The 143458-nt window shown below is 43.4% G+C and overlaps 3 protein-coding genes and 1 long non-coding RNA gene across 8 annotated transcripts; 3 read left to right on the top strand and 1 right to left on the bottom strand.

The window, feature by feature from the left end:
• The first annotated feature begins 33045 nt into the window (after positions 1–33045).
• Positions 33046–40098, top strand: LOC148128751 (uncharacterized). Its single transcript, XM_087947296.1, has 5 exons — positions 33046–34297; positions 35302–35361; positions 36249–36356; positions 37067–37120; positions 40036–40098. Exons 1-5 carry the CDS (start codon positions 34241–34243, stop codon positions 40096–40098), a joined length of 342 nt encoding a protein of 113 aa, XP_087803422.1. The 5' UTR covers positions 33046–34240.
• Positions 40099–40575: 477 nt separating this feature from the next.
• On the top strand, positions 40576–50757 carry LOC148128750 (uncharacterized). The gene is made up of 6 exons (XM_087946967.1): positions 40576–40734; positions 43645–43770; positions 44005–44142; positions 46455–48162; positions 49884–49924; positions 50576–50757. Exons 1-6 carry the CDS (start codon positions 40583–40585, stop codon positions 50691–50693), a joined length of 2283 nt encoding a protein of 760 aa, XP_087803093.1. The 5' UTR covers positions 40576–40582; the 3' UTR covers positions 50694–50757.
• Positions 49627–57927, bottom strand: LOC148128749 (uncharacterized). The gene is made up of 2 exons (XR_015745921.1): positions 57793–57927; positions 49627–50862 (listed from the first exon to the last, which is right to left on the bottom strand). It is a non-coding gene; the product is annotated as an uncharacterized LOC148128749 (long non-coding RNA).
• Positions 57928–58014: 87 nt separating this feature from the next.
• On the top strand, positions 58015–140524 carry MINDY4 (MINDY lysine 48 deubiquitinase 4). Of its 5 annotated transcripts, XM_087946963.1 has the most exons (19): positions 58015–58293; positions 59882–60001; positions 61154–61368; positions 70347–70602; positions 75297–75548; positions 75657–75730; positions 90079–90137; positions 91212–91321; positions 94917–95033; positions 97025–97113; positions 99158–99259; positions 100238–100301; positions 101831–101896; positions 105741–105808; positions 118818–118881; positions 121615–121776; positions 126549–126729; positions 133629–133701; positions 139989–140524. In XM_087946963.1, the coding sequence occupies exons 1-19, from the start codon at positions 58231–58233 to the stop codon at positions 140035–140037; spliced, it is 2184 nt and encodes a 727-aa protein (XP_087803089.1). In that variant the 5' UTR covers positions 58015–58230; the 3' UTR covers positions 140038–140524. The 5 variants fall into 5 exon arrangements, with proteins under 5 accessions (XP_087803089.1, XP_087803088.1, XP_087803087.1 ...); XM_087946962.1 differs by having other exon boundaries at positions 75297–75730; XM_087946961.1 differs by having other exon boundaries at positions 70347–70734; positions 75297–75730.
• The last annotated feature ends 2934 nt before the right edge of the window (positions 140525–143458 follow it).

The raw sequence follows: 143458 nt of genomic DNA, 5'->3' as shown, positions 1-143458 counted from the left end.
ACAATATGTATACCTCACTTAACCGTTAGCTGATCAATGAATCATTATCAGAATCTCTAGTTCTCATCAGACACCATTAGGTTAGGGTTGAACTGGAAGCGGAGAGAAGAAAATTCAAAAGTATCAAGAAAATGATTTGAACTACTTGAAATTTGGATTTATGAGCTGAATCCCCACCACTTTGTGTTGTGTTCTGACAAGTTTATCTAATGACGCCATGAAATCTTTGAAACTCAGAAAGTACTTGCAATCAAAACTCCCGGATTTAGCTGATACTTGAATATCTTCGAAAGATGTGTCAAAGTACGCAAAAGCAAGTAATTGCTTTAACTGTTTAATTGTTGAAGGTAAAAGTCCTTAATAAAGCCTTATCTGGTAGCACTTCAGATCGCAAATAATACCCGTATATGATTGATTCCATTTTCAATGAGCTGTACCACTCTCGGCTTGAAATAAAAACGGCTCTCCATCTTGCGGTAATGTCATGGGAGCCAAAAAACCATAAACTTATTTCAAACAAGCAGGCACAAATACCATGCTAAAATAAGCATTGACGATTTTGTTATAATTAAATAAGCATTAATAATTGTGCATGTGGCGGGGTGGGGGTGGTTGTTACTACAAAAAGACAATTCTGGTGGCCAAGGATGAAGTTTGACATAGAGGAATATATAAAAGGGTGTGCTGTGTGTGCTGCTAACTAAACCAAAACCTGGAAAACCGTTAGGCTCGTTGCAAATGGTTGCTGGCAGGAAATAGCCACGGACTTCATCGAGTTACCTAATAGCGCAGGATACACAGTAATCTGTATGGCTAATCGATTTGTTCTCAAAGCAAGCCCATTTCATCCCATGTGCAGGCCCTACTGTCTGCAAAACGTTTAACCCATCTCTTTATTATCCGCATCTACGTGTTGCATCGAGTTCTGAAATGCATCATACATCAGGTGTTCAATTTACGAGATTTTGGAGGTCGTTTCTGCAATTAATTGGGTCCACACAGGGACTCAGTACAGCGTACCACCCCAAGCACCAACAGGGCAGCAGAATGGACCAATGCTGCCATAGATAGATACCTGAGAAGCTACGTTTCCTATCAACAAACAGACTGGGCCAGTCTTCTTCCATTTGCAGAGGCGGCCTATAACAATGCTGTCCACCAGAGCACTGGCTAGACTCCCTTTTGAGTGGTACATGGAATAGACTTCCAGCCGATACCAGAGTGGCCACAACCACTCACAGGTGCAGGGATGGAGGGAGGCAATACAAAACACCTGGGAGTCTGCGAGGTATGCCTTGAAACATGCCAGGACGGTGCACTAGACATGTGCTGACAAACATAGATGAGAAGGGGAACCTTTCCATGTAGAGGATCTGGTATATTTATCAACAAAATACATAAACCTATCCAGACTAGATAAGAAATTGGATCCTAAATATATTGGGCCTTTTAAAATGATCAGAGTTATCAATCCAGTAACCGTTGAATTGAAACTACCCCCTTTGCTGGGAAAGATCCATCCAGTGTTTCATAGTAGTTGAAACCTATAGAGCAAAAACATCTGCAAAACCAGTTACAACCACCTGGGCCGCTGGATTGGATTCGCAAATAAGACAGGGGACAATACCTGGTTCAACGGAAGGAAGGGATAGCTCTTAGTGAAGCTATATGGTAAAGAGACCCGATATAAGAGCCCCCGTTCTGCTGAGAAGGTTCCATACCCGATATCCAAATTCTCATATTCTCAATCTACTATATATGTATACATTATTATTAGTTATTGATCGTTTGACTAAACTGTTGTTCCATTTTATCTAAATTTTAGGTAAATTTATATTATAGATTCATCCAATGGTAGTACATGTTTATATTATATTCTGTATCATTCTATTATTCTCATATGGTAAACTTTTCTGACATATTTCATTTCCCTATCTTTTTGTCTAACCGTTGATAAAACGAACAATCCATTATTGACAGAGTCAGGTTTTCCTCTCCCCCGTTACAGAGTTTAGCATCAGGGAGTTGGCCAAACGCATTAGGACTCTCAAGCGGGTACCCCCGGCCCAGTTATTCCAACCTAACAAATCTGCAGCATCAGTTGGTTGGATCTGAGGGCAGCTCATTTGGCCCTCAGCAAATTTCAACAGGAGACCCAAGGGCAGCATGTTCTCCTGTTGAAAGACGTGGCCATAAAAGCCCATGTAAACCGACAAGGGGGCACTTACTCAAAATCCCTCCTCAGGGATCAGATCTCGGGGCAGAGCAGGGCGCCAGTCGATCATTCTAAGTGGCGCCTGCACTTGAGACTTTTGTTCAAGAGATGTTGGACCGGTTTTGGCTACCCGATCCTGGACCTCTTTGCCTCATCACTCAACGCCCAACTACCAAGATTTTTCTCCGGATTCCCAACCCAGGGGGCGAAGGGAATCAACGCCCTATGCTGCTCCTGGTCTCGGGGGTCTCCTCTACGCCTCCCCTCCCACTGATCCCCCAAGCGATCCAGAAATGCAGCCCAATAACCACACGTTTCCCATCGCTGCAGGAAATAATGACCAGTTTTCCACAGAACAATAGGAATACGCAAATAAGGAGGTATGAAATGAAGCAGACATCTCATCTCTGGCTGAGGAGTTTCAACCAAACTTTCAGGATTTTGCAACTATTGAAAAGGAGATCACGCTTTTTCCCCTCTCCTTTCTGAGCTGCAGTATGACGCAGAGTATCACAGTTGGCACCAACAGCTCCCTCTTGTCAACTTTTACCACCAACTGGATAAAGACAGGTTCCAAGAGATTCGAACATTTTTTTTAAGAAAATGCTGAGCTTGTTTGGTTTGACATACTTGTGCGAGAATATACTTTAGTTATTAGACATTAACAAGAACCATGTGAGGACAAGACTAAGTGACCTTCACCAGTGTGACATCTTGCGCGTCAAAACCACTATTTTTGAGCCACACCAGGTCTATATAATGCAGTCTCTCGGTATCAGTATCTCAGTATCACCCTTCGTATTAGTGCAAGTTAAGTTATTTGTTTAGTCTTTCATAAAACAGTTCGTTTGCATTTAATGTTAATGGTTCAAAGAATGTCAGGCTGAATAGTTGGCCCCAACACTTTTTCACCTCACCAAATCTGGCCCTCCTTGATATTCCTGGTAGCCATAACCTCCGCAAGAATATCCGAGCTGGCCATCGTCAGTGAGACAAGAACTTTGTATGTTCCACTCCGATAGGGTTGTTGTTCTTCACCTAGACTCGCTCGGCCTTTATACCTAAAATTAATTCTGCCTCAAACAGGAAGACGGAAGGGAATCCTGGTCTCATTCCAGCCCTCCACTCTAAGCAGGAAAGTCATGGCCTCGACAGTAGGCAGGTGGCTACGAGCCTACGAAGCACAGACATTGCTCGTGCCTAGAGGAATTGGCACACTCCACCTAGAATGCTGCGACATCTGCAGCTTGGGCAACTCAAGCACCAATTGATGAAATCTGCACGGTGTCATTGTGATTGTCACCATCTCCCTTCATAGGACACCATAAACTAGATGTTTTTGCCTTGGCAGAAGCAGCTTTTGGCAGACGGGGTCTTACAAAGGTTCACATGAGACCAGGGGTACTCCAAACCAGACAGAGACCCTTCCATAAGGACATGCCATCTTTGGTATGTATCTGGCCTGAATGCTTGGAACAGCTCTCAGGAAAAAAGGCATTGGTGCTTATCTGATATGCCCATTCCCTGGGAGCTGTGAAGAGCATCCAGCCCCACCCAGAGACAGTCTGGTTCTGGGTCCAATCCTGGGCAAGACTAAGAGCAACGGTGAAGGAGAATAACGATGAAAAAGGAGTCGTGCTGCACTAGAAAAGCAGTTTGCCAAAAACTCCCTACATTTAAAGGAACAGGGCCTTTCTCAGTCAGGCCTACTCAGATCATGTTCCCAGAATTAGGAGGGTCAGAAGGGAGTCTTAGCAAGTCACCTTCAGACATGGTCCCTGGAGAGGCCTAATGAGGCCTCTGCTCCCCAAGATCTTAGCAGGTCCCTGGGCCTTGCTTCAGGCCAACTAATTGGGATACTGGAATTTACATCCCTCAGAACGTTGCCCCAAAGGGTGCCAAACTGGGGACACATGGGACAAGCAGCAGGGAAAAATATTAGCTCTCCGTCTGGTCGACCACCTTCCCCCAATGCGAGGGGCAGAAGACAGTTCATCGGGGTAAAATATGTTTCTGACTTCTTGCCAAGTACTGTCTGCTACAGAGTGGCATTTGGAAGATACCAGCCTGGCAGCTCTCCAAGCCTGATAAAGTATGTGAAATCTCTTTAAAGACTGTTGGCTGGGACTTTGCTGAAGAGGACTTTAAACTAAATAAAAGGGGTTTTATCAGGACGAGGAGTCACCTTCGTGCTTTTGGGAAGCCTAGGTCAGAACAGGGACATACCAGCGTTGACTATTTAACTCCACCCCAAGAGTTTGGCATTGCTGGAACGTTTCTGTTTTTTACTGTGTGTTCCCATCCTGTGCATCTTTTTGCTTGGACTTCAGACTGGCCATTGTATTAAGGGAGCCCGATTGGGAATTCTCTGTGGTACTCCATGCAAGCGGTAGCTAACTTGGCTAACTGGCGGGCTAGGTAGTCTGCTGCAAGGTATGAAATGCGCCTGTTTGGAAAATAAGTCTTTTACGGTCCAGATCACCCCGTTTCCCCCAATTTTCCGCAACTCAACTATGGCGGGAGTAATGATGACTCTCTTAATGATATTAATGGTTACACGGCCTGGGCGCCTCCTAGTGGCGACCGCTGGAGAAGGTACAGGCGGGTTATATACCCCCCTGTGCCCGAGCCAAGAGCTGGGCCACCCCCATCGGGCCAACCACCTAGCAGGGGGGTTTACTGATGGTTACAAAAAGTATAAAGAAAAAGGAGCTTGGTCCTCCCGGACTTCAGGTCCTCAGCAGTATAGATGGAACCACTAGTGTCACACGTCCCCGAACCGATTCACCAAATACCGGTTTTGCATGCTCCTGTGGCCGCCAATTTCCCACCAAAAGGGGCCTAGGCATGCATCGACGACACTGTCAATCTGTCGAATGGAATACCGAACGCGTAGCCGCTTTACCTACTAAACACCTAATGTGGTCCCGGGAGAATGATGAAGCTCTGTGTCGCCACACTGGCCACCTTTGGAAGACAGGGATGCTCAAGAAAGACCTTTACTACTAAAGACCATTACTACTCCCGTACTTCCCTGGCCGATTGCAAGAAGCCATTAAGAAGCGCCTCCAAATTATCAAGTGGGTCCCGCCTGTTTAAAAGCCTCCGTCAAGAGGCCCCGTGAAATCCCTAAGCCTAGGCACAGCCTCCCCCCCAGAGCCTATTCATCATTTTTAAACCTTTTTTCAGCCATTGAGCAAGAACTGGAGGAGTGAGTCCTCAACTTTCCCTTTTGAGAAAATTGATTCTGAATCTGGTATGAGCCAGCCCCACCCACTCATTTGCCATGGCCATCGTGCCCAATACCTGAGGCTGGCACCTGGCACACCCCAAACCCTCAAATATGGTCTTAATCTAGAACAGGCTTGTCCAACCCGCGGCCCACGGGCCGCATGCGGCCCAGGTCGGCTCGTAATGCGGCCCAGTGCCCACCCCAACCTTTGTGCAAGAGGACGAGCCAGTGAGGAGAGGCAGGCGCGAGGCGGGGCGAGGGCCACGCCAAGCAGCAACAGAAAAGGCGGGTGCCGTCAGAGTGCTCCTCGTGCCAAGGCAGCCGCAGCCCAAGAGTCCCGCTCCGCCACCTCCTGCTGTTGCCGCTGCGGCTGCCGCCGGAGCTGTTGTAGCGGCTTCTGCCCCCGCCGCCGCTGCACCGAGCCTCCTGGTCCTCGCCTTCCAGTCCTACCGCATCCAGCCGGGCCATTTGCAGGAGGAGAGGTAGGCGCGAGGTGGGTGAGCTTTCTCCCCCCGCGTTCCTTTCTCCCTGGTTGACTATTTTTTATGATATCTTATGAAAAAAAATTGGCCGGAAAATTTGGCCATGATAAAAAATAATTTGGCCGAATTTGGCTGTATTTTGGCTTGAGTTTGACCACAGAGCCAAACTGCAATCTGGCAACCCTGCGCCCCATCCATTATATTAGCTCCGCCATCTTATATTAGCTTCGCCATCTTGCGGCCTGTGCCACTTTCTGGTAGTCAGGAGACTAAGGCTGGGTTCACACAACGGATTTTGACACAAAATTGGCTGTGGAATTCTGCATCAAAATCCAATTGCATTCCACTTCCCATTAATTTGAAAGGGAAATCTGTAGCATAATGCACATAGTAATCACATTGATTATTAAACCAAGCTTTCTAAAAGTCCTTTTTTTTTTTTTTTTTACATTCCAGCATGGCTTCTGAAATGTCAAAAAATAAAAACAAACACAAAAAAAGAAAAATGATAGATGAAGGAAGAGTGTTCCAAGAAAAGTGGACAGATGAATACTTTTTTGTTGAGTCCAATAGGAAGGCAATCTGCTTAATTTGCAAAGAATCAGTGCCAGTTTTCAAAGACTACAATTTGAAAAGGCATTACATGACAAGATATGCTGAGAAATTTGCTGTGTATGAAGGAATGTGTCGTAAAGACAAAATCGCTGAACTGAAAAAAAATCTATCATCTCAACAAAATTATTTTTAAAAAGTATTGATTCAATCAGATTCTATTGCCAAAGCCAGTTATGTGGTTGCAAACCTGATAGCCAAAAAATCAAAACCGTATTGCGATGGTGAGTTTATTAAGGAATGCATGGAAACCGTGGCTGATATAATTTGCCCGGATAAAAAAGGGGACTTTTCAAAAATCAGTTTGTCTCACCAGACTGTAGCCAGGCAAACTGAAGATATGGGAAACTCCATCGAAAAAGCTGTGAAGAGTAGAGCTGCTCATTTTAAATTTTATGCTATGGCGATAGACGAAAGTACAGATGCTACAGATACAGCTCAATTGGCAATTTTTATTAGAGGCATTGATGACAAATATAATATCACTGAAGAAATGGCTGCTTTAGTTCCACTGAAAGACACAACTAAAGCAAGAGATTTATATGAAGCTGTGAAAAATACATCACAGCGATTTTCTTTGTCATTTGCTAACATATCTGGCATAGCTACTGATGGTGCCCCTGCAATGATAGGTAACAGAGATGGACTTGTAAAATTGATAGAAGATGATGCAATTGCCTCCCAAAATTTCAGTATGATTAAATATCACTGCATAATACACCAAGAAAATTTATGTGCAAAAGCTTTAAAGATGGCTAACGTCATGCAGATTGTCATCAAGGGATTGAATCATTGCTGTTGTGAATCAATAAAAGTTAATATTCTAAATGCAAATCAGGGGTTGAAAACCTGCAGACTTGATTGGTCCTTGTACAACAACTTGGGATTGGGCCAGAACTAGACCCTGATTGGCCACTTTGGGAATACTTCTTATTGGTTAATAAGGTAGCAGCTAACCCTATAAAAGGGCTACTGCTGCCCATAGCTTTGCTCTGTTCCATTCTGATTCCTGTTATTATTAAAGAGTTGAAGTCACTGGTCAGATGTCTGGTCTCCTTATTCTCCAAACTTAACAATCGCCAATTCCGGGAATTCCTTAAATTTATGGATGCTGAGTATGGGGACATCATTTACTTTTCTGAAGTAAGATGGTTAAGTCGAGGGAAAATGCTGGCAAGATTTTATGATCTGAGAAATGAAATCAAGTCATTTATGGAATCTAAAGCAAAATGTGTGCCAGAACTTGAAGATGAAAACTGGCTCACAGATTTGGCATTTTTAGTCGACTTGACCACTCATTTAAATGAGTTAAACATGCGTCTTCAAGGTAAAAACCAATTGATCAGCACAATGTTTCAAACTATAACAGCGTTCGAAATGAAACTGAAACTATGGCATTCTCAAATGAAGGCAAAAAATTTGATGCATTTTAGCACATTGGCTAAACACGCCTCTGTGAACACGGAAAAATATGCAGCCTTGCTTTTCAATTTGGTACAGGAATTTCAGAACAGGTTTCAAGATTTTAGAAAAAATCAGCCATCTTTTCTGATATTTGCAACTCCATTTTCAGTGGACATTAATATATTACCTGCCAATTTGCAAATGGAATGCATAGAGCTCCAATCTGACATTCAACTGAAAGAAAAATTTGACCGTGTCTCTTTAATGGACTTCTATAAGATATATCTTCCCAGAGAAAAATATCCTTCACTTCACAATCATGCCTTATTCATGTCATCGCTATTTGGAAGCACCTACATTTGTGAGCAGCTATTTTCAAGGATGAAGCACACAAAGAATAAAACTAGAACCAAAATATCTGATGAGCACCTTGAGCACTCACTGAGAATTGCAACAAGTTCCATCGGAGCAAATATGGATGCATTGGTGGCTGAGAAACAATGTCAAACATCTCACTAACTTCATTTCCAAATAAATTTAATATGTTAACTATGTTTTCTATGGTTTTTTTGGATGATCAGGTATGTTTACTGTTATTTTATTTTATGTGCGGCCCAAGCCAAATTTTCATCTTCTAATGTGGCCCAGGGAAGGTGAAAGGTTGGACAAGCCTGATCTAGAACATGGCTGTTCCCAGTCATGAACGTAATGATTCATGCAAAACCATTGCAACCTCCTCCCATGGCCTCATCGGCTCCGCTACCGTTTGTAGCGTAGGGATTCTGGGACCTAGAATTTTGTCCCCTTTCACGCCAGGTTATCTTTTTGTCAAGGTGTGTGTTGACTGTCCCAGAACAAGCTAGCAGTTTGATTTTGAGTTTCATGTTGTCGTCTGATTACTTGGACAGCTACTTGGGCCGGGTGGGGGGGGATGGCGGCGTTTATGACCTCTTTCCTTTTGCATTTGTACTGGGGCATGCAGGAGAGGGCGTCAGCCAGAAAGTTCCTCCCTCCCCGGGATGTGTTTTAGCATGAAGTCGAAGCAGTTGGAAGTATTGAGCCCATTGGACTAGTTTCTTTTTTTGTTCTGAGGAGTTTCCTGTTATTGTTAAACATGGCGACTGTACTCTCCTGCAGTTACATATATCACGCTATTTCTCTATTTTGCTGAGATTGGAATAGCTCCATGCGCTCAACCTGAGGATCGTTGTGATCAGAAGGGGTGTCCATTTAACACGGCCACAAATGCCACTCCCAGGTGGCAGGTTGCAGGTGTATTCAGCCTCCCACTCCAGCTGTTGGAGATCTGGGACTATGCTGACGTGTTCAGTGAGAGAAGTGGAGCAACTTCTTACTCACCACTAGACTTAATTCTGAATGCCGAGCTCCCAGGGGTGCAGATTTATTCCACCAGAGCCTGAGGTTTTCTCAAGGACTTCGTTGACAAAAACATCCATCAACATCCCCCTTGGGCAGCCCCAGTCCTCTTTGTAAAGAAGTTGTGGGAACTGAGGCTTTACTCTAACTACCACAAGCAAAACGCCATCACTTTGAAGAGAACTCATACCATTCTGGAACTCATGGAACAGCAGCTAAGGGACACAAAGCTGGACATACAAGGGGGGCATATAACCTAGTGAGAATCTGTAAGGGGGGGAATGGAAAACCCGGTAAGGACTCTTTGAATAGTCATGCTGGTTGGGCTTATCACCACTCCAGCCATATTAATGCATCTTTGTCATGCCCCGTGATAGTTTTATATACTGTCGTTGCTCTCTAGTCCCATCTAATGGCTGAAAGGACAAGAGACAATGCAAAAAAGGTCCTCGTGGCAACCGCTATACACCTGTTGAACATTCAGGTGATCCAACCAGTTCCAGAGGACCAGCAAGGACAGGGATTCTCTTCTATTCGTGATCCCCAAGACCTTGGGGTGGGGTGGGGTGGGTGGAAGGCAATTCTGGAGCTAAATAAACACCCATTTTGCCTACAGGCGGTTCAAAATGCAGTCCCCTCCTCCATACCATTTCTGGAGAGCGTCCAAGAGGGTGACCTTCCTGACGTTGTTTGGCCTGACGGAGGCCTACCTATATTCCCATCGTTTTGTCCCATCGCCAGTTCCTCCGCTTCTACTATGTGGGCTGGCATTACCAATATCGGGCCCTACCACTCAGCCTTATCGTCCGCAACCTTGAGCATTTACCAAACTACTGGTGGCACTCCTCTGCACTCCTGGGTGATATTTTGATTCAGTCCTCCTATGACCTCAGGGCGAAGGAGGACCTGCAGATCACTATCCAGGTCCTTCAGGACCATGGGTTTTCAATCAATGCCAACAAGTTATCAGTTTCCGGTCAATTGTTTGCTACACCTGGGAGCAGTCATGGACACAAAATTGTGCAAGGTGTCTCTGTCCCAGGAGAGACAGACGAGCTTATAGTCCTTGGCAATTCACTCCTTCTCGATCCAGTCCCACCCACCGGAGACCAACTCGTCCAGAGTCTGGAAGTGGGCAATTTGAAACACTACGCATTCGCCAAAAGCTGGGGACCACATGCAACAGAAGTTTGTCCACGCAACTTTGGCAGACTCAGTCCAATCAGCTAAGAGATCTCTCAGCACATCGAGGAGGAGTGTATCCAGTAAGACCAATCAATGCTCCTTCTCCCAATAAAGCATTCAGACCTACGCAGTCTGTTTTATTGAGGATAGGTGGGCATGTTGAGCTGCACACAGACTAAGGAGTAGTGGGGACCAGAACACATCTCATGCCTAACATGTTCTGAGATCAATGGAAACTTTCATGATATACATGATGCGTTCATCATTGCCTGAGGGAGCATTCGACTTGAGGGCCATATCTTCACGAAGCATGAAAAGGAGTGGGGAGTGGGATACGAATTTCAACACCCTGATTTGAGAATCCCAAATGAAAGAGATCGGCATCAGCCGGTATTCTGGATTCCCCCACGCTCCTCCCAGGTCTTTCTAAAAGAAGGCACTCTTTGTCAACGCAAGAGTGAGGAAGCCACTTCCAACCTCAGGGGATTCTTCACACCCTCTCAAAAAACACTGCACACACACACACACACACAGAGGCCAGCCGCAGCTGGATTCCAAATTCTGTGTAGTATGTTCCCACCTTCTAAACCCAGTTGACACCATTGGTCCAAACTGCCTCCCACCTGACCTGGATACTGGGCATCTTTCCTAGCTGTTCTTGCACTATGAAATGGATGCCCAATTGTGTCCCTCAACTGGCCAGGACTTTTAGGCAATGTTCACCGTTTACTGGGTGATGTCTGGGCACGATGGTGAAGTGACATTCCTGCACCACACCTTCAGCTAAGGGGCATTTCAGCTCAGTCTTTGCAAATAGACAAACTGAGAAGTGAGAACAAGCGTCTTAGTTGCAGGGTTCAAAAACTACATAGAGAGAATTAATCCAGGCCATATGGTAAATGAATAGCTTGTTATCCATAAATCACAACCAACAGGACACTCGTCGATTACTTTCTAACTGTTATGCAAGCCCTGCAATATTTATAAAGGCCCAGCGCCTTTAAGGCTTCAAAACTTTCCTTTAGAAAGAAAGCATTTTTTCCCCCCTGCTAAGGACTTCTTACAACAGAGAGCTTTTCAAGAGAGTTGTTTTTTTGTGAACGTTGCAGGGAGAACAATCTAGACTTTCTCCTATAACATCTACAACACAACAACGGAGGTATGTTGATATGCCAGGACTTGCATATAAATATTCATTTAGAAAGCAGATTTCTTCCCTGCTAATGACTCCTTCTATGGAGACTCTTTTTAGAAAACGTTTTTGTGAGTGCTGCAGCAGAGTTCTCCAGAGCTCATTATTAGAAAGCCAGAGGGATGCGAGGCCAGGCCGCACCCTCCTCCCTCCCTCTCCATGCGCGCCTGAGGACATTCCTCCTCCCTTTTGAGTCTGTGGACCCTGTGGTGGGGGGGTTGGAAGAGCTAGGTTGGAGAGGAGCACAGCTCACACATGGCGTAACTGGAGAACAGAGTCCTCGGGCAACAGCATGGACTTTGCAGCGCCAGCCCTACACGTGCTGCTGGGCCCCGGGCCTTATGTGGAAGAATGTCACACAAAACTGATTTTTATAAGATCTTGAAAGGTTAAGCCACAGAATTGCTCCTCCAATCCTAACGGAACAGAAGTGCATGCAGAATTTCACATAGTTGTGAGTGTTCATGAAATACAGCATGATGCCATCTTGCACAGTATTACTATTATTGACGGCATTTGTTTCACTTTTCTAACTGCTCCCTGAAAGGGCTCACAATATAAAAAGCAGCACTACTACAGGTCCATGTATTTGCCATATGCTAAATACATAAATGAATGTTCAGTGGCTGAGCAGAGGATGAGTCCTGGAGCCTGCTTGGATGAAATTAGGCTGTTTGTGAATTTAATAGGGCAGGAATATCCACAGCTCACTGATAACCTAGCTTACCAACCTCATGGTTTTTTTTTTTTTTTACAGATTTTACATTACACAGTTCAGTGTACTATAAAAAACTTTTTTTTTTTTTTTGCAGTAGCCCTTAGGATGAAAAGGCAACAGAATTTGACAGACTTTTTTCAGTAAGAAAAAAGATCGGAACCAGTTTTAACAGAATTGGCCTTGGATACAAAACCATCACAAGCAAAATCACTCCAACTTGGAGAAAACAGCATGTAACTTAAAATAGTTCCAAAATTGAAAAGAAGTCTTCCTGAATGCTGGACAATACAATACAATTTAAAGAAAAATAGTTTCTAACAAAAAGTTAGGTTGCGAGTATTGTGCAAAACATGACTTCATAAAAGAGAAAAGTGTTCATCTATCAAAAGAATGGAAATATTTTCAGATTGAGGCATCAGGGAAAAACAGCTGTGAAAAAGTCCGGCACTTTCAGAAGCTGCATTTACATGTTTAATCTACGTAGAAACCGCGCAAAATACTTTTGATGAAAATTTATGTAGTCGGATTGAGATGCATAATTTTTATTAATATAATCAAAATCTTTTCAAGGTTTTGAGTGAGTTTATGCGCTAAACTAAAACACAAGCTTGTATTTTCGAGAATGCTAGGATCAAAAGTAATCAATCAGCAGAAAGCTTTGGCTGCCCAATGCAGAGGCTAAATCTATGGAGCCAATCAACGTTGTCATACCCTCTGACTATAATAAATAGGGTTTATGAAAAGCATCGAGAAATTTAATTTAGCTCTAGCTGCGGGGGGGGGGGGAGCTTGGCCACTGGTTACTTCCTGGGGAGGTGGGGGGGGCGCATTTTACAGCTGGTGGTTTGCAGTTCCGATTGCACACCCAAGCAGTCTGTCCCCAGGCACATAAGGAAGGAAGGGCTTTGATGGTGGGTGATTTCTGCCCAGTTTTCAAGGGCGTGTTGATACGTTTATTAAATAAAATTTTGTATTTCAAATAAAAAAAAATCATAAAATCAGTGGCGTATCCAAAAAATGTCATAAACTGTAAAGCGTGAAGGAGTTTTTGAAACAGCTGTACAAACATGCTTCTCTAAGGAAAAACTTAAGAGACCCTTTTTCATCAAAAGCTCATAACGTTTGTAAAGAGAATTTAAAACAATGTGAGCAGGATTCTACGATAAAAGCAAATGTTTACAAGAGGTTCAAGATGCATTCTTGTCCACTCCATATACTGGAGAGCATCAGGCAGGGCGACTTCTTGACATCAATAGACCAGACCTAACAGAGGCATATATACCCTTCCAGCTCGACGATTCCTGCGGTTCTGCTATGCAGACCGACACTATCAATACCCCACAAATTGGCCCGTCTTCAGCACCCAAGACGTTCACCAAACTCCTGGCGACACTGTCGGTCCACCCCAGGGCTATTCCTATTCGCGCCCAGTGTTACCTGGATGGCATATCTTGATCCAGTCCTCTCACCTTCAGGTGACAGAGGATCACAGTCACAATCCGGGTCCTCCAGGATCACGGATTCTCAATCAATCTCGAAAAGAGCCAACTCGTTCCCACTGACTTCACCGGGAGCACTTATAGATGTCTCCCTATCTCAGGAACGCCAGACAGCATCAGAGCCTTGGCCGCCTGGATGCAGGCAGACTGAGCAGTGCCCGACCATCCTCTTGCAACTCCTGGGTAAGATGGTGTCCTGCATCTCCACAGTCCCCTGGGCACACTAGATCCTTATAGTGGTTCCTCCTAACTTATCAACGAGGTAGCAGGAGCAACTCAATTACCAAACTCTGGGTTCCCCCCATCACATATGCCAGAGACCTGACCTTGTAGCTCCAGCCCACCAGCCCCTCCAACTCCCAGCTACTCCTCTTGCATGAACAACAAAAGTGAGAGCGGTATTGAAGGCCTGTGAATTCCAATAAAGCTGCAGGTCCAGATGGGGCGCTGGGGATAGTGGTTAAAACCTGTGCTGACCAACTACCAGAGGTCCTAAAAAGGATTAACATCTCCCTGCAAACGGCCGGTATTCCATCGTGTCTGAAAGCAGCCACTACCATTTCAGCAACCAACGGCCTGAACGACTTATAGACCTGTTGCAGAAAATCCTGTTTCCAAATCAGAACACAAGACCAAGAAAGGTTGGAGAATACAGGTTTTTATTTGTGCACAAAGGTTCAGAGCATTAGCATGGCAAATTCTGAACCCCCAGCTGCACCTGGGATGGTTCTTTTATACCCATGGTGACCTCAGCATAAGTCTGGGCGTACATCTCTAACACGTTTACCAATTATGGTTTAACTGATCGTACACGGTTATACAGAAAAGATGAGAAAAACATCCTGTCTTCAGAGGAAGTGGAAAGAGGATATGATAAACATCTTTTTACTTACTCCTTTACCTTACACCACCAGTGGTTAAAACCTGTGCTGACCAACTACCAGAGGTGCTAAAAAGGATTAACATCTCCCTGCAAGCGGCCGGTATTCCATCGTGTCTGAAAGCAGCCACTACCATTCCAGCAACCAAGAGCCTGAATGACTTATAGACCCATTGCATTAACATCTGCAGTGAAGTGCTTCAACACCCCAGGTCATGCCTTCCATCAAACTTCGACCAATATCAGTTCACCTCCTAGAGGAAATAGGCGATGCCATTGCTACTGCCCTACATTCTGAAGCGAGTCATCTGGAGAAACCTGGGAACTACGTCAGAATGCTTGATTACAACTCAGCTTTTAACACCATCTTGCCGGACATTCTCATCGAAAAGTTGACTGATTGGATTAAAGACTTTCTGACAGACCGGCAACAAAGAGAGCTGGGGTCATTCACATCCTGGTCCCTGAAGCTTAGCACTGGCTTTCAGGGCTGTGTGCTACCTTGTACTCATTGTATACATATGACTGCATATCTTCTAATCTAATCCATCTAATGTGATAATAAAGTTTGCAGATGATACCGCCATACTGGGTCTTATATCATGAGATGAATTAGCAGAGGGAACAAGCCCAGAAAGTATCCACAACTTGCATCTAAACACCAGCAAGACAAAGGATGGTGTTAAGACTTCCAGAAGCCGAGAGAGGAACCTGAGCTCCAGCTCCCACCAGCCCCTCCAACTCCCAGCTACTCCTCTTGCATGAACAACAAAAGTGAGAGCGGTATTGAAGGCCTGTGAATTCCAATAAAGCTGCAGGTCCAGATGGGGTGCTGGGGATAGTGGTTAAAACCTGTGCTGACCAACTACCAGAGGTGCTAAAAAGGATTAACATCTCCCTGCAAACGGCCGGTATTCCATCGTGTCTGAAAGCAGCCACTACCATTTCAGCAACCAACGGCCTGAATGACTTATAGACCTGTTGCAGCAAATCCTGTTTCCAAATCAGGACACAAGACCAAGAAAGGTTGGAGAATACAGGTTTTTATTTGTGCACAAAGGTTCAGAGCATTAGCATGGCAAATTCTGAACCCCCAGCTGCACCTGGGATGGTTCTTTTATACCCATGGTGACCTCAGCATAAGTCTGGGCGTACATCTCTAACACGTTTACCAATTATGCTTTAACTGATCATACACGGTTATACAGAAAAGATGAGCAAAACATCCTGTCTTCAGAGGAAGTGGAAAGATAAACATCTTTTTACTTACTCCTTTATCTTACACCACCAGTAATTTTCCATGCCCACCCTTGTTTTAAGCAACAGCTTAGTTTCAGTTCTCTAAACATATAGATTTCTTAATATTGCAGTAAGCAAGAACAAAGGCTACTGTGACCTTTGGGGCTAGATATGAGCTATGACCTATATCATTAATAATACCATTATTATATATGTCTTATTGGTCCTGCTTCATTCCCCCCTTTGAAACTCCATCTAAATCAGGGTCGTCTGGGTTGTCCTGATTACTGTGGAGTTTCACACATGGGGACAAGGTCCTCACAAGTTTTCAATACCTCATAGTCCCATAATGCCTTAGCCCTAGCAGCAGCCTTCCTCTCTACTAACATAGAAAGACTGTTGGAGATTGTCCTGACAAAGATTAATGCTTTTGCAAAAGTGGGCAATTACAAATCCTTTTCAGATGAGTCAAAGTTGGAAAAATGAACTTCCCTTAAACAATACAATTTATAGTTTGTTCCCCTTGCGAAGCGTATCTGCGGTCTAGGTATTCTATCGAGACAGGGAAGTTTAACCAAACTGAACAGGAAACTGTTAGTTAGGCAACTGAGCAACCACAATACAGGTAGGATCATCTGGGGGAAACAAGCAAATGTAGGTTGGGTCCTGAGCCCCCAGCAGATAGTAAAATACTATGTGAAACTCCTTAAGGACTGAGAAATAGGTAAGGTTAGTGTTATATTTGGAAACAGGCATAGGAGTTTCTATCTGGAACTGGTAAGATTAGGGCCGTGTTCTCCATGGAGCCCATGGGGACACGTTAAACAGTAAAATTTGTCTTTAAAAAGAAAAGTGGAGTTCAAACTTGCTCATGAGAACCCTGGCCAGGTGCAGATGAGGTATGAAAGAAGGTCTCTATAGATCTGGATCTTTAAAAATACGCCAGCGTGATCTGGGAGATCCAAACTAGAAAGATAAGGGACAGAACACCCAGGGCAGAGACAGGTAGTAAAAATCTAGTGCTTCACAATGAGTGTAACTTCAAGTAAAAGTGAGAAGTTCACTAAACCAATAAGAAAGCCCAATTAGTGAAACCTCAAGATAAATACTTAGGTTGTACTATAAGTTAGGGCCACAGAGCTATAGGACATGAGAAAAAGGAAGTTGTGTGCTGAATTGCAGAACCAACCGACAGGAGTTTCTTTAAGCAGCAGGCTATTGTAGGAATTTTGCCCTGCTAGTCAAATCACTCTACGAGTCCACAAAGCGGGGAGAAAGGGAACCCTTTGTTTGGATGTGTGAACAAAAACAGGTTTTTCAGACTTAAAAATAATTAGCGTCTCAAGCTCCTGTTATGGGACTTCCCAACCTTGAGAAATCTTTCCATTTGTATGTGGACTCAAAGACTAATATGGCTCTTGGAGTCCTGACTCAAGAAAAAGGGGAGTGGCAACAACCCACTGCTGAAGAAAGAAAAAGTGGAGATTTAAGGGGACAAAACCTCCCCAGGTCTGGAAAAGTTGTGTGTGTGAATGTGTCTGTGTGTAATCATTTCCAAACTTGGAGGATGAGACCAGCACATATAAACTCCGTGGCCAAAACACTAATTGCTAGAACCAAAGGCCTGGCAGACAAGACACACATAAAGCCTGAACTATGCACCCTGATCAAAGTACTCACAGCCAACAGCTTCCAAAAAAGCAAAATCACAGGCCCGATCCACAAAAACACACTGAGATATAATGGAGACCTAGAAGATGAATAGACCTATGGAACATAATGCCCTACATAAGAGGTACAACAGACAAAATAATTAAGATACTACAGGGATCACATCAAGACTGCCTTCAAAACAGACAGAAAAATAGCAGCCATCCTAAGAAACCCCAAAGATAAAATTGACCTGGAAAACCAAGTCATATATGAAGGCCTAAATAGAAGAGACCCCAGAGGCACTGGAGGCCAATTTTTTCGTCGCCCCAAGTGAGCCCATTGAGCAGTTCCCATTGGAGGGCGGCTAAAATTGTTTGCTGATCAATGGGACAGTTCCACCTCTGATGCGTGGGTCAAGGACACTATAACATTTGGTTTGGCGCTGGAGTTTTAGCTCAGCCTTTGTGGTAAGAGGTTGTGCACTCCCTGACTGGAACTGCCTTTTTTCCGGTACAGGTTTGCTCTTTAAAACTCTTCCCCATTTAATTTGGCTTTTTCAGGCTTGCCCCTCGATTAGTTCAAAAAAAAGAAGAAAATAATAATAAAGCAGTTTCCTTGCAAATAGCGGAGCCTGACACTCCGCAAGCAGCTTGAGGCTACTGCCTCAGGCAACTACATTATCTAACCTTCCGATCGTCTTCTCTGCGATCGGAGCAGAGCGCTTGCAGCCGGGGCTTTATTCACCTTGCTATTTTCGTCTGACAGCAGCAGTTAAATCGCAAGTTAGAGGAGCAGCAGCAGCAGCGGCTCGTTAGACGGCTCAAGCATTAGCAACGGTGATTCTGCTTCCCGCCCTTTCCAACGGCTGGCTCAATTTCACGCCTAATAATTACCACAGGCTCCATTCCTCGCTGGTTTCCCTTTCTGGGGACGGAGGCAGTACCTTTCCACTTTGTTCTCCTTGGATTTAGCTCTTCCTTGTCTGGCTAACGTTGCATTAGCCGGCTAGTCATTAAACAGGCATTTGCCTTTGGATCATTTATTTGGACGGAAACTGCGAGTGCCATTTAAATTGCGGGACATTTGGTTCTGACAGGAGCACTTGGGGGTTTACCTTGCTGGGGACCCTTAGATACTGATCACCATATACACAGTTATACATATAGATATAGGCATATGTCTATGCATATATATATATATTACGCCTATAAAGCATAATGCCTTGCCACATACATCGGACAGACCAATAGAATAAGCACCTGCCTTAATGAACACAAAAATGCAGTTAAAAGGCTGGAACACACTTCCTCACTAGACCCAACACATGAAAGCCACAAGTCATAACATCGACTTCAATGGCACCAAAACCCAAGCCACTATAGAAAACCCCAGCTACAGAATTATCAGAGAAGTCAGAGATTGAAAAACGACCTGAAAGCATGAATAGAAGAGATGACTCCACCAGACTGTCAATTATCTGGAAGTCTGCACTCACAATTAAACAAATCTCTACCACAAGCCAAGCGAACACCTGGGCACAAACAGAACCCGATACCTCCAGCCAGTCACCCAGATGAAACCTAGCTTCCTAAGACTCCCAACCAATCAGGATGAAGAAAAAAACCATTATAACAAAGCACGGGGCTATATATATATATATATATATAAAGACCCCTGCTTTAAACTGTTTAAAATTTAGCAAAATGAACTGTCTGTAATTAAAGGGTGTTTGTTGTGCAGGAATAGAGTTGTGATACCTGGGACGCTGAGAGAACAGGTCTTAAGAATGTTGCATGAGGGCCACCCAAGGATAGTAAGAATGAAAGCATTAGCCAGAAGTTATACTTGGTGGCTGGGAATGAATAAGGAAATTGAAAAATGAGTTGCGGGTTGTACGCCTTGTCAGGAATCTAGACCCGCACCCCCTTCAGCACCAACCCTTAAGAATGGGAACACTACAGCAGACACTGTGACTAAGGTATTGCGGAAATTGTTTGCCACACATGGGTTACCAGATGTTGTGGTATTGGATAACGGGCCCCAATTCACAGCAAACAATTTTGAACGTTTCCTAGCTGAACAGGGAATCCGCCATGCATTTTCAGCACCTGGACACGCCCAGAATAACAGGCAGGCAGAGAGTTGTAAGATCCACGAAGGAAACCTTAGCAAAAAAGGGACCAGAGGATTGGCAAATGAAAGTTGACAAGTTCTTAATGATACAACATATCACACCCTCAGCCGCCACACACAGAAGTCCAGCAGAACTTTTAATGGGTCAGAAATTAAGATCAGAGCTAAATAGATTACAGCCAACACTACAATCCAAGCACACCCACAGATTCGACGAGTAAATACAGATATTTGAACATAGACCAATCGGTCTATGCTCACAACTATGCAGCCCCCCCCCCATGGGTCCCTGCACGAGTAGTGCAAGTCACAGGCCCCTGATCTTATAGAGTAGAACTAGAAGATGGGAAAATATGGAGCAGACACATAGATCAACTCTGGGGACGATTGGACCGGAATCAGAATGCCCAGAAAGCCTCAGAGACAGAAACACAACACAGAGGAAAGACCACCCCTCCTAACAACTAAAAATACTGAAAACACAAGCCCTCCCCACTTTAGGGTGGAACTCAAACTCGAGTGCACCGCAGGATAATTTAGCTGAGAGGGGGGAGGAATCCAGCAAAGAAACTCAGAGCCTTCTGTTCCATCGGAGCCAGCCCTGCCCCTGAAAAACCTTGAGGCAGTTCAAAGCGCTGGCTCTGGAGTGACAACAGACCCAACTAGTCAGGTTGCCGCCACTGGTGAGGCTGAACTGTGAAGGTCCAGTCGCACACACAGGAGTCAAAGCTGATTGTATGAATGCGTCTTCCCGGAGGGGAGGAGTGTTAGATATTCAATAGGGAAAATTCAGTGATGTCAGACTCCCCCCCCCCATTGGTTCATTTTCCAGGCGTCAGTGGCTGAAATTGTGGACAGCGGCCTGTAAAAAGAACAGCAGGCACACTGGTGGCAGTCTTTTACTCGGAGCCAAATAAAGAAATCCTTCCCTACTACCGTTGTCCTGCCTCTTCAACCTAGCCCGTATCTAACATAAATACTGTTCAAGGTATCTCAAAACTTTGTCTAACAAAGAGGGCAGGTGTAATTGCATAGCATGGGGCAAACTACCACCCCGTTGGCCCTCTTCAAGGCGTGAGAAGAATAGACCTTCATGGACTCTGTTGGCTTGCAAAAGTTGCAGATGTCTTGTTGGGTTGGATGGGCGGGAGAGGTCTCCTCTGCGGGTGCTGTAGGTCTTGGGACTATGGGTCTTACTCGTCACCTCCATTTGCCCAGCACAGAACAATGACAATTCAAGGGGTCTTTCCAAGGAGAACCTTTGTGGCTTCTTCTGCCCCCCCAACGATCTCCATCACCACTTTGGAGAGGTTGAGATAATCCTTCCATCAGTCAAAAATGACCCCTTGGGCCAGGCACGCATAGGACACACACACATTAAACTGCAATTTAAACAATGTTAATAACTGCACCGGAGAGGTGGAGTCTGAAATGTAAATGGCCAGGGAAAACAGCTCTTCCTTTTTAAAGGTCTCCCTGTGATTTCAGGTCTCCTAAACTGGAGTCTGACCCACAATTTGCTCTAAATACACAGAATATTTATTCAAAGAAGTGGAACTAAGTTATTGGGATCAACAGGAACCCCACCCTTCCAGACATTGTAGAAGACCCAGTTCAGGTCCTCCTCGTTGAGGAACTGCCAACCGGCCCCATTACCATGGCTGAAATCGCCAGACAATCTGCAAAGGATCCAGTCCTTGCTCAGGTGCTGAACTGGCTATGGAGGGGGTGGCCAAAGAGGCCTGTTGGAGCAGAGTTCCAGCCCTTCCCTCCCACATCCAGCAACAGGAACTGTCTGTCCAGAAACATTACTTACTGTGGGGAAATAGGGTAATTGTCCCACAAAAGTTGCAGTGACCAGTCCTAGAAGCCTTACATGTAAGCCATGCAGGCACTGTTAAAATGAAAGCCCTGGTGGCCCAATATGAAACAAGCAATAGCAGGCTGGTTCACCTCTTGCAAACCATGCCAGGAAACGAGACCAACACCACTATCCACCCCAGCACGCGAGTTTTGAATACCCAAAAATGAATGCAGCAAAAAAATAGTGGAAGATCATTCCAAGAGGCCTGGACAGAGTCATTTGGAGTGACTGAACAGTGGGAAAGCATATGTATTGTGTGTCGCACATCAAGTGTCAGACAGCACTTTGAGACCAATCACAAGAGTTGAACTTGGTGCAACTGAAAGTTTACTGAAAGGAAATTGAAGAAATATCCATTCCCATTCTCTTAGCTTTTCCGACTATTTTTCCAGAACAAACCATCTGATAGCTGCTAGTTTTCAAATTTCACTGTGCATAGCAAAACATGGGTAAGCCCCTCTTGGATGGGGATATTATCAAAACGGCCAAGTTGTCTGGGAGTAATTCTCTTTTTCATGATTTCCCAAACAGGGATAAAATTATTAAATGCATCTGAGGTGCCACTTGAAAAACATACTGTTAAAAGAGTGCATGCCAAGTTCACTACTGATTTACAAATGGCAGTCTGTTACGCCATGTGCTTGGATGAAAGCAGATGTAAATAATCATGCAAGTCTTGCAGTAATTTTGCGTTATGCTGTTTGTGACATCATGAGAGAAGAGCTGGTGAAACTGGTCTTTGCCTAAAGAACACAAGGAATAGATATCTACAGATATCAAGGGATAGTTATACAGAGAAAATTCAGAATTGGAAGCAAGTAATGAGGAAGAAGAAATCCAGAGTAAAATCCAACAAACCGGTAGGACAACAAAATAAATCGTGCAGGGAGTGCGGGGGGACATCATCCCACATCAGCCTGCAGATTTAAAGATGCAGTTTGCAGGCATGACTGGCCAGCAAGCCGCTGACAAAAAAAGGCATTTTCCCCACCCGGTCACCTAATATCCTTGGGTGTAGTGGCCAGAAAACCTCTAGCACAAAATTTAAAAGGAAAGACACCAGGCAAGAGAAAACCCAATATACTGTTGTGGGATATTCCAAACCCTGGTAGGACACTCCAATGCCTATGAAGCTAACAAATTTATAGCAAATGTGAGGATCGATGGAAGCGGATTCTGGATCCTGTATCTCCATGTTCTCCTGGGTGACGCCTTAACCATAGAACACAGCAAATTATCCTAAAAGACGATCACCTAAAAGACTATCAGGGATACTGCATCCCTGTTCTGGGACAAAAAACATTCCAGATAAGACTGCAAATTTAAGGGATCGTTTCCTTTAATGATAGACTGCTGGAACCATTCTGCTTCCTTATTAGTGACTGCCTAACTGCCACATGACACAGAAGGTAGGTCATGAACCAGGAACAAGGAAATCCAGCAACTCAGCACGTGCTCAGTATAGGGTGATCAAAAAAAACCATGATGCACCAGGTTATGCCAGTATGTGGAAGGAGATGATTGGTCCTCCGTATGGGCCATTATGTGGAAGGAGATTATTGGCCCTGATTAGCAAACAATCTAACTGTTCTTATTACTTCTTGTTAATAAAAGAGCAGGCCCCAAACTGTTCTGGGCTCGCTCGCTTGCTCATTCATTCCAAGGAACCTGGCTCATGTCATTTTTCCTTCTCGGTGTTGTAAGGCCTACCCCATGAGCGGCCCATTAGGTGCGGGATGAAAAAACCCGCAATAGACCAGGACCTACCAAGTCTGTCAGACTTAAGCCGAGAATCCCTTTTGCTCTCCAGCTCAAGGTTAATTAATTGCCCAAGGAATCCTCAAGCCAGCCAACCACGCTAAGTGGGAAGCACCCATTGTCACTCCAATTAAATCTGATGGGTCAGTGAGAATCTGCGCTGACTGCAAAATGCACACTGAACAAGGACTTGCAACAAAGTGCATATCCTGTACCTGCAGTACAGCATCTATTACATTCCCTGGGACTAGGAAAAGGATTTGCCAAGCTAGACTTGGCACAAGCTTGTCAGCAGTTGCCAGTCAATGAGGCAACAGCAGAGGCACAAACAATTGTAACTAACAGGGGTAGCATTCAAGTGCAAAAGATTTGAGTTTGGAGTCACTGTAGCACATAAACTGTTTCAAAGCACAACGGAAAGATTTTTGCAATAACATTCCTGGGGTAGTCCCAAATTTTTATGACATTATCGTATCAGCCGATAACAGAAACTAGTTGATCCAACGATTAAGAATAGTATAGGAAGTGGGATTGAAACTGAAAAGGAATAAATTCCACATAGCAGTGCCACACAAGTCAAATTCCTGGGGTTCCAAATTGATGGATCAGGCATCCATCCCACAAGTGGCAATCTTAAGGCGATGAAGGAAGCCCCAATAGTGGCCTGCTTAGCTTCTATAACATCTTTCTGCCACATGTGGTGACAATCACGCAGCCTCTCCAGACTGTTGGGTAAGAAAGCAGATTGGACCTGGGGACACAAAGACGACGCTTTTGAAAAAATAAACATTTTAACCTCAGAAAGTGTGCTTATACAATATAGCGAGACGCTGAGGGCATGATGGATCCTTGTCAGAAAACTCTCAAACTGATGTGCGGTGAATTTGGGACCACAGATATTCCTGGAACCGCTTGACCCCTGCTACTGTGGCTAGTACCTCTTTATCAATTTGACTATAATTCCTTTCTGCTTTTGAAAGTGTCTTAGAATATGCAATTGGCTCTTCATACACAGAACAGATGTAGAAATCAAAAGAATCTAAAACACAACACAGTGACACACAACCAGCCCTGACAGCTATAAGCTCACAAGGTCCACCAGAAATACACCTCAACCTAACCTCAAACCCGAACGGAATAGCAGGGAAATTAACCTCAGATGGTGGAGTCTAGCAAAGTACTTTTTAAGCCTCAAGCTCAACAGAGCCCGCTACGCCTCAGGAAAGCTTTGAGGCAGTTCCACAGGCGAGGCCTGGAGCAGTGGTGGACCTGTCCGAACAGGCCACTGCCTCAGGAGCAAGTGAGCTGCGCAGCTCCAGTCAAGCCTATCGACGGGACCCTATTTACCGGACTACGTGCGGAAAACCGAAGCTTTTTTTGGTAAATCTCAACTAAAAAGGGAGGGATATTAAATATTCACGACTAATATTTATGTATTACATATTCACGTGAGTGAAGTCTGACATCAGATTCCACTCATTGGAGCAGCCACTGGCAGGAGAAATAAGAGCCCTGTCAGTGGCCGAAATGTTGGATAGTGCCAGGGTTAAAAGCTGGTGCTGGCTGTGGCTCTGCCATTTTTTTGCTTTGGGATCTTCGCAATAAAGGTTTTAAAAGAACCTGCCTCTCCCTGCCACCGACAAATACAACACAAAGACATACATTCATGGCTAGAATGGATAAGATATACAATAGTCTTAACCAAAGCAATTGCTACATATGTTCCAAAGGGCACTTCATGGCAGATATAGTACTGTTAATGAAGCAGGACCGATTAAGGCATATAAAATATGGACATTATAGAAATCTAGGTCATAGGTTAGAATCAACTCAGGGTCACATTTACTTCTGTATTTTGTTTGTTGCGAAAATAAGGAACTTATATTTTAAGGAAGTAAAGCTCTGCTTCTCTTGCAACTAAGGATGGGAATGGAAAATTACTGTTGGTGTAAGATAACAGAATAAGCAAGAAAAACATATCCTCTTTCGTGTTCCTGCCGTAACACAGGATATTGCATTTATCTGTCCTAAGATGCGTGTATAATCAGTTGACCGTAATTTGTGAAAGTGTTAAACGCCCAGACCTATGCTGAGGTCATTATGGGTATAAAAAACCACCCCAGATGCAGCTGGGTGTTCAGACTCTGTCATGCTAATGCTCTGAACGTGTTGCGCAATAAACCTGATTTCCTCCACCTTTTCCGTGGTCTTGAGTCCTGTCTCAGACATATGACTTGCTGCTTCATTACAAAGAGAACCAATAATCTGGGATTGTTTAGTCCTGTTCCAACACCCAAAGGCATTGAACAAACCTGAGTGCCAAATAGGGGTAGAAAGATTGATTTCCTCTTGTAAGAGATGGAACATTCCAGATTCCAACTTTTAAAGATTCTGGAAATTTCACGTTCCTTATATACATATTGAACTAAGTAAGACCAATCAATATATACAGATGTTTGGCAATGTGAAAAGAGTGCTTAACTGTCATAATTCGGCAGGGAATTTGCAGTAATGCATCTAGCTTATATTTCCCTTTGGTGGTACTGCAGAGAAGTGACATTCTATACCCACTTCTGCCTCAAAACTGGGTTGGGGACTTGTACTTTAGTAATGATGGAAACCCCAAGTATTATTGTTTCTCTTCAAGCTGCAGATATACCTCAACAAACTTAGTAGCGTAGTATGGAAGCCTATTGATAACCTAATTTACAATGACGCTATTGGACTTCCTAAGGGAATTCCAGATGAGTTTAAGGCTAGGAATCAGGTACTGGCAGGATTTGAATCCTTTCTTTGGTAGATTACAATAAATATGGATGTAGGTTGAATAAGTTATTTTTACTACAATCAATGAAGATGTATTAAAACTTTGCCAAAGTTGCTATTACAACAGCAGAATTGGATGCTATTAAGTAAAATGACGGGAAAATAGAATGGTTTTAGACACGTTAACAGAGAAATGTGTAATGTTAAAAAAAAAAAAAAAAGTACTTTCCTTCCAAACACTACCCTGGATGTGACAATTACTAAAGCTTTAGAAGGATTCACCACTCTTTCTGAGGAACTAGCTGAAAATTCTGGAGGAGATACTTCCCTTACTGGGTGGCTCAATTCGTGGTTTGGAAAATTGAAGGGGGTTGGTTCTTTTATTAATGATTTTAGTGATAGTTTTTAGAATTCTGATCATTCTAGATTACCGTATAATACCATGTTGGAGGGTTGACTCAGACTTATAAAATAGCCATAACTAGAAGAATGCCCCTGGGAGAATATGGAAACTGATTTAATGTGTATGAGAGAAGAAAATGAACAAAGAGTAGTGAAAAGCTATTAAGACAATTTTAACAAGATTATGGCACTGAGTAGGATTTAGAAAGAAGTAAAAGGAAAAAAAGGGGGCACTGTGAAATATGAAGTATTGCTTCTAAAGTAATGTACCATTATAGTTTTGGCTTCTGCATAGTAAATAGAGAAAATAAGGAACTAGGTTCAGAAAGCTGTTGGAAGAAATATCCACCTGGTGGGTGCTAACTTTCTACAAAGTGTAGGAGGGGTGGTACTTTCTGAGCAATAGCTTAACTGATACATTTCAAAATATAACCAATTTATGCAAGAGCAACGGAAAGTTAAGGTTTATGCAATGATGCACAATTCACAGCAACCCTTGTAGGTTTTTTTTTGGGGGGGGGAAATATATCAAATAAAGGAATATTGTTAATAGATGCTCTGGGTAAGTAGTGAGATTGCTAGTACCCAGCCAATGGGGAAACTAGGACAGCACTAAGTATCAGGTAAAAGGGTGTAAAAAACTGTTGCATGCTTTGATTTGGGTCCATCTTCTGTGCACATCTATATTTGCAAATGCATCAACAAACTTTTGCTTCTTTTTGGTACCAGCTTTAATTTATTGCTTCATTCCTATTTCTAACACAGGAAACAATTGTTTAAAAAAAATCACAATCCAGATGGGGAACCATGGCCCAGAGTCCCTCTCAGAGCCACAGAAAAGTCAAAGCCCTTCTGAAAAAATCTGCCAGGACTGAAGACTGACTCCATGCATCAAACAAAAAACATAAGGGATGTTTTAAACTAAAAAGGAACCTCTGAAAATTCAGAGGGGGAAATCAAGTGGTTCAGCAAATTCCCCATTCTCCCACAAGCTGCCCAGTCCCAAAGACTAAAATGAGTGAAGTGAATTAAGAGGGGGGGAAAAAATCTCTTCATCCCAAATTATTTCCACTCTTGCCTGTGATTGCTGGCAAAAAAAACCTCAATTACACTCTTCCCCGTCAGGCCTGTCAGATGGAAATCCAGCCCCCCCCCTCCAGTGGTGGGATTCAAATGTTTTTACTACTGGTTCTGTAGGCGTGACTTGGTGGGCATGGCAGGGGAAGGATACTCCAGGTAGCATTTGTTGGTTCTCCAAACTACTCAAAATTTCCGCAGTGTGGTCCACACTGATAGCAGAGATTTGGTGCAAACCAAATGTAGGTTAGACCACTCTAAGGTGTTCCCCGTATATTAAAACTGGATTTTGAAAAAGCAAGACAGGAAGAAAAACGGTTGGTTTGAGCTGTGTGGTGCAGGAGAAGGCTCAGGTGTATTCCTTGGACTAACAAGCAAGTACAGGAAGAGCCCCTAATACCAGTCCACTGGAAGGCAAATCACAAAACTACATAACTTTTTCTTTAAAAAGGATTTAAAAATCTGAGAAAATAATTTAAATTGATATGCTGCTTATCTACTCTGTAAAATGACTCTGCACAATCGTAAAGAGCTGTATAGGCTAATCAACTGATCTTTTCCAGGAAATACAGATCTTTCTACATGTTTTAAATTGGTATCACAAGGATTGCTGAGTAAACACAATGAATCCCTAAATAAAGCCTCCCATATCAATTCTCATGAAGAATTTTAATCCATCTTGTTTTCTAAAGAGCTGTGCCTAATGTGTATTATTCAACTGGGAAGCACAATTGCATGCGTTTTATCTTGACCCACAATGGTTAAGGCAGTTCATTGTGATTTAGTGCTGCCAACTTTTGCAAAAATTTAAAAGGGGCCCATTTCTTAATGAAGTTTTTCATTTAATATCCCTTCTCTCAGTTTTGGAGATGTGATATGATATATTATCATCTACAGGAGTTTTATTAGTCTTGTGATACGCATCACCCCGCAGGACAAGATCACCCCCATCGCCTCTCTTTAATTTCTTATACTTTCTTATACAGTGGGTTTAGGAATAATCAAGTCAACAAGCTGCCACCAAATGATTTCCAGAAAAAAAGGGTGTGGAGCTCTTTTCATATTGGCTAGCTATGCTTAATTAGTAACTCTGTTAGTGTGATCAGCTTCTAATACTGCCTAAACATTTTGTGGATATTGCTAAAAGGGAAGGATGAGAAAAAGAGTTTTAAAGGGTAGAGTTGCCCCAACTGGCATTTTTAAAGATCCCAGGGATGAGAGGTGGCATGTTTGAGAACATGCTGCATATTGTAGTTATGTTTAAGGGATGCTTTCTTGCTGGCAAAAAGGGCCAATTGTGTTCTCCCTAGGCAAGCTTTTAAATCTGCCAGTTTTATAAAGGTCCAGCAAGAAATAGGACCTCGAGAACCCCTTTGGTGGTGCGAGGGTTAAGGGCTTTAGAGCAGGAAGAGGCAAAGCACGAAATTCAGATGGAGAAACCCAGTGGGGCTCAGGCCAGGAAAGGAGGCCTGGCAAACCCCTTCTGAAAACCGGAATGAAAATCGATTCTGAGCATTAAAAAAAAAAAAAAAAGGTAAGCAACCTCTAACTATATAAATTCGAGCTGCGCGCGAGGGGGGGGGGGGAACCTAAGCAATTCAAAACGTAAATAAAACGGTTCAGAAATCTCCACTCAACGCCACACAACCGCCCAAACCAAAAGACTGAAACGACTGAAGAAAATCACGAGGGCGAAGAGCTCTCCACCCCAAATATACCTCACCCTCTCCTGTGATTGGCTGGCTAAGAGTGGCCTGATTACACTCTTGTCTCTGATTGAGCGTCAGCCCTGTCACTCATGGAAGACCAGGCCCCTCGTCCTCCCACCTCACAAAACGGTCGTGAAAATGACGAAGCATAAAACTCAAAATGGTTGCTGTTTTTCAGTGGCCTATTGAGGGTATGATGGACTCTGTAATTCTTGCAATATCTTTTTTGTAGTACTATTGCACTGGCTAACTAACATGGGTTTTCTTGCATTTTAAATTCGAGTTTTTAAATATGTATTGCTAATAATTCACCATAAGCCTCAACTTTCAAGAAAAGCCTCCCTTTTAAAAAGAAGGAGTGGCAGGAAAGCTGCTGCAGATAAAAAAAGTTTTGTTTTCTTAGTGTACAAATTCAAGGTGGGGAAAATGTATCTTACCCATTGCCATTCTGACATTTTTTTCTGTTGCAAATACTTCTTTTACTTTCGTTTAGAATACAGTGCTTTTTTCAATCCTAAATGCTTTTATTGGATGTTTTAATTCTTAGATGTGACTGGATATTGCTTTTCCTTACCCAATAAAAATGGTCTTTTGTATTTTTCATTATGCAAATTATACAGGTACACATAGCAACTGAATAAAAAGCAATAAAATTATTCTTAAAAGAGATCCTCTGCTATCTTATATGGCTTATATCATTATATTACATTTGTCTAAAATTGATTGGCAGTCATATTGTTTAAAACCTTTGCAAAATCTTATTTGCTGCCCGGGCTCTTTTTGCTGAAAAAGATCTGGAACAATCAGGAGGTGCTGAGATTTTGGGACCACCAGAAGCATATAAACTGTCCAGATACTGCTGGACATTTATTTATTAAATTTATATTAATGGAGAGAGCATTTACACTTCCAGTCTGAAGCCCCATGATCCCTAGAAATGCAGTTCCCAATGGCCTCAGGAAATTTTGAACAAGAAATGTTGGAGGAAAGGTTTTGCACTAGTAATGGGGACAGAAAGATCACTGACTGCTTTGGCTCCTTTTGATATAATTGATAATACAACGGGTTTTTAATTGGGAAAGGGCTCAGATTTACAATTATTTTTGGAAGCTCAGTAGACACCCCCCCCCCGCCAATTTAGTACATTCTATTTGGCTTCTTTCTTGCTTGCAGAAAAACATTTTTCTATCATGCAAGTAAATTTCACACTAATGCAATGACTGCCTCATAACATTTAAGTATTGTAACTGATATGATCTAATGAATGAACTAACGTCACCCCCTTAATTCCATGTCAGGTGGTCTGATTCTTTTTTCTTCCTTTTTTCCCTTTAACAGAAGCACTCAAGCTAACAAGAAGAGGCATTGTTGGCATAAGTCAGTTATGTAAGTAGGGAACATAGCAAATTCTTTGTTGAACTGTAGCTGAGAAATGCAAAGCTACTATTAATTGATGGAAATAACTTCGATCATCACCTTTACTTTGACTCAAATCTGGATATCCAGCATGTGAGGATGACAGTTCTTTTATTAGACATCATAGGTGTGATTTTTGAATCGTTGCCTGTGTGTAACATACAGTCTTAATGTTGTGTGGAATGGAGATGGTGGAACATCTGATGAAACCCTCAAAATTTAGAGGAAAAAAACTTGGGAAAAGATGCAGGCAGCTCCTTCTCTTTGTGGCAGTGATGGTGGAAGTGTGTTACTTTTGCTTGTCCCAGAGATCTATAAGCCAATCTTAATTCAATTACAAGTGCCTTTTGAACAGTCCTTTCAAGATCATTGGGATCACTGGCTAATCACTTCTGTTGTCCTGCATTAACTTGAGATAGTGACTTTTTCATTTCCGAACTAAAAGCAGAATATTATCCTCTAAATTACTTTCCCTGGGCCAGTCTCTGTAGAGACATCTCTGTGTACACGACTGATATATTCCAACACAATATTTGTCCTTAAAAAGATTTCGTAGACATTTTAGCAATAGGACTAAAACCTTCCTGCCTCTTTTTGCAGTAATAAGTGGCAATAGTTACATTAATCTTCCAGATATAGAAAACTTCTTTAGTAAGATATAGATAGATAGACAGATAGATAGATAGATAGATAGATAGATAGATAGATAGATAGATAGATAGATAGATGATAGAGTTTATTATTATTTCTTATTATTTCTTTCTAGCATTTCTATTCACAATGTCAGAAAAACTATAACCAAAGAGGCTTGGGGGCCTGGGGGAAAAATGACAGCAAAAACACTTCTCAAAATGGGCTAAAATGTAGTATAGAAAAAAAAACAGCAGCAGTAGAAGCCTTGACAAGATTCAGCAGCTCCTTTTAAAGAAATAATCTAGAAACCTTGCCAGCTAGGACCATCATTGCCTTCTTTGTCTGGCTGGGAGGCTGGCAAATGATTGTCAGAGTTTCAGAATCTGGCATACTAACCGTTTCAAACCATTAACTGGACTAGCACAACAAATGGACCAGCAGAGATTGTGCTGGCATTTGGCAACCCAGTGTTCAGAAATACTAGAGCAGGGAGCCTGATCAATCCTCTTCTTCGGATGGGCAAGAATATCCTGCACTAAATGTCCATTCAGTGCTATTGACAAATGGCAAATCTTGAAGCCTGCTACTAAATAACTAGGAAACGAAGCATTTAGATGCCACCTGAGATTCTTAGGATCTCTGTTTTTAGCTTGCAGCCCTTCATATTCAAAACTGGGATCTGGGGTGCACACCCAGCACCTGTCCTCAGCTAGATCAAAGGTCATGTCATAATACAAAATGTCATGAAACATTTCCTGTGCTGTCATTGGACTGTGCCATATATACTGTCACTCAAGAGGGGCCAACTCTTGAGTGCAGGCCAGCTTCTGAAGGGAAGCCATCTGTCCTTGCAAAGGCCCCGCGGGATCCCGGTAACGATACAGCTCTTGAAGGGATGATTCAGTGGGACACACATTCTCTTAATAGATACCTAAAATGGAATTTAATGGCAGGAGTTTCTATATAACTATATTTTGTTTCATCATAAAACAAAACAAAAACTTAACATCCAGCATTAAAAAAATGGTGTACGCATAAAGAGAAAAAAATGATCCAAATACCAAATATAACATTTAGCATATAGAATCCACCCGGGCTGGATGCTGAAAATGTATGTGTGTGTGTGTGTGTGTACAGAGACACACTAATCTTTAAAGTCCACAAACAGTTTCCAATCTCCTGTAAAGCTATCTAGTCCATTATCTCTGATATCAGTGCAGTTGATTTTACCCTCTCTGCTATTTTATTCAATTTTAAAATTAATTCTTCAACAGTCATTAAGTACAATCCTCACAGCCACCATCATGTGAAGGAATAGCACCCCAAATTGTTTTTTCAGTTGGATTGTCCATAATACTTTAAAAAAAACAGCAGAGATCCAGGTCCATCCTTCCTTGCCCAGAAGGTCTTCCCCTAAACCATGGGGGTCCTTTGCCTCCTTGGCAGGGAGGTGGGAGGGCAGCAGGAATCTCACTTCTAAACAAACCACTGAGATAACCACAATCCCCACCCTGTATTTTCTAAAAATGCTCCTGCAGGACATAGAAGCATTAATGGAAATAAAGGAAACAGACTGGAACTTTGCAGCTCACCAAATCTTTATTATATTTTTGTTTTCGGTATTTGGTTTTTTACATTCCAGATTGGGTGGCAGACACCTTGGTGGGTGTCTGGAAAACTCTGGTTGCCAATCCCCATCTTCAAGGCAGCTAAATTGTAGGAGGAATGTGGAACACTAAAGAGATCCCTGTTCTGATGAAACTTTAGGGGAAGAAAAACTGGGAACAGCAACCATTGAGTTTTCTTTTTATGTGAAGCCCTTCATAATAAATTGCAAATTTTACTGATACATGTGATCTCATATGACTTCACAGACAAGGTACTACCTAAATTCTGAGAAAGCAACCTGTTGAACTACCTTTACAGTTTCATTTGGGAAGAAAGTGAGAATGTTTCCCACACAGCCAAAGCTTTACCTCTAGAAATTGTTTTGGACTGTTTGTGATCTGAAGGAGAAAAAAGTTATTTGGACCTACAGACTCTTCACAGGGAATATTCACGGCCAATTATATAAATCATTAAAAATAGTTAAGGAGATCCATGTTAGTGTCGCCTACATGGTAGGATTTATATTAAAACAATTTTAGCGCTAATAATTATTATTTTAATGTGTTAATACTTGTAAGCCACCTAGAGCTGCCTCTAGAGGAGAAGGGTGGGATGTAAGTTAAAAAAACAAATATTGATGTTTTAATTTTGTAGGGTTTAGATATGCTTTTGTTGCAATTGGAAATGTAGTTTGTAGTCTCTTTTCATCAATTTAACTGTTGAAAATCACTTGGGGAAAGGTGGAAGGTGGCCGTTTCCTGCATCATTCCCAGAGTTTGGAAGGCATTCATGAAGCCATTGCCTTCAGCTACCGCTCTCTCTCTCTTTATACACTACATTTAAACACTTATTTTTAGCCTGGTCTTTAGAGGTTTTATTGTTTGGATTTTAATTTACCAATCACATTTTTTATTATTGTGATTATTCCCCTAGTTCCTTTAGAGAAGGAACATTATTTATTTGCTTATCTTTTTATGCTACTTGAAATTACAAGTTGGCCTGGCTGTTAAACGCCTGTTCTGAAGGATCATTCAGAACTGGAAGACAAATACATTTAAAATGTTATGCGCTATTCTGGGTACTGTCTCCCAAAATCTATATTTGATTTTCCAAAAGAAATGTCAATACTATTCTGCTTTCTCACCTACTATTTTATCTTATAGCCACCAGTCACTATTAAAGAGTGATGGAAAGTAGTTTCAAACGAAGAATGAGAAACGCAATGAAGCATCTCCAAGAAGAGGTGGGGAAAAGCTTTTGTTCTTGGGTTTCACCCAAATATGAGGGGTAGTATAGAAATGAGGGAGGGAGGGAGAGAAGAAGAAAAAGAAGAGGGGGAGAAGGAGAAGGAGAAGGAGGAGGAGGAGAAGAAGAAGAAGAAGAAGAAGAAGAAGAAGAAGAAGAAGAAGAAGAAGAAGAAGAAGAAGAAGAAGAAGAAGAAGAAGAAGAAGAAGAAGAAGAAGAAGAAGAAGAAGAAGAAGAAATGGACAGATCATTCATTGTGGTTTGTGTTTATCCTCAGTTGCCATTATAATTGGTTCTGTGCTTTATTTTTGAAATACATTTTTAGCTTATGTTTAGCTGGCCAAGAAGTCCATTTTGTTGTCATGAGACTCAAAATGGGGATACCAGGAATTACCATCTAACTTTAGGCATAAAGCTGGCTGGATAACCTTGGGCCAGTCACTTTCAGCCCTGGGAAGGACACAATGCCAAACCACTTCTGAAAAAGAAAAAAAAAGGCAAGGATTTGTTCAGGCAGAATCAAACACAAATGAATGGAAGGAAAAATAAGAGAGAGACCCAGAATCTATATTGCATGCTGATCTACTTTGTTGATTGTGGGATAAAAAGACTTGAATGGAAAATGATAATTTAAGGCGTAAATCAATTTATTGACATGACTAAAATACCACAAAACAGTAGGTTGTTTAATGCTCCAACTCACCAGGCCTGTAATATATAGAGATGAGAAGGGAAAAGCAGCAGAGATAGCAGCTTCAGAGTCTGAATTAAATGCTGTTAACAGACAGAATATACAAATAAAATTTATTTTATTTATTGGTGTGCACTTCCAGGGAGGTGTCTAAAGTTTAGGTGGCAGAGATTTCAGCTGGCATCTAAGATTGAGGACAGAGAAACAGTGGTTAATATCAACCCCCTCCCTCCCAAACAAATCGTTATTAGACACCAATTGCTAACAGCAAGTTTATCTTTTTAAAATAGTGTGTTTTGTTAATGTTGCAGGAAGAACTGTCAAGAATTCCCAAAGCAACAACTTCAGTGGCAGAAAGGAAATGTGCTGAGGTATATAATATATAATTGTAGTCGGTAAACTAAACATTAACAGTGAAAATAAATACAACGATTCTTGATTGGGTTATCTTTACAGGTAGTTTTCAACTTACGACCACGAGTGTTGGGCTCAAGTGAAAATTTGTTATGTGAATTTTGCCCCATTTTACGATCTTTCTTTTCACAGTTGTTAAGTGAATCAGCGCAGCTGTTAAGTTAGTAACATGGTTGTTAAGTGAATCCGTCTTCCCCATTGACTCTCCTTGTCAGAAGGTCGCAAACGGGGATCACATGACCCTGGGACTCAGTAATTGTCATAAATATGAATCAGTTGCCAAGCATTTGAATTTTGATCCCATGGGAATACAGCATTGGTCATAAGTGTGAAAAACAGTCATAAATCATTTTTCTCAGTGAAGTAACTTCGAACGGTCACTAAATGGAACTGTTGTAAGCCAAAGATTACCTGTATTTCCTTATAAATTAAATCAGAGTCTACGCTTAAGGTGCCAGAATGGAAAGTACAGTTAAAAAAAATACGTGGTCCCCTTCCCCAATGTTTTTGTCACTGTTGCTCCTTGCTAAGGCACCTACCAGTTTGAGCATCTTCATATAATGTTCTCATTTATGAAAGAAGTTTAACTTACAGAGTTCACTGAGTTAACCTGATCTCAATTCTGGCTGGTGCCCCCTTACTACCTGTTGGGAAGGTGACAGAGAAAGTAAATCTGATGGGATAGCTCTGATACGTCCGTTCCTAAAACTGTAGGACAACAAAGACGTCAAAAACAATAAGGAAGTGTTTTAACAGCGGCAGAGTCAACTTACAAAGCCTGATCCTTTCACTACACTTAAACCAGCATATTTTAGTCAACCTTAAGACTTGAATTGCTTTTCAGCTCTATACATCACGCCACTGCCAGTTTTCCAGGCACCTGGAAGATACCCTCCCACCTGTGCTCCCTGAGGAAGAGCGCGATTTACCTTTCACCAAACGTTGCCACCAGGTAAACAATCTGGGGAATCTATTGAGTGTCAAGAAATGCAAAAGGGTTTCCTATGGGACTGGTTGGTTTTTAGAAAGGAAAGGTCTCCCACTTCTGGTGGGAAAGATCTCTTAGGGAGATCAATATTTCGTATATTATTATTAACATGCTCTGATGCTAAGGAGTTCTATTCCCCACATGAAAAGAAATCTGTTCCAAATGCAAAGCACAAGCAGAGGAGAGGAGTTTCAGTTTCACAGCACAAAGCAGCTTTAGTACAGAACAGTTGAGCTAAGCCACACCCAGGCTCCTTGCTATCCTTGTTCATATCAAATACTGTTTCAGTTTCCAAACAGCTCTCAATTCTCTCACACTGACAGGATGCTAGTCAGGTGAATACCAATGGATGCTGGTAGGCAGAGGCAAACTTTCCCTCCCTTATTTCCCTCCCCCAAAATTAAGCCCGATCCCATAGTTTTGTAGCGAAGAACGGGTAAAGAGCTAGTATCAGAATAAATCTTCTTTTATTCAGTGATGTGTATTTCCAGGCAAGTGTACAGAGTTTAGATACCAGCTGTATTAATTGGCACCTAAGATTGAAGGATGAAGAGATAATGGTTAATGTTGCCCACCCCTCCAATAAAGCTGTTGTTTTTTTAAAAAAAATAGTGACTTTAATTGCTGATGGTCAGTTTGCCCTTTTAAAATAGCGTATTTTTTCAACTTTGCAGGAAGAACACCTTGGAATACAAAGACATTTGATGGAACAAAAGAGACTGATTGAGGTATACCATATACAAGACATTAACCGGGAACAGAATAACAGAGTTGGAAGGGACCTTGGAGGTCTTCTAGCCCAATCCTCTGCTCAAGCTGAAAACCCCTATAATATCTCAGACAAATGTTGAGCTGAAGAAGCTCCTTGGAGGAGAAGCGAAATGTCTTCAAAGAAAAACCAGAAAGTCCAGTTGCCTCTTGGATAAAAAGAAGCACCTTTGGGATAACCATGACCTGGACGGCTGAGAATCTCCATAGACATTTCAGACAAATCGAATCTCTTCTTAAATGTCCACTCCTTAAAATATCACTACTTATAGTTAGCAGTGGGATTACTACCAGTTCTGTGGGCGTGGTGTGGCTTGGTGGGCGTGGCAGAGGAAGGATATACTGCAAAATCACCATCCCCTCCCCATCCCACTAACCTGCTTTCCAGCTCCGTTCTCCTGTGCAGGGCAACCAAAGAAGACCCAGCCAATCAGCTGGGACTCAATGAGAGGCGGAGAAGAGATGGGAGCGGGGCCAGTCAGAGGGGGTATTGGCCGGTTCTCCGAACTACTCAAAATTTCCACTACTGGTTCTCCAGAACTGGTCAGAACCTGCTGAATACCCACCTCTGACGGTTAGGTTATTTTGATGTCTTTTCAAATAAAACCAAAACTCCAGCTTTTAAGGGTGCTAATACAGAAAGTGTATTTTTCAAAAGAGGTGGGATCCCGTTACCCATGATACGTCAGCAAACCCTGTAAACCAGTCCTATCGGAGCTGTGCAGCCTTCTGGGAAAACTGAGTGTGACCCACTTGGTTAAAATGGCAATTACAACAACGCAGGACAAGAAGCAATGGATGGAAAGTATTCAAGGAAAGAAGCAATGTGGAATTAAGGAGAAACTTCCTATCAGGGAGGACAATTAACCAGTGGAACAGCTGGCCTCCAGAAGCTGTGGGTGCTCCATCACTGGAGGTTTTAAAGAAGACAACCATTTGTCTGGAACGGCATAGCGTCTCCTGTCTGAGATGGGGGTTGGACTAGAAGACCTCCAAGGACTCCTCCAGCTCTATTCTGAATTTGAATTCACTTCCTAGGCCCGCATTGGCAAACCTATACCATGCGTGCCGGAAGTGGCACGCAGAGCCATTTCCCCCGGCACGCAAGAGGTCACCTGGAAGAACCCCACTGCGCATGCGCACACCGCCACCCAACAGCTGATTGTCGGGTATCTGGTGCGCATGCAGAAGGGGTGCACGGGAAGCGCACGCACATGCGCAGGGACACGCTACATGTGAGGGCATCGTGCACACATGCGCAGCCGTGCTGCGCATGAGGGGGAAAGCATGCGCAAAGACGCATGGCGCATGAGGGAATCGCGTGCGAGGAGGGAGTCGCGTATGTATGTGCAATGATGCACGGTGCATGCACGCGCAAAGATGCGCAAGGGGAGAATTGCGCACATGTGCAGACGCGCGGCGTGTAAGGGGGGGTTGTGCATTCATGTGCTGGGGGCATGGGGGCCCCAGCACGCATTACCTTCTGGGTGCTGGCACACGAGCGCGCGCAAGTGAGTGGGGGGTTGGACTAGATGGCCTACCAGGTCCCTTCCAACTCTGATTATCTGTTATCTGAGTGCACGTGCAATTATTGGCAGGGGAGCCGACGAAGGTTAGCCACCCCTGTCCTAGGCACTTGCAGTAGTCACATTTAAACTTGAAGAATTTTGAGTAACTGTCCATCAAATACCAAACTGTCTTATCTTCAGCCTTGTCTTCAGGGTTCATTGCCCAAACTTGGAATTTTTTGCATCTTCCGTTTTCCCATTCCCCCATAAACCAGAGGGGTTAGAAATAGACAAGAGGAAGGAGGGGTTGTGAGCCACGGGCATCGCTCACCTTGAAAACCCTCTCCGTTTGAAGGGCCACCTAATCCTCCTATCCCAGTTCTAAGACAAAGAAACTTACTAGAGAAAACAGGGAGTGCAGGCATGGTCCACAGTTGTCTCCCTAACTGTATTGCATTCTTATTGACATGATGATGAGGATGGTGTCTGTCTATGCACCTCTACAAGTTACTGTCTGTAGCAGAGGTGGTATTCATCAGTTTATGTCCAGTTCTGGAGAACCGATGGTGGAAATTTTGAGTAGTTTGGAGAACTGGCAAATACCACCTCTGACTGGCCCCGCCCCCATCTAGTCTCCACCTCCCATTGAGTCCCAGCTGATTGGCTGGGTCTTCTTTGGTTGCCCTGCACAGGAGAACAGAGCTGGAAAGCAGGTTAGTGGGGTGGGGAGGAAAGGGGGATTTTGCAGTATCCTTCCCCCTGCCATGCCCACCAAGCCACGCCCACAGAATTGGTAGTAAAAAAATTTGAATCCCACCACTGGTCTGTAGCTGTTATTCAGGTCGTGTGTTGTTTTTTTTTGATCAAGAGAGTTTTGGCAAAACTTACTGGCTTCTTAAGGGAGGGCTTAATTGGAGTCTGATCATCATAGACTTTCCAGGTGGACCAGACAGGAAACACGAGCAGATGACATAATTCTGCTTTTCCGTCAGGCTACATTGAAAGAACCCTGCAAATCTAGAAGTCCAATTGTCCCACTGACTCATTTATGGTCTGAGAACTTAGAGAAAAATCTCTCCACCCATTAGGCCATTTCAGACTCTGCTGCTTCTTACCTGAGGGCTCCTTAGGCAGCATCTCGACTTAAAGGACACATCATCATAACGTTTTTCACACGTTAACTAATCAGCCGGAGGGATCAATCTTTCCACGCAACAAAATTCCTTTTCAAAAGTTGATTTTTGCTTTACTCCTAAGATTATAGCCCGAAAAATATTTCATGTTGCAATAAGAGGTGAAACATACACACACACACACACACCTTTACACCTATGCTTCACTTGTAAATTGTATTTTGACTTTTCCAGACTCTTCAGATGAAAATAAAGTGTCTGCAAGAGGAGTTAAAGAAGGTTTTAAGTAAGTTTTGACTTAATATCTTCAGCTTGGAAAGGTTGCCTAGAATTTCCCCCCTTTTTGTGCTACATTCCTTACATCCTTCAGGTACCAAAGTTTACCTAGTGACAGCCATTTTTTTAGTCCAATAATTACATTAAATCCAAACTGAATGATTGAATCTCCTGGGAGTTTTAAGGGAGGACTTCAATTTCCTCAAATAAATCATACGGAAATAACTTAGATTAAAATAAATTTTATCAAATCTCAATACTGATAACTAGATTAAATCCAAACTGAATGACTGAATATCTTGGAAGTTTTAAGAGAGGACATAAATATTGCAAATAAGTCATACCGAAATGAGTTAGGTTTAAAGAAATTTAATCAAATTTCAATACGCAGAGACAAACACATAAACATACATATATAAAGGTATTTTTAATATTTTTAATTGAAAAGGGTTTGCTGATTCAAATAAAAAGACAAAGGAACTAATTTCGTTGTTATAGGAAATCAATGATAATTTACAAAAAAACAACATCAATTTCAAATCTGTTGTCGGAGAGACAGAAGTTCCACCATGAGAAAAAGGAGCTCGTACGAGTCAGTCTCCAGTTGCAAGGAGAGAAACAGCAACTCAGCGAACAATTTGAGGAAGAACTGAGCAGGTGAGAAACGTTCAGATAGCAGCCTTGACTTTCCCCTCCAGAATTTCAAATTAAATTCTCTTGAGCTCCCTCCCGTAGACACATGTCATAAAATGTACAGGTAGTCCTCGACTTGCAACAGTTCGTTTAGTGACCATTCAGTTACAAAGGCACTTTAAAAAAAGTGACTATTATAGTTTTTCACATGACTATTAATGTGAAAGTGTGAAAAAGTGTGGTTGCGTGATTAAAATTCAGGTGCTTGGCAACTGACTCATATTTTTTGACGGTTGCAGTGTCCTGGCCTTGCTTGTATGACCTTCTGGCAAGAAAAGTCAATGGGGAAGCCGGATTCACTTAACAACTGGGTTAATAACTTATCAATTGCAGCGATTCACTTAAGTGAAGCAGAAAAGGGTCACAAAATGGGGCAAAATACATAAATGTCTCACTAAACAGAAATTTTTGGGCTCAATGGTGGTCATAAGTGGAGAACTACCTGTAAATCACTACATTTATTATGTGAGTCTGGCAGTCACTAAATGAATCTTGCTTCTCCCATTGACTTTGCTTGTCAGAAGGTCGCAATGGGCAATCACAAGACCCAGATACCGTAACCCTTTATAAATACCTGTTTTTAAAACCATAGTTATTAATTTAACAACTGCAGTGATTCACTTATCAGCAAGAAAGTTCAAAAAGGGGGGGGGGACTCACTTAACAAATGTCTCACTTGGCAACAGAAATGTTGGGCTCAATTATGGTCATAAGTTGAGAACTACCTGTACCATAGTTTGCTTTATGGCAGTCATTTATAGCCTGATATCTAGATTAAACGCCAAGCCAAACTGTATGACAGACTATCAGGAGATGATTTTAATGTCTCAAATAATTCCTACTGAAATAAATTAGATTTAAAAAAAAATTCATCTCTGAGAATACTGTGTGTGTTCAGCATTATTTACACCTTAGAGAGGATATTCCATGTTATATAATCCATTACAATGGAGACAATAAATTATAATAAATATATAATTAAAATAATTGTATATTAGAGATATAAACATTCTAATTGCAATTGCATCTATCCTAGCTCGATACCCGTGTGCTTCGCTACGAAACTATGTGATCGGGCTTAGTTTTTGGGGAGGAAAATAAGGGGGGGGGGAAGCATCAATTGGTATTCATCTGTCTAATGTCCTGTCAGTGTGTGAGAGAGTTGAGGGCTGTTTGGAAACTGAAACAGTATTTGCTGTGAGCTAGAAGACAGCAAGGAGCCTGGGCATGGCTTACCTCAACTGTTCCGTAGTAAAGCTGCTTGGTGCTGGGAAACTAAAACTGAAACTCCTTTGCTTGTGTTTTGCACTTGGAACAGATTTCTTTTCAGGTGGGGGGAGGGAGTAGAACTCCTTAGCATCAGAGTGTGTTAATAATATAGGAAATACGAATGCTCTGATGGTCATTTTGAAAAATCCTTCCTTAGTGAGCCCCTAGAAGCCAAGAGGAACATAAGTGCCAAATTTCAAGTTTGTAGGCTTTACGGTTCTGGATATTTTGTGATGATGCAACTCTCTCCGGAATGACTTGTGAAGAGTATTTTGTAATAATTTGCTGTTTATTATCTTGATGGATTAAATCGGCCATCAAGTCAGTATTGACTCTCAAGGATCACATAGTTTCGTTTGTAAGTATCTTATCATAAGATAATAAGGGATTTATTCTTTCCAATCTTTGTATAAACTTACTAAGTAACTACACCTTGAAAACAATATTCATAATTGCTACATTGGCTAAGGGACTGGTCATTTTATCAAAAAAACCAAACACCAATAATATTCACAAAGTTTGGCATTACTTAAATGCAATCCGTTAGTTGAGTATGAAAAACACAACTGCATTCAGGGGATTGTAACATTAGAGAATTTAATGCTGAAGTGCTGAAATTCTCCAGCAGGGAGAAGGAGCAAAACACCAGAAATCAGAATATGGGGGTAATTGTTAATTTCTCACAATTGAAAATAATTGGAGGAATATCTGTGCTAGCTGCAGATATAGTATAAATAGTGAATCAAGCCAGTTCTGAAGTAATGAAATGGAGTGGATGTAGCATGGGGAAGGCAGTGCTTTGAATTCCACATTGGTGTAATTTGATGACATCTTTATGTTCACACCAAAAAGAAGTGATTAAAAATATACTCTTCTGATGAAGTTTGGAAAATTAGATAGGAATAGCAACAGTTGAATTTGTGTGTGTTTTTTTAAATAACCTCTCATGATGACTGGCACATTTTTATTAATACCATTGATATCTCATATTCCCTCACAAACAAGTACAAACTTATTGCTGAAAAAACAACTTGGTGAGATATGTTGACACCTTGGCATTTGTGAGAAGTGAGAATTTTTCCCATATTATGCATCCATAACTTTGTTTCTGGAAATTATTTTGAATTAGTTCGCCCCTTTTATAGAATGTATAAGAAAAAATATGTTTACATTCTAATGACCCCCTGGTAGCATAAGTAAATTAAGTAATGCTAAATACTGAAGTAAAAAGTATTAACTTGTTCTTAAATAATCCAATTCTTATAAATAAAGTGACACTCACCAGAATATTGAAGTAGCTAATCAAATTCCTTAACAATATTATCGAGGTATAACTGAAGTCAGGGAAAATTTACTGATCTGTTATTTTTACTGAGGAATTCTGATATACACAATAATTGATTAAAGCAGTGTTTCCTCTTATCAGAGTTTGCTGGCTGTTGTAAGAGAAAAAGTAATACTGAATTAAATCGCATGGATAAATATATCAATATATAAACACGTATAAATGAAGGTATTTTTTTTTAATTTGGGAAAAAGCTGATCCAAGTAGAAAAATAGGGGTGGGGGGGGCACTAATTTTACTGTGTTCTTCATAATCTGTAGAAAGACAACGATAATTTCAAATCTTTTGTTGGAGAGAGAAAATCTTCATCAGGAGAACAAGGAGCTTCTGAGAATATGTGGGAAAAAACAGCGACTCTGTGAACGTTTTGAGGAAGAACTGAGCATGTGAGAAATTTTTAGATAGCAACCCTGATTTTCTCTTCCAAAATTTTGCATTAAATTCTCTTTAGCTCCCTCTCCTGCTCATACATTATACACTGTTCTGTGTTGAATTCCATTGCCTGGAACAATGTTGGGAGAAAATGAGAAGCGTTTTTAACTATTTAAATTTTTTAAACAATTTTGATCAAGAAAAAAATCTAAGGGGGCTAATTTTAGTTTGGTCTTGATATTTTGCAGACAGAAGAGGATAATTTGTGACCTGTTGTCAGACAGAGATAAGCTCCAGTATGAGAACAATGATGTTGTAGGAGTTGGTCTCCAACTGCGAGGAGAGAAACAGCAACTCTCTGATTATTTTGATGAAAAATTAAGCAGGTGAGAAATTTTTAGATAGCAACCATGACTTTCTCTTTCAGAATTTCAAATTTTATTTAGCTCTAAGGGAAGAAAAATCCATCTGGTTCAGTTCCAAGTGGGGAGAAAGACAATGGAAACATGGAGGCTGATTGGAAAGATGGTTTATTGAAGGACAGGACCACATGGGTTTGAGGTCCTGGGCAGCTGACCAAAAGGTGGGGGGAGAGGTATTTATACCCTCTCTTGGGCCTTGCCCTTGAGCTTCCTGTTCCTGTGCAAGAAATGTATTCTATTGGTTGTCATAGTCCCAGGAGGCTATGCAGGGGTCATAGCTGAGGTTGTCTGAAATAAGTTTGGTTGAACCTTGCTGGGTGATGCAATGAAGGTGCTTTGTTTTGCCATGTGCTGAGCTCTGCTGATAGATAATCCTATTATGACATGGAGGATCATGTCTTAATCCCATCACCCTGGAGCTGAAGGTCTAATTGTCTTGTAGATGGGCTGGCCCTATTAACAAAGGTGAGGGCTGCTTTCCAAGAGCCTATTTTTCATCCTTTCACTCCTTCCAGGATCACTGGTGGGAAAGCAGACATGATTCCCAGTGGATGTGCATTCTGCAAAATTGTGGTTCATCTCTGTATGTGGTCTGGGGGTTACCAAGCCTTAATGCAGGTCTGAAGTTGCTCTTTTCCCCCACGGTTATTCTCTCATTAAGGACTTCCATCTTGGGACCATCTGGCCAAAACAGTCCAGCTACACAAATACGTCATTTAAAGCGTTTTAAAAAGTTTTACTTGTGACATTTTGCCTCAACTTTCTATCAGGTGCAAAGAATCGGGATCATAAAGTTGCAGCATTGAACCTTTATTCAAGCTGTACACAAAAATCTAGTCAACTAACAGCAATCAACAGACACTAGATAAGGGCCAACCCAATTCAAGGGGGCCTTGGATTTCTTGTAGCAATGTCTCTAAATTAATGACACATTTAATTCTGCCTTTCATCTCTGCCTGCTCTTTTCTTAGTTTCCTTCGCTTTGTAGACAATCAGGATATAAACAATAAACAACATTGAAAGTTCACATCCACAGTGTAATCTCACCACTTAATAGAAAAAAATTACCTGTTTGTCTTCATTCACATTACTAGACACTAATCAAGTTGATTATTGCAGTACGTTAAACATAACTTCACATAAGCCAGAGCCTTAAGATTCATTATTCTGGAGGCTACATATGAGCAGTTACTAATAAATACTGTTGTAATATAAATGTCTATAAATCTAATAAAAAAATCCCAGGGAGTCCAAAAACCATTAGTTTGTATAATGATAGTGTTACTATTGCTATGCCTATACATAAACCTATTTAGTAACATTAATAGGTTGCTTTTTCAAGAGGCAACTGGACTTTCTTTGAAATCGTTTCACTTCTCATCCAAGAAGCTTCTTCAGAGCCGATGAAGCTTCTTGGATGAGAAGCGAAATGTCTTCAGAGAAAAAGGGAGTCCAGTTGCATCTTGAAAAGCATCTTTGGGAAAACCATGATCTGGATGACTCGAGAATTTCCATAAACATTTGTGTACAGTTAAATATAAATTCCATCTTATGAACGTTTAATTTAAAATTACAATGGACGTTTTAAGACGTTGTATCTTTCTTATTAGCTGAACGTTACTAAACATTCCTCAGCAAATATTGAAAGTAATATCCCTCTCCCACTTGAAAAATAAAAGAGCAAACAAAATTAATGAATTAAGTGTCATTACAGTTGTAATCCTCCATATGCATAACTAGGAGTAAGACCAGGGGTGGGATTCAATCGGTGTTACTATTGGTTCGGTGATTAAGTTTTGCGGCACACGCACGCTGTGCGCATGTGTAATATAGCTTAAGCTGCACCACCTGGACAGCTGATAAGCGCTGTGCGCGCGTGTGCAGTGTTTGAAAAGCCACTTATTCACTGCTTTTTCAACCTCAGCTGTGCCGTAAAAAGCAGGAAATAAAGGTCAGGTAAGAGCCCGGGCAGGTGGGTGGGCCAAACAGCAGCAGACACAGAACAGATTCAGTGTCTGCTGCTCTTCAGAGCTACTGTTTTTATAGATCCAGGCAGAACCGGTAGCATCCCACTCCTGAGTAAGACGCATGAAACTGAATAGGACTTTTCCAAAGATAGGCATAAGGTAGGTTTTTTAAACTCTCCACCCCTCCACTGTCAAAATAATAATAGTAATCCTCTTTTGGACTAAGAGTTTCCTGACAGCAAGCACTTCTCACTAGAGTTAGCTAAGAATATTTTGTTATTGATCCAGATAACTTTCTGATTTTTCTAGAGAGAGTAAACTGAGAAAGGACTGCTGCTATAGATCATTACTGTGCAAAGACCAGTTAATATCATTTCTGAGTAGAGAACAGAAAAGGTGCTCTGTGAGTATCTGGCTAACAAGTGCAGAGGATACAAAGCCAGAAGATAAGAAAGAAAGCCTGGAAAAGATGAAACCTCAATTCCTGGGAAACACACTAAAGAAGGACTGGCTTAAAGATTCTGTAGACAACCTGAAAACCAAAAAGTCCAAAGAATCCAGGCAAAACGTACTGGGGTGGCTTCAGGGATCTCTGAAAAACATGAAGGAGGTTTCTAATGAAACACCAAGACCCAGCCTGGTGGAATGGCTTAAAGAATCTCTGATAAATCTTCAGAAGGAATCGCCTGAAGCATCCAGGGAAGATGTGAACGATTGGCTGGATATGTCCATAAATCAACTCCAAGAAGAAGGCCCAGAAACATCCCATCTGGATGTGCAGGAATGGCTTGAGGCCTCCATCCAAGGCATTCAAGATCTCCAAAAGTCCGAGGTGGAGCCTCGAAGCAGCCTAAGAAAAGAATGGCTTGAGAAATCGCTAGAGAACCTCAAGAAGCAATCTTCGGAAGGGCCTGTGGAGAATACATTGAAATGGCTTCAAAGATCCTTAGAAAGACTCTCTTCGACCACTGAACCTAAACCAGTTCTTGAAAAATGGCTTCAAGATTCCCTGAAAAGCCTGGAAGAGGAACGTTCTGAAGTAGACAATCAAGATGTCAAAGCGTGGCTTCAAACAACGGTAGACAACCTTGAAGAAGAAGGGCCTGAGGCACCCCATCTAGATGTTCAAGAATGGCTGGAAGCATCCATCCAAGGCATTCAGGATCTACAAAAGCCTAGTGTGACTTTTCAAAGAAACCCAAGAAAAGAATGGCTTGAGAAATCACTAGAGAACCTCAAGAAGCAATCTTCAGAAGGACCTGTGGACAATATATTGCCATGGCTTCAAAGATCCTTAGAAAGACTCTCGTCTTCTACTGAACCTAAACCAGTTCTTGAAAAATGGCTTAAAGAATCCTTGAAAAACCTGCAAGAGGAAAGTTCTGAAGTAGACAATCAAGATGTCAAAGAGTGGCTTCAAACAACGGTAGACAGCCTTGAAGAGGAAGGGCCTGAGGCACCCCATCTAGATGTTCAAGAGTGGCTGGAAGCATCTATTAAGGGCATCCAGGATTTGAACGAACAATACTCCAAAGGAAGGATATCAAGTTTGGAAGAGAGCAGAGAGAGAGTGATTTGGGTAGAAACCGCCAGCTCTGAGAAAAGCTTAAGGAATGGATGGCTCCAAGCCTCTTTATCAAGTTCCAGAGAACATGGATCTACTTCATCCAGATCGGGATTGCAAGGATGGCTACAAGCATCTCTGGGAAAACTCAAACAAGAATCTCCGGATGGATCCAGAAACAACCTGGAGGAATGGCTCCAGGAATCCATACAAAATGCTCAGGAGGGATGTCCTGAGGAATCCAGGCAAGATGTGAAGGAGTGGCTTGGGATAGCCCTAAGTCACCTCCAAGCGGGAGGGCCTCAAACAACCCATCTGAGCGTGGAGGAGTGGCTGGAAACATCTATCCAAGCTCTGCGGGAAGAAAGCCGTAAAGAAATGACAGGAAGCACAGATCCTGAAATGTGGAGGAGAAAATTGCTTTCCAAAAGAATTCCTTCTCAAAGCAAACAGGTATATGAAGAGCATAAATTCTTAAGAGATGATAAGTAATAGTCACTTAATGTAATGTAAATATTTATATTAGGGCGGTGAATGCTCAAAATGAGGAACAGGTAATCCTTGCTTACGACCATAATTGAGTCCATCATTGCTAAGTGAAACATTTGTTGTGAGTTTGCCCCATTTTACAACCTTCCTTGCAACCGTTGTTAAGTGAATCACTACAGTTGTTATGTTCATAATACAGTTGTTAAGTGAATCTCATTTCCTCATTGATTTTGCTTATAAGAAGGTCACAAAATGGGATCATGTGACCCTTGGCCATCGCAACCGTCATAAATATGAGTCAGTTAGCACACATTCGAATTTTGCCCGTGGGGATGCTGCAATAGTTGTAATCATGAAAAAACGGTCATAAGCTGTTCTTTTCAGCGTCGCTGTAACTTTGAACGGTCGCTAAATAAACTGTTGTAAGTCAAGAACTACCTGTATTCCTCACAAGAAGTCTCAGGGATAAATGCTGCCTCTTTGTCTTTGGAACCCTGAACTCAAGAGACCGATCAGGGTGGGAAACCTTTAGAGCCATTATTCTTTCCCCCTAGGAGTTGTAGGAGGGATGGAAATGCCCCCTTCAGATGGTTCCCTCTGGCTACGGGGAAGCTTCATGCTTCATCCCTCAGGAAAGAGGTTCTGCGAAGGACATCGTGAATCCCTCTCTCTGCGGAAGAGTCACGGATGTAGCCCCACAACCGGTCATTTAGATCGGCCTTTCTCAAACGAGATTCTACAAAAGGTCGCTCAGGGGTTTCACGAGAGTGCATAAAAACAAGGACAAATAGGCTGGAAAAAGAGCTTCTATCCCAGGGCAGTAACTCTATTGAATTCTACCGTATATAGTGCAATATTAATGCAGTGTCAGGGGTTTGGAATGTGAAGGATGTGTGTTTGTGTTTATTTTCATAGTCATAATGTACACTGAAGATGGTATTTAATTTCGTTGTACGAGGTGCAGTGAAAATAAACTAAACTGAACTAAACGAGCTAAACTAAAAATGCATAATTTTTTTAGCTTTGTGCACCATGCAATGCCAACTGTAGATATAATATTTTTACGAAAATTGTTTCAAGGGTTCTTCCAGGTAAAAAGGCTGAAAAAGGCTGATTTAGAGAGGGGAAAAAAAGTAGAGATAAATTCAGCTCCTGTTGTTCATCATAAGGTAAAAAAAAGTTTGAATGCAGAGACTCCATAATACAGAAGCCGTATCTGAGGAATTAGAAGTAAAACAGGTCATCTTGCAAATCAGGGAAATGTAGCATTTCTTATTTTAAGTCTTGCCGTTTCAGAGAAAATGGTGCTATGTGTATATAATTTGCATACTGCTTTTACTTGGGAAAGAGTTGCAAAAAATTATAGGACCTTGTAAAAGGAGAGCCGACGTGTTAGGAGTTTGGAAGAAGCTTTTCTGAATAACCCCCTTTTTTTTTTTTTTTTTAAAGCGCCTTTTAATAACATTTGCCAGTTGAAAAATGTGATACCAGGTTTTTTTTAAACAAAAAAAACAAAATTTATCTGAAAAAGATGAGTTGGGTAGGAGGCTGTTTGATAATCAAAACCTGAGGCATCACTGCAGTAATAATGGAATTTAGGCAATGACTGTACAGTCAATATAGCTATTAATGTAAGATATATTCACTTATTGTTTTCTTTGCTATTTGCCCCTCATGGCTTCCAGATTGTAAGGAAGAACCTAGGAAAAAAGAGATGTTGCTGCAGGTATGTCTTATTCTAATTGTAGATAGATTTAATTTGTCCGACTTGAGTAGCCTTCCCTTCCTTCCCCTTCCTTCTAAATCAGGGGTCTTCAGACTTGACAGCTTTAAGACCTGTGGACTTCAACTCCCAGAATTCCTGAGCTCACATGACTGGAGAAGGAATTCTGGGAGTTGAAGTCCACAAGTCTTAAACTTGCCAAGTTTGAAGACCCTTGCTCTAAATATTTGGAAATGCTCCTATCCATTAAAAGGCCTGGATTGGGAAGTGTTGCCCCTTAACTCACTTCTTGCCTGTGAGTGGTGCCACTCCATGCTTGATGCTAAGTGCCCTTTCACAAAGTGGGCTGATGGTTGCTCTTGAGACCCCCTGGAGGCCCCCTGCTTCACTTCCTATCCCAATGGGCCCTCCAAATACATCTGAACGGAGCCCTTTCCCGCTGGTATCCGGTAAGATGGGAGGTGTTGGAGAATCCCTTGGTCAGGCTTACACCAGATAAGCTGGGTGACAATCCCAAGGATTCATAAGCAACATGGCTCAGTTGAGTAGAGATGATGCAGCTTCGAAAGCACCAGGTTAATGAAAGGCTAGGGAGCACCGTGAATTAGCCAAGGTTCTCCTAGCAAGCTGTTCTCTTTTCTCTGTCCTTTTCAGAAAAAAACATGGACAAATGTTGAAGGCATTCATCCTTCTGGCAGTGCTCCTCTTGGCTCTCTATGGACATTTTAGGCTGTACTGCGTGGTGAGTGAGCGGGGCCTGAGACCTTACTGACTTTTTGCAGGACGAGGAAGAAAAAGCTCTTGTTGTTGAGCCATCTCACCGTTGATGCTACCCAGTCGGATAATGAAACATCCGCAAGCAAGAACCAAGTTCAGAGAACGCCAAAGGACTTCACGGTTCAATCCTGAGCCACACAGATTCCCTCATATTCGATATTCTCCTGCAGATACAAAAATGAAAAAAACATATTTTGCACGGTATCTCCTATGTGCCGTTAATGGTGTTCTCTTTTTCAATAATTATAAAAATTAAATGCTGATTTAATTTGAATTTTTGGTTTAAAGCCAGAGGTGAATACTGCCTTGGTATAAAAATGTCTCTCGTATCTGCTGCTTCCACTATTGCTGCCATCAAGCTGACCAAATCAATAAACTGGAAACATACCAGCAAGTATTTTCTGTTGTGGTTTTTCTGCCATTTTGGAATGTGTGATACAGTGGAATAGTGGAACAGGTGATTTACAACCAATGCACATTTGCCACCAACAATGGTGATTATTTAGATGCAGTTTTAAGTTTATAGGAACAAGAAGCAAGTAAGCAAGCAAATATAGGAAGCATAAAAGTGGGGAAGGAAGGAAGGGCCAAAGGATGAGCAAGATGTAGCCCAAAATGCCAAATACAGATAGGCAACAGTAGACCAAGGATAGACCAAGGTTAGATGTAACACATGTCTGTCACTTGTAATAGCCTAGAGCAGGGGTGGGCAAACCGGCCCGGGGGCCACATCCGGCCCGTTGGTCTGTCCAATGCGGCCCGCCCCTGAAAAAAAATCACTGCCATTGGTCTGTCCAATCCGGCCCGCCCCTGAAAAAAAATAGCTGGGTGTGGCGTATTGCCCTGTGCCGCGTGGCCCCCAAAGCTGCAAAACAGTGCGGAGCGATCTAGGGGTAGGAAAGAAAAGAAATTTGCAAAGGCCTCGGCTGGGAGTTGAAATCACCTTCGAGTGCGACCTCTCCGAAGGTGAGTCCCTGCCGATCCCCCTTTTTCCAGGGCTTCTAGGCTTAAACTTTGCAAAGGCAAAGCTTGCAGGCTGGAGCGTCTTCCCGCCGAGGAGCGGGAAGGGTTCCACCCGCGGGCGGGCGGGCTGCTTGGAGCCACCTAAAGCTAGGCCGCTGCTGGTGGAGCCTTGCCCTGCCTTGGTGCCCGTTCCCAGCTCGGCGGTCCTGCTCGGGCGGCACTTTAAAGCCTGCTCCCAGCACCCGAGCAACTTCCCAGCAACTTTCGGCTTCGTTTTAACTCGTGGGCGCCAGGCATGATATTCCGCTCTGAAAAAAAATCGGGCCGGCCAAAGAGACCCCCTGCGCGCGCCCGGGAGTGCCCGCTGCTTTCCCTCGCCGGGCTGGGCGGCGGCGTGTTGCACAGAGGCTGGTCTGTGGCTGGCCCAGCTCCCTTTTCCTGCCGCTCAGCGGCCTCCACTGCGACCGCCCGGGCTCCGCTCAGGTATTCAGCTGGGGCTGTCAGAAGTTGCTACGCCGTGCAGCTCCACGCGGCTCCAGTCCCACGTTGCCTCGGGAAGGGAAAGGCAAAACCAGGAGCCGCTGCTGCCGTTGCAAAGCGCCGCCGCGGCTCTTCTTTTTGCCTTTCCCTTCCTGAGGGAACGCGGGACTGGAGCCGCGCCGAGCCGCGCCAGCAACTCCTGACTCGGGGCCTCCGAGGGGAGGAAGGAGGAGAAGAAGGGGTGGGGGGAAAGGAGGGGGCGATTCCCAAAAAATCGAATTCTGATTTTAATCGGAAGAATTTCATGCCTGGGCGCTTGCGCCTGGCCCCGAGCCGCGCGGCGGAGGGAAGCCCGGCGGGCAGGCGGGCTGCTTGGAGGAGGCGACCCAGTGGCGCTTCGGGCTTCCCCTCCGCCGTGCGGCTCAGGGCGCGGCGCGAGCGCCCGCGAGTTAAAACGGCAAGCGAAAGTTGCTGGGAAGTTGCTCGGTTTTCCGGGCTTCCAGGGCTTTGCAAAGGCAAAGTTTGCAGGCTGGAGCGTCTTCCGCCGAGCAGCGGGAAGGGTTCCGCCCGGCGGGCGGGCGGGCTGCTTGGATCGGGCTGCTGTGCAGCTCGGGCGAGGCGCGAGCGCCCGCGAGTTAAAACGAAGCCGAAAGTTGCTGGGAAGTTGCTCGGATTTCTGGGGCTTCCAGGCTTAAACTTTGCTCGGGCGGCACTTTAAAAGCCTGCTCCCAGCACCCGAGCAACTTCCCAGCAACTTTCGGCTTCCTTTTAACTCGCGGGCGCTCGCGCCTGGCCCCGATCCGCGCGGCAGAGGGGAAGCCCGGCGGGCGGGCGAGCTGCTTGGAGGAGGCGACCCGGCGGTGCTCCGGCAGCAGCAACAGGCAGTTTCGCCCGGGCTCCGCTCAGGTGTCTGGCTGGGGCTGTGAGGAGTTGCTACTGCCGGCGCAGCTCGTGCGGCTCCAGTCCGCGTTGCCTTGGGAAGGAAAAGGCAAAACCAGGAGCCGCTGAGCCTGAGCCTCCGGTGCCGCTGCTCCCGTTGCAAAGCACCGCCGCGGCTCTTCCTTTTGCCTTTCCTTCCCGAGGCAACGCGGGACTGGAGCTGCGTGGAGCGCGCCGGCGGTAGCAACTCCCGACTCAGGGGGCCTCCGAGGGGAGGGAAGGAGGAGAAGGGGGGAAGGGGGCGATTCCCAAAAATCTTGTGCTGACCCGGCCCGTCTGTCAAATTTTAAAAGTCAATGCGGCCCCGAGCCAAAAAGTTTGCCCACCCTGGCCTAGAGAGTACTACTAATTAGAACAGGGGTGGGCAAACTTTTGGCTCGGGGCCGCATTGACTTTTAAAATTTGACAGACTGGCCAGGTCAGCACAAGATTTTTGGGAATCGCGCCCCACCCTTTCCCCCACCCCTTTCTCCTCCTTCCCCTCCCCTCGGAGGCCCCCTGAGTCAGGAGTTGCTACTGCCGGCGCGGCTCCAGTCCCGCATTGCCTCGGGAAGGGAAAGGCAAAAAGGAAGAGCCGCGGCGGTGCTTTGCAACGGCAGCAGCGGCACCGGAGGCTCAGGCTCAGCAGCTCCTGGTTTTGCCTTTTCCTTCCCAAGGCAACGCAGGACTGGAGCCGCGCGAGCTGCGCCGGCGGTAGCAACTCCTGACAGCCCCAGCCGGACACCTGAGCGGAGCCTGGGTGGAACTGCCTGTTGCTGCTGCCGGAGCACCACCGGGTCACCTCCTCCAAGCAGCCCGCCCGCCGCCGGGCTTCCTCTCTGCCGCGCGCTCGGGGCCAGGCGCGAGTGCCCGCGAGTTAAAAGGAAGCCGAAAGTTGCTGGGAAGTTGCTCGGGTGCTGGGAGCAGGCTTTTAAAGTGCCGCCCGAGCAAAGTTTAAGCAGCCCGCCCGCCTGGCGGGCGGAACCCTCCCGCTCCTTGGCGGGAAGACGCTCCAGCCTGCAAACTTTGCCTTTGCAAAGTTTAAGCCTGGAAGCCCCGGAAATCCGAGCAACTTCCCAGCAACTTTCGGCTTGTTTTAACTCGGGCACTCGCGCCTCACCCCGAGCCGCATGGCAGCCCGCTCAAGCAACCCGCCCCGCCCGCCGGGCGGAACCTTCCCGCTCCTCGGGAAGACACTCCAGCCTGCAAACTTTGCCTTTGCAAAGCCCTGGAAGCCCGAAAACCGAGCAACTTCCCAGCAACTTTCGGCTTGTTTTAACTCGCGGGTGCTCGCGCCTCGCCCGAGCCGCACAGCAGAGGGAAGCCCAGAGCGCCGCCGGTCGCCTCCTCCAAGCAGCCCGCCTGCCCGCCCGCCCACCGGCTGGGCTTCTCCTCCGCTGCGCGGCTCGGGCCAGGTGCGAGTGCCCACAAGTTAAAACGAAGCCGAAAGTTGCTGGGAAGTTGCTCGGGTGCTGGGAGCAGGCTTTTAAAGTGCCGCCCGAGCAGGACCGCCGAGCCGGGAAACAGGGCACCAAGGCAGGGCAAGGCTCCACCAGCAGCGGCCTAGCTTTAGGTGGCTCCAAGCAGCCCGCTCCAAGCAGCCCGCCCGCCCACCGGGCGGAACCTTCCGCTCCTCAGCGGGAAGACGCTGCAGCCTGCAAGCTTTGCCTTTGCAAAGTTTAAGCTGGAAGCCCCGGAAAAAAGGGGATCGGGGGGGACTCACCTTCGGAGAGGTCGCACTCGAAGGTGATTTGAACTCCCAGCCGAGGCCTTTGCAAATTTCTTTTCTTTCCTACCCCTAGATCGCTCCGCACTGTTTTGCAGCTTTGGGGGCCACGCAGCACAGGGCAATACGCCACGCCCAGCGATTTTTTTCAGGGCGGGCCGGATTGGTCAGACCAATGGCAGCGATTTTTTTCAGGGTGGGCGGATTGGACAGACCAGCGGGCCGGATGTGGCCCGCGGGCCGTAGTTTGCCCACCCCTGAATTAGAAACAGAGATGTTTGTAAACTAGGAATTAGGTCAGTGATAACTGGATGCCTGAGTTCAGGAATGTAAATAGTCTCTGGTTTTAAGTCTATATGTTGTTTGATCATTTTTTTCCAATCGTGTGTATTTTAGTCCAGTATCTTTTTGCTTCTATGCATGTCCACCATATATGGTAATATGATCCAGGTATCTGATGACATTTCCAACATTTTGCCGATTTGTCCTTATTAAATTTTTGCTATTCTTACGGGAGTATGTGCCACCTGTAAAACATCTTATACAGTACAAATTCTCTTTATAGGCAGGAGTAGCAAGGTATGAGCGTATCTGGTTGAAGGAGTAGATTTAGGATTAATTAGCCTCACTGTCAGAAATTTCTCCTGAATTCCAGGTTGCTTCTCTCCTTGATTAGTTTCCGTCCGCTGCTTCTAGTGCTTTGGAAAATAATTTGACCTCTCCTTTGGGGCAGCCCTTCAAATACTGGAATGCTGCTATCCTATCATCCCTCGGCCTTTATTTTCTTTAAACTAGACATACCCAATTCCTGCAATCGTTCTTTGCATGTTTTAGCCTCCAGTCTCCCTATGTTTCAAGGCAGCTTTGCGGTGGTGAAGATGCCACAACCTGCCAAAAACTCCAAACAGGCTTTGGATTGCATTTGACACACTCTGTGTGATCTGCTGTATTATAGTGCCACTCAAAAGCAGCAGTAGCACTTAAATATCGCTTCACAGTGCTTTTCTCTCTAAGCAGTTTACAGAGTCAGCTTCTTGCTCCCAACAATCTGGGTCCTCCTTTTACCCACCTTGGAAGGATGGAAGGCTGGGTCAACCTTGAGCTGGTCAGGATCGAACTGCCAAATTGCTGGCAAGGGACAGCCAGCAGAATTAGCCTGCAAATGCTGCATTCTAACCACTGCGCCACTATGGCTCTTGAAATGAAAATGAAATAAAATTAAAAGTGCCTAGTTTCATGAGGTATTATCTTACTTCATATTTCTAAATGCTTTTCATTCCTTTTATCACGAGTATGCATTTGTGATTGGGAATAGTTCAGCTCGTCTTCGATTTACAATAGTTTTCATTCGAAATTACAACAGCGCTGAAAAAAAGTGATTTACGATGGTTTTTCACACTTATGACCATTGTAGCATCCCCAAGGTCGTGTGGTCAAAATTCAGACGCCTGACAACTGACTCGCCCTTATGACAGTTGCAGTGTCCCTGGGGTCACGTGATCCCCTTTTGCAACCTTCTGACAAGCGAAGTCAATGGGGAAGCCAGATTCGCTTAACAACCGTGTTACTAATTTAGCAACTGCAGTGTTCCATTTAACAACGGTGGCAAGAAAGGTCATAAAATGGAGAAAACTCACTTAACAACTGTCTCACTCAACAACATAATTTTTGGGCTCAACTGTGGTCATACGTCAAGGATTACTGTACTCAAGACAATGGAAAAATCTATGATTGTTCATAAAGAATATATTGCTCTGCAATTTTTCATAAAAGCTCCTGAAATTTCCTTTTGAAAGAAAAGCTTATAGTGGCCTGAAAACTCCACGGCCGTTGGTGACACTCTCACTCAGCTCTCCACAAGCAAAGTCAACGGGGGAAGCCGGACTTGCTTAATGGCCACATGATTAACTTGACAATTTCAGTGATTTGGTTAAGAACCATGGCTAAAAAAGATGGTAAAATCTGGCACAGCTGACATAACCATTCCTTGCTTAGTGTGAAAGTAATTTGAGCTGGGTTTTTTTTTTTTTTTGCAAGAATGATGCCAAATGGCTGCATTATTGTGGATAATGCTAATGGTCCTTTTTTTCCTTCTTCCCATCCTTCCCTTCTTCCCTATCCTTTCTTTCCTTCCTCTTTTTTTTTAAACAAATTTTATTCAGTTTTTCACATTAAAAACAAAAATCTCTTTTTAGTGGACAACGTTATTTCCGGGTCATCACCTTTACATATAAATATGACAGTAATTATACATTCATATATGCATACTTAATTCTATTATTACCTTTTCCATTCCAAATTTTCAGTAAGGAGAGAAACAAACACATTAATTCTAGCCTCTTTCATTAATCTCAATCGAAACATCTTTTTGTTTCATTTCAATTATTTCAAATATAATCCTTTAATATTTATTTTAAAAATAAAGATAAACAATATGTGTTTGCCTAATAATAATAATAATAATAATAATAATAATAATAATAATAATAATAATAATAATAATAATAATAAAGTTACCAATGTCTCTCTTTGCTTTTAATAGTCTATATTAACTTATTAATTTAGTTGGTTCTTTAGTCTTTCTTTCATCTTGATGCATCTTCCTTCCTCCTCCCTCTATTCTTCCTTCCTTCTTTTCCTTCCTTTTCTTCTTCCTTTCCCCTTTCCTCCCTCTATTCTTCCTCCTCTTTCCTCCTCTTCCTTCTATTCTTTTTCTCTCACCTTCCTTCCTCTTCTTCCCCACTCTTCTTCCTTTCTCTATTCCTTCCTTCTTCCTCTCCTCTGTCCCCCATTCTTCTTTTCTCTTCCCTTCCTTCTTTCCTCCTCTTCCCTCTATTCTCCCTCTTTCTCCTCTTCCTTCCTTTTCTTCCTCTCTTCCTCCATCCTCTATTCTTTCTCTGCCCCTGATCCCCTCCTTTCTCAATAACTTTTTAAAAAGAGAAAATATTTACTACAAAAAAAAAAATCACTTCGCCTACATCACCATGTAAAAAGACATTGCAAGGACTTTTTCTGACAGCAAAGCTCGCCAGCCTCCTTTCTTCTTTGCAAACCTCATGTTTCACCACCCGTATCCAATACCTTCTCAATCTGAGCCCCAACCTTTCTCAACCTCTCTACAACTTTAAGAAGGGTGGACTTCAACTCCCAGAATTCCCCAGTCCGCCCCGTTCTAAGCATCGCGACGATAGGCTGGCGGTATCCTCATCTGGCCTCGGGAACCCCCGAGAATTCTCGGCGCGTTACGTCATCGCCATGACAACCTGCCAACTGTAAGGCAACTGCCTTGTCCGCCCGCCGGCTGCAATTTGAGCAAAGCCCCCGCGACGGGTTGGAGAGACCAAGCCAATATATAGACTATATATATATATATATATAAATAAAACCACCTTTGCATTTCGTTTTATTTTTCAATCAGAGCTCGTTGCATGCTGCAAGATCATCAATGGAAGCGTCTTTCGTGGAAGAGGTGGCTGCGTCTTTAGTGCGAGAGTTCCTGAGCAAAAAGGTGAGAGGGGTAGGGGTGGGAAAGGATTGGAGGAGGGGGAGGTAAAACCTCGGGGCTCTCCTCCCTCTGGCTGCCCAACCTGGAGAAGAACCGGATTCCTCAGGGGACTACATTTCCCACAATGCATTGGGGGGGGGCGTTTCCATATAGACAAACCGTGGACCGATTGTGTTTGCAATTAATTTTTAGTAAAGAAGGTTTTTCTTCCCAGAACACAAAACAATACAAATTTAGAGAAAAAGAAAGCTTAGAGAAGTAAAAGGAAAGAGATAAGCAGAGAAAGAAAAAGAGAGAGAGGGAGAGAGAGAGAGAAAGTGGGGGCAGGGGAAGAAAGAAAAGAAAGAAAGAAAAGGAGAGTGGCAGGGGAGGATTTTTTTAAAAAGTGAAAGAGAAAGGAAAAGAAAGAAAAAGAATGAGGAGGGCTTTGAATCTCTACACCAGATAAGATATTTATTTATGTATTGAATTTATATTGCTGCCTATTCATCCACGGCAATATAAATATATCAATACAAATAAAGACAACCTTTATTGTCATTTTTTACTGTAAGCACCCTGTCACACTCTAAAAATGACATTTGGTTGCCTTTAAAAGCAGTGATAATTGTATTCATATTTTACCCTTTCTCTCTAAAGGTTACATTGTGCCCCCTTCTTTCATTATTCAATCCTTCCTAAGCATCCTATCCATAAATCAATTTTTTTCTGTTTTCAGCAAAAGTCCATAAAGAAACTCCAGTTATTAACCAATATGGTAACCGGTGTTTCTCAGCCACAGCAACTTGGGAGATGTATGGGGACTGCAGTTCCCAGAATTCTCAGTAATGACCCTGCAAGAGAATTCTGGGAATTGGACTGTGCATCTTAAAGCATGCTGGGTGGGAAATTCTGGGAGTTTACATTTGCCCAACTTTAAGCATGCCAGCTATGGAATTCTGGGAGTTGAAGTCCACACGTCGTAAAACACGCAGGCCGGGGAATTCTGGGAGTTGAACCTCTTTAAGAGTTATGTACCGTAGATTGACATTTGAAATTAGAGAGCAAGAGGATGAACAATAATAATGAAATATGTAGAATCTTAGAAAATAATAAATATGTAAAGATGTATTTTTTTTTCTTTTTTACTATATCTATAAAAAAATTTTTAGGATAGATTTGGGAAGATTATATGAATTGTTACAAAATGATACTAAGTAAATTATAGTTATCTCGCAAAATATGAATGAATAAAATTATTGTCAAATGATTAAATAATAATGATACTAGGGTATTTAATTTCTGATTGAGAATATGAGTTATTATGCAATGTAACTGCAATTGATGACTATGAAATGGATGCACAAAAAATTTGTAAACCAACCGGCACACTGCTTGTATATTCATGGAAGAAAGGTTGATGTTTTTATGTTTTGTTTGTTTATGTTTGTTTTTTAAAAATCAATAAAAAATTTACACACACACACACAAAAGAGTTATGTACCAACAGCTTCTGTGAATATTATTACACTGATGTCTAAATTAACCAGCTGCATATTCCAGATTTAAGGTTACTTTTCTACGCTGATTTATAACATTACCTCTGGCCCAGGGCTTAAAGAAGACAAGTACCATGTTGGATGAAGAATTTCCCCGTACTGCACTCAGCATCAACAACAGAAATGAGCTCCGGAATGTTCTGAATCTCCAGTCTTTATACAAACAAAACAAGGTAAAAACAGGGCAGCATTTCTGAATTTTTGCACAATGGTTTCCAGGACACTTTGGAAGTTATAAGCAAGACCCTTGCTGGGACAAACTGTTCGAGGTGAGCAGTTGGAAGGGGCCACAAAGGTCATCTATTCTAATCCCCTGCAATGTGCAAAAACAACTAATTACATCACTCATGACTGGTTGTCAGTTTCCTCTTTAAAAGCACCAAAAATGATAATTATTGATCTTAGGGACCAAGGAGAAATTTCCTCACAGCGAGGACAATTAATCAGTGGGTGCTTTAAAACTTGTGGGTGTTCCATCACTGGAGGTACTTAAGAAAAGTCTCTTTGCTTGAGGTGAGGGCTTGACTAGCAGACCTCCAGGATCCCTTCCGACTCTGTTATTCTGTACAGATCATCGTCAAGTTACAACAGTTCCTTTAGTGACCATTCAAAGTTACAACAGCACTGGAAAAAGTGACTTATAACAATTTTTCAGTTATGACCTTTGCAGCATCCCCATGTCATGTGATCAAAATTCAGACGCTTGCCAACTGACTCATACTTATGACGGTTGCAGTGTCCCCCCTTTGTGACTTTCTGGCAAAGGCAGTCAATGGGGAAGCCAGATTCACTTAACAACCGGGTTACTAATTTATCAACTGCAGTGATTCACTTAACCACTGTGGCAAGAAAGGTCGTAAGATGGGGCAAAATTCACTTAACCAATGTCTCGTTTTAGCAATATAAATTTTGGGCTCAATTGTGGTCATAAGTCAAGGACTACCTGTACACAATCAGAAAGAAAGAAAGAAGGATGGAAGGGAGAAAGAGAGAAAGAAAGGAAAAGAGGAAAAAGAAGGAAGGAATCAAGACCAAAAGAAAAGAAAAGGGAGCAAGAAATAAAGGAAAGGAAAAGAGAAAGGAAAGGAAAAAGGAAAGAGAAGAGAAACAAATTTTACAAATGATCCAGTCAGTAGTCATTGGTTTACTAATAAATGCACTGCTCTAATTTAATAGTACATTATATTGTTTAAAATATCACAAAAGGCGGGAGACTTGAACCTAGAATATGCAGGCTGGGAATCAACTCTTTTGTCTTTTGCAAACAGTAAAACTGAGTCAGCCTAATTCTAATGGCCCATTTATCTTAACTTTTTCTACTGCAGGCCAAAGAGACTCCTTTAAAAACCATCCTGGAAATCATGGCGAGCTACTTTCTGGAGCTCCAGAGTAACCAAACCTTCCTGGGAAATTCCTCATTTCTGGAAAAGAAAGCCTGTCCCACAAGAAGTTCGGAGAGCTTTCCTCCTAAGAATTCCCTCTCTGGAGAAGCCGCTCGAAGGCAAACAGCAGCTGAGAAAACTAAAAAAGGGACTCCCAGGTATAACTTTTAGCATTTGACCCTAAATCTTTAGATGGCAGTCATTGCTGCATACAGGAAGTCCTTGACTTACGACTGCAAGTGAGCCCGAAATTACTGTGGTAAGTCACGGTGATCCTTAAGTAGTCACCATATGATTATGGTCTATTTTATGACCTTTTTGACAGTGGTCATTAAGCAAACACTGCTGTCGTAAAGCAAATACGCTGTCTGCAATGGCTGGTTTTTTTGCTGGAAACTGGAAGTACAGTTGGTCCTCGGCTTACAACCACAATTAAACCCAAAATGTATTTTTGCTAAGTGAGATGGTTGTCAAACTGAGTTTTGCCCCATTTTTTGTTCCTCCTTTCATAGTTGTTAAATGAAGCACTGTTGTGGTTAAGTTAGTTGTTAAGTGAATCTAGCTTCCCCATTGACTTTGCTTGTCAGAAGGTCGCAAAAGAGGATCACGTGACCTTGGGACACTGCAACCGTCATAAGTACATGCCAGTTGCCAAACATCTGAATTTTGATCACATAACCATGGGAATAACACAATAGAATAGAATAGAATAGAATAGAATAGAATAGAATAGAGAATGGAATGGAATGGAATGGAATGGAATGGAATGGAATGGAATAGAATAGAATAGAATAGAATAGAATAGAATAGAATAGAATAGAATAGAATAGAATAGAATAGAATAGAATAGAATAGAATTCTTTATTGGCCAAGTGTGATTGGACACACAAGGAAATTTGTCTTGATGCATAAGCTCCATAAAGAAAAAATAAAATACATTCATCAATAATCATAATACAACACTTAGTGATAGTCATAGATTACTAGTAAGCAATCAAATCATACATAGGTTACTAATACACATTCAAAACATACTAGGAAAACAAAACAATATAAATTGTAAAATACAAGCGACACGGTTATAGTCATATGTGGAAGAGATAGCTAATGAGAAGGATGAGAAGAATAATAGCAATACAGTCTTAGTAAATAATTTGAATGTTGAGGAAATTGTTAGCATTCAAGAGAAAACTGTCCTTATTGTCTAGTTGTTCTGGTGTGCAGTGCCCTATATCAAGGGTCTTCAAACTTGGCAAGTTTAAGACTTGCGACTTCAACTCCCAGAATTCCTGAGCTAACATGACTGGAGGAAGAATTATGGGAGTTGAAGTCCACAAGTCTTAAAGCTGCCAAGTTTGAAGACCTCTGCCCTATAGTGTCGTTTTGAGGGTTGTAACTTACAACAATGGCTGTAAGTGTGAAAACCGGTCATAAGTCCCTTGTTTCATTGCCATTGTAACTTGGAATGGTCATTAAACAAATCAAGGAACACCAGTAAAGTTTTTGGCAAAAACGCGCATGAATTGCTGTCGTGATGTGACTGCGGGATGCCACAAACAGCTGTAAATGCAAACCAGATGCTGAGTGTCCAAAATGTGATCATGTGACTGTGGGGGAGGGGAGCTAGCCAGTGGTGGTATTCAATTTTTTTTTTTACTACCGGTACTGTGGGCGTGGCTTGGTGGGCAGGGCAAGGGATGGTTACTGTAAAATCCCCATTCAATCCCCACTCCTGGGGGAAAGTTACTGCAAAATCCCATTCCCTCCCCACCCCACTAACCTGCTTTCCAGCTCTGTTCTCCTGTGCAGGGCAACCAAAGAAGACCCAGCCGATCAGCTGGGACTCAATGGGAGGCAGAGAATAGATGGGGTTGGCGGGACCAGTCAGAGGTTTGCCAGTTCTCCAAACTACTCAAAATTTCCGCTGCTGGTTCTCCAGAACTGGGTCAGAACCTGCTGAATACCCACCTCTGGAGCTGGCCATCAGGACTTTGAATCCGTTATGTTTTTTGGATCCATTGTAACTTAGAACAGTTGCTGTCCAACTGGTCATAAGTGGAGAGCTACCGATATTATAGTGTTAAAATTCATAATTTACCAATCTCTGCCACTGCCTTATGATAAAACGGTTGCTTGAGCCCTGAAAAAGATGCAGGCCAGGAAACTGGGGGTTTTCAGGAAAAAAAGACTGGCCATTTTTACAGGATGATATAAGGATTGCATACACTGGCAGGGGTTGGAGTAAATGATCTCTGAGGTCCCTTCCAATCTGGGTTGCTATGAATTAACCATTATAATTACAGGCCAAACCTATTTCACCCAAAACACCATTGTCAAATGATTAAGAGATAAACATATCTGTTGCTGCCTGTCCCTAAAGGGCCTAAAGAATACAGCTTTCCCATTTCAAAAGGTCCACGGTTTGTTGCAGTTATTTACAGATAAGGAGAGGGCATTAATCCAAAGTAGGTGATCCAGAAATGATTCATTTCCTCTTTTGTCAGCTACAAAAAATACCTTCCTGTATCCAGACCGTTCAACCGAGGGCAGGCATACAGATAGTCGACTTACAACCACAATTGAGCCCAAAATCTATGTTGCTAGGTATTTGTTGAGTTTTGCCTCATTTTTATGACTTTTCTTGCCACCGTTGTTAAGTGAATCACTGCAGTTGTTAAGTTAGTAACACGGTTGTTAAGTGACTTAGGCTTCCCCACTGACTTTGCCTTTCAGAAGGTTGCAAAAGGGGATCATGTGACCCCAGGACACTGCAACCGTCATAAATATGAGACAGTTGCCAAGCATCTGAATGTAAATCACATGGCTGTGGGAATGCTGCCACAGTCATAAGTGTAAAAAGCAGCCATAAATCCCTTTTTTTCAGGTCCACTAGTAACTTTGGTCACTAAATGAACTGTTGTTAAGTCAAAGACTACCTGTATTCAGGCATGTTAATATTAAACCCTTTTTTTCTCTGCGACCCCTGAGAAACTAGAGGCAGATTTCCAGAACCTTCTGCCTTTTAATAAAATGTCAGAAGATGCGCTACAGAACCCTTTCCGTTATTTCCACAGGGTTAATAATATACATTAAATGGCATTCCTGAAGCTTAAAATATGTGCCAAATTAAGATTAGAAGATGTGTTCTGTAATTACAGGAAATGAATGGGGAAATGGGATATAACAAGATGCCTGTGATAAAAAAGTGATTGCTCTGGATGACTTCATTCTTTGTCGATTTAAGTCTGAACAATGGGCAGATGGTTATGTACACTGTCAGAACTGAGATCTGTAGCCTGATCTTTAATGTGAATGTGTTTCTCCACTTCTATAAGTTTAAAATATGTGCACTTCCACTCCAGGAATTCTCCAGCCAGCAGGCATGGCCTTCAAGCCCCCAGAATTCCCCAGCCAACAGAATAGAATAGAATAGAATAGAATAGAATAGAATAGAATAGAATAGAATAGAATAAAATAACTTTATTGGCCAAGTGTGATTGGACACACAAGGAATTTGTCTTGGTGCAAATGCTCTCAGTGTACATAAAAGAAAAGGTACATTTGTCAAGAGTCCAGAATCATTAGGTACAATACTTAATAATAGTCATAGGGTACAATGAGCAATCAAATCATACTAGGAAACAATCAATATAAATCATAAGGATACGAGCGACAAAGTTACAATCATACAGTCATAAGCGAGAGGAGATGGGTGAAAGGAAGGATGGGAAGATTAAAAGTTAATGCAGACTTTGTAAATAGTTGGACAGTGTTGAGGGAATTATTTGTTTAGCAGAGTGATGGCGTTCGGGGGAAAAACTGTCCTTGTGTCTAGTTGATCTGGTATGCAGTGCTCTACGGCATCATTTTGAGTGTAGGAGCTGAAACAGTCTATGTCCAAGATGTGAGGGGTCTGTAAATATTTTCACAGCCCTCTTTTCGACTAATGCAATATACAGGTCTTTAATGGAAGGCAGATTGATAGTAACTTTGATAGTAACTGCAGTCCTAATTATTCTCTGAAGTCTGTGTCTGTCTTGTTGGCTGGGGAATTCTGGGAATTGAAGTCCACACAATTTAAATTTGCTGAGGCTGAGAAACATCAGTATCGGTCCAGTAATAGATCATAGCATCATAGGACTGGAAGAGACCTGGGAGGTCTTCTAGTCCAACCCTTTCCCTGTTCTGTATAGGGAATCCCCACATTATTCCAAGCAATCCCTTCTCTAGGCTTTTCCTGAAAACCTCCAGCAATGAGGCATCCTTAAGAGGACAGAGGCCTTTAAGACCTGTTTCTGCCTAGTCTACCTCACAGGGTTGTTTTGGGGATAACAACGCCATCTTCTGAATGCTATCATCTTGGGAAACAGAGAAAAGACAACTCCAGAGTCCAAGTTTATCTGTCCCAGCTTATGAATGGTAGGCTGCTTTGCATGGTTTTGAGGGCTGGGGACTTCTGTCTCGAGTTCACGGTGCAAATGCATGTTTTGTTTTTGCTTTGGAGAGAAGGAAGTCTTTTAAAGCGACCCCCCGTTCTAACTTTAAAAACGAACAATATCAAAAATGGAAAGTAAAGTCCTCTCGAGTTTCAGCCACCCACGGAAGCTTGTAAAAAGGCGGAATAGCTTCATAAATAGATACAGCCCCACCCCTTTCTGACGCAGCCTCGCTTGCCCCTCCCCCCCGGCTCCCTCTTGCCACGACCTGGGTGCGGCACAAAATGGGGCGTCCATCTTCAGGCGCTTCCTATTTATAGCCCTCGACTGAGCATGCGCATTCTCCTCCGGGTTCTGGGTGCTTCCCCGGAACGCGAGAGTAAGTACAATTAGATTAGCTTGGGAAAGGCGGCCTCTCCTGCCCCGCCCCTCTTCAGTTAGGCCAATGGAAAGCGCCGAGCGTGGGACGCTCTGGTTTATTCATGGTGAGAGAAGCGAAGAGATTCTTGTCTGCGCAAACGCAGAAGATGATTCCTTGGCCTCTTTACTGCCACCTTGAGGCCTTGTCTAGCGTTGCAGCCCAGTTCTAGTGGGTTCCTTCACACCTTGATGTTTAAAAGCAGGTAGAGAAGCTAAAGGTGAAGTTTGCTTCAGCCCAAAATATTATAGAGGAGGTTCTCCCTATTGAACTTCTGCTTGGCAAGCAGAACCTAATCAACCAGATCTTTCTGATAAATAGTTCCTTTAATAAAACAATTGGGACATCTATTAGAAATCCTTTGTAGGTACTTGTCAACTCCTGGCCACAATTTCTATTGCTAAGTGAGACAGTTGTTAAATGAGATTTGCTCCATTTTCTTGCCACAGTTGTTAAGTGAATTAACTGATAAGAGCCCTCTCTAAGAGGTTGACAGAGTCAGCCTCTTGCCCCCAGCAATCAGGGTCTTATTTTATCGACCTCGGAAGGATGGAAGACTGAATCAGCCTCGAGCCAGTCAGGTTCGAACTGCTGGCAGTCAGCAGAGTTAACATGCAATACCGTGTTCTAACCACTGCGCCACCACGGCTCAAAAATAACCTATTTCTTAAGTGGATCTGGCTTCCCCACCAACTTTGCTTGTCAGCAGATCGCAACAGGTGACCCCATGATACCGGGACACTGCAACTGTCATTCATACATGCCAGTTGCCAAGTACTGGGATCACGATGATGTCACCGCAGGAATACAGCAACACTTGTAAGTGTGAAAAATGGCCATACCTCAGTACCATTATCACTTTGGTCACTAAGCGAACAGTTGTAAGAACTACCTGTAAACCATGAGTCAGCAACTATGGCAACTTTACAACTTGTGGATTTCAACTCCCAGAATTTCTGAGCCAGCATGAATACCTAATAGATACTTCATTGTGATTTTAGATGTCATATTTAATATGATTTAGTGTTTACATTGCAGTTCAATACAGTCTATATCAGGGGTCCCCAAACTTGGCAACTTTAAGACAGAATTATGGGAGTTGAAGTCCACAAGTATTAAAGTTGCCAAGTTTGGAGAGCTCTGGTCTATATCCTGAATTTCACATATTAGATGTTAGATTATTTTACAAGTGTATTTTAATTAATTATTTTAATCTTTTTTTCTTAGACTGGTCTCAAGGGATCAGGTGGGATTGCTGCTGCTATACCAGCCTCCCTGCTGCGTGGCAGCTTCCCTACCTGGGCCCCTGGACCTCACCGCAGGGCTGGCGGTGGAATTCCCCAGGCTTATAGTTCTGGGGGGTTTCAACCTGCCTTCTCTGAGGTCGGGGTCGGAGGTAGCCCGAGATTTCATAGAAACCATGACTTCCATGGGCCTGTCCCAGATTATCCAGAACCTAGCTAGTAATAGTGGTGACACTCCCGATTTGGTGTTCTTGTCGGAGCAGTGTCTATGGGACCTGGAATTGGTAGACCTGTCCTTGGTCCCCTTCTCATGGTCAGATCACAGTCTAGTGGCAATGAGTTTCTCAAAAGCTGCAACACCCCCCACCCCCGCAGGGAGGCAGGACCTATTAGATCGGTCCGCCCCCACCGACTAATGGACACAGATGGGCTTCAGAAGGAACTGGGGTTTATAACTGCAGATCTATTATGCAGACCGGCCGAGCTCTTAGTCACTGTTTGGAATAGGAAGGTGACCGAGGCTCTGAATAGGATTGCACCCTTGCGACCTCTCCTCACCCGTAGACCTCTCTGTGCCCCTCTGTGATATACAGAGGAACTGAGAGGGATGAAACGCATGAGGAGACGTCTAGAACGCCGCTGGCGGAAGACAGGAGATGGACTCGATTGAACACGGGTCAAGAGCTGCTACTAAGGCCTACCTTGTGGCGATTCGTGAGGCGAAGTGTAAATACTTCTCCACTCTAACTGCATCTGCAGATAATCGCCCAGCGACCCTCTTTAAGGTGAGCTGTCTCCTCTTAAGGAAGGAGGAAATTGAGGTCCACCTGAAGGGGCGCACTGAGGAATTTGCGGATTTTCTGGAAGACAAAATCGCTCGACTTTGTTCCCAGTTAGATGCTGGCATAGTTGCTGATCCAGTGGAAGCTCCTGAGGCAGGTTCTTGCCCTGTTATCTGGGAACGGTTTGACCCTGTTTCTCCTGAGCGACAGGATCCTAGGGAGTAAGGGCACGAGCACCTGTATTTTAGACCCATGTCCCTCCTGACTTGTGAAAGCTTCCCAGGAGGTGACAGGCAGGTGGACTCTGGCGGTGATTAATGCTTCTCTAGAGGAGGGGACGGTGCCCCCAGCACTTTAAGGAGGCTGTGGTCCGCCCTCTTCTTAAGAAGCCATCGCTGGACTCCACCCGGTTGGATAATTTCCAACCTGTCTCCAATCTTCCCTTTTATGGGAAGGTTGTTGAGAAGGTGGTCGCGCAGCAGCTCCAGAGGTTTCTGGATGAAACGGGTTATCTCAACCGCTACCAGTCAGGATTCAGGCCTGGATTTGGGACAGAAACGGCATTGGTCGCACTTTTGGATGATCTCTGGCGGGAGCGGGATGGGGGTAGTGCATCCATCCTTGCTCTACTTGACCTCTCGGCAACTTTTGATACCATTGGCCATGGGATTCTCCTGGGACGGCTTCAGGGGATGGGAGTGGGAGGCCTTGTGCTGTCTTGGTTCACTTCCTTCCTCTGCGGCCGCTCTCAGTCAGTGTTGATAGGAGGGGAGAGATGCAACCCTCGCCCGCTGCTTTACGGGGTTCCACGGGGCTCTGTACTCTCTCTGCTCCTGTTCAACATTTATATGAGTGAGATCATCCGTCCCCATGGACTGAGGTGTCACCAATATGCTGATGATCCTCAGCTGATGTCTCGGCCCGTGGTGAGTTAAGTGTTGCTGTGTCCTCCCTCTTGCAATGCCTGGAGGCTGTTAGGGGCTGGATGGGGAGCAACCGGTTGAAACAAAACCCATGCAAGACCGAGTGGCTCTGGGTCTGGGGTTCGTTGGTTCAGGGAGAATTACCACCTTTAGTCTTGGGTGGGGTGGCACTACCCCAAACAGACCCTGTGCGTAATCTGGGGGTTCTCCTGGACTCACGACTCCTGTCCGAAGAGCAGGTGGCGGTCGTGACCAGGAGGGTCTTTGCGCAACTGCGGGTTGTGCACCAGTTACGCCCTTTCCTGGATCAGTGGCCCCTACTCACAGTCATTCATGCCCCAGTCACTTCCCGTATTGATTATTGCAACGCACTCTACATGGGGCTGCCCTTGAAGAGCATCCGGAAGCTCAAGTTAGCGCAAAATGCAGCGGCCCACATGGTTTTATGCAGACCCCGGTGTGCACATGTGTCACCTCTCCTGCAGGAGCTGCACTGGCTGCCAATTTGCCTTCCGGGTGCAATTCAAGGTGCTGGTTGTCCCCCTTCATGGCTTGGGGCCAGGTGATCTGAGGAAACATCTCTTGCCAGTCACATCCACCCGACCCATTAGAGCGAGGAGGCAGGGAATGTTGTGGGTCCCACCCCTGAGGGAGATACACCTGGTGGGACCCAGAAGAAGGGCCTCCTCCGTGGTGGCTCCCTCTCTCTGGAACATCATTCCCCCAGAGATTAGAATGGCCCCCTCACTAATACTCTTCCGAAAGGCACTTGAGACCTGGTTTTGCCAGCGGGCCTGGGGAACCCAGAGAGGGATGGAGCCCATCAGGTGGCTCGTGCGATCTTCTGTCGTTGGGGTGGGAGGGTGGGAGTTTGGTTTTTGATTTTCTGCTTTTGTTCTGTTTTGTTTTTGTTTTTCCCAAATTTTGTTCTGTTGTACTTATTTCATTCTTTTTGTTAGTTCTTATTATTTTTATTTTTTTGTTTTAAATATGATTTTACATTGTGTAAGCCGCCTTGAGTCGCCATGGGCGAATAGACGGCAATATAAGTTAAATAAAATAAATAAATAAATCTTAGATTTTCTTTGTTTATTATCTGTACCGAGTTTGGGCCTCAATAAATTGAGCTGAATTGACTTCCCTATCTATACTAAGTGAGCACACAGTACAATTTCGAACTCATTCCTTATCTAAAAGGAAACCTTTCTTGAACCTTCACGGCCTTGAGCTTTTCTCAAGATGCGTGTCTGGCCAGGTGCGTGATTATTTTTTTCTCCTCTGATCCTTCCAACTTTGTCGTTGTTTTTTTTTTTTTTGTTTGTTTGTTTTAAAGCCACGAGATCAGCGAGGGAATAATCTGCCTGTCCAGAAGGCATTGTCACAAGCCAGGTGAGAAGGGCAAGGGCGGAGCCATGTTGGATGCTCAGGCCGAAGGAGAGAAGAAACTAGGCGGCCTCCTGGATGCGATGCAGATTCTGGGAGAATTGTCTACGGAGACTAGAACGACTTCGAGGGAGGAACCAAGAGTCCAGTCTAGTTTTCTTCCATCTCAGGGAAGGATAGCTGCTTCCGCGGACGCATCTCAAGAGGTTTTGACTTTTCTCCTAAAACGGGTTTCTCTTCCTTTCTTCCTCCTCTTCTCCTCCTCCTCCTCCCTCCTCTTAAATCTACTTTTAAAAAACTTCATTTTGCAGGTAGCCCTTGACGTACCACAGTTCGTTGCAAGTGTGAAAAATGTTCATAAGCCGTGGTGGGATTCAATTTTTTTTACATACCGGTTCTGTAGGCGTGGCTGAGTGGGCATGGTATGGCTTGGTGGGCGTGGCTTGGTGGGCGTGGCAGGGGAAGGATACTGCAAAATCCCCCTTCCCTCCCCACCCCACTAACCTCCTTTCCAGCTCCGTTCTCCTGTGCAGGGCAACCAAAGAAGACCCAGCCGGTCAACTGGGACTCGATGGGAGGCAGAGAATAGATGGGGTTGGTGGGGCCAGTCAGAGGTGGGATTTGCCGGTTGTCCAGACTACTCAAAATTTCTGCTACCGGTTCTCCAGAACTGGTGAGAACCTGCCACTTCTGGTCAAAAGGCACCTGTTTCACTGCTGTTGTAACTCCCTTCTCCCCTCCCTCTTGAACCCATTTTTAAAAACGTTATTTTTGCAAGCAGTCCTCGACTTAACAGTAGTTCAGATTGGCTGTCCAGAGTTGCAACAGCAGTGAAAAGAAGTGACATGGCCATTTTTTTCCCCACATAACAACCACTGCAGTACCTGATTAAAATTCAGACACTTGGGAACTGACATATTCACACTGGAGGCTTTTAAGAAGAGACTGAACAGCCATCTATCAGAAATAGTATAGGTGATGACCTAGATCAGGGATCCCCAAACTTGGCAACTTTAAGACTTGTGGACTTCAAGTCCCAGAATTCAGATACAGATAATCAGAGTTGGAAGGGACCTTGTAGGTCATCTAGTCCAACCCCCCTCCACCCAAGCGGGAGACACCATTTCTGGCAAATGGCAGTCCAATATCTTCTTGAAAGTCTCAAGTGATGGCGCTCCCACAATTTCCGAGGACAACTTCTGTTCCATTGGTTGATTGTTCTCACTGTCAGAAAGTTTCTCCTTGTTTCCAGGTTAAATCTCTCCTTGTTCAGTTTCCATCCATTATTCCTTGTCTGCCCTTCAGATGGTTTTAGAAAATAGCTTGACCCCTTCCTCCTCCCTGTGGCAGCCCCTCAAATATTGGAAGACCGCTATCATGTCTCCCCTGGTCCTTCTCTTTACTAGACTAGCCAAGCCCAGTTCCTGCAACCGTTCGTTGTATGTTTTAGCCTCCAGTCCCCTAATCATCCTGGTTGCTCTTCTCTGTACTTTTTCTAGACCCTCAACATCCTTTTTTATAATGTGGTGACCAAAACTGGATGCAGTACTCTAGGTGTGGTCTTACTAAGGCTTTATAGAGTGGTATTAGTACCTCCCTTGATCTTGACTGTATCCCTCTGTTAATACAACTTAGGATTGCATTAGCTTTTTTGGCTGCTGCTGCACACTGCTGGCTCATATTTAGCTGGTTGTCCACTAAGACTCCAAGATCCCTCTCACAGTTACTGCTATTGAGCCTGGTTTCACCCAGTCTATATGTGTACTTTTGGTTTTTCTTGCCTAAGTGTAGGACTTTACTCTTCTCTATATTCAATTTCATTTTATTAGATATGGCCCAGTGTTCTAGTCTGTCAAGATCCATCTGGATCTTGAGCCTATCTTCTTGGGTGTTAGCTATTCCTGCCAGCTTAGTATCACCTGCAAATTTGGTAAGTTCCTCTTCTATTCCCTCATCTAAGTCGTTAATGAAGATATTGAAGAGTCCTGGGCCTAAGACGGAACCTTGTGGCACCCCATTGCTTACTTCCCTCCATGTAGACTTAGACCCATTAAGGACTACTTGTTGAGTATGGTTTGCCAGCCAGTTGTGAGTCCATCTAGTGGTGGTGCTATCTATTCCACTTTTTTCTAGCTTACCAAGAAGTAGGTTGTGGTCTACTTTGTCGAATGCCTTGCTGAAGTCTAAGTATATTATGTCCACAGTATTTTGCTGGTCTACTAATTTAGTCACTGTGTTGAAGAATGAAATAAGATTGGTTTGGCATGATCTGTTCTTAACAAACCCGTGCTGACTGCTAGTTATTACTTTACTTGTTTCTAGATGTTGGCAGATCTGTTTTTTTATTATCTTTTCCAGTATCTTCCCGGGTATTGATGTTAGGCCGATTGGTCTATAGTTTCCTGGGTCTGTTTTTTTTTCCTTTTTTGAAGATGGGAACCACATCAGCTCTTTTCCAGTCCTCTGGTAGTTCCCCAGTGCTCCAAGATTTTTGAACGATATGGTGCAGTGGTTATGAGATGACCTCTGCCAGCTCCTTTAAAACTCTGGGATGTAATCCATCAGGCCCCGGTGATTTGTTTTCAAGATCAGACAGGTGTTCTCTTACTATTTTTTTGCTTATTTTTGCTTTTATTTCTGGTCTGTCTTTTATAGTTATGTTTTTGGTGGGTTGAGCTATAGTTTCTTTTTGCGTGAAGACAGATGCAAAGAATGAGTTAAGCAGTTCTGCTTTCTCTCTGTTGCCTGTTACTTCCTTGCCATCTTGTCTCTTTCGTGGACCGACTGTTTCCTTGATTTTTTTCTTGTTATTGATATGTTGGAAGAAACTTTTTTTATTATCTTTGACTTTTGTTGCAAGTCTTTGTTCGTTCTGAGCCTTTGCTATCCTGACTTCGTCTTTGCAGATTCTGGCTATCTGCTGATATTCTGCCTTAGTTGTATGTCCTTCTTTCCATTTTTTGTACTTGTCCTTTTTTTCTTTCAATTTGCCAGAGAGATCTTTGTGTAGCCATGCTGGTTTCTTCTTGGATATCTTGTTTTTCTTTCTCAGTGGTATTGTGCTGGTCTGGGCTCCTATGATCATACTTTTTAGAGTTTCCCAAGATTCTTGAGTTGTTTTCCCCTTTAGGATTTTCATCCATGGTATCTTTCCCAAGTTCTCTCTGAGTTTATTGAAATCAGCTCTTTTAAAATCCAAGCCTCTGGTGTCATTATGTTCTGTTGCTTGTATTTGTGTTATGTTGAATTCTAGTATGACATGTTCACTCTCAACCAAGGTTCCTGCAGTTTCAACTCCCTCTATCACTTCTTCTCTGTTTGTAAGAATTAAATCCAGTATGGCTGTCCCTCTAGTTTCACCCTCTACCTTTTGGACAACAAAGTTGTCAGCTAGGTTGGTTAGGAACTTATTTGATTTCTCACTTGGTGCAGAATTACTTTTCCAATTGATATCAGGATAATTGAAGTCTCCCATTATTATTGTTGTGTGTTTCCTGCATATGTTTGTTAGTTGGCTGGCAAAAAGGACATCTATTTTTTCTGCTTGATTGGGTGGCCTATAATATACACCTATGGCCATTCTTTTTCTCTTTTATATTGACCCATATGCACTCTAGGAGATTTTCATGCATTTCTGTAGCACTATAGTGGTCCTTTACATACAGTGCAACTCCACCTCCACCAATTCAAATGTAGGTTTGCAAAGCTGGCTGAAGAATTCTGGGAGTTGAAGTCCACAAGTCTTAAAGTTGCCAAGTTTGGGGACCTTTGACATAGATGACTTCCAAGATCTCTTCCAATTCTATTATGATCTATTTTTATCGTAACCTGCGAAAAATGGCCCTAAGTCACTTTTCTCAGTGCCATTGTAACTTCGAATGGTCACTAAATGAACTGTTGCAAGTCAAGGACTACCTGTAACCATGGAACTTTGGTCGCTAAATGAACCATTGTTAAGTGGAAGACTACCTTTTTCCCCCCAAGTTTTTTTTATATAAATATCAATGCGTGAACTATGTAGCACCTGAGTGTCATACATTTTGATACAGATAAAATAGAATTAATCATATTTGTTTCATTTAACAAGCTTATATAATTCTAGTAATAATACACATATTTTTATTAAATTATAATCTTTCATTATTTAGTCATTCAGTGTTTCAATGTGTCATTTTTATGCCAATCACCCTATTCTAAGTGTCATACCTTTCAATACAAATACAATATTATTAATCATTACATTTAGCAAGCTTATATAATTCTAATAATAATAATACAAACATTTACGTTAAATTAAATCTTCCAGTATTTGCTTGTTCAACTTATAATCCTTCATTATTTGGCTATTTAGTATTTCAATGTGTTATTTTTATGTCAATCACCACATTCTGCATGTCATACATTTTAATACAAATAAATTAGAATTCTTTGATTGGCCAAGTGTGATTGGACAACCAAGGAATTTGTCTTGGTGCAAATGCTCTCAATATACATAAAAGAAAATATTTTTTAATCATATTTGTTACATTTAGCAAACATACACATATTCAAAAGGTAATGGGGGACTACCTTTTAAAAGCACATGCTTTAAAGAAGCACTACCCTTATGGCATCTCCAACCAATTGCTCTCTTAGGCAGTTTTTTTTCTACGTGAACATAATGCTTCCCAACCTTCTGTTCTTAAAATCTTCCAGTGTTGGAGCATTCACAACTTCTGGAGGGAAACTGTTCCACTGATTAATTGTTCTAACTTTCAATAAATTCCAAATCTAACTTTCAATAAATTTCTCCCTAAGTTCCAGGTTGCTTCTCTCCTTGATTAGTTTTCATCCGTTGTTACTTTCTTGTCCAGCTTTCTGGTGCTTTGCAAAATCAGTTGACTTTGGTCTCCCTTAACAGGATTCCTTAAAAAGGAAGCACTCGAAGCATCTGTCTGGAATTTGCAGCCTGGCCGAATTCAGGCAGGAAGGCACCATGAAAAATTCCACAGTCCTCCCAGGTCACTACTTCGAGAAAACCACCATTCCCAGACCGCTGGACAATTTCCTGACCTCCCACACGGAGCATCCACTCAATGTTTGTCATAACAGTTCTCCCAACTCTGCCTCGAGTCGGGGCGCGAAGAAGAATGATTCAACAGTCCGACATGCGGTCAGTTCTGGAGATGACCCCTTGACCAAGACGGTCCTGGAAAGGCCAGTGGAAGAAAAGAAAATTGCGCCTGGCTATGAAAAAAGGCGCCCTTTGGATGTTTTTCAGACAGAAGCGGCAACGGAAAACCGGTGCGGTGTGAAGTCCTCACAGAAAAACGAGGCCTCGTTTACAGATGCCAGGTCAGCTCCCAGTGGGATTTCTGTTAAGTGAAGCCCTTTTTTTAAAAACTGTAGGTTTGCATGGAACACACCTGGCCAAGAATTCACACACAGCTGTGCATGAACATTGTGGGAAATATTTGTGTACGAAATGCTTGAAGCCGTTAAGTTGCTGCAGTGGTTCATCCCTGGCTGCCACTAACTTTTCTGACTCAGGTAGTCCTTGGCTTATGACCAACAGTTGAGCCCAAAATTTTTGCTGCTAAGCGAGACAGTTGTTAAGTGAGTACTTCCCCGTTTCTTGCCACAATAAGCAAATAGTTGCAATTAAGTTTGTCACACAGTTTTGAAGTGAATTCTGACTTCCCCGTTGATGGCTTGTAAGAAGGCCTGGAAAAGGGGATAGCAATAGCAGTTACACTTATATACCGCTTCACAGTGCTATTACAGCCTTCCCTAAATGGTTTTCAGAGTCAGCTTGTTGCCCCCCAACAATCTGGGTCCTCATTTGACCTACCTTGGAAGGATGGTACATCAAGGACCCCACATTCCTCCTCCTCCTCTTCCTCCTCCTCCTTCTTCTCCTTCTCCTCCTTCTCCTTCTTTTTCTTCTTCTTGCTCTTCCTCCTCTTCTTCCTCTTCTTCATATTCTTCTCCTCTTCCTCCTCTCCAGAAACCCCACTCCCTCCTAGCACTGATGATGTTCCCTAGTTGGGTCATGAAACATCTGCAAGAAAACCACCAAACTCAGAGAATATCAAGGACCCCACAGTCGTCTTCCTCCTCCTCCCTCCTCCTCCTCCCTCCTCCTCCTCCTCCTCCTCCTCCTCCTCCTCCTCCTCCTCCTCCTGACATTTCCATTATCAGACGTTGGCCGATCATGTTGCCGATCCTATTTTGATCAACAGCAGCACGGAAAAAGGGCTGTTGAGCTTTGTCCAAACTGGTCCCTTCGATTCTGGGGCCACGATATTCTCCTTCTTCTGCCTGGACCTCCTTTGCCTTCCATCTTTCCCTGGAGGATTCAGCGAAGGATGCTGTATTTTTCCCGCTGCCGCATCCCACACCGAAATATTCTAACTTTTGCTTTCTCATGGTTTGGGTGGTTTCCTTGGCACTCCCAGGCAGCTTGCACTGCATGAGCCAAACTCCTATGCAAAAAAAAAACACCCCAGCAGGGTCAGTTAGATGGGCGTGGAATGAGCCGAATCCCGCAGGTGCCTGGGAAGGCCAAGAGGGAATACCAGTAGCCTTCCATAACTGGGGATAAAGCTTCCATTGTTAAGCAAGATGGTGGTCATCTGAGTTTCACCTCATCTTTTTTCTTCTTTTTTTTTTGCCATAGATGTTAAGCGAATCACTGCAGTTGTTAAGTGGGACTCACGGTCGTTAAGCAAACCCCAAAATTGCTCCCATTGATTTTGCTGAGAAAGGCTTCAAAAGGTGATCACATGACACCCATATCCCCTACTCCCCAAAACTGTTGCAGAATCCCTCGTGGTCACATTATCAAAATTAAGGTGTTTGGCAGCCAGCTCATATTTATGACGGTTGCAGCGTCTCGGAGTCACGTGATTTTTGCGACCTTCTGACAAGAAAAGTCAATTGGGGAGCCGGATTTGTCAAAGGACCGCGTGACTAATTTAACAGCTGCAGGGATTCACTTAACTACCATGGCAAGGAACGTCGTAGAACAGGGCAAAATTCACTTAACCACTGTCTCACTTAGCAACAGACATTTTGGGCTCGGTGTCTATGGAGACTCTCAGTCATCCAGGTCGTGGTTGTCCCAAAGGTGCTTTTTTCAAGAGGCAACTGGGCTTTGGGCTCAGTGTGGTTGTAAGTCAAATATTTAATAATATTTAATAGGAATATTTAATATTCCTAACACAGGATATTTCAGGGGCTGCTATGCATTGGGAAGACCACCAGAGGGCAGACTTCTCATAATAATTTTGTTTCGGCCAATTTTTTCCCCCCCCCCTTGGCAATCTGTCTGAGACAGTAGCAGCTGAGATTTATGGCCCAAATCATGCATCCAATCTGGAGCAAGATCTCCTCTTAAAATTGTAATAAACTCTGATAATAAACCTTTTCATGCAAAACACAGAAGATCTGAAGGATCGGGAACATCACAGCTTAGAAAACAAGGTAATAGCAAGACAAGAAGGTTTGCAAAGTTATAAGGAAAAAAGGGAGGATAGCATAAATAGTCCTTAATTTATGACCAGTTGCTTAGCAATCAATCTGAGTAACACTGGACCTCACCAGTGCTACTTTCGACCTGGGTTCACAGTTCCAGTGACCCTTCCCAGGATCGTGGCATTACATTTTGGGTGCTTGGTAACTGGCCCAGATTTACCGTTGTTTGCAGAGTCCCACTATCCCATGATCACAATTTATAACTTTTTATTGGTGGGAAACCGGCATTTACTTCTGGTTTGCAGCCAAAAAGAAAAAGAAAAAGCCCATTAGGTAATAATGTGTTCGCTTAATGACCACAGCGTTCACTTAGCAACTATGGCATACGCCTAACAACTGGCATTAAAATTTAATAAATAAACCACCCCAGCCAAAATGTCATAAAATTGAGCCACAGCGATCATAATTCCAGGCTCAATTACCATTGTAAGTCGAGGACCACCTGCAACCAAGGAAAAGTTTGAAGGAAGTTCCACTCACTTCAGAGAAAAGCGATCATTTGTAATTTTTCTTTCTATTTTTTTCTTCAACTTTTTTCTTTTCTTGTACTTTTTCCTTTCCCTTTGATCTCTTTCTTTCCCTCTTTGCCTTTTCACTTTCTATCTTTCTGGGTTGTATCGGTTTCTTTTCTTATCTTTTCAAAGTTTTAACTTCCTCACACAGGATGTTTATGAGAATGCTATGAATTGCGGAAGGAATTTTATTTGTTAAATCCTTTTCACTAAGTGCAACTCAGGCACAACCCTCAATACAGGCAGTCCTTGACTTATGACCACAATTGAGCCCAACCTTTCCGTTGCTAAATAAGAGTTGCTAAGGGAATTTTGCCCCATTTTACGAGCTTTCTTGCTACAATTGTTAAGTGAATCAGTTACCCGTTTGTTAAGTGAATCTGGTTTCCCCATTGACTTTGCTTGTCAGAAGTTGCGAAAGGAGATCATGTGATCCCGGGACGCTGCGACCGTCATAAGTACAAGTTGCCAAGCTTCTGAATTTTGATCACATGACCTCAGAATGCTGCAATGATCATAAACTGAAAAATGGTCCAAGTCACTTTTTTCACTAGGGTGAAAAGTCGCTAAAAGTCACTGTTGCAATTTGAGGACTACCTGTAAAGCAGTATGTTGTAGGGTTGTACGGTATTGTTGTAAGTTGATTGAGTCCTACAGGTGGTCCTCAACTGATAACAGATTGCTCTGGAGTTGCAGTGACCTCTCGAAAAGGGATTTATGATCTGGTTTCAAAATTTGAAGCAGCAAAGAGGATTAGGGGACTGGAGGCTAAAACATATAAAGAGCGGTTGCAGGAACTGGATACGTCTACTAGTTTAATGAAAAGAAGGACCAGGGGAGACAGGACAGCAGCCTTCCAGTATTTGAGGGGCTGCTCCAAAGAAGGGGGCAGGGTGTCAACTTATTTTCCAAAGCCCCTGAAGGCAGGACAAGAATCCATGGGTGGAAACTAATCAAGGAGAGAAGCAACGTGGAACTAAGGAGAAATTTCCTGACAGTTAGTGCAATTAATCAGTGGAACAACTTGCCTCCAGAAATTGTGAATGCTCCAACACTGGAAGTTTTTAAAAAGATGTTGGATAACCATTTGTCTGAAGTGGTGTAGGGTTTCTTGCCTGGGCAGGGGGTTGGACTAGAAGACCTCCAAGGTCCCTTCCAACTCTGTTATTCTGTTCTGTTCTACTCTATTCCTATTCCTATCCTATTGTGGTAATTCACCCAACCGCTGTGTTACTAACTTAACAAACCTGCAGTGATTCACTTAACAACTCTGTCAAGAAAGGTTGTAAAATGGGGCAAAACTCGCTTCAAAAACGCCTCACTTCACAACAGAAACATTGGGCTCATTTGCGGTTGTAAGTCGAGGACTACCTGCATGAGATAAAGAGCCCAGTTAAAGCTCCCCCGAATCTGTTTTGCATTTCCAGAAAGGACCCCAAGGACTCAGGAGCTTTTGGTGTCGGCTTCCAGGCCGTTCCCCCTTTGCTGGAATTCCCCTTTTCTGCATTCCCCTTTTCCCTTAAACAAAAACAAAAAAACTCTCGCCACCATATCCTGTATTTTGATACTGCTCAAACCCAACGACGGGAGCCTTTGAACGGCTCCGGGCCATCGTGTTTTTCCTCTGCGTGGAACATATTGGAATGAAAACCACAGCTTGACACGTACATGGGGCTCTGAGTACAAAATGTGGGATTCAAATTTTTTAACAACCGGTTCTGTGGGCGTGGCTTATTTGGTGAGCGTGGCTTGATGGTCATGTGACTGGGTGGAGATGGCTTGGTGGTCATGTGACTGGCTGGGTGTGACCAACGCAACATCACTCACATAGAGGCACGCATCTCTTCGCCTGGCCTCTCGTGACTGTGGGGATGCTGCAACAGTTGTAAGTGTCACAAATGGTCATAAGTCACTTTTTTCAGTGCCATTGTAAGTTTGAACAGTCACTAAATGAATTGCTGTAAGCCAAGGACACCTCTAATTTGCACCCCCACATTTGCCTAAATAAACCCTAAAAACTGCCATTGGTGGGATTCTACCAGTTCTGTGGGCTTGGCTTGGCTTGGCTTGGTGGGTGTGGCTTGGCTTGGCTTGGTGGGTGTGGCTTGGCTTGGCTTGCTGGGTGTGGCTTGGCTTGGCTTGCTGGGTGTGGCTTGGCTTGGCTTGATGGGTGTGGCTTGGCTTGGCTTGATGGGTGTGGCTTGGCTTGGCTTGGTGGGTGGGGCTTGGCTTGGTGGGTGTGGCTGGGCTTGGCTTGCTGGGTGTGGCTTGGCTTGGCTTGATGGGTGTGGCTTGGCTTGGCTTGATGGGTGTGGCTTGGCTTGGCTTGGTGGGTGTGGCTTGGCTTGGTGGGTGGGGCTTGGTGGGTGTGGCTTGGCTTGGCTTGGCAGGTGTGGCTTGGCTTGGTGGGTGTGGCTTGGCTTGGCTTGATGGGTGTGGCTTGGCTTGGCTTGGTGGGTGTGGCTTGGCTTGGCTTGGTGGGTGTAGCTTGGCTTGGTGGGTGGGGCTTGGCTTGGTGGGTGTGGCTTGGCTTGGCTTGGTGGGTTTGGTTTGGTGGACGTGGCAGGGGAAGGATATACTGCAAAATCCCCATTCCCTCCCCACCTGACTAACCTGCTCTCTAGCTCTGTTCTCCTGTGCAGGGCAACCAAAGAAGACCCAGCTGATTGGCTGGGACTCAATGGGAGGCGGAGAAGAGATGGGGGTGGGGCCAGTCAGAGGCGGGATTGGCCGGTTCTCCAAACTACTCAAAATTTCTGCTACTGGTTCTCCAGAACTGCTCAGAAATGGCTGAATACCCACCTCTGATTAAGGCTACGTGCCAGGATGTTGGTTGTGTCCACGAGACTGGACCCTCGTTAATTTTACACAACGCCCAGCAAGTTTTTTTCTTTCCACTTTACTTCCAACCACTTTTCCTTTTGGTCATTTTGGAGACTCCCAGAATCCCCTGCCAGCTGGAATTCTGGGAAGTCCAGGGCGTCCAGAGGCTGCCAGGTTGCAGGCGAGAGGGGTAAAAATCTGAAAAGAAAAAAAAAAAGGGGGGGCCTTCCCAATTATAGGGGAAAAGTCTGAAATCAGGGTCTCAAAACCCCTTTGCATCGCACGTAGCCGGAGAACGGGGGGGGCTCGCCTCATGTTCACCAGCCTTGTTTCTCTTCTTTGTCTAGGTTTTATTTCTTCCTCTTTGACTCCGAGGTTTCTTGGAGGAAATCCGGGGTGGGGGGGTGTCTTAAGCCCATTGTCTTTGGATTCGCCCAGGATCATGGCCTTGACATGCTTGGGCATCCTATGCATTTCCATCCTCCCCTCTCCTCCCTTTCTTGCTTCCTATTGTTTCCTGGATTGTGACCCACAGGATAAAACTTGGTTTAGCTCTGCCGATTTGAAAAGAAGACTCCCTGCTGGTTTTGGAGGGAAGTTGTAAGTCTCCTCACCTTCAAGTTGTCAAGATTGAGAAACTTTCTTTCTTTCTTTCTTTCTTTCTTTCTTTCTTTCTTTCTTTCTTTCTTTCTTTCTTTCTTTCTTTCTTTCTCTCTCTCTCTCTCCCTCTCTCTCCCTCTCTCCCTTCCGTCCCTCCCTTTCTTTTTTTCTTTCTTTCCTTTCTCTCTCTTCTTCCTTCCTTCCCTCCCTCCCCTGCCTTCCTCTCTCTTTTTTTTCTTTCTTTTTTTCTCTCTCCCATCCCTCCTTTCCTTTCTTTCTTCCTTCTTTCTTTTTCTTTCTTTCTCTCTTCTTTCTTTCTTTCCTTCCTTCCCTCCCCCTCTTTTTTCTTTTTCTTTCTTTGTCTCTTCTTTCCTTCCTTCTTTCCTTTCCTCCTTCCCTGCCTGCCTCCCTCTTTTTCTTTTTCTTTCTTTCTTTCTTTCTTTCTTTCTTTCTTTCTTTCTTTCTTTCTTTCTTTCTTTCTTTCTTTCTTTCTTTCTGTCTTTCTTTTCTTCCTTCTTTCTTTTTCTTTCTTTCTCTCTTCTTTCTTTCCTTCCTTCCCTCCCCCTCTTTTTCTTTTTCTTTCTTTGTCTCTTCTTTCCTTCCTTCTTTCCTTTCCTCCTTCCCTGCCTGCTTCCCTCTTTTTCTTTTTCTTTCTTTCTTTTCTTCCTTCTTTCCTTTCCTCCTTCCCTGCCTGCCTCCCTCTTTTTCTTTTTCTTTCTTTCTTTCTTTCTTTCTTTCTTTCTTTCTTTCTTTCTTTCTTTCTTTCTTTCTTTCTGTCTTTCTGTCTTTCTTTTCTTCCTTCTTTCCTTTCCTGCCTCCCTCTTTTTTCTTTCTTTCTTTCTTTCTTTCTTTCTTTCCTTCTTTCCTTCCTTCCTTCCTTCCTTTCCTGCCTCCCTCTTCTTTCTTTCTTTCTTTCTTTCTTTCTTTCTTTCTTTCTTTCTTTCTTTCTTTCTTTCTTTTTTTCTTTCTTTCTTTTTCTTTCTTTCTTTCTTTCTTCCTTCCTTCCTTCCTTCCTTCCTTCCTTCCTTCCTTCCTTTCTTTCTTTCTTTCTTTCTTTCTTTCTTTCTTTCTTTCTTTCTTTCTTTCTTTCTTTCTTTCTTTCTTTCTCTTTCTTGGCATATCATACATGGAATGGTGATATATATTACCATTTCACCTAATACATGAATGTTTAAAAAAAGACCTATATTCAGATACAAAGACCTAGGCCATCTAACCATTGAAACACAACATTGTTTAGGTGAAAAAAGAATCAGGATCTGGGCTGGTATCTGCATCAGAGGTGGGTATTCAGCAGGTTCTGACCAGTTCTGGAGAACCGGTAGCGGAAATTTTGAGTAGTTCGGAGAACCGGCCAATCCCACCTCTGACTGGAGATTTTACAATATTCTTCCCTGCCACGCCTACCAAGCCACGTCCACAGAAGCGGTAGTAAACATTTTTGAACCCCACCACTGATCTGCCCTCAGCTTACAGCCGGTCACCAGGTGATTTCCAGTTTGACATGGGGACCCTGCCATCCCACTGAGAGCAGGATTTGAACAGAGAGCCCCTGCGGACGCTGCATGAGCTGCGAATCCTACTCGGGATTGTCCCTTGCTGGCGTGGTTGTTGTTGTTGTTGTTGTTTTGCCTAGGATCATCCAGTGTCTGCTCTAAATCTTCGTAAAAAAGAAAGGAGAAGAAGTGAAGATTCTTCCACTTTTATAGTGGTGTCTCCCCCCCCCCAACTTCACGTAACTAGCCCCCCCGAAAGATTACGTAGGCCCTCAAGCGCGATTCATTTCCGCCAAAACTTTTTATTTCATCTTTTTTATAAAAAAGAAAAAAGATTGAAGGTGGTTCCAGTCTAAGTCCATTGAACGTAGATTCTTTTTTGTTCTCCCGCACCCCACCTCACCTAGCAGCTTGCAAGCTTTGTTCCTCTTACAAGATTTCGCCCATCTTCTTTTTCTAAACATTATTATCCTTATTTCATTATGCTTACTTCATTATGCTTCTCAAAAGTTTATATAAGATTTCTAAGGAGAGCAGAGGAATAGAAAGAAAAAAATTCAATAACTTTTAACCTTTCTCAACACCCTGGAAATCCTTGGAATTATTCTAAAGACTCTATATGACCTTAAGAGAAATTTACATGTAAGACAAACTATCATCAGGCTGCTGTCCTTGAGGCCTCCTTTGGAAGAACTTTCCCCCTCATTGGATACGGCTTGACTTACAACCATTCATTTCACAGCCGTTCAGAGTTACGTCGAAAAGAATAACTTACGACCCAGTCCTCGCATTTAGGACTGCTGGAGCATCCCGAAGCCACATGATCAACTATTTGAGCACTTGACAGGTAGCATGAGGTTGCCAAGTGCTCAAACAGTTGCGGGTGTGTACTGCAGGGCACAAATACAGTCTGCTGCAGCTGCCTAAAAGGCCAATGCAATCCTAGGCTGCATTAACCGAGAGATAGGATCAAGATAATGTGAAGTGTTAGTACCACTTTATAAGGCCTTGGTAAGGCCACACTTGGAATACTGCATTCAGTTTTGGTCGCCACGATGTTAAAAAGAGATTGAGACTCTGGAAAGAGTGCAGAGAAGAGCAAGAAAGAGGACTTGGGAGACTGGAGGCTAAAATACAGTATAACAAGAATGGTTGCAGGAATTGGGTATGTTTAGCTTAAAGAAATGGAGGGCTAGGGTGACATGAGAGCATTCTTCCCATATTTGAGGGCCTTTGGAGCTATCCCCCAAAGCACCTGAGGGCAGGACAAGAAGCAACAGATGGAAACTAATCAAGGAGAGAAGCAACCTGGAATTTAAGGAGGAATTTCCTGACAGTGAGGACAATTAACCAGAACAATTCATAAGTCATACTTTTCAGGTCCTTTGTAGCTTTGAACGGTCACTAACCAAACTGCTGTAAGTCGAAGACTGCCCGTATGTTTGAAATGGGAAACCGAAGCAACTTTTAAGACGGGTGGATTTCAACTCCCAGAATCCCCTGTCTGGATAAGGGATTCTGGGAGTTGAAGCCCACCCCGACTTAAGGGTGCTAGGTAGGGTTGAGAAACATCGTCCTGGAAGGGACCCTTATTTTTCATCCCCATCTTCCTCCTCGAGTGACATCTTCTGTCCCTCGGGTGAGAAAGCCTGGCTTGTCCACCTCGCCTTCAGCCTGAAAGTTGGCCGGTCACCGCAGCTTATTTTGGGAACCGCTTTGTGTCCTCCGTTGGGCGAGATGGGAGTATTGTACACAGAAGCGACTGAGGAAGTGGCCCTTTGTGAGCGAAACTGGAGGAGTTTCTCCTGCAGTTCCAGTCAAGGCGGCCTCTGATCTGATATCTCGAGATCAAAGGCAGCACAGCTGGATTTTCTTCTACAACATGGCCTATTTTTTCCGGTCCCCTTCTGCGAGGCTGATGGATTGCTTCCTTTTCACAGCCTGGTGGGGTCGGTGTGTACAGCAATTGGGACCCTCCAGTGAAGTGAAACCAATGGCCCATTTCCTTGCAGGCAAGCAGGCCGAGGAGGAGGAGGAGGAGGAGGATCTGGTGGCCATCTGTTCCACTGGTTAATTGTCCTCACTGTCAAGAAGTTCCTCCTTCATTCCAGATGGCTTCTCCCCGTGATTAGTTTCCATCCATTGTTTCTTCTTCTGCCTTCCGCTGCTTTGGAAAATATATATATATTTTGTTGACCCCCTCTTTAACCCCTTAGATATTGGACAATTGCTATCATGCCACCCCTAGTCCTTCTTTTCTCCAGACTAATCATACTCAATTCCTGCAACCGTTCTTCATAGGCCTTTAATCGTCTTAGTTGCTCTTCTCTGCGCTTTTTCCAAAGTCTCCACATCTTTTTTGTAAAGGGGTGATTACAAAATATTTCTTCTTCTCCTTCCTCTTCGTCTTCTTTTCCTTCTCCTCCTCCCTTTCCTTCTTCCTCGTCTTCTTCTCCTTCTCCTCCTCCTTCTTCTTCCTCTTCCTCCTCCTCTTCTCTTCTTCTCCTCCTCCCTCTCTTCCTTCTCTTCTTCTTCTCCTCCTCCTCCTCTTCTCCTTCTTCCTCTTCTTCTTCTCCTCCCTCTCTCCCTTCTCTTCTCCTCCTCCTCCTCCTCCTCTTCTTCTTTTCCTCCTCCTCTTCCTCCTCCTGTTCTCTTCCTCCTCCCTGTCTTTCTTCATTACTACTACTTATTTTCCTCCTCCTCTTGTCCTCCTCCTCCTCCCTGTCTTCCTTCACTACTTCTTTTTCTTCTCCTCTTCCTCTTCCTCTCTCTTGGAAAGGATCCTCTCTAGTTTCTTTGCAGGGCAGAATCCCACTTTCAGACTTAAAAGGCCAATGTCTTCTAACGTGCCTTAGTCCAGGCAAGAGCATGGAATGTGGAATCCTAGGGCTGGCAGGGACTCCTGAGATGTTCTAGTCCATCCCCGCGCCCAAGCAGAAGACGATACCATTCAGGTCAAAGCCGCTGCCAACCTTTTCTTGAAAACATCCAGGGATGGACTGAGCTGCCCAGCAGATTGATAGCACAGTCTCAGTTCAGACCGATTTGGCCCCTTTGTCCACCTACTGAGTCTTTCCCAAGGACCTGGATTAGACAGATGTCGGTGTTTGGTGGGTTAAAAGGGTCTCCTTGCAGGATGTAAGCTGTGAAGGCTCCAACACCGGAAGTTTATAAGAAGAGGTCGGGCAATGGTTTGGGGTTTCCTGCCTGAGAAGGGGGGTTGGACTAGAAGACCTCCAAGGTCCCTTCCAACTCCGTTATCCTGTAATCCTGCCAAAGGAAGCCATGTTTTGCAATTGACAGGTGGGGGATTTTTGTCACAGACGGGGGTGATGTTCAAGTGAAGTTCCAGATATACTTATTTCTATTTTGCAACGAGGCCTGTCAGGACAAGAAACGATGGATGGAAATGAGAGAAGCAACCAGGAATTCAGTGAAGACAATTAGCCAGCAGATTAGCTTTGTCTCCCGAAGTTGTGAGCGTTTCATCACTGGAGGTTGGACTAGCTCTGTTATAATTGTCTGAGTCTTTCTTGTCTTGCACACCGTTCTTATTTTTATCCTTGTAGTGAAGAAGCAAAAACAAAAAAACACAAGTCTGGTAATGAACCACTGGCTGAGAAACGGGCATCCTCAAGAAAAGCCTGAATTTCTAGGTTACGGTCCACATCGCCAGGATTAAGGCCTGAGTGGCATCTCACACCAAAACTTATTTTTACTGAGTCTCAATCATTTTACTCGCAGCTCATCGTGATGGGGCTTTTCCATACAGAGTTGGGCTGTTCCTTCAGCCGTGAGTCATCCGTAACACCAGGGAATCAGTCTCCATCCTGGGCTGTGCATTGAGTTATTTCAATCCGAGTCATCTTTTCCTGAATCTATTCCTTATATATATATATTTTTCCTAGCTGTCAGCAAAGAAGGTTGAGGATTTCTCTTACCTTGATGGAATCTTAGAAATGGCGTATTTTCTTTTAGATTTTTTTTCCTCCTTCCTTCCCTCCCTGCCTTCCCCACCCCACCCCCGCTCTTCTCTTCATCATCTACTGCTCCCCTTCCCTTCCTCTTTCTCCCTCTCTCCCCTCCTTTTCTTTCCTTCTCTCTCTTTCCTTCCTTCCTTCCTCTCTCTCATCTTTTTTCTCTCTTATTTTCCCTCCTCCCTTTCTGTCTCTTATCTACCTTCCTTCCTCGCTCTCATCTTCTTTCCTTTCTCTCTCTCCCTCCCCCCCTTTCCTTCCTTCCTCTCTCTCATCTTTTCTTTTCCCTCCCCTCTCTCTTTCCTTCCTTCCTTCCTCTCTCATCTTTCTCTCTCTTATCTTCCTCCCTCCCTCCCTCCCTCCCTCCCTCTCTCTTAACTTCCTTTCTCTCTCTCTTATCTTCCTTCTTTCCTTCCTTCCTTCCCCTCCCTCTTTTATCTTCCCTCCTCCCTCCCTAATGGAACTATAATTATCCCTCTGGGTTCAGTTCCAAGTGGGGAAGAAAGACGGCTGGATTCACGGAAGTTGCTTGGAAAGAAGGTTTAATGGTGGACAGGACCACGTGCCTCGGAGCTCCTGGGCGGAAAAAGGGAAGAGAGGCTGAGAATCCCCTGGTTTCATACCTGCTGTTGGGGGCTTCCTGTCCCTGTGCAAGAAACGTATCCCATTGGCTGTCAGACTCCCAGGGGCGGGGTCTTAGCTAACTTTGTAGGCTTTATCCGGACCCCATGGCTTCACCTGAGTGCTGGCTGATGCAGTCTTCCCAGGTGCCACGTGGTGAGATGGGTAATCCTGTCATTTCCTGAGGGCCAATGTCTTTAATCCCATCACCCTGGAGCTGAAGGGGGAGCTGCAGGGAGCTGCTTGGTCTTTAAAAAAACATTTCTCCTTTTCTTCATCCAGGGGAAATATGATATCCCGCCTTTTTAATATTTACTAGAATATTTCATTCTTCTAGGGGAGGGGTGGGTGGCTAACTTTCTACATAACGATTGTAATTTGGGCGAACAATGTCCAAATTTGATACGGATGCCCAGGATACAAGTAGTCCTTGACTTACAATCCCTTGCTTAGTGGCCAAAGTTACAACGGCACTGAAAAAAAGTGACTTACAGCTACAGGTAGTCCTCGACCTACAACCGTTTGTTTAGCGACCCATTGAAGTTGCAACAGCACTGGGGGGGGGGAAGGGGGGGGGAATTGTGCCTGTTTCCCCACTTACCACTGTTGCAACATTCCTGCATGGTCACATGACCAAAATCCGGGCACTGGGCTAAGGGCACTGTGTTTACAGCACATGCAAAACCCCCGAAGTCACATGACCCCCGTTTGCGACCTTCTCCGCTGGCTTCCGGCAAGCAGACTCAATGGGAGATGCTGAATTTGCTTAACAACTGCCTGACTCACTTAACAACTGTGGTGATTTGCTTAATAACCGTGCTTAAAAAAAGTCACAACATTGGGTACAATTCACTTCAACAACCGCCTTGTTTAGCAATGGAAATTCTGCCCCCCCGATTGTGGTTGTTAGTCAAGGACTTACCTGTACAGGTAGTCCTCAAACTTGGACCTTAACTTAGGCCAAAATTTAAATTGCTAAGTGAGACATTTGTTAGGTGAATGTTGCCCCATTTTATGGCCTTTCTTGCCACAATTGTTAACCACGGCTGTTAAGTGAGTCACATGGTTGTTAAGTGAATCTGGGCTTCTCCCATTGATTTTGTTTGTCAGAAGGTCGCAAAAGGGGATCGTGTGACCCCGGGACACTGCAACGGTCATAAATACAAGTCAGTTGCCAAAGATCTGAATCTCAATCTTATAACTGCAAATGATGCTGTAATGGTTGTAGATGCAAAAAATGGTCATAAGTCCCCCCCCTTTTTTTAGTGCCATTGCAAGTTTGAACGGTCACTAAATGAACTGTTGTAAGTTGAGGACTTGCTGTAAATCTCGTGCCGAGATATGCTTTGGACCAGTGGGGAAGCAGTCCAGCATTCAAGGACTTTAGAGCCAGCATGAAAAACATGGCCCTGTGTTATCCTGGATAACGAAGAAACAGGTTGTACATAGATGCTGTACTTTGGAGAAATACAACAGGTGTTTTGTAGAGGAGGAAGTTGGTACACCCCAACAACTCTCTAGCTAACGAACCTGTTCTGAAGCTGCTAGGGTGGGCAGCGAAACATCACAAATCCACAAGGAAATAAGTTCATTTGCCATGACTCAACTTTCAGGCACCTTGTATAGACAGACAAAGGAAGATGGATTTTGTGACTTTGAGGCGTACAAGATTAGTTGCGAAGGCAATAAGAGCCAAAATCCACCCGATAATATTTGGAAGTGGCTCAGACAGCCTAAGCATAACAATAGTAAACAAGCACCGACAGTTTTTGCACAAAGGTTAAAATACGAATTGCAAATGTGCAGCCAGAATTGATTTGGAAAGTTTTGGAAAGTTTTGTGTTTTGGTGGAACATTTTAAGATCCCCAAGGCCAGTAGCCTTGTTCAAAAGCATCTTTCAAGGAGTAACCACCACGTTAATCCCATGTGCTAAGGTCCACCATGTGCTAAGTTTCATTATATGGTGAGCGTGAAGTTCTGAGAATTAAGTTTTCTAGCTCTGCCTTCAGAATTGAAAGTCCCAGCCTCTGAAATTGGCTCACAGGATGTTTTGAGCCTGGCTTCGATCCTCCTTTTGTTCTAGTCATGTCTCTGATCAGATCTGACCACGTGGTTGTTCTGTGTTGTTTCATTTCAGAAGATCTCCCGCCTCTGCATCCAGAAAAGGTCATTTGCCCAGAGACATTTTGGAACTAGGTCAGTTCTGTTTGGTGAAATATTCGTTGCAGTGTTTCCTCTTCCGTGGCAATTTTAAGATGGTGGATTTCAACTCCCAGAATGCCCCTCTCACCATGGGCCATTCATCTCCAAAGGAAGGAAGGAAGGAAGGAAGGAAGGAAGGAAGGAAGGAAGGAAGGAAGGAAGGAAGGAAGGAAGGAAAGAAGGAAGGAAGGAAGGAAGGAAGGAAGGAAGGAGAGGGAGGGAGAGAAGGGAAAGAGGAGGAGGAGGAGGAAGAGAAGACAAGAAGAGGAAGAAGATGGAGAAGAGGATGAAAAAGGAGAAGGAGGAGGAGGAGAAAGAAGAGGAGGAGGAGGAAAAGAAGAGTAGTAGTAAGAGTAGTAGTAGTAGTAGTAGTAGTAGTAGTAGTTAGGGATTCGTAAACTTGAAGGTGAGGGGGGAAAACCTGTTTGCTGACTGGGGAGTTCTGGGAGGTGAAATCCACCCATGTTAAAGTTGTCCAGGCTGAGAAACACAAATATATTGTGTTATGTTTCCTTGTCCTGAACTTGATAATTAGAAAATTACAATAAGAATCAGTAGTAGGTCATCTTTGACTTGCAACCACTCATTTCATAACCATGTGAATTTACTTTAGAAGTGAGCTCGCATATTTACATCATTTCCATATGCCTTTTGAACCATATTGTATTCTTGTTTTCAGCCTATTGTGCAAATGACATCACCATGACATATAAGGGGTAGTTTATAGCTATCCATGTTACCCAAACTCTGTTCGTGACATATTAACTGTGATTAAGGTTGGCATAACCTGTTGTTTCATTTTACCTATTTCCCCCAATGAGTTTCATCTCAAGGAGATAAAGAAAAGCAAGTTTTAGTTTTAAAAAATATAATAAGAAAAAGGTTATTTTAACTTTGAATATTAAAATGCAAACCCTTTAATATTGAAGGAGTTTAAATTATAGCGGGATTTGAAAATGGAAAATACAAATAAAACTTCATGCTCTTAATTGGCCATAAGATGCTGCTAGATTACTGCAGTGACTATTCCCATGTTCAAGATGTTGACCTCTTATTTTCCCCTGTTAGTTGATGTCGAGGATGAAGAAAGCTGGGAAGATGTTGGGGAAAACCCTGAACCTTTGATTCTATATGCGTGTCAAGTGACAACCAAGCCCATTGATTTCGTTCTTGCAAAGGTGAGCTGTGCATTAAGTTTGGCAAAGGACAGGACAGAATTTGAATGTGGGGGGGAGAGGAATAGGGGATTTCTGGAAGTCTGGCACTCAGACCCATCAGCCATCAACAGGCACATAGAGATAAACAATATTTACACACCATTCAAAAGAAAGAATAAAAAACCAAGAAGGAAACAAAAAGACCAAAAAAAATGCCACCACCTCCAGCAGCTAACAACAGATAAGCAGGGATTAAAACCAGACAGTCAAGCAGAAAGTAATACCCTTATCAAAATCAATGAGAAAACCTCTCCTTCGCCAACACTGCCAATGAAAGCTATTATATATAAACAATGAGCAACCATATACTCGCTAACCAGATGATGTTACCTAGTTGGGTTGTGAAACATCTGCAAGCAAACAACTAAGCTCTGAGACCATTAAGGACTCCACAGAATCTGAAGGACCAGCTTTCTTCATGCTAATTCTCAAGGGCTCTGTTTGCTTTCGTTCTTCCTGTTTGTTCTTTTGCTCTTAGCTAAATGTGCCAAATTGTAGGAGAACAACCCTGGGGGAGGAGACAAGCAAGTCACCAGTCTAGAATCACGAGGTTACCACAAAAGGTTTAAATTCAGTTGACATTTATCTAGTGACAAATTTCTGACCCTTGATCGGCTCATGCCTCTTGTGAGTAGGCATGATCAATAAGTCACGTTAAACGCAACTTAATATGATTCTAATTTTTTCTTCCTGACTAAAATTGCCCTGTAAAAATTTATCAGCAAATTGTCCGTATAGATAGTCCTCGACTTTGAACGGCACTAAACAAACTGTTGTAAGTCGAGGACCTCATATTGTGTTCTGCCAATTATGTTTTTATAATTGGGACCTTGCCACCCTAACCAATAATAGTTTGGTCGAAGAACCACAATTAACCAAACCACAGTTTGAACCCAAAGGGGCCCAAAGCTCAGTATCAGAATGATTTTGCTTTATCCCCATTTTTTTTTTAAATAAAGTTTTATTTGGGTTTTCACACATACAAAATGCAAGTAAAACATCTTTTTTTGAAAATAGCATGGTCCCGGGTTGAACTTCTTTATACAGACACAAAACTCAATTTCATGCTCCTTTTTGTATTCTTTTCCATATCTTATACTATTTTACATTTTCTGTATAGTTTTTCCCCTCTTTTGATTTTCTCGATTTTAATTTGATTATCTCATCTCAATTGAAATCATTATATTTATATTTTTGTCTGTTCTGTTTCAATTTCATGTTATCTTTTCTCATTAAACAAGTTTTCTCCTGTAGTTACTAATTGGAGTATGACACCTTTATATGTTTTAATTACATCCATTCAACTCTTATTTAAACTTCAATATATACCTTAAGGTTATGACCTTCAATGTAATACATAATACATAACTTCCAATCGAATTCTGCTTGGTACATTCTTATAATACACACTATATTCTTTAAAAAGCTTTCCCCCCATTTTTGTTAATTCTTTCTCCATCCAGCCTTTTTTTTTTCAACTATTATAAAAGCTTTATTATCTCAGCTCTTCTCTTCAGCCTTAGTTCAATTAAACTGATATTAAGGAAATAAATCCCCTTCAGCTAAAGCTTGCTAATGCTTAGCTGGAGCATTGAAAATTGCAAAGTTCCCTGTCGCTCTCTTTAATGTTCCTTGCAGCCGAGACGAACCGGGGCCCTTTTAGTAATAAATTAGACAGGCAGTCCTTGATTTATGACTGGGATCAGCATTTCTATTGCTAGGCAAGGTGATTTATGAGTCACTCAACAAGTGAGTTGTGCTTGATTTTAAGACCTTCTTTTTCCCGCCACTGTCGATAAGCGAATCGTTGCAGTTGTTAAGTGAACCACATGGTCCTTATGCAAATCCGGCTTTTCGGATTTGACTGTGTTTGTCGGAAGACCCTCCCACCCCAAGTGATGATCCTATGATTTCTACATGTCATAAAACCGTGTTGTTTGCTGAGCGCCTCAATTTGTGGGGATGCTGCCACGAACACGGGACGTCACAGTTTTCGCTGCTGTTGCAACTTCAAGCGGTCACTAAACAAATCATTTTGATCACGGGAATCCTGTGATGGCTGTAAGCACAAGGACACTGGTTGTAAGTCACTTTTCTTCAGTGCCGTTGCAGCTTTGGAGAGTTTGCTAAACGTGTGTGTTTGTTGAGGACTACTTATAAAAGTGCAGAGAAGAGCAACCGGGACGAGGAGAGGACTGGAGGCTAAATAACATTCAACGAAGGTTGCAGGAACTGGGCCTGGCTAGTCCAGGGAAGAGAAGGACCAGGGGAGACAGGATAGCAGTCTTCCAATAGTTGAGGGGCTGCCCCAGAGAGGAGGAGGGAGGTCAAGCTACTTTCCAAGGCACCCGAAGGCCAGACAAGGAATAATGGATGGAAACTGAACAAGGAGAGATTCAACCTGGAAATAAGGAGAAACTTTCTGACAGGGAGAACAATCCACCCATGGAACAGCCTGACCTTGGAAGTTGTGGGAGCGCCATCACTGGAGGCTTTCAAGAAGAGATTGGACTGCCATTTGTCAGGGATGTGCAGGGTCTCCTGCTTGGGTGGGGGGTTGGACTAGATGACCTACAAGGTCCCTTCCAACTCTGTTAATCTGTTAAAATTTAAAAAGAGGTTCTCGGTCATCCAGGCCATGGTTGTCACAAAGGTGCTTTTTCAAAAGGCAACTGGACTTCCTTTGTTTTCGTTTTTTTTTCTCCCCCCCAGTTGCCTTTTGAAAAACCACCCCTGGGAGAAAAATTAAAAGTGTTTGCCGGTTGGAGAAACGCCAAGCCAACGCAAGTTGGCATTAAGGGCAGATTCCTGAGCAGCCATTCTCTCAGGTTTTGTTTTAACGATTAAACTTGAAAACCCGAAAGAGGCTAAGAAGTGCATGAGGGACCTGCAGCCAAACCTCATTTTGCTTTGCCCTGGTTCATTTATTATTATTATTTTTTGCTGAAACAACGCGATGAGGAAAAAGAAGGAATGAGGAGAACCTGCCAGGTTAATGGCAGAATTTCTGGCATCCGAGTCAAGAACTGAGCCCAAAATTTGCTAAGTGAGAGTTCTGTTGCTAAGTGAGCTTTGACCCATTTTACAACCTTGCCACCGTTGTTAAGTGAAGCACTGCAGTTGTTGAATTAGTAACCCGGTTGTTAAGTGAATCCACCTTCCCCATTGGCTTTGCTTGCCGGAAGGTCGCAAAAGGGGATTAGGGGACACACACGCACTCACACACACCCCTTTGTAAACATGAATCAGTGGCCAAGGGTCTGAATTTTGATCATGTGACCATGCAACGGTTGCAAGTGTGAAAATGGCATTAAAACACTTTTTTTTCCAGTGCTGCTGTAACTTCGAATGGCCACTCAATGAATCAGTGTAAGTCAAGGACTACCTGTATGTATGTTCTCCAGTTTTGTCTTTCCTGGTTTAAAATGGCGCCTCTCAGTCTCTCTCTATCCTGTCATTTGATGTTATTTCCCAAATGAAAACAAGAGTTTTCTCCTTTCATGTTTGCTCTTTCTCTTACTGCCTCACCCACTTTTTCTTTTTCTGTTCATCAAAGGACCTGAAAACTCTGCTTTTCGGCTCCAGTCTTGGATGCTTCAACGAAGAGTGGAAAATCCAGAGTTTCACGTTCAATGAAAACCCGGAGCTGAAATACGGCATCGTGCAGAAAAAGGTAACCAGTCCCCATCGGGCTCCCCAAATCACTGAGAGGTTCTTGCCAACTAGGGCTGATAAAAGTCGCCTGCAAGAAACTTTCCATTGGAAAAAGGTGCGCTTCCCCCCCAAAAAAAAGACAACTGGTCTTTCTTATTTTCTTTGAAGACATTTCGCTTCTCATCCAAGAAGCTTCTTCAACTCTGACTGGATGGTGGGGAATTCCTTGCAGACACAGATGGTCATTTGCGTTCTTTTTAGAGAGTTGCTGAGGCCACCTGAGGTTTGTCTGTGTCCTCAGGTCCACATGTTGGAAGACAAGGATTTATATTCGTCACAATCATCGGGTTATTAGTACTCTCTCTGAGAGTCGTTGAGGCCACTTGCATCCTCCACCACTCAGTCAGAACTGAGAAGCTTCTTGGATGAGAAGTGAAATGTCTTCAAGGAAAAACAAATCTTGTTTTTTATTTTTTTTTATTTTCAAGACATTTCACTTCTCACCCAAGAAGCTTCTTCAGCTCTGACTGCATGGTGGGGAATAGAAGGATTTATACTCCTTGCAGGCAGCTGGTCATTTGCACCCTTTTGGAGGCTCACTGAGGCCACTTGGAGGTTTATCTGTGTCCTCAGGATCACCTGAGTGGTGCTCCAGCTGTTGTCCCTAGTTGCCTCCTGAAAAAGCACCTCTGTGACAACCCTGACTTGGAGGACTGAGAATCTCCATAGACATTTTCCATTGTATAGGTAGTCCTTGATTTACAACCCTTAGTTGTAAAGTTACAATGTTTAAAGTTGCAGTGGCTACTGAAAAAAAGTAATTTATGACTGGCTCCTCACACTTACGACCGTTGCAGCGTTTCCCCCCGTGGTCACGTGATCCAAATTCAGACGCCGGCAACTGACTCGTATTTATGACGGTTGCAGCGTCCTGGGGTCACACGATTCCCTTTTTTTGCGACCTCTTGACGAGTAAAGTCGACGGGAGGAGCTGGAATCGCTTCACGACAGTGTGACTAATTCAACCGCTGCAGTGACTCCCTTAACAACTTGGACAAGAAAGATCGCAAAGTGGGTCAAAACTCACTGAACAACCCCTGCCCCTTAGCCAACGTGGGGCCCAGTAGTGGGATTCAAAAACTTTTACCGCCGGTTTGGCGGGTGCGGCTGAGTAGGCGCGCTTTGCACGCGTGCACACACTTTGCTTGCATGCGCACTGCCAAACGCGCACTTTTGTGCAGGCGCAGAGGCTTTCCAACTCACCTCCTGCACGCCTGCACTGATGTGCTGCGAAAGCAGCTGTGCTTCAAAAGGGAGGGAATAAAGGTGAGTAAGAGAGCGCAGGTGGTCCCAACAGCAGAGCAACAGAGAAGAACCAGTTTGGTCTCTGCTGGTCATTGGCGCTACCAGCTCGGTAGAACCGTGCCAAATCGGTAGCATACCACCATTGGTTGGTCGTAAGTCAAGGGGCTGCCTGTACGTCCGTTTTTTTTTTTCATCCAAAAACACCTTTTATGGATCAGTAAATGCCCTGCCCGGTGGGGGAGGTTGGAAGAACCATTCAACACCGCCCCCCCCCCATACACACACTCTCTCTCCTCCCTCCAACCCTCCAAATTCTAACTTAGTTTCCTGAGTTCTGCTGTCCAACCTGGTCTCTTTGAAACAGGACTTTAAAACCGTCCTCTGCGGCCCTTTCTTTCCCCCCTGAATATTTTTAACCTCCAGAAAAACCCAAATGCTTTCAGTTTTGGGCGCAGTACAAAGCCTCCACCACGTATCTTAACCTGGCTCGGCCTCTCCAGGAAAAGGTCCAGGGACCTGAAGTTTCAATTAAGAACCTGGCAGGGTCAGATCTCATTGTATCTACGAGGGTCACCGGACAGCCGCCAAGGACAACGGTGGCCGGGGGTTGGCGGGGGAGGCGGTCAGCCAGGTGAAAAGAGATCCCAGCTGCAGAGAATTTTTCACACGTATTGTTTTCCTCCGTTCTTTCCTGGCCTCTTCCAGGGTGGGCCGTGCGGGGTCCTGGCAGCCGTTCAAGCCCACGTCCTCCAACATCTTATCTTCGGTGACAGTAGCCGGAACAACACATTTGGGTACGTCCAAGGCTCCCAAGAGCGCCCCCGGTGGTTTTCCATTTGCCTTCATAGGGAATTCTCCCCCTCTCTCTTTATTGTTGCGGGGGGAAATGGGGTCGGTCCTGGTTTGGGCCTCTTTGTTAGGGTTGAAAAGGATAAGTCATACAGATTTCAGCTCAGCTCGGAATAGAGCTGGAAGGGGCCTTGGGAGGTCTTCTAGTCCAACCTCAAGCAAGAGACCCTAATCTGAGACAAGTGGCTCTTCTTAAAAACCTCCAGTGTTAGATTACCCACAACTTCTGGAGGCAGGTTGTTCCATGGGGGAATTGTTTCTCCCTGTCAGGAAGTCTCTCTTTAATTCCACATTGCTTCTCTCCTTGATGAGTTTCTATCCGTTGCTTCTTGTCCTGCCTTCGGATGCTTTGGAGAATAGGGTGACCCCCTCCTCTTTGGGGCAGCCCCTCCAATATTGTCACACTGCTATCATGTCCTTCTCTTCATTAGACTAGACGTACCCAGTTCCTGCAACCATTCTCCCTATGTGTTAGTCTGCAGGCCTTTAATCAGCCTAGTTGCTCTTCTCTCTACTGTTTCCTAAGTCTCAGCATCACTTTTTTTTGTAATGCGGTGACCAAACTGGACGCCGTATTCCAGGTGTGGCCTTAACTAAGGTTTTTATGAAGCGGTGCTAATATTTCGTGTGATTTTTCATCCCACGCCCCCGTTTATAGAACCCAGGATTGAATTAGCTAAGGATGACGGAGAGGGGGTAGGAATAGAGGTGGAATTATCCAGTTTCCGGCTTCCAGAGAGCGCCCGGAGTCCGGGGAGGGCAAAAACTCTCTCCCCCCCACAGGCTATGCCCACCCAGCACCTGGGCAGGGAACCCTTTGCTAAAATATTTGAAGCCCACCTCTGCTCTTAGCCCCCTGGGAAGGAGCCTCTACGGACTATTTCATCCCACCTAGCAGGCCTTTGCAAGGAACCCCGAGGCCTCCAGAAGCTGGAGATGCCCTCCCGTGGACCATAGAACTGAGTTGGGCATTAGACCCATTGACCTTCCCAACTCCCATGACCACCGGGAGCGTTGGCCAAGGGAGAAGACCAACCGCCAGAGAAACCATGCTGAAAGGAAAGCTTTGTGCATCAACATTGCTCTTCAGACCTCAACTTGAAGTCCTCCTGGGCCATTGTGGGGGGCGAGAGTTTGGGTTACTCTGACCGCAATTCCCAGCAGCCCCGCCCATCAAAGCCCACCGTCTGAGATGCAGTATATAGAAATCAGCAACTCTGAACTGTGGGGTCCCTGGTGCTCTCTGAGCTTGGTGGTTTTCTTGGAAATGGTAACATCCTCAGTGTCAGAAGGGTGTGGGGTTTGTAGAGAGGAGTGGGGGGGAGGAGGAGGAGGAGGAGGAGGAGGAAGAGAAATGTGGGGTTCTTGATGTTGTCTGAGCTGGGTGGTTTTCTTGCAGGCATTTCATGACCCAGCTAGGGAACATCATCAGTACTAGGAGGGACTGGGGTTTGTGGGAAAAGGGAAGAAGAGGAGGAGGAAGAGGAAAAGAGGAGGAGGAGGAGGGGAGGGGGAAGAGCAGAAGGAGGAGAAGAAGAGGAGGAAGAAGAAGAAGAAGGAAGGGAGGAGAAGAAGAAGGGGAGGGGGAGAGGAGGAGGAGGGGTCCTCGATGTTTCCTGAGCTTGGTGGTTTCCTTGCACGTATGTCATGACCCAGCTAGGCAACATCATCAATGCTAGGAGGGACTGGGGTTTGTGGAAAAAGGGAAGAAGAGGGGAGGAAGAGGAAAAGAGGAGGAGGAGGAAGAAGAAGAAGAAGACGGAAGGAAGAAGGAGAAGAAGAAGGGGAGGGTTGGAGAGGAGGAGGAGGAGGAGGAGGGGTCCTCGATGTTTCCTGAGCTTGGTGGTTTCCTTGCACGTATGTCATGACCCAGCTAGGCAACATCATCAATGCTCGGAGGGAGTGGGCCCTGTTTATATATACCTTGTCTTGGTAGTTCTCTTGGTTAGGATCTCTTTTTTTGTCTCTTTTCCCTTCTGCGACCTGCAGGTGCCTCCGGCCGTCTGACCCCGAGAGGGACCAGTGCCTGATTCTGGCTCTTGCTGGTATTTTGTGGCGTGCAGGTGGCAGTGAGAAAGTGGTGTTGACTTTGTAAGTGAGAGGTACATTTAAAAAGAAAGAAAGAAAGAAAAAAAAACCCCAATCACAATGTCAACGAAACCCTCTTCCTGCCCTTTCCCCCATCTAAACTTATTTTCACCTTCTCCGATGGGGGAATTGAAGTAGACCCCCCCGAAAACTGCAGGCTCCGCCCTCACTCATCAAGAAGCTCCCCCTAGTCCTCAACTTACGACCCAAAGCGGAGCCCAAACTGTAGGTCGCTAAGTGAGATATTTGCCAAGTGGGGGTTGTTGCCCCATTTTACGGCTTTTCTTTGCCACGGTGGTTAAGTGAGCCGCTGCAGCCATTCAGTGAATCACACGGTTGTTAAGCGAATCTGGCTCCCCCGTTGACTTTGCTTGTCAGAAAGTCCACCAAAGGAGGAAATCACACAACTCCAGTTCTGTTGTAACCTCAACCGGTCACTAAACAATCCAATACAATCCATCTCTTGTGTATTAGACTCGGCTAAGCATGACGGTCAGCGTTGGATGTATATTTTGTGCATATTCGTAGATATTGTACTCTCAAATTGCAAATGGAGACGTGGGTACTCTATTTTTCTTATCTTCGTTTTTAAGTGCTTTGGTTTTATTGTATTGCGAACAGTTGCTGGGGTGCATCCACCGTTTCGCTGTACTTCTACAATGACAATAAAGCTCTTCTTCTTCTTCAAATTGGTGGTATGTTGAGGACAAGCTGTTCCACCGTGCCGGTTCAGAGTTTAACTTGGACAGTTTGACCCTGGGCAACAAGAGGGAAAAGAACCTCCCTTGGCCACCTGAAGTCTTTGGAGACGTTGGGTGGGAGCTCATATTAGACTGCAACTCCTCAGGAAGTATGAAAATAGTGGAAACTTCAAAATAGCAAGAGTACACTGACTGGGCCTGCTGAATCACCCACAGTTTATTGCTTTTTTTGCCCTGCATTCAAGAAAATCAGAATGTTTTGTTTTCCTGACCTTTTCAGGACTACAGGAACACAGCAGTTCACGCCTGCGGGAAAATATAAGCCAGATGGGATCTTAGAAATGGTACATTTTCATCTAGACTTCTTCCTCCTTCCCTCCCTCCCTGCCTTTCCCTTGTTTCTCTTCATCATCAACTGGTCCCCTCTGCTCCCCTTCTCCTTCCCCTTTCTCTCTATCTCTCTTTCTCTCTCTCTCTCTCTTTCTTATCTTCGTCTTCATTTCCTTCCTTCCTCTCTTCCCTTCTTCCCTTCCCTTCCCCTTTCTCTCTTTCTTATCTTCTTCATTTCCTTCCTTCCTCCCTTCCTTTCCCCTTTCTCTCTTATCTTCTTCCTCTTCATTTCCTTCCTTCTTTCCCTTCTCCTTTCTCTCTCTCTCTCTCTCTCTCTCTCTCTCTCTTTCTTTTCTTTCTTTCTTTCTTTCTTATCTTCCTCTTCATTTCTTTCTTTCTTTCTTTCTTTCTTTCTTTCTTTCTTTCTTTCTTTCTTTCTTTCTTTCTTTCTTTCTTTCTTTCTTTCTTTCTTTCTTTCTTTCTTTCTTATCTTCCTCTTCATTTCCTTCCTTCTTTCCCTTTTTGGTAAAGATATAATGATTATATTTTTATACTATATCCAAATTTGAACAAATATTCCCCAATCTATGGGATGTCACATTGAGGCTGCTTCAAATCTTAATTAAGATTTGAAGATTTGTCAAAGGAAGACATTATTCTGGTCCCCATTCAGACAAGGATAGAAAGAGAGAGAAAGAGAGAGGAGGAGGGGAGAGAGAGAGAGAGAAAGAAAGAGAGGGAGGAGAAGAGGGGGAGAAAGAGAGAAAGAGGAGGCAAGAGAGAGAGAAGGACAAAAAGAGAAAGAGGAAGGGAAGGAGAGGGGGAAGAGAGAGAGAGAAGGAGAAACAGAGAGAGAAACTAAATAAAAAAGATACGTTCAGTGTCTGGAAGTTGGTGAGAAACCAGATAAGCATAAATAAATATTTAGGCTTATCCTCTTAGTAACTTAAACCCTTTGGTACTGGCGGTTTGGAGTTGGTACATGTGAGACGCGCAATTCCACCAGGCAAATGTGAGAAACGCCCCCTATTTCCCTTCATCCCAGTTTTCCAAAAAAATCTCTTTCAGATGCTCTGAATTTTTTTGCTTCTCTTTAATGCTGGATGTTATCCAAAGTCCAGGTGGCCCTAACAGATGGATAGCCTAAATGAGCAGACACCGCCAGAGTGAAGTGGCTGTTTCATTTATTTTTTATATATACAGTGTGTGTGTGTGTGTGTATAATATGTATATATAATATGTATATGTGTGTGTGTGTGTTTATTTATTTATTTAAAGGTCATTGCCCTCCTGGATTCAGAAAACTGGATTGTGGTCCATGCAACTGTAATTCAGTATGTACGCCAGCTTTGGCCACTTTAAGATAGGTGGGCTTCAACTCCCTGAATTCCCAAGCCAGCCACATATTTCTTTTCCAACCCCAGCAGGATTGGGATTTCTGCTTTTTTTTAAAAACGTGTCATTTGGGTGATTTGTCGCCTAAATGTCAACATTTTGCTTTTGCCTGCACCTCATCTTCCTCTTTTTCTCGCTTTTTTTGCAGCTTCTGTTGCACTTTATCACAACGTACGAAGATCTGCTGATGTTCCTACAACAGAATGTCCATCAGGTATGAGGCTGGGAAGGGAGCAATCAAATTGTACTTCACTTCTTATTGCCGTTTTTTGCTTGCGTGTTTAAAAGCACTACTGCCACGTGGTCTTGGAAAGACACACCAGTTTATCAGGAGTGGAATGTGTGGCTTAGATGCGGCTCTTAACTGCCCTCCAGCTTGCTTTTTCAAATTTTATTTTATGTTTTAAAAAACCCTGCCTTTATTGCAGGTAGGGTTTAGCATTACATAATGTAATGGAGGCTAGAATTCTTGTCGTAAATCAGGAATGGTCATAAGCCAAGGCACCCACATGGCTAACCCCATTTGCAACTTGTTTTGGCTACAGTCGTAAAATGAATGCATGGTTGCAAAGCAAACCAAGCAGCTGTAAAGCGAATCCATTCATTATAAGTGGGTGGGGTTGCTGTTGTTGTTTTTTTAAAATCTGAAATCAAATGAAAACGCCAGAAACTGGCAAATAATAATAATAATAAATCACTGTAATGTTACTAAGGAATGATGATAAAACTGAGCTGGTTGCCCAGAGCCCAAAATTCGGTCATCTGAGCAAGGGTGTGTGTGTGTGTGTGTGTGTGTGTGTGTGTGTGTGTCAATCATAACTCCAGACTGCATCACAAATCCCTTTTGGGGGAGGGTTGTTGTAACTTTGAACATTCACTGAGAAAAATAGTTGTTAAGCAAGGACGATCTATGATTTATAAATAAGTCAAGGTGACAGGCATATCGCTTTCCCTCCTCCTATTTTCTGTGCAGCAACAATCCTGTGAGGTAGGTTGGCTTGAGCGGGAATGACTGGCTTATGGTCACCCAGCTGGCTTTCATGCCTAAGGCGGGACTAGAACTCACCGCCTCCTGGTGATTGGCCCAAAGTCACCCAGTTGGCTTTCATGCCTGAGGCGGGACTAGAACTCACTGTCTCCTGGAGATTGGCCCAGAGTCACTCAACTGGCTTTCATGCCTAAGGCGGGACTAGAACTCATCGTCTCCTGGTGATTGGCCCAAAGTCACCCAGCTGGCTTTCATGCCCAAGGCGGGAGTAGAACTCATCATCTTCTGGTGATTGGCCCAAAGTCACCCAGTTGGCTTTCATGCCTGAGGCGGGACTAGAACTCACTGTCTCCTGGAGATTGGCCCAGAGTCACTCAACTGGCTTTCATGTCTAAGGCGGGACTAGAACTCATTGTCTCCTGGTGATTGGCCCAGAGTCACTCAACTGGCTTTCATGTCTAAGGCGGGACTAGAACTCATTGTCTCCTGGTGATTGGCCCAAAGTCATCCAGCTGCCTTTCATGCCTAAGGTGGGACTAGAACTCACCGCCTCCTGGTGATTGGCCCAGAGTCACCTAGCTGGCTGTCATGCCTAAGGCGGGACTAGAACTCACTTTTTCCTGGCTTTACACCAGACAGGCTCAGATAGGTAGCAAAATAAAAGGATTAAGCCCTAAATGACAGCCAAGAATGCCAGGGAATTAGAATGTATTAAATAAAACAGTGCAATGCAGCGCAGTTTGCCTGTTAGATTTATTGGGCTGCTTTTCCTCCAAGAGTTGCAGCTGGCACACTAATGATTTCTCCTCCTATTTTTCCTCACAAAAACCCTGTGAGGCTGACATTCTTTCCATTGGTAATCCAGCAACTTTACCACGAATTAAAAGTAATAAAATGTAATAAAATGGCAGGAGCATCCAATGATGCATAACCTAATACATAGACACACACACACACACACACACAAACAAACATTTATCCTATTTGTTAAATTTATTTGCTGCCTATCTCGCCATGGGGCTACTGTGAACTACAATAGGCATATAGAGTAATACATATACATGCACATATTTTAAGAGTGTTCCAATACAATAAATAGTTATGAAATACTAAAGAAAAATGTAAGACAAACAAAGAAGTCAGGAAATTGGAAAGAAGTGGAAAAAGAAGGAAAGCACAAAATTATGGCGTTCTCTGCCAAATAAAGGAATAACAAAACCGTCGACATCTAATTTTTTCCATTTCTCCCAGAACCCTTTTTTAAATCCTCAAATCCATAAATCACCAATTTAATCTTTTTCTTCAACAAAAAAGTCCATCTGAGAAGGTTTCTATAGCCTTTTTTTCCCCCTCTTTAAAGTCTTTTTCTCTCCAACTGAGAAATTGTTTCGAGTGGTACTTAAAGAACGATGTTTGTGGAACAGGATGAATTAGTTTTTAATGGCTTTTCCTGATCTGAACCACATTCGCCAATCTTATTTTGATTTGAAAATTAAGGAAGGGCAGGCTCATTAGGACTTTGGGGGGTGGGTGGGTGGGAGGGGGGAGATTTCCCCATTGGCTCACGATGTAGGTTAGCAAGAGGCTGGGCTGTGTGTTTGTGCCGTTGCGAATGCCGTCTCTAGGAACCAAATTGCTTATTTGCTTTTAAAAAGTTAGGCAAGTTTTGGCTTCAACAGAAAAAAAAACACACACAAGTTGCAATGCAAAGACACAAGTGGTCCTCAAATATCACAATTGCACTGGACTCATTTGTCAATGGCTAGCCAATAAAACAGAAGTTAGAAATATGGAAATATAAGAGAAGGATTAATTTTATAAGGAGGGCTTATTAAAATGGATAAGCTATTTATTGTTATTATTGTTATTGTTATTATTATTAATAACAATAATATAATATAATATTATTATTATAATACACACTTTATTTAGAAATGGAATTTTTTAAAATGTAAGAAAACTTTTTAAAACTGTAAAAAAAATATACAATCGCACCGGAGCCCAAAATTTCTCATTTGTCTAAGCAAGGCAGTTGTTTAAGTGAGTTTTGCCAAGTGAATCCATCCAGTTGTTAAATTAGCAATATGGTTGTTAAGTGAATCCGGCTTTGCTAGTCACAAAAAGGATTCACACATGACCCCTGGGACATAGCAACCGTCATAAATATGAACCAGTTGCAAAGCATATGAATTTTGATCACATGACCAAGGGGACGCTGCCACAGTCGTAAGTGTGAAAAATAGACGTAAGTCACTTTTTTTCCAGGGACATTGTAACTTTGAACGGGCACTAAATGAACTGCTGCAAACAGAGGACTAGATGTAATTTAATAGCAATCATCTCATTTCTGAACAGTGTTGAAAAACTAAGAACAAAACCATAGCAATTCTCATTAAATACGTTTCACAGGTAGTTCTCGACTTAGGACCAGTTGCTTAGCAGCCGCTGTACCTCTAGTGTACTATTGGTTTGCTTAACAACCATGGCCGCCTATTAATGCAAAAAGATTGTAAAAATCAGGTTGGTCCCAAGGATGACCCGATTTAGACATGTATCCAAAGCCATAACTGTCATACGTTACAACCATGCCTAAGGCGGGACTAGAACTCCCCGTCTCCTGGTGATTGGCCCAATGTCACCCAGCCGGCTTTCATGCATAAGGCGGGACTAGCACTCCCAGTCTCCTGGTGACTGGACCAAAGTCTCCAGCCAGCTTTCATGTCAGAGGTGGGACTAGAACTCACCGTCTCCTGGGGATTGGCCCAAAGTCACCCAGCTGGCTTTCATGTCTAAGGCAAAACTAGAACTTCCAGTCTCCTGGTGACTGGTCCAAAGTCACCCAGATAGCTTTTATGCCTAAGGCTGGCTAGGATTCACCATCTCCTGGATGCCTTAACCATTAGACCCAATTGCCTCTCTAAATATCCAAAACGTCTAAAAAATATCCCAGAAACCATGAACAACCAATGCACACATTTTTTTTGTCCAACCACAAATGCTCGGGGAAGTCCCTATTTTACTCATGGCTCCGTATTTTCTTGTTCCACCTTCCCCTTGTCCTGCTGTTCAGTTTGAGGCTGGTCCACATGGCTGCATTCTTCTGACTTTGTCAGTGATATTGTCAAGATCCATCGATCGGTGAGTATACGTTTGCATTTCGTTTGGAGAGTTGTAATTAGCATTTAAGCCCCTGGTATATATTTGAAAGGCAGACATGGAGGAGTGCAAAGCTTCAAAGAATGTTTCTGCTTACGATAGGCGGAATTATTTAGCTTTCTCAGAAAAATGTCCAGGGCTGATTCTTCGCCCTAAACACGTATGCATTCATAACTACCGCGTCCATCCAAATGAATGGATCCCCGGCAAAAATTTCTGTGTTGTGAAGCATGGGATTATACAGTACACAAAAAAGGTACACATATAGATTGGGTGAAACCAGGCTCAATAGCAGGAACTGTGAGAGGGATCTTGGAGTCTTATTGGACAACCAGCTAAATAGGAGCCAGCAGTGTGCAGCAGCCGCCAAAAAAGCCAATGCAATCCTAAATTGTATTAACAGAGGGATACAATTGAGATCAAGGGAGGTACTAATACCACTCTATAAAACCTTAGTAAGTAACCACACCTAGGGTCCTGCACAGGGGTGGGATTCAATTTTTTTTAACAACCAGTTCTGTGGGCGTGGCTTGGTGGTCATGTTATTGGCTGGGTGTGGCCAACTCAATATCACTCACATCGAGACTCCCATCTCCTCGCCTGGCCTCTCATGACTGGGGGGATGCTGCAACAGTTGTAAGTGTGAAAAATGGTCATAAGTCACTTTTTTCAGTGCCATTGTAACTTTGAAGGGTCACTCCACACAAGCAAAGTACCAGCAAAGGAGGAAAAAAACTCCAGAGAAGTTCCTGAGACAGGAAGTCTAGTCCTGCCAAGAATGTAATAAGGGTTAACGGAGAGGCAGTTTCTGTAAGCAACACCAGAATGTTTCCTTCCTGCCTTCCTTACAGGATTAGGCCAGGAATTTATTCTAACAACCGGTTCTCCGAACTGCTTAGAATGTTAACAACCGGTTCTAGCGAATAAGTGCGAACCTGTAGAATTCCACCCCTGGTCCTGCATCCAGTTTTGGCCCCCACACTATAAAAAAGATGTGGAGGCTCCAGAAAGAGTGCAGAGAAGAACAACCAGGATGATTTAGGGGACTGGAGACTAAAACATATGAAGAACGGTTACAGGAACTGGGCCTGGCTGGTCTAGGGAAAAGAAGGATCATGGGAGACAGGAGTGCAGTTTTCCAATATTTGAGGGGCTGCCACAGAGAGGAGGAAGAAGTCAAGCTATTTTTTAAAGCACCCAAAGGCCAGACAAGAATCATGGATGGAAACTGATTCAAGGAGAGATTCAACTTGAAGATAAGGAGAAACTTTCTGACAGTGAGAACAATCAATCCATGGAACAGAAGTTGCCTTCAGAAGTTGTGGGAAGGTCATCACTTGAGACTTTCAAGAAGAGACTGGACTGCCATCTGTCAGAAACGGTGTCGGGTTTCCTGCTTGGGTGGGGGGGTGGACTAGATGACCTACAAGGTCCCTTCCAACTTGATTATCTGTTATCTGTTATCATTCTGGAACCCAAATGACAAGAAGTTTTAACCTATTTTGTACTGTAGGCATGTTGTATCTTGGTGGGTTTTTGCTTTGGTAGCAAAGACACTGTGTGATATCAGTTTGTTTTTCTCAACTTTGGCAAGTTTAGGCATGGCTGGCTGGGGAATTCTGGGAGTTGAAGTCCACACATCTTAAATTTGTCAAGGTTAAAAAAAAAACATAGTCTGTCATCCTAATTCCAGGGCTGCCGAGTGCCAAGGCGTACTTGAAGCCATGTTGACATCCTGGTGCGAGGAACATTATGCAGATGGCATCTTGGCAAACTTTGAGAAACCGTTTCAGCTTCTTCTGGTACCTGATTCTGGAGCATGTAAGCTCCGAGACATCAAGCAAAAATCCATGTAACTGTAGGATCAGCCAAGCTTAAAGCTTGAAGGACATTTCATGGGCTGTTTTGACGGTAGTCCTTCCCCAGATCTGGGTCCCACATTTTACAACCCTTCTTGCCACAGTTAACAGATAATCAGAATTGGAAGGGGCCTTGTAGGTCATCTAGTCCAACCCCCACCCAAGCAGGAGACCCTATACCATTTCTGACAGATGGCAGTCCAGTCTCTTCTTGAAGGTCTCAAGTGATGACGCTCCCACAACTTCCGAAGGCAACTTCTGTTCCATTGGTTGTAATGGTTACTAAATGAACTGTTGTAAGTCAAGGATTACTTTTACCCTTGCTTTACTGGAATCATGACTAAAGGGACTTAGGAACTGTATGCCAAGTGGATTTTTATCTTTTTTTTTTTTTTAAGAGCAGCAAATTAAAAAAAATCTGAACCTCTTAGCTCAAGAGCTGAAGTCCTCAATAAGAGGAAACAAACAGCGGAACTAATTTGGTCCCATTCTTATCTTCTGTTTATGTTGAGCAGTTTCTAAATGAATGCCTGCCTTACCGCTCAGGAGGAGGAAAGAAACGTAAGCAGGCAAGGGAGAATTCGCTGTTCTTCCTTAAAGTCTTTACGCTCCAAATGTCAGGCTAACCTAACCTTTCCTGTCCGTCAAAAGGGCCAGAGGATGAACTCCATCGTCTGTTCTGGGTGGGAAAAATATTCCCGGAGGGCAGGTTGGGAAACAGCTTATCCCGGAGAAGGTCCCTGGGTGCAATTGCCAAAAATCAATGCCAGACCGATGGCAGATTCGCCAAGCCAGTTGTGAGGAGGCTCAGAATATGTGGAGGAGCCACACTGTACCAGGGAACCCTTGACTTACAACAGTTCGTTTGGTGACCAAAGTTACAACAGCGCTGCAAAAAGTGACTTATGGCCATTTTTCACATGTACATCCCCCCCATGGTCACGTGTTCAAAATTCAGACACTTGGCAATTGATTCATACTTATGACGGTCACAATGACCCGGGGGCACGTAATTCCCCTCTTCACAACCTTCTCACAGGTGAAGTCCAAGGGGAAGCCAGATTCACTGAACAAGCAAATCAGTAACTTACCAACTGCAGTGATTCACTTAGCAACTGTGGCAAGAAAGGTCGTAAGATGGGACAAAGCTCACTTAACAAATGTCACACTTAACAACAGAAGTTTTAGCCCAGTTGTGGTCTCAGGCCAAGGACTACCTGTCAAGGAACGGCTGGCTACCTGTAATTCCTCCTCCAAGGTTTGCTTGTAACTCTTTCCTGAGTAGGTATTTTGAAATTACCTTGGAATGGAAAGAGCTGCGGGTGGCCCTTGAGTAAGGGATATTCATTCACCTACAGATGCTTTTCCAAAAGGAAAAAAGGGGAAAAAGCTGGACTTTCTTGGGTTTTTTTTTTCCTTTGAAAATATTTTGCTTCTCATCCAAGCAGCTTCTTCAATTCTAACTGAAGAGCTTGAGAACCGAAAAACTGAGTTTAGAACTGAAGAACCTTCCTGGATGAGAAGCAAAACATTTTCAAAGAAGAAAAAAAACCCAAGAAAGTCCAGTTGCTTTTTGGAAAATCACCTTTTCAGAAAACAATGATCTGTATGATTAACTCCACAGACATTCCACCATTCGTTCAATGACAATGGGACTGAATGAAGGGTTTCTCGACAAGGGACATCTTGGCTAAGGAATTCTGGGAGTTGAAACCCACAATCCTGAAACTTGCCCAGTTAGGAAAGACTGAACCACCTTCTCAAACATTCTGTTCCCTGTCCAACGGGGAACACCACTAGCTAGTTGCACCTTGGTGTAGGATCCTAACTCTAACCTCCCAGGAGCCACCCAAATCATTTCTGGAATAAAAGTGCTCAGTATAACAAGGAAAGTGACAATAATTTTACCTAGGAAATTGTCTGCCAGCAACCTCGGTGAAAGTGGTTCCCACGTGAATTGACCTATGTTTTAAATAAAGATATAGATCTCAGTTCAGGGTCCCAAAAACTCTTGAAGTTTCTAAACTTGTGCTTTGGTGGTTTTTTTTTTAAATAGTTGAAGGAAACAATGTGGTTTTTTTAAAAAAAAAAATTAAAAGCCCCATCCTTTTTTTAAATTATTTTTTTGGGGGAAAGGGGAAAAAACAATAGTGCTGAAAAAACAGCCTAGAGTCTAGGGAACGTCGAAGGTCAGAAAGGAGGCTGTTTGTACCATTAAAGCCAATTTATTCTAATCTGTGGAAAAAGCGACTCAGCCTAATCAACCTTGTTACCTTGAGATTACGAGCTCAAGATGCCACGTCTTTCCTTTACCTCTAAGTAAATGGCTCGTTTTGACAGACTTGAACGTGGAGCCCTGTCCAACAAAATGCAATTCAGTGGTTAGACAAAAAAGTAAGTTCCTACACATAGCCAAGAAAAACCAAATTTATTGAATAGGTGGTACCTGGCTCAACAGTAGTACCTGTGAGAGTGGTGGAATTCAAATTTTTTTTACTACTGGTTCTGTGGGCATGGGGTGGCTTGGTGGGCGTGGCAGTGGAAAGTTACTGCAAAACCCCTATTCCCTCCCCACACACCCCTAACCTGCTTTCCAGCTCCATTTTCCTGTGCAGGGCAAAGAAAGGAGACCCAGCCAATCAGCTGGGACTCAATGGGAGGCAGAGAAGAGATGGGGCGGGGCCAGTCAGAGGTGTCATTGGCCGGTTCTCCAGAACTGGTCAGAACCTGCTGAATACCCACCTCTGATCCTGATGTCTTAGCGTATGACATAAGTATGAGCCAGCTGTGTGCTGCAGCTGCGGAAAAAGCCAATGCCGTCCTAGGCTGCATCAACAGAAGGGATAGCATCAAGATCACAATAAGTTGTAGTATTGCTTTAAGTTGCACTAATGTATGGCTGTGAAAGTTGAACCATAAGGAAGGCTGAGCGCCAAAGAATGGAGGCCTTTGAACTCTGGTGCTGGAAAAGACTCCTCCAAGTCCCTTGGACTGCAAAGAGATCCAACCGGTCAGTCCGAGAGGAGATCAGCCCTGACTGCTCTTTAGAAGCCCAGATCCTGAAGCTGAAACTCAAAGACTTTGGCCACCTAATAAGAAGGAAGGACTCCCTGGAGAAGAGCCTAATGCTGGGAACAGTTGAGGGCAAAAGAAGAAGGGGATGAGAGAGAATGAGGGGGCTGGATGGAGTCACTGCAGCAGTAGATGTGAGCTTTAACGGACTCCAGAAGATGGTAGAGGACAGGAAGGCCTGGAGGAACGTTGTCCGTGGGGTTGCGGTGGGTCGGCCACAACTTTGCGACTCACAACAAAACAAGGCTATCTTGGAATACCGGAATGGCAGGTTCTGGTCGAAACAATACCAAAAAAATTGTTGAGATTCTAGAAAGAGTGCAGAGAAGAAGAACAAAGATTTTTAGGGGACTGGAGGCTAAAACATACCATGAACAATTGAGGGAACTAGATATGTCTAATCTAACTAAGTGAAGGACTAGGAGTGACACTGTAGCTAGTCTTCCAGTATTGGAAGAATTGTCACAAAAAAAGAAAGAATCAAGCTATTTTCCAAAGCCCCCGAAGGGAGGAGAAGAAGCAACGGATGAAAACTAGTCAAGGAGAGACGCAATCTGGAACTAGGGGGAAATTCCCTGACAGTGAGAACAATTAACCAGTGGAACGACTTGCTACAAGGAGTTGTGGGTGCTCCATTATTGGAGGCTTTTAACAAGAGGTTGGACAGCCATTTGTCTGGAATGGCATAGGCTCTCCTGCTTGAGCAGCGGGTTAGACTGGAGTATCTCCAAAATCCCTTCCAACGTTATTATTCGGTGCCATCTTCTTGTATGGTCACTAACATCACCCTTCTGTGGCCATTTTGATATTTTTTGAAATTTTAGACCTGCTTGCCACCCTTTTCTGAGAACTTTCTTGCAAAGTCTGAGGTTGTTGTTTTTTTTATTCAACTTCATTATACAAATAAAAACAAAAGTGATAAGGAAATAGGGAAAAATAAAGAAAGAGGAAAAAATAGTGACTTCCAATTGTTTTTCAGTGCAGTAGAATACAAAATACAGTTACAACCTCAAACTTTTTGCTTTATACATTTAGCAATAGCAATAGCACTTAGACTTATATACTGCTTTATCGTGCAGCCCTCTCTAAGCGGTTTACAGAGTCAGCCTCTTGCCCCCAACAATCTGGGTCCTCATTTTACCCACCTTGGAAGGAGGGAAGGCTAAGTCAACCGTGAGCTGGGATGGATGGATGGATGGATGGGAGGGAAGGAAGTAGGGAAGGAAGGATGGATGGATGGATGGATGGATGGGAGGGAGGGAGGGAGGGAGGGAGGGAGGAAGGAAGGAAGGAAGGAAGGAAGGAAGGAAGGAAGGAAGGAAGGAAGGAAGGAAGGAAGGAAGGAAGGAAGGAAAAAAATAGCAATAGTCCATAGACTTATATACCGCTTTATAGTGCTTTACAGCCCCCTCTAAGCGGTTTACAGAGTCAGCCTCTTGCCCCCAACAATCTGGGCCCTCATTTTACCCACTTCGAAAGGATGGAAAGCTGAGTCAGCCTTGAGCCTGGTGGGATTTGATCTGCCAAATTATAGGCAGCTGGCTGCAGAAGTAGTTTGCAGTACTGCACTCTAACTACTGCACCACAGAAGTTCCTATACTTGCTCCTATTTAGCAAGTACTATTTGTTTTTATAACTATTCATTTCTATAACAACAAAGTTAACTTAATAATCTAAACCTAAAATCAAATTTCCATTTTTTTTTCTGTTTAAAGTTTAAAGCCCAGAAGTGGTTTCCAAGTGGAAACAAAACAGGATGAATTATTTCTTGAATTAAAGCAGTCAGTTTTGCCATTTCTGCCATCTTCATCGCTTTTTCCATCTAATCTTCAAATTTGTCTTTCCCAAAGATGCTTTTTCAAGAGCCAACTGGACTTTATGTGTTTTTCCTTGAAAACATTTCACTTGCCATCCAAGAAGCTTCTTCAGCTCTGACTGAGTGGTGGAGGACGGAAGTGGCCTCAATGACTCTCAGAGAGAGTACTAATGACCAGATGACTGCAAGGAATATAAATCCTTCCATCCTCCACCATTCAGTCAGAACTGAAGAAGCTCCTTGGATGAGAAGTGAAACATCTTCAAGCAAAAAACAAAGAAAGTCTTGTTGCTTTTTGAAAAAGCTCCTTTGGGACAACCCTGACTTGGATGACTGAGAATCTCCATAAACAATTTGTCTTTCCATTTTTGTGCATATATAATTCTCACTGAAGTCAGCATAGGTAATGTTCCAATTTATTTTTTCTAGTTCTTTGTCCAATAGTCCTAAAAGAAAAGCATTCTGGTTTCAGTTTTATTTTTGTTTTAAGAATCTTTGGAATTAAAACAAAAATCTGGCCTCAATATTTCTTCCGTTTATCCCAATCCACCAAAGATGTGAGGTTGCATCTTGCAAATTTTGCAAAATACAGATAAATAAATAAAATGAAATGAGCAGTTCCAGATCCAATTAAAGCTTGATTAAAATTATTTAACAATAAGTATCTTAATGCAATTAGAAAACCAGCACAGGAAAGCATTATGTATTGGAATACAGTTCCAACTCACTTTAATAATTCAGTAATTTAAATAAAACTTTTAGAATATTATTTGAAGTTTTTAAAAAATATTTTCTCTCTCCTTGGAAATCTGTTCAACTTCATCAAAGTTTTCCATAAACCTCATATGTTTACCAACATTTTTTTATATAAAACTTCATTACAGAGTCATTATATAACTCAGGAGTTATATAAAATCACACAATAACAGAAAAAATATTGAACTTAAAAAAATGTAAGTTCTAAGCTGCCTAATAAAATACAGAAGGAAATAGAAAGCCAGATGAACATTTGATTGCAGCCCTCCAAATAATCACACAGTAAAATTTAGAAAATTAAACTAACCCAGCAATGAAAGAGAGTTATTGGGGGATATTAAGATAGAACTTTGAAAGGTTAAGAATCCGGAGATGGATTTTGAAAAGCTGCTCGGACTGTTGTATAAGAAGAAGGTGGGTGAAAATACATGACTAATAAGTTTTAGAATATATATATAGATGCCCAAATGAGAATTCAGGTCCTTTCCCCCACCCTCCATCTCCTCAGATCCACAGTGGCTTTCTATTAAAAATAAAAACCCTTTCTAATCAGTTGAGGGTTTTTTTTCTTTTTTTTCTTTTCCAAGTTAGATTTAACTTCTGTTTCTGACGCACATTTCACTCTGCTAGCATTCAGGGGAAAAATCTATAGACTTTTCTTTTTTTCCCTTTGTTTATTCCCCCCCTCCCATCTTTGAATCAGTCTGAATAAGGCCTTAGCGTTTTCTTGGCAATATTTTTGGAAGTGGTTTGCTCTGTGTCTTTTCCCTAGGGCTAAGAGGAAAGGCCCCCAGTCGGTTTTGTATGTAAGGCAGGACTAAAACTCACCATCTCTTGCTGACTGGCACAAAGTTAGTGAGCCAGCTTTCATGCCTAAGGTGGGACTAGAACTCACCGTCTCCTGTTGATTGGCCCAAAGTCATCCAGCCAGCTTTCATGCCTAAGGTGGGACTAGAACTCCCAGTCTCCTGGTGATTGGCCCAAAGTCATCCAGCCGTCTTTCATGCCTAAGATGGGACTAGAACTCTCCGTCTCCTGTTGATTGGCCCAAAGTCTTCCACCTGTCTTTCATGCCTAAGGTGGGACTAGAACTCACCGTCTCCTGGTGATTGGCCCAAAGTCATCCAGCCAGCTTTCATGCCTAAGGTGGGACTAGAACTCTCCGTCTCCTGTTGATTGGCCCAAAGTCATCCAGCCAGCTTTCATGCCTAAGGTGGGACTAGAACTCACCGTCTCCCTGGTGATTGGCCCAAAGTCTTCCACCTGTCTTTCATGCCTAAGGTGGGACTAGAACTCACCGTCTCCTGGTGATTGGCCCAAAGTCATCCAGCCAGCTTTCATGCCTAAGGTGGGACTAGAACTCTCCGTCTCCTGTTGATTGGCCCAAAGTCATCCAGCCAGCTTTCATGCCTAAGGTGGGACTAGAACTCACCGTCTCCTGTTGATTGGCCCAAAGTCATCCAGCCAGCTTTCATGCCTAAGGTGGGACTAGAACTCACCGTCTCCTGTTGATTGGCCCAAAGTCATCCAGCCAGCTTTCATGCCTAAGGTGGGACTAGAACTCCCAGTCTCCTGGTGATTGGCCCAAAGTCTTCCACCTGTCTTTCATGCCTAAGGTGGGACTAGAACTCCCAGTCTCCTGGTGATTGGCCCAAAGTCTTCCACCTGTCTTTCATGCCTAAGGTGGGACTAGAACTCCCAGTCTCCTGGTGATTGGCCCAAAGTCATCCAGCCAGCTTTCATGCCTAAGGTGGGACTAGAACTCACCGTCTCCTGGTGATTGGCCCAAAGTCTTCCACCTGTCTTTCATGCCTAAGGTGGGACTAGAACTCCCAGTCTCCTGGTGATTGGCCCAAAGTCTTCCACCTGTCTTCCATGCCTAAGGTGGGACTAGAACTCACCGTCTCCTGTTGATTGGCCCAAAGTCATCCAGCCAGCTTTCATGCCTAAGGCGGGACTAGAACTCACCGTCTCCTGGTGATTGGCCCAAAGTCTTCCACCTGTCTTTCATGCCTAAGGTGGGACTAGAACTCACCGTTTTCTGGTGATCGGCTGTGAAGAAGGGGCTGAGCCTAAGTCCTTCTCAGGGAGCTGTCATTGTTGAGGAGACTAGAATCCAGGTCTCCCAGTCCCTGGTCCAACTCCTTCCATACTAGACTACGCTAACTCTTGAACCAGCCCATCATCCCCCCTGGAAGATCTGTGCCCAAGGGTGGCCTAGAACTCACGGTCTCCTGGCTTCTAAACCACCATCTTTAACCACAACATTGCCTGGTTAAAGGCTGAGAGGAGGGGCAGGTCCAAAATCATCCAGCTGACATCCATGTTTAAGGCAGGACTAGAATTCAAGGTCTCTTGCTCTTTGCTGCCTTGAACTGTGATACCAAATTGGTTCTCACTTTATTAATCGACTAGCTCTGTACCCGTGCTTCGCTACGAAACTGTGTGGTCGGGCTTAGTTTTTTGGGAGGAAAATAAGAGGGGGAAAATGTCTGCCTCTGCCTACCAGCATCCATCGGTGTTCATCTGGCTAGCGTCCTGTCAGTGTGTGAGAGAGCTGAGGGCTGTTTGGAAACTGAAGCAGAATTTGCCGCGTGAGCAAAAAGGAGACAGCAAGAAGCCTGGCTGTCTCTTAGCTCAACTGTTCCTGTAGTAAAGCTGCTTGCTGCTGTGAAAGTGAAACCGAATCTCCTCTCCTCTCCTTGTGTTTTGCTTTTCAGGTGGGGAGGGGGAGTAGAACTCCTTAGCATCAGAGGGCTGTTTGGAAACTGAAACAGTATTTGCTGTGTGAGCCAGAAGGAGACAGCAAAGAGCCTGGGCAGGGCTTAGCTCAACTATTCTGTACTAAAGCTGCTTGGTGCTCTGAAACCGAAACTCCTCTCCTCTGCTTGTGTTTTGCAGTTGGAACAGGTTTCCTTTCAGGTGGGGAGGGGGAGTAGAACTCCTTAGCATCAGAGCATGTTAATAAGAATAATACAGGAAATACTCCAAATGCTCTGAAAAAAATCCTTTCTTAGTGAGCCCCTAGAAGCCAAGAGGAACATACGTGCCAAATTGCAAGTTTGTAGGCTTTACAGTTCTGGAGATTTTGTGATGATGCGTGAGTAGTATTTCACTTTTATATACATAGAAGATTAATTAATTAAATTTTGCTTGCTGCCCATCTCGCTGCAAGGCAGTTCTGGGCGGCTTACAACACCAACATCAATTGTGTAATTGCCTTAGATATGTATGGCTTCACCCTCCCCCATTTTTTAAAATCAGGGCTGGACAGATTTGGTTTTTTGAACTCTCGGTGGCCAGGAGATGACAAGAGAAAGGATTTTCTGACTCTCTTGTTAAAACACAAGGGGTCACCTGGATTTTAAGAGGCCTCTTTGGTGTAGAGCCTGAGGTTCTCCTGTGATTGGTGCTGTCAGCATTTCAAGAGGTGGACGTAGCTGGGAAGATCTCAGCCATCTCCAAAATTTGTTTTTTGGGGAGAGTAACCTCTCCACGCTTGGTGGCTTGTAGGCAGAACCATCTTGGATGAAAGACCAAATACCGCGTCCAGTTTTGGCCACCACATTACAAAAAAGATGTGAAGACTTTGGAAAAAAGTGCAAAGAAAATCCACTAAGACGTTTAAAGGCCTGGAGACTAAAACATACGAGGAACAGTTGCAGGATTTGGGTATGGCCAGTCTGAAGAAGAAAAGAAGGACTAGGGAGACATGATAGCAGTTTCCCCGGATTTGAGGGGCCGCCACAAAGAGGGAAGGGGTCCACCTATTCTCCAAAGCACCAGAAGGCCAGAGAAGAAACAATGGGTGGAAACTAATCAAGGAGAGAAGCAACCTGGAGTTAAGGAGAAACTTTTTAACAGTGAGAATAATTAACCAGTGGAATACCTTGCCTTCAGAAGTTGTGGGTGCTCCATTACTGGAGAGTGGACAGCCACCTGTTTGAAATAATGTAGGGCCTCTTGCTTGAACAAGGGGTTGGACGAGAATACCTCCAAGGCCCCTCCCAGCTCTATTCTGATCGATGGATTGATTAGATAGTCACACCGAGCTTCTGCAAGTTTCTGCAGCTTGTGTGTTCCTCCATTTTCTCTGTGTCTTGCTGGCCAAAAGCCCTTGAGGTCATCCTGCTTCAAATGCACTGAGATGTTGGCTTTGGAAAGAGGCTTCTTCCAACCTCTAGAAATGCCATTCAGTTTGCAGGTTATTTCCTCCCTAGGAAAAATGATGGAAAACCCAGATGTCGCTTCTCCTCCAGTGTCTTAGTCTCAACTTGGCGTTCCCAGAACATTTGCAACTATGGATGGGATTAGAACTTCCTTCTATTGTCCACACTTGGTGTCCCACAGCTCCTAACTGACGCATATTTCATCCATGAGTTGGCTTCAAGCAAAGCCATGGGAATTCCACCGTGCCGGTCATTCAGTGAAAAAAAATGGCCAGCGGCCGACCGATACTCATTATATCTCAGCAACTTTCCACTTTCTTCTTCTTCCGGTAATGTTCTGGACTTGACATTATTTGAAAGAGTCCCTACTATAAATCAACTCTTAGAATTGTTCTTTGATGATGGTGGTTTATTAATATAAACTTCTTTTTAGTGAGATAAACTTGCTTTCCAAGGCTGCAGTTAAAAAGCTTTTTTTAGTCCGAATACTTCCTCGATATGCCGAGCTTCGATTCGGCATTCCAGGGAACAATGACAATTATTCCTTGCTTTTATTTTTAGAATCAGATTCTTTTTTTTTAAGCAAGCAAAAAAATAATAATTAGTATTTGACTTTAAAATGTGATTTCCCACCCCCTGCCTTTTAGTTCAAATCCTAGTTAAACTCCTCTGATTTTAGGGGAAGCCATTGAAAATGTATCCTGTAGTTTGAATTCATTTTTCTTCTTCAGTGAAAAGGTTTAAATATTTAATTTCTTAAAAACAATAACAAAAAGGTTGCCGTGTGTAGAGGATTTCCTTCTTCCACTTTTAAATTGCTTGGGATGAGACCTTCCAAGTTTTTTGCTCTCATGGTTTAGTGACTGGAGGCTCCTCATCTGATTGTTTTCTCTGCGGCATCTCCTTCCCTCCTCCTTCAAGGCCATCCATACCCGGTAGTCCTCAACTTACAACCGTTCATTTAGTGATCATTCAAACTTACAAGACTTATGACTGTTGCAGCATCCCCTGTGGTCAAAATTCAGGTGCTTGGTCGTAAAACGTGGCAAAACTGACTTAAGAACTGTCTCGCTTATCAACAGAAATGTTGGCCTCAATTGCAGTCATAAGTCGAGGACTCCCCGCTTAGATAAAGCATTGCTCCCTCTATCATTCTCCTGGCATTTTTTTTTTTTTTACTGTTTTGCTTTCATTTTTCTGTGCAAACCTCTGTTCACCTTCCGAGGGCGATAACCGGACTTGGAGCAGAAAAAGGAGAAATGTGCACCAGTTTCGTGAATTTAATTTCGACGAGGATTTTTTTCCTTCTTCCCCAACAGAGTCCGTGGAGATGTGGATGTCACCACAAACCCACTGATCGGTGCGCACGGATACTGCACGCAGGTAAACAGCCCAGCAGGGCCCCATGAGTTGGAGGTTCAGACGACAGAACCAGTCCCTCTGGAGTTGTTAGTTGCTAAGGGGTCCAGTCGAGGAAAGCTGCAACACCGGGTCCCACTCTAGGGTAAATTATCTGACCAGTGTCGCCCTGGAACGGTCATCAACTCGCTGAGCTCCTGCCCTAGAGGCGATTGAGCCCTTCGGGGTCCCCTAAGGCAGCCTTCTCGGTGGTGGCCCCCTTCTGTGGAATGTCTCTCCGCACGTTCAATCTGCCACCTTCTTACTCTTGCAGAAAGGTTCAAATATGGCTTTGTTTCTGACCCATTTTTAGGAAGTTAAGCTCTGATCTGGCCCTTTCCTAATTTAGTTTGATTTGATTTAATTTAATTTAGTTTTTAATTTAATTATTTTAATTTTGTTTAATTTTGTCTTGTTTTATGTTTTACTCTATATTCTATATTACGTTTTGTTTCATTTCATTATTTCATTTCATTTCGTATTATTATATTTTATTTATACTCCACCTTTAAAATTTTAGAAATAATTGGAGGTGACAAACACATCCAGCACACTTTCCTCCTCCTTATTTTCCCCATAATGGCAAACTTTTAAGGTGGGTTAGGCTAAGGGAGAGTGACTGGCCCAGAGTCACCACAGCCAGCTTTCATCGCTAAGGCAAGAAGGGTCAAACTCCCCCAGTCTCTCTCCCGGTGCCTTAATTACTGGATCAAACTGGTTCTCTTTATGACTGTTTTCCATTCCTTTGGATGGCTGATGATGAATCGGTCTTCTTGGTTCACCTAGGACAGAGGTCTCCAAACTTGGCCCCTTTAAGACTCATGGGGCTTCAACTCCCAACAATTCTGGGAGTTGAAGTCCACAAGTCTTAAAGTGGCCAAGTTTGGGGACCCTTGACCACCTAGCGGGACTTGTATTTTTCCCGTCCTGCAGTAGAGGTTCATTGAGCGACCATTCAGAATAACAACGGCACTGGAAAAAGGTGACTTGTGGCTGTTTTTCAAACTTACATCCCTTGCAGCAGTGGTGGCTAACCTTTTTGGGAAAATTGTGCATGCGCTCGCACGCTCACACGCCAGCACCCAGAAGGCAATGTGCGCAGCCCCACCACCACGCCCCCTGAGCATGCGTGTGTGACCCACCCACCCCCATCGCAGGCCAGGTACCTGACAATCAGCCGTCAGGCGGGCGGTGAGGACACATGCACAGTAGACCTGCTCTGGGGGAGGGCTCACCATGCCGGCAGTAATGGCCCTGCGTGGCACCTCCGGCGTGCCATAGGTTCACCATAGGTTCACCATAGGTTCGCCATCACGGCCTTGCAGCATCCCCATGGTCACGGGATCAAAATCCAGGCGCTTAGCAACCGTCTCACGTTTATGACTGCTGCCTGGTCCCGGGGTCATATCATCCCCTTTTGCGACTTTCTAACAAGCAAAGTCAATGGGGAAAGTCAGATTCCCTTAACGACTATGTTACTCACTTAACAACTGCAGAGATTCACTTAACAACAGTGGCAAGAAAGATGGCAAAATGGGGCAAAAACTCACTTAACCAATGCTTTACTTAGCAACAGAAATTTTTGAGGTCAATTGTGGTCGTAAGTCGAGGACTAGCTGCAATTCCACTTTCATTTTAATTTCTCCTGTGCTTTTCCTCCTTTTTATCACCCAAGATCTGGTCTTGATGCATCCACCCCCTGCAATCAATCAGTCAATCAATCGGCCAGATTCGTAACTTCCCATCACTCTTCTGTCTTTCACTAATACCTTCAGTCTTTACTCAATCAGCAGTTGTATCAATCATGCCTTTAGATGTATATGGATTTATTTGTCATGTGAATAGAAACAGAAACAGACAGAACTTTTTTTTTCTTTTAAAAGAATAATTTCATTGAATTAAAAACATAACAAAAAGACATAAAGTTAACCAAGAAGGAAACGGGAGGGAGGGAAGAGAGAAAGGGAAGAAAAAAGAAAAGGGGAAGAGAAAAGTAAAAAACCGAGAAAAAGAAAAATAATAAATTTGTGGATTTGCATGAGGGATGGATTATGGGAAGAAGGCGATTGTAACTTTTAGGAAGTATAGGATCTCTAAGGTGGTGTTTTTGTTTTTGTTTTGTATTTGCTGTGATGAAAGTTGGAGGTCACCACTTTTAATATTTCTTTTCTCAATCAGAACTTTAGAAACACTCAACTTTAAACATATTCCCCAAACATTCCATGTTCATCTGCTATGGGGCAAAACTCACTTAACAACTGTCTCACTTAGCGAACAGAAATTTGGGCCTTAAATGCAATCCTATTGTCATCTTATACAGGTAGCCCTCGACTTACAGCCACAATTGAGCCCAACATTCCTGTCGCTAAGTGAGACATGCGTTAAATGAGTTTTGCCCTATTTTACAGGCCCTCAGTTGTTAAGTGAATCTGACTTCCCTTGCCAGAAGATCGCAAAAGGGGAATCACATGGTTGTAAAAGTGAAAAACAGTCATAAGCCTCATTTTTCACTGCCACTGCAACTGAACGGTCATTAAACGAACTGTTGTAAATTGAAGACTACCTGTAATTAAGCTTCCCTACACCCAAAACTGGAAGAACGTTTCTCCTTTCCCTGGAATTCATTTCAGGAGTCAAGCGATCGTATCGGATCTTTGAGCCTGTCTAAAGTCCCAACTGGTGTATAATCCGCCCATCGTTTTGTTCTCCTGAAACTAGGAACTGGTCAACTTGCTACTGACCGGCAGGGCCGTATCCAATGTCTTCAACGATGTGATGGAGCTGGACTCAGGAAATGGCAACTTCACCCTCCTGAAAGGGATCAGTGGGCGTAGCGATGTGGGCTTGCTGTCCCTCTTTGAGCATTACGACGTCTGCCAGGTAAGGAGAAGGCTGGTGGGAAAGCTGGTATTAACATCCCCTTTGCCTGGAATCATTTGAAGTAGATGGTACAGCTTTAAAAGGCCTCGGTAAGACCAGACTTGGAATAATGCAACCAGTTTTGGTCACCACGATGTAGCAAAGACCCTGGAAAGAGTGCAGAGAAGAGCAACCAAGAGGATTAGGGGACTGGAGGATCAAACGTACAGAGAACGTTTGCTGGAATTGGGTATCTCTAGTTTAATGAAAAGAAGGACAAGGGGTGACATGACAGCAGTCTTCCAATAGTTAAGGGGCTGCCCCAGAGAGGAAGGGGTCAAGCTGTTCTCCAAACAAAGCACCTGAAGGCAGGTGAAGAAACAACGGGTGGAAACTAATCAAGGAGAGAACCAACCTAGAACTAAGGAGGAATTTACCAACAGCAAGAACAATCAACCAATGGAATAGTTTGCCTTCAGAAGTTGTGAGCGTTCCAACATGGGAGGCTTTTAAGAAGAGATTGGACACCTCTTTGTCGTGAATGGTGTAGGGTCTCCTGCTTAACAGGGGGTTGGACTAGAAGACCTCCAGGGTCCCTTCCAACTGTTATTCTGTTATCCCAAGCTAATCAATCCATCAAGTAACTCAAAAGGAGGACTTTATTCGAGTTGAACTGACAAGATTTCGGTCGCCACTGAAGTCAACCCAAACATTTGCTCCTTCGGCCTGCATCCTTCTGTATCCTTTGGCCTTGTTCTGCACACCAGTTTTCTCCTTAATTCCATTTTCAAACGGCTTCCTTTTTTTAATTCAGCTAATCCTCGTTCTAGCAACCATAACTGAGCCCAAAATGTTTGTTGCTAGGCAAGACATGTGTTGATGAGCTTTGCCTCGTTTTACGACCTTTCCTGCCACCGTTGTTAAGCAAATCACCGCAGTTCTTCAAGTGGAAAAATGGTCGTTAAGTGTGAAAAAATGGTCATAAGTCACTTTTCTCAATGCTGTTGTAACTTCAAACGGTCACTAAAAATTAGAAGAATTAGAATTCTTTTATTGGCCAAGTGTGATTGGACACACAAGGAATTTGTCTTGGTGCAAATGCTCTCAGTGTACATGAAAGAAAAGTTTCAAGAGTCAAGAGTCATAAGGTCCAACACTTAATGATAGTCATAGGGTACAATAAACAATCAAATCATACTAGGAAACAGTCAATATAAATAGTAAGGATATAAGCGACAGAGTTACAGTCATACAGTCACAAATGGGAGGGGATAGGTGATAAGGAGTGATGAGAAGGTTAATAGTAATAGTAGTGCAGACTTTGCAAACAGTTGGACAGTGTGGAGGGAATTACTAGTTTAGCAGAGTGATGGCGTCATGTAGTCAAAGACTACCTATAAATTGCAAAATTGGAACCCAAACGGTTTCCACATCAATCTGTATTCGAGAACAACAATTCTCAACCTCATTACCTTGAAGACATAGGGGGACTTCAATTCCCAGAATTCTCCAGCCAGCTCTACTGGAAATTCTAGAAATTGAAGTCCACACGTCTTCAAGTTGCCAAAATGTAGAAACATGGATTTTGAAGACTTGTGTCTTTGGGGGAATTGTTTTTGCCAGTCACTCCATTTTCTTCCTCTCCCTAAATGAGAACTTTATAATCAGTTAAAAGATTATTTAACCGAAAACATGCCAGAATTCCTAATAGTTTGAGATGTATCTCTTATACACCTAAGAGATAAGAAAAAATAACAATAAAAACTAAAAATCAAAGGGTTTGCCTGTATTTTGATGGGTTTTGGAGGACAGTTTTATTTACTGGAGAAGCATGAAAAGAATCTCAGAAATACCCTTTTGGGGCTGTTTTCTGTTGATGTTGGCACGGCCAGAAGCCAAAGTGGAATCCAGTCCCTTGAAATGCATCCACCCAGAAATGCAGACATTCTTCTTGTCCAACGCTAAAAAGGAGGTTAAATCCCAAGATAAATATTGCAGCTTCTAAAAAGTGAAAACCCTTGAGGTTGAAGAGGTGAATCATTTCTTCTTCTCCAGTTTCTCTGCTTCTCCCTGTTACTTTGTGCCACACTAGGTAGCCTCCACAATGCTTGCCTTTTACTCTTCTCCTTACTTTTTATTTTACATTGCTTTACTCTTTACTTCTTATTTTACTTTATACTTTGCTTTTTACTTTATATTACTCTTTACTCTTTATTTTACTCTTTACTTTTTGCTTTACTCTTTACTTCTTACTTTACTTTGCTTTTTTATTTATTCTTTATTCTTTACTTTTACTTTATACTTTGCTTTTTTACATTACTCTTTATTTTACTCTTTACTCTTTATTTTTACTTTATTTCTTACTTTGCTTTTTTACTTTACTCTTTATTTTACTTTACTCTTTACATTATTCCTTACTTTACTCTTTATGTTATTCTTTACTCTTTACTTTATTTTTTGCTGAATTTTTACTTTAATTTATATTTTACCCTTTACTCTAGCTTATATCTTAGTGTACATTTTGTCCTGCCATGATCTGATTTCTACCCGTATCCTATTTTTTCCTCTTCTTGGCACCTGACACACCCTTCGCTTTGCGGTTTCTCTCTCCTAGGATTGTATCCCTTTGGGAATCAAAACTAATGTCTGTTTTATGGCTGTTTTCTCTCTTAAAAAATCCCCCGAGAAGCTGGCTGGGGAATACTAAAAGCTGAAGTCCACGTGCCTTAAAGTTGCTGTGATTGAGAAACACGTGTGTAAATCAACACCGTTACGGCAAACACCCCCACTCTTAAAATTAGTTTCACAGAAAAGTATAACTGGGTTTTGGCTGCTGGCATCACCTCTTACTTCTCTGGCAAAAGCAGATAGTGGGACCTCTTCCTTTGTTGACGTTTCAAGTTTTGTTGGTTTTTCCCCTGGCTCCATTACAACTGTCAAAACTGTTGCTATTTTTACAAAATGACCCACAAAGGCAGAAATCCTCAGCTCAACATTACTGTTTTGTTTTTGATGGGGATTTCTGCCCCAATCCAGGATTCTCGGCCATCCCGTCTGAGGTCTTGGGTCAAAAGGTTTACTCTCGTACACGTTACTCCTCGACTTAGCAACCATTCGTTTAGCGGCAGATCGAAGTTACAACATCACCGACAAACGTGACTTATGACCGATTTTCACATATGAAAATTATGACCGATATTGGAAGACTGCTATCATGTCATGTTAGTCTTTTCAATAAACTAGGTAAAAGTAAATGTAAAGGTTCCCCTCGCACATCCATGCTAGTCGTTTCTGGCTCTAGGGGTCGGTGCTCATCTCCATTACAAAGCCAAAGAAGAGCCAGCGCTGTCCGAAGACGTCTCCATGGTCATGTGGCCAGCATGAGGAAACGCCTTCAAAGGTGCACGGAACACTGCGACCTTCCCACCAAAGGGAAGGTAATTTTTCTACTTGCATTTTTTTACATGCTTTCGAACTGCTAGGTTGGGGCAAGTAACGGGAGCTCCCTTCGTTACGCAGCGCTAGGGATTCGAACTGCTGAAAATACAGTCGTTATCTGAGGATGTGTTTCTCAGTTTTGGGGGCTTTAAGATCTGTGGCCTGATCTATAGAGATTCTCAGTCCTCCATGTCAGGGTTGTCACAGAGGCGCTTTTTCAGGAGACAACAGCTGGAGCACCACTTAAAAAAAAATTTATAGTATCAGAAGCATCTGTAAAAGCCTGAGGACCCGAAACGCAGTATAAAATCTACTATCCCAAATTCGGTACAGCTTGCTTTTTAAAATAAAAATACAATCCTTGGACCAGTTTTCCCCTTTGAGTTGGCTGGCCAAAAACCAGCAGGGGCAGTCACAAATGGTGATCACGTGACTCGACAACCCCCCGCATGACATCATAAATGCCTGCTGATAGCCAAGGACCCAAATTCTGATCATGTTGACGATGCTGTGGTGATTGTCGATCACTTTTAAGAATGCTGTTATAACTTAGAATGGTCATTAAATAGATGGTTGGACGTTGAGGACTGCCTGCACCTCTTTTTTCAGATCATCATATGAACAGTTGCTAAGTGACCATTCATAACTCAAGGACTGCCTCTGTGCTCTTTCTCTGTAACGCTAGTCTGGTTCCCTCTGTCAGGTCTAAAACCCATTAGACTTTAATGGGTTAAATACTCATTCACTTTTGGTGGGCTTCCAAAGCAATGATTATTTTGAAATTAATGTCCCCAAAGGTGCTTTTTTTCAAGAGGCAACTGGACTTCCTGGTTTTTCATTGAAGATGTTTCCCTTCTCCTCCAAGAAGCTTCTTCGGCTCTGACAGGATGGGGTGGAATGGAAGGATTTACGCTCCTTGCAGACAGCTGGTCCGTTGCATCCTTTTAGAGGGTTCCCTTGAGGCCACTTGGAGGTTTATCCGTGTCCTCGGGGTCACCTGAAGAGTGCAAATGGGTGTGGACCCTTCTTGGAACAGTTAAAACGATTTGTGTTGTAGACTGGAGAATGATGATGCCGTATACCTTCTCCTCTGTTGAGAGAGAGGCCTGTTCAGTTTTGACCTAGATGGCCTCTTGGACCCCCTCTTTCAAACCAGCGGTCTTCTCTGTCCAAAGTGTGGACTTTGCTGTCTTCCAAAGAGCGGCCTTTGTCTTTCAAATGCAGATGGACCACTGAATCTTGTCCGGATGGGTTTGTTCTCCTGTGTTTGTGCTTCTTTGGGACAACCATGACCTGAATGACTGACATTTTAAATAAATGCACTTTTTTCCCCTTCTCCTTGTTGTTTTGCTCAGGTGGGCTGTTATCTCAAGACCCCCAGGTTTCCAATTTGGGTGGTGTGCAGCGAGAGTCACTTCAGCGTCCTCTTCTGCTTGCGAAAGGATTTACTGGCAGATTGGAGGACCGAACGGCGGTTTGACCTGTATTATTACGACGGTTTAGCCAATCAGCAAGAGGAGATCCGTCTAACCATCGGTAGGAGATCGGAAATCTTTCAAGAAATATGAACAAGGTTAAGGGAGTATCGAACATATGACCGATATAGCTTTCCTTGTGTTCCTGGCAGGTCATAATCCATAGTTTTCCTCAACCTTATCTTCATTAGTAGCACAACTTACAGACTTCTCAGATTTCATCTGTGCTAGTTAGGAATTCTGGGGGTTGTGGTTTCAACAGATACTACTGATATGGATAAATGAGAATATTTGTAGCTTAGGACTGAACTGTGGTGTCCTTGGTACTTTCATGCAGACATTTAGTTACCAAGCTAGGTAATATCATCAGTGCTACAGAGGAGAAGGAGGAGGACTGTGAGATCCTTGGTGGTAGTTTTCTTGCAGGCAATGACCCAACTAGAGGTAATGGAAGAATCTAGAGATTAATATTGGCCAACAAACAAGAAGTAAACAATACCCCAATCAAGAAATTACCAATTCAGACAAACAAGCTAACAGTAAACAATAGCCTAATCAAGGATCACAAAGAAAGAAATATTCCCACCAACATTGAGAGGCAATCCATTGGTATAAACAGAGCAACTGCCACTCCCTTCTAGCACTGATGATGTTACCTAGTTAGTTCATGAAATGTCTACAGGAAAACAAAACATGCTCAGAGAGCACCAACGGCCTCACAAATCTCCTCCTCCTCCTCCTCCTCCTCCCCCTGCAAACCCCACTCCCATTGTATGTAGCACTGACAGTGTTACCTAGTTGGGTCATGAAACATCTGCAAGCAAACCACGAACTCACAGAGCACCAAGGACCTCATACTTCTACTGATAGGAAGGAATTTAATTCGCTTTTTTTCAGAGGCTTTGGACAGAGAAATGATTTTACCTGCTTTCTTTCTCTTCCCCTTAGCCAGTTTCTTTCTGTACTAACTTTTTAAGTGTAAGCCACCCAGAGTTGTCTAGAGTACCTTCCATGTTTCATTAATCATAATAATAAATCTTCACTTTTTGGAGAGATCTCCCAGGGACAGTTAAGACTGCAGGTCACCAGAATTACAGGTCATCCCAAGAAAAATATTTTTTGGGAAGGAAAAAATCCAATTATGCTGCGATCTGCACATTTATCTAGAACACTCAGCCTTTGACTGAAATGCCAGGGACATTTTTCCAAATAAAGTAAAGAAAAAGGAATAAGGGGGGGGGGAGGGAAATAACAACAATAAGACCACAACAAGTTTAATTTTGTTTCATCCTTTTACTTCAGTCAAATCAATGCAGACAAGCCTACCTAAATGTGATCAGTCAGCATAGGCAAGGAAATCCTAACCTATATTTTATGCCCAAGGGAAATTGGTGTGTTTGTGCAAGTCTGTGTATGTATGTATAAGTAATCTTCAACTTACGACCACGATTGAGCCCAGAATTTCTCGTTGCTAAGTGAGACATATGTTATGTAAATTTTGCCCCACTTTATGACTTTTCCTGCCACAACTGTTAAGTGAATCTCTCTTTCTCAATCTCTCTCTCTCTTTCACCTCTCTCTGTATCTATCTTCTCTCTGTCTCTCTCTCTATATATATATTATCTCTCTGTCTGTCTATCTCTATCTATTTATCTATCAATCTGTTATCTCTCTCTGTATCTATTTTTCTCTGTTTCTTTCTGTCTGTCTGTGCCTCTCTGTGTCTCATCTCTCTGAATCTATGTTCTCTTTCTTTCTGTCTCCCCCCGTGTGTGTATGTATATGTATATAAAATCTGTCTGTCTGTCTGTCTATCTATCTATCTATCTATCTATCTATCTATCTATCTATCTATCTATCTATCTCTATCTATCTATCTATCTATCTATCTATCTATCTATCTATCTATCTATCATCTATCTATCTATCTATCTATCTATCTCTATCTATCTCTATCTATCTATCTATCTATCTATCTATCTATCTATCTATCTATCTATCTATCTATCTATCTATCTATCATCTCTTCTCTGTTTCTTTCCGGCTCTCTCTCTCATCTCTCTCTGTATCTATCTTCTCTTTCTTTCTGTCTTTCTCTCCCTCCCCCCTTCTATATGTGTGTGTGTGTGTGTGTGTGTGTATTATCTATCTGTCTGTCTGTCTATCATCTCTCTCTGTGTCTCTCTCTCTCCTCTGTATGTATAATAATCAAATATAAGTGTCAACAGGTGCAAGTTGTTAATACAGCTAATCCTCAATTTACAACTATTCATTTAGTGACTATTTGAAATTACAATGACACTGGAAAAAGAGGACACTGGAAAAGGTGAGACTGTTCTTGCACACCTACGACTGTGGCAGCATTCCTGTTGTCATGTGATCAAAATTTGGATGCTTGGCAACCCTTTCATACCTATGACGGACGCAGTGACCCCGGGGGGAATCACGTGATCCCCTTTGCGACCTTCTGACAAGCAAAGTGCGTGAGAGAAGCCAGATTCACTTAATGACCGAGTTACCAACTTAATCAACTGCAGTGGTTCACTTTAACAACTGAGGCAACAGAGGTCGTAAAATGGGACAAAGCTCGCTTAACAAATTCTTCACTTAATCAAGTTAAATGTTTGGCTCAGTTTGTGGTTGTAAGTCAAGGACCACCTGTGCAGTTGGGACCAAAAATTTATAGTTAAACTGATGTGGTTGTTAAGTGAGGCTTTGCACAGTTTTACCAGCTTCTTTTTAACCACTGTTGCTAAGCGAGTCGCTAGAGTCATTAAGCAAGACACTGCATGACCGCAACTGGTGAATTTCCTCCTGACTTCCTCATTGACTTGTAAGAGGGCTGGCTGGGTTAGGGTCTCAAACTCACCTGACCACACAATTCTGTAATCCCGTCGCAAATGCGAACTTGTGGCCAAGAACCCAGGCGGCAATCCCACGACCACGGGAACTCAGCAAAGTCAACCCCGGGGGGAAGCTGGATTCATTTAACGACCAGGGAATTAACTCACTTAACAATGCAGTGGTTTGCTTAATCACAGTGCCCCCCCCAAAAAAAGAGGTCATAAAATGGAGCCCACCACATGGGGGTGGGGTGAGGGGGGCGCCATAAAAATTTTAATAAATAAATAAAACGAATGAAATCGGACGGGACTCATTCCACAATTGCTTTGCTCAGCAGTGGAAGTTCTGGTCCCAATCTGTAAGTCACGGTCATTAACTCGGGGACTTTTACGGAAATACAGGAAAATGGCAAGCTCTTAACTTTTTTTTTCCTTTTTAAAACATCCACGGCAATAAATTTCAGGAAGTTTTTTTCCCTTTTTCTTTTTAACCACCGCTGCCCATTAGTTCGCAATTCCAAGCGGGCAGCCCTGTTTGAAAGACATTTATCGAAAAATGGCCTCCCCGGGCCCATTTTCCCTCTGTTGTTCTGCTGTCAGGTGCCCTTGTTTCCCTCCCTGCTCTCCTGTTTATTTCTCACCTCCGGGGTGTAATTGCAGAGCCGCGGAACCTGACATTTCTGCCTTCCTTGTGCCGGCTCCCTCCCCCTTTTAACCTGTTGTCATCTTTGGCAGCCTGAAATTTTTGTTTTCACAGGACGCCCACAGATCTAACTGCGCCATCTGTTCCCCCCCACACCCAAACCTCCTGGTAGATGGGAGGGGGCGGGTGCAGTGTGTGTGTGGGGGTGCATGACTTCTTTTGAAAGAAATGGGGTGGAATTTCGCTTGTTCGCTCGCTGCAATTCCCTTTCGTTCTTTCTAGCTTTGGGGCAAACGTCTGGCCAGAAGTTGCATCCACCTTCTCCCGGCTTCTCCTGGTCTTTGAAAGACACCCACTTGGCCAAACTCAACCTTTGGTTGTGCAAAAACCCGAGGATCATGCCAGGACCCAGCACCACCCCGTCCTCCACTGTCTCCTGGAGCGTTTTCCAAATTCATGTTCCTTGCGGTGATGTCACTATCTAACCATCTCATCCTCTGCCGCCTCCTTCTCCTTTTGCCTCCCACCTTTCCCAGGATCTTCACTCCTTATTTGGCGACCAAAATATTTGAGATTCAGGATCTGTTCGTCCAGCCAGGGTTGATTTCCTCCAGCCTTGACTGATTGTCTATGGAGATTCTCAGTCATCCAGATCATGGTGGTCCCAAAAGTGCTTTTTCCGGGAGGCCTCTGGATTTCAATTGTTTTTAACTTAGAATAAAATAGAGTAACAGAGTTGGAAGGGACCTTGGAGGTCTTCTAGTCCAACCCGCTGCCTAGGCAGGAAACCCTACACCATTGCAGACAAATGGTTGTCCAACATCTTCTTAAAAACTTCCAGGTTTGGAGCATTTACAACTTCTGGAGGCAAGAACTTCCACTGATTAATTGTTCTAACACTCAGGAAGTTTCTCCTTAATTCCAGGTTGTTTCTCTCCTTGATGAGTTTCCACCCGTTGCTTCTTGTCCTGCGCTCAGGTGCTTTGGAGAATAGCTTGACTCCCTCTTCTTTGGGGCAGCCCCTGAGATATCGGAAGACTGCTATCATCTCTCCCCTAGTCCTTCTTTTCATTAGACTAGACATACCCAGCAGTGGTGGGATGCAATTTTTTTTTACTGTCAGTTCTGTGGGTGGGGCTTGGTGGGCTTGTCTTGTCTTGGTGGGCATGGCAGGGGAAGGATATTGTAAAATCTCCATTCCTTCCACACACCCCTAACCTGCTTTCCAGCTCCGTTCTCCTGTGCAGGGCAACCAAAGAAGACCCAGCCGATCAGTTGGGACTCGGGGGGCAGAGATGGGGTTGGCGGGGCCAGTCAGAGGTGGGATTTGCCAGTTCTCCGAACTTCTCAAAATTTCTCCAGAACTGGTCAGAACCTGCTGAATACCCACCTCTGATACCCAGTTCCTGCAACCGTTCTTATATGTTTTTGCCCCCAGTCCTCTATTCATCCTCGATGCTCTTCTCTGCACTTTTTCTAGAGTCTCAGTCATCCAGGTCACGGTGGTCCCAAAAGTGCTTTCTCAGGAGGCATCTGGAATTTCTGGTTTTCCTTTGAAGACCTTTCACTTCTCATCCTAGAAGCTTCTTCGGCTCTGGCTGGATGGTGAGGAAGGGGAGGATTTAGGAATGTCCAGCTGCCTCTTGAAACAAAAAAAACCTTTGGGACACCGATTGATTGGGTCACCTTGAAGTCCAAGCGTTTTCTCAAGAACCTTCTCCAGAATAGGAGTCTCCAACCTTGGCAACTTTAAGACTTGTGGACTTCAACTCCCAGAGTTCAAGACTGGGAGCTGAAGTTTACAAGTCTTAAAAGTTGCCAAGGTTGGAGACTCCTGATCCAGAATCACAATTCAGTTCTTCAGTGCTCAGCCTCTCTCTTATGGTCCATCTCTCCCGGCCATACATGATTCTGGGAAAAGCAGAGCTTTGACCGCACGGATCTTTGTCAGAAAGGGTGGTATTGTCAGAGCATTTGCAGTGTGACTACTATTGTGAGACAACCCAGGAGCAAAACGTGGCACACAGAGGCTTAGACATTTAACAGTGGCTTATATACAAGACATATACAGAAATATACGTGGTAGGCAAATGCCTGGCAAGCCATCGATCTTCTTAACTCTGCACAGAATACTGTAATGAAGACAGGACACCAGGAGAGAGAATACGTCCTCTAATGGCTGCCTTATATAAACGCCTCTTAAAGGGGTAAAACTTCTGTGGACCCCTTCTTAGTCTAAAACCGGCAATACCTATTCTGATTCATCTTCATTGCATCAGCCTTACATTTCATCAGCTCTTAAATCTCAATACCTTAACAGGTATCTCTGCTTTTTAATTTGCCACCTAGGTTTGCCATAGCTTTCCCCACGAGGACCATGCATCGTTTAATTTCATGACTGCAGTGATCTTGGAGCCCAAGGAAATAAAATCGGAGGGGACCATTCAAGTGTTGAAATATAGATGGAAGCCTCCGTCCATGTTGGTGCTTAAGACCAGATTCATTCCACAAACTTACTGAGATGCACAGGTGTCCCTCGACTTACAACTGCCATTCAGCCCAACATTTACGTTGCTCAGTGAGGCATTTGTTAAGCGAGCCTCGCCCCCGTTTTAAGGCTTCCCTTGCCACACGTGTGAACTGAATCACGGCAGTGGTTAAATTAGTCAAATGGTGGTGAAGCGAATCCGTCTTCCCCATTGGCTTTGCTTGTCAGAAGATCGCAAAAGGGGATTATGTGACACCCACCACGGGACATTTGCATCCGTCGTAAATATGAGTCAGTTGCTAAGCGTCTGAATTTTAATTGTGTGTCCATGGCAGTGGTGGGATTAAATTTTTTTTTTTTACTACTGGTTCTGTGGGCATGGCGTGGTGGGCGTGGCTCAGGGGTGTGACTCAACCAGTGTAACAACCGTCTCGGTGAGTGCATGTTTTGTGCGTTCACGCAGACGGTTTGCTACTGACCTTCCCCTGCAATCCTGCACTCTCCCTGTGACTTCAACAGCTGACACATGGCAATCCGCTGTGCCACGCGAAGCAGTTGAGCTTGAAATCCAGTAAATAAAGATCAGTATAGAACCGAGGCAGGCGGGCGGGCCCAACAGCTGATGGTTGGAGAGAACCAGTTTGCTCACAGATGATCCTTGGAGCTACCAGTTCAGTCAAACCGGACCGAACCGAACCGGTAGAATTCCACCAGTGGGATGCTGCAACAGTCATAAGTGTGAAAAAACGACCATTTTTTTCAGTGCTGTTGTAACTTCGCATGGTCACTAACGGAACTGCTGTAAGTCAAGGACTACCTGTAAATCTGTCTACTAGATTCATAACCGCTGGTAGTATTCATCCCTGTCTCCTTTAAACGAGGGACGGGTGAATTCCGCCGACAGTCGCCATGTCGTTGTGGGCAGACGGATCAAGATGGGATCGTTAATTGAGGACAATGAATGCTGACCTCCTTTGTCTCCACAGACACCTCACAGCTTTATGGGGAAAGCCCAGAGGACGACCTCGTTTCCCCTTTGGAGCATTGCATTCGGACAAAGTAAGTGCCACTCCCCTTCCCCATAACAGAATAACAGAGTTGGGAGAGACCTTGGAGGTCTTCTAGTCCAGCCCCCTGGTCAGGCCGGAAACCCGATACCCGTGATGGCGAACCTGTGGAGCATGTGTGCCAGAAGTGGCATGCAGAGCTATTTCTGCCGGCTGGCGAGAGGTCGCTCGGAAGAGCCCCACTGCGCATGCACGCACCCCCCCCCCCGCCAGCCATCTGATTGTCGGGGATCTGCTGTGCATGCATGGGGGGAGACCTGTGCACGGGAGATGCGTGCACATATGCAGGGGGCAGAGCACACACATAGGGTCACGTGCACAGGGGGAGGGGCGTCCATGCGCGTTGCATCATGGGTGCAAGCACGCGCACTTTCGTGGAAAAGCTTAGCCGTCCCTGCCCTATACCATTGCAATCAAATGGCTGTCCAATCTCTTCTTTAAAACCTCCAGTGTTGGAGCACCCACAACTTCTAGTGGCAAGCAGTTCCACTGGTCGATTGTCCTCCCTGTCAGGAAATTCCTCCTTATTTCTGAGTTGCTTCTCTCCTTGATGACTTTCCACACGTTGCTCCTTTCCCTGCCTTCAGGGGCTGTGGAGAATAAACTGACCCCTTGTTTTTTGTGACAAGCCTTCAATCATTGGAAGACTGCTATCGTGTCACTCCTCTTAGTTAGAGGAGACCTGTCTTCGCATGTTTTAACCTCCTGTCCCCTAATCATCTTAGGGTGTGTGTACATACATATACATATATACACATATACACACACATAAATTTACATTTATCCACACGTGTGAATTTACGTGTGTGTGTGTGTGTGCAGTGTGGATTCCATGCCCTTCTGCAGAATTTCTGTTTTGTTCTAGTCCTTGGCTTACAACAGTTCATTCAGTAAGGCCGTAAAATGGGGCAAAATTCATTTCACAAATGTCTCAAACTCAGCAGCAGAAATTTTAGGCTCCCTTGCGGTTGTAACGTCAAGGACTATCTATTTCTTTTTTTTCCTTTTTTTTTTTTTTTACCCAAAAGTCACGTACCTTTGGGCAATTAATAAATGCAATGTGGTTTCCATGCCCTTATGTAGAATATCCTGTTCTGTTCTGCTCTTCTCTGTTCTGTACTCCACTACTATACAATTACTATACTGTTGCATCTATTCACACTGTTGCCTCTGTGTCCCTTTGTACCAGCAGCGTGCAGCAGCGATGCAGATCGCACAGTCACAATCTCTTCTTGGCTTTCCAGGCCGCCCTCCTCACCCCTTTCCTTGCAAACATGGGTGCAGATAAATAAATCTTTTTCCTTCATTCTAATTCCCCGTATACATCAAAGATATACACAGCAGACCCCCTTTAGCTAAAATATATTTTTAAAAAATGACTTCTATGGCAACTGGGAAGCTGCATGGCTCCAATCACCTCCATTGCCAATTATTTCCTGTAGATTTTATTATTATCATTATTTAGAATCCTACAAGGGGAAGAAGTGGGGGGAATTGCTGGGGTGTTTAGCGGTCGCAGATGATTTAGTGGGGAGAAAAATATAATAAATTTCATAATGGTCTCTGGAGTTTGCAGATTGCAGAATGGATTTTTTTAAATAAATAAATAAATAAATAAATAAATACAAAAAGAGAGGTGTTTTCTTTTTTCTTTTTTCCCACAACATTTCTTAGAATGTCTGTGCACCCGGCCTGGGGAAACTTAAATTTTTGATCTCTTTGTGAATGATAACCTTTTGGAAATATTTCACCCCTGGGCTCCGATCACACACCATTGCAAAGTCACTAGCATCTTCAGATTCCTTGGCTTAAGGTCCTTGTTAATTCAAGTCTCCGAAATATGATTAAGAAATTGATATGCTTAAGAAGTTGAATTAAGATCGAAGAGAGAATGGAATGTGGGTTTCCTTGATCTTTTTTGATCGGACAAATACATTTCATTGCCCAAAGGAAGAATCGTCTTGTCCTCTTAATCCTTCCTTGTTTTCTGTCTCCAAGGGTTAACTCTACCCTATCCAGAAAAGGCTACTTATGGGGGGTTTTTTGTTTATTTTTCTCAAACTTGGATTCCCCTCCCACCACAAATGAAGACCTGCCTCTGTTAGCATTTATCTTGCTTGAATTCAAATCTGTGTGATGCAAAAGATTTGTTTCCAGGGACAATAAATGTTCCATAAAAATTCCAATCAAAGCTGACAGGCCTAAAGGGAGAAATATACACTTTGTGTATTTTTTTTTCTTTCTCCCTTCAGATAACTTTCGGGAAACTCTGGGGCTTGAAGTCTGAATATGCTAGCTAGGGAATTTTGAGAGTGCTGGGGAATTCTGGGTGTTGTCCACCTAGGGAATTTTGGGAATTAAAGGGCTCAATTTTAGGTTTAATGTTCACACATTCTGGCTTGGGAAATCTGGGAATTAGTCTATACACGATTCCTTGGGAATTCTGATGTCCACCTATTCTGGCTGGGGAATTCTGGGAGGACTTGAACTGCATGCTGACTTGTTGACTTTTTGCATGAAAGAGAAAAAAGTGAAATTATATATGGTTTTCATGATTAGAAAAAAAAAATAGACTGTAGAAAAGAGATAAATAATGTCGTAACTGCAGAGTTGTATAAATTTGCACTTACTCTTTCGGCTGCTGTAAAAAATCAGATCAGAGTTGGAAGCAACCTTGTAGGTCATCTAGTCCAACCCCCCGCCCAAGCAGAAGACCCTACACCATTTCTGACAGATTTAGAACAATATTCTATTGTTGGAATGGAATGGAACAGAACAGAACAGAACAGAATAGAAAATACGGAATGGGATGGAATAGGATAGGATAGGATAGGATAGGATAGGATAGGATAGGATAGGATAGGAAATGGAATATGGAATATGGAATATGGAATGGAATAGAATAGAATAGAATAGAATAGAATAGAATAGAAGAGAAGAGAAGAGAAGAGAAGAGAATAGAATAGAATAGAATAGAATAGAATAGAATAGAATAGAATAGGAAATGGAATATGGAATATGGAATATGGAACAGAATAGAATAAAATAGAATATGAAATAGAATATGGAATGGAACAGAATAGAATAGAATAGGGAATAGAATAGAATATAGAATAGAATAGAATAGAAAAGAAAATGGAATATGGAATATGGAATAGAATAGAATAAAATAAAATAGAATATGGAATAGAATATGGAATATAATAGAATAGGGAATATAATAGAATAGAATATAGAATAGAATAGGAAATGGAATAGGGAATAGGGAATAGAATAGAATAAAATAGAATATGAAATAGAATATGGAATAGAATAGAATAGAATAGAATAGAATAGAATAGAATAGAATAGAATAGAATAGAATAGAATAGAGAATAGAAAATGGAATATGGAATATGGAATATGGAATAGAATAGAATAAAAGAAAATAGAATATGGAATAGAATATGGAATATAATAGAATAGGGAATATAATAGAAAATAGAATAGAATAGAATAGAATAGAATAGAATAGAATAGAAAATGGAATATGGAATATGGAATATGGAATATGGAATATGGAATATGGAATAGAATAGAATAAAATAGAATATGAAATAGAATATGGAATGGAACAGAATAGAATAGAATAGGGAATAGAATAGAATATAGAATAGAATAGAATAGAATAGAATAGAATAGAATAGAATAGAATAGAATAGAATAGAATAGAATAGAATAGAATAGAATAGAAAAGAAAAGAAAAGAATAGAAAAGAAAAGAAAAGAAAATGGAATATGGAATATGGAATAGAATAAAATAAAATAGAATATGGAATAGAATATGGAATATAATAGAATAGGGAATAGAATAGAATATAGAATAGAATAGAACAGGAAATGGAATAGGGAATAGGGAATAGAATAGAATAAAATTGAATATGAAATAGAATATGGAATGGAATAGAATAGAATAGAATAGAATAGAATAGAATAGAATAGAATAGAATAGAATAGAATAGAATATAGAATAGAATATAGAATAGAATAGAATAGAATAGAATATAGAATAGAATAGAATAGAATAGAATAGAATAGAATAGAATAGAATAGAATAGAATATATCCAGTCTCTTTTTGAAAGCTTCCAGTGGTTTCTCCAAAAGAAAACCAGAAGTCATTTTTTAAATATTCCCTTTCTCTTTGATTTCTGAACCGTTGTACTTCTTTCCTTTTTCTTTTTTCTTTTTTTCATTCTCAGCATTTGTTCTTATTAGTTTTCACCTTTCGCTTTAAAATTCTAATAAAGTTATTATTATTTTTTATAAAAACCAAGAATGGCATGCTTTATAATATATAAAAACCAAGAATGGCATGCTGATAATATTTGGCTTTAGTTTAAAAAAAAAAAAAATCCCCATCTGTGCCAGGGAACTGAATTATTTCTGCATTCCTTTTATTTGCCCGGAGAATAAAGTCCTCTTTTTTCTAGGAGAAATAAATCACTGTCCGATACAAACACAATCATCATCATCATCATCGTGTACAACGTCTCCTACAGCAGTCGTGGGAGTTCAGACAGAGACCTGAACTTTTTGCAGCTTTCTATGACTTTTTAAAATGGTAGAAGTTAAAACCGGCTGGGAGGGAAGGTCGCTGCGGCTGAATCCGACACCACTGAACCTTCGGAGGGTCTTTCTGGGGTTCAGCTAAGGTGGCCAGCAATATTGTTCCAAAAAGCTGGGTTCTCCTGCCCCACTTTTTTGTCTCTTTCTCTGCTTCCCAAGAAAGATTTCAATAGCGTTAGTCAATTTGGCTCCGCTTGAAGCCTGGGCCATAAATAAGCATGAATGGTGGGCCTTGTTAAGAGAACAGCCAGTCCTGGCTTCTTGGAGCCTCCGTCCTGCAGGCAAAGGGCGCCAATTAGGAGATGCCGGCTAGGCCCCTATTGTCCCCCCCCCCTCCTGTCGAGACCCAGAAGCTGGGCCGTTGAATAACAACAGTTTGGGTTGTTCCCTCCAGAGGCCAGGTGGCCTTACTAAACCGTAAAACAGACCGTCTGAGATGTGCAACGCCATCGTGGATTCTTGCAAGGGTGGGTTTTTCACTTCCAGTCCATGGAAGAGAGGACTGGCCAGCCAGGAACACAGTGTGCAAATACACACACACACACACACTACACACACGCTTTTGGCTTTGATTCTTTCGTAGATTTATCTCGCATGCTTTTCATCCAAAGAACAAACCTTTGGAGGATCTGTCCTTGCTCAGAAGAAATATCCAGCGTGGGTTTTTGGGTTTGTTTTGTTGTTTTTAATTGCAGATAATCCTCATTTTATGACTGTAATGGAACCCGTTCCTAAGTTGTGGTGGTCGGGAAACAGAGATTGGCTCATCTACGCGATCACTAAACAAATGGTTATAAATTGAGGAATACCTGTATAGGTGGACCCTGACTTACAACAGTTCATTTAGTGACCGTTCAAAGTTACAACGGCACTGAGAAAAAACAATTTATGGCCGTTTCCCACACTTAACGACCGTTGCGGCATTCCCCCATGGTCACGTGATGAAAATTCAGGCGCCTGGCAACCGGTTCATATTTATGATGGTTGCAGTGTCCCCCCAGGGTCACGTGATCCCCTTTTGCGACTTTCTGACAAGCAAAGCCCAGATTCCCTTAACAACGGTGCTTCCAACGTAACAATTGCAATGATTCACTTAACCATGGTGACTAAAAAGGTCGTAAAACAAGGCAGAACTTGCTTAACAACTGCCTCGCTTAGTAACAGAGATTTTGGGGTCCACTGCGTTTGTAAGTCGAGGACCATCTGTATCTCCCTTCTACTTCTCCACTAAAACCTCTTACAAACTCCTGCCCATTTTAAGCCTTTCTTAGCTTTTCAGCCAGTGGTAGGATTCAAAAATATTTTACTATTCTGTTCTGTGGGCGTGGCTTGGTGGGCATGGCTTGGTGGGTGTGGCAGGGGAAGGATATACTGCAAAATCCCCCTTCCCTCCCCACCCCACTAACCTGCTTTCCAGCTCCATTCTCCTGTGCAGGGCAACCAAGGAAGACCCAGCCAATCAGCTGGGACTCGAGAGGAAGAGAATAGATGGGGGCGGGGCCAATCAGAGGGGGTATTTGCTGGTTCTCTGAACTACTCAAAGTTTCCGCTACCGGCTCTCCAGAACTGGTCAGAACCGGCTGAATACCCACCTCTGCTTTACAGGGAATTGTTGGAGGTGAACAACTTTTGGGGAATCTCCAAAATGAATCTCTGCTTCTTTGGGCCTTTCAGGTGGAAAGGAGCCAGGGTCAATTGGAATGGCACAGAGCCCATCTTGTGACTGACGTCTTCCAGCGAAACCAGGCTCCACCCCCCAGAGGGAACCCCGGGGCATTTCTCGTTGCCTGGCCCCCGATCGGATGCAAACCCACCGAAGGACCTTCGTCGTGGACCACCCCGGCCGTAATCCCTCCATTGCGGCATCCGAGAAAGGGTGGCTGGACTTCTCCTTCGAGCCTCCAATGTTATGGAAACGAGAAGGTCAACCCAAACCAAGGGGGAAAAAGAGCAGTAAATTTGTCCACGTCCCATCAAATTCCGTTGCTGAATCCCTGCCACATCCTGTGATTATATTGGCTGAACAATACCGATGGCAACCCCCTTTCTTGTTTAAAAAAAAAAAAAGCAAGTGATGACAACAATCTCTGAGTCCATTTTAAAGCTAGGAAGCCAAAATTAAACAACAACAAAAAAGAGCACAATTAAGATCTTGTTCCCAAGGACGTTTCGTTTGGGTAGTCTAAAATAGTTTGGAACCAAAAACATCACTGCCTATTCTTTTTTCTTTCATTTTATTTTATTTTTAAATAATTGAATTGTCACCTATCTTTAATTCAGTCCTTGGAACTCTCGGCTACTAGAGAACTAAACCGGCAGGGCCATCTCTTCTTTTAAACTTCTGTAACCGAAGCTTGCCTTTTTTTTTAGGCTCGAAATGTAGTTTGACAAGATGGTCCTGGACCTGTGGTTCTGTGTTGTGGAAATAAAAAGTCTGCAGTCTATTTATTATTTTATCTCCGTGGAGAAACTATTCGAATAGATCATACCGGGGTTGCTCTCCATACATGGATGTTTACTATTTAGGCCAGGGGTCTCCAACCTTGGCAACTTTAAGCCTGGAGGACTTCAACTCCCAGAATTCCCCAGCCAGCTTTGCTGGGGCTTAAACTTGCCAAGGTTGGAGACCTCTGATTTAGGCGGTGCTTCTCAAACATGAAGAACTTTAAGATGTGTGGACTTCAACTCCCAGAATTCGCCAGTTCAAATATTGAAGCCGGCTCATGCCTGGCTAGGGAATTCTGGGATCTGAAGTCCACTCTTGCTGACTGGAATTCTGGGAACTGAAGTCTATCTAGTCATGCTGGCCAGGGAATTCTGGGAGTTGAAGTCCGCACATCTTAAAAATTCCCAAGGTTAAGAAACACTATGCAGGATAATCTATGCCCCAACTGTACTAGTAGTGATGAAGTTGATAACGGGAATTATTATGGCCACGAACTGCCGATTTTTCTTCCTCACCATGAAAATGTTGACATATTTCACAGATAAATCAACTGAATAAATGGTCCAAATAAATGCTGGGAATTTTGGGGCGCACGATTGGAGACCTAATTTGGCATAAAAAGCTATTCCGTTTTTATTACAGAAGCAGAGTTATCATCCTCCCGCTGGCTATCTGTGGGAATAAAATGATCAAAGAGAGTAATTGGTAACTGGGACGAGAGTGCAATGCGATGAATTCTTCCCTCATTCACTCCCTAGGTTCATTTGGGTATGAGAAGCACCTTTCAGAAAGAGGAAAGTAATTTAGGGCTCCCTTTGATTTTGAGAAGGGACAAGATAGGGTAAAAAAAAAATGCAAACTAAATTACATGCTCCTTTCTGAGCCTTAAGTTGCAGAACCGCAGTAGAGCTGCCTCTGCATTTTTTGTCAGTCACATTTCGTCGTGAGCTTCTTATCTCAGTAAGATTAAAATTCTTTCTCCCCCCCCCTCCAGCTGCAACGACTGCGTTAAAAAAGATTACAGGACTGTTGTGTATAATGTAAGTGGTGCTACCTGGATTTTCCTTTCCCCCCATTATTGTAGACTTAAAAATGAATGTAGAGAATATTATATGTCACGGTGTAAATAAAAAAAGAAGGCTTAATATGAAAAAAAAAAATGGAGCTTTTCTTTTCTTTTCTTCTTTTTTTCCCCCCAGAAGGAAGGTTGTTCAGGAAACCAGAACACAAAAAACAAATCCCAAACCCTGATTAGGGGTGGCTGTAGAGGGGAGCGAGGTCAAAAAAGTCAAGATGGTTGATACATCTGCACAATTGATGCTCAGGGGGAAAGGGGAGGGGCTTAATCTCTCCGTAGCCATGGCTGCGATCTTGCCTGTTTTGACGCCTTGGGCTCCCGCAACATTCTGAAGGCTGAGATTTTCTGAAAGTAAAATCCATCCACCCTAATTTTAGGGTGACATGTTGTCCAGAGAAAAGCATTTTCAGGCTATTTCTAGAGTTAATTTATAAATCACAACAGAGAGCTTTTGCCTGTTTACGAAAAACCTTTTTGAAAAAAAAAACACTTTGAGTTACTGGTCTGGCAAAACCCTTGTCCCAAATGCCCACAAAGTTTACAGGATAACAGAATTGGAAGGGACCTTGGAGGTCTTCTAGTCCAACCCCTTGCACAGGCAGGAAACCCTATGCTATTTCAGACAAATGGTTGTCCAATCTCTTCTTAAAAGCCTCCAGTGTTGGAGCACCCATAACGTAATCAGTCATTCCACTGATTAATTGTTCTCCCTGTCAGCAAATCTCTCCTTAGTTCTCAGTTGCTTCTCTCCTTGATTAGTTTTCATCCATTGCTTCCTGTCCTGCACTCAGGTGCTTTGGAGAACAGCTTGACTCCCACTTCTTTGGGGCAGCCCCTCAGATACTGGAATGCTGCTATCCTGTCTCCTCTGGCCCTTCTTTTCATTAAACCAGACATACCCAGTTCCTGCAACCGCTCTTCGTATGTTTTAGCCTCCAGTCCCCTAATCCTCTTTGTTGCCCTTCTCTGCACTCTTTCTAGAGTCTCAACATCCTTTTTACATCATGGTGACCAAAACTGGATGCAGTATTACAAGTGTGGTACAGGGATTAAAAAGTGGTACATGGATTCCATGACTAACAACAGACCATTCTAGGCTACAGCAGCACTGAAAAAGTTACTTATGACCGTTTTTCAGACTTATAACCATTGCATTATAACCCCATGATCAAATGATCAAAATTCAAACAGTGGGCATCTGACTCAATTAATGACGGTTGCAGAGTCCCGGGGTCATGTTAACCATGTTAAGTGAACTACCTTTAAATTAAGTGTGTTGGACTAAACTTGTATTACATACAGCCTTTTGAACCGGGGACTTTCCAGTCTCGTTGTGAAGTCCTCCAGCCACTAATCCCCTTTCATGTCCTGTGGCAGCCTGTTCCACTGGCTAACAGCTTGTTCAGTGCAAAAACTCTTGCCATCTACTTTGCATCTGCAATCCATTTCAACATGAGCCCAATCAACTCAATCAACTGTTGAATCAAATTTCAAAAACACCGGAGCTTTTCAAGAAGAGATTGGATTTGTCCAGGATGGGGGTTGGACTAGAAGACCTCTGAGGTCCCATCCAACTCTGTTGCTCGGTTAAATTTCAAAGACTGAGTTGAAAACTTGGCA

The sequence above is a fragment of the Notechis scutatus genome, chromosome Z (genome assembly GCF_049901735.1).
Source record: "Notechis scutatus isolate UNSWTSFEM ecotype Mainland chromosome Z, rNotScu1.2, whole genome shotgun sequence".
NCBI classification, from domain to species: Eukaryota; Metazoa; Chordata; class Lepidosauria; order Squamata; family Elapidae; genus Notechis; species Notechis scutatus.
The sequence above is the reverse complement of the archived record's forward strand: the minus strand, read 5'-3'. Positions and strand labels throughout refer to the sequence as shown.

What these genes read in the sequence shown, in the direction of transcription:
- LOC148128750 (XM_087946967.1), top strand. Translation starts at nt 40,583, where the DNA reads ATGATAATTTACAAAAAAACAACATCAATTTCAAATCTGTTGTCGGAG. An exon ending in TTTGAGGAAGAACTGAGCAT is followed by an intron (nt 43,771 to 44,004) that starts GTGAGAAATTTT and finishes GATATTTTGCAG; the next exon opens with ACAGAAGAGGATAATTTGTG. An exon ending in TTCCTTCTCAAAGCAAACAG is followed by an intron (nt 48,163 to 49,883) that starts GTATATGAAGAG and finishes CATGGCTTCCAG; the next exon opens with ATTGTAAGGAAGAACCTAGG.
- LOC148128751 (XM_087947296.1), top strand. Translation starts at nt 34,241, where the DNA reads ATGGAAAGTAGTTTCAAACGAAGAATGAGAAACGCAATGAAGCATCTC. An exon ending in CAGAAAGGAAATGTGCTGAG is followed by an intron (nt 35,362 to 36,248) that starts GTATATAATATA and finishes ATTGCTTTTCAG; the next exon opens with CTCTATACATCACGCCACTG. An exon ending in AACAAAAGAGACTGATTGAG is followed by an intron (nt 37,121 to 40,035) that starts GTATACCATATA and finishes TGACTTTTCCAG; the next exon opens with ACTCTTCAGATGAAAATAAA.
- MINDY4 (XM_087946959.1), top strand. Translation starts at nt 58,231, where the DNA reads ATGGAAGCGTCTTTCGTGGAAGAGGTGGCTGCGTCTTTAGTGCGAGAG. An exon ending in TTGATTTCGTTCTTGCAAAG is followed by an intron (nt 91,322 to 94,916) that starts GTGAGCTGTGCA and finishes TGTTCATCAAAG; the next exon opens with GACCTGAAAACTCTGCTTTT. An exon ending in TTGTCAAGATCCATCGATCG is followed by an intron (nt 105,809 to 118,817) that starts GTGAGTATACGT and finishes CTTCCCCAACAG; the next exon opens with AGTCCGTGGAGATGTGGATG.